General features: G+C 31.3%; 3 protein-coding genes across 3 annotated transcripts in view; 2 read left to right on the top strand and 1 right to left on the bottom strand.

Annotated features, from left to right (window-relative positions):
* Positions 1–45,285: 45,285 nt before the first annotated feature.
* On the bottom strand, positions 45,286–87,754 carry LOC143072963 (armadillo-like helical domain-containing protein 3). Its single transcript, XM_076248145.1, has 27 exons — positions 87,660–87,754; positions 83,768–83,879; positions 82,914–82,970; positions 81,405–81,470; positions 79,155–79,235; positions 78,491–78,598; positions 75,514–75,606; positions 74,787–74,861; positions 73,965–74,051; positions 72,750–72,806; positions 66,436–66,479; positions 58,930–58,990; positions 57,667–57,713; positions 57,273–57,348; positions 56,561–56,636; positions 56,029–56,130; positions 55,343–55,401; positions 54,896–54,961; positions 53,831–53,900; positions 52,736–52,796; positions 52,283–52,371; positions 51,679–51,764; positions 51,056–51,182; positions 50,059–50,134; positions 48,974–49,052; positions 48,178–48,294; positions 45,286–47,298 (listed from the first exon to the last, which is right to left on the bottom strand). Exons 2-27 carry the CDS (start codon positions 83,873–83,875, stop codon positions 47,206–47,208), a joined length of 2,061 nt encoding a protein of 686 aa, XP_076104260.1. The 5' UTR covers positions 83,876–83,879; positions 87,660–87,754; the 3' UTR covers positions 45,286–47,205.
* A 166-nt stretch (positions 87,755–87,920) lies between these two features.
* Positions 87,921–105,809, top strand: LOC143072962 (LRP2-binding protein-like). Its single transcript, XM_076248143.1, has 8 exons — positions 87,921–88,022; positions 93,078–93,293; positions 94,704–94,817; positions 99,780–99,925; positions 100,750–100,907; positions 101,561–101,732; positions 102,232–102,397; positions 102,982–105,809. The coding sequence occupies exons 2-8, from the start codon at positions 93,078–93,080 to the stop codon at positions 103,045–103,047; spliced, it is 1,038 nt and encodes a 345-aa protein (XP_076104258.1). The 5' UTR covers positions 87,921–88,022; the 3' UTR covers positions 103,048–105,809.
* A 32,391-nt stretch (positions 105,810–138,200) lies between these two features.
* LOC143073751 (uncharacterized) overlaps positions 138,201–144,179 on the top strand; it is a 6,096-nt gene continuing 117 nt past the window's right edge. Inside the window, exons 1-8 of the mRNA XM_076249507.1 lie at positions 138,201–139,032; positions 139,434–139,583; positions 140,070–140,158; positions 140,589–140,649; positions 141,358–141,405; positions 141,831–141,922; positions 143,253–143,298; positions 143,838–143,929. Of these exons, the coding sequence (XP_076105622.1) occupies positions 138,504–139,032; positions 139,434–139,583; positions 140,070–140,158; positions 140,589–140,649; positions 141,358–141,405; positions 141,831–141,922; positions 143,253–143,298; positions 143,838–143,929 (1,107 nt within the window). The 5' untranslated portion in view covers positions 138,201–138,503. The remainder of the gene's footprint in view (positions 139,033–139,433; positions 139,584–140,069; positions 140,159–140,588; positions 140,650–141,357; positions 141,406–141,830; positions 141,923–143,252; positions 143,299–143,837; positions 143,930–144,179) is intronic.

Here is a 144,179-nt window from a genome sequence, read left to right as displayed (position 1 = left end):
TGGCTACTGCTCCTGAATTGGTAATTTTAAGAAAATTTTGCAGCTTTTGGTTATTATCTTGAATATTATTATAGATAGAGATAAACTGTAAATAGCAATAACGTACAGAATAGTAAGAGCTACAAATAAGTCCACTTGACCAGTGTTCAATTGACCCCTTAAGGAGTTATTGTCCTTTATAGTCAATTTTTACAAAATATTTTCCACTGTCACTTTTGGGCCAATTTCATTTTAGATAGAGATAATTGTAAGCAGCAAGATTGTTTAATAAGTAAGATCTACAAACACATCATTAACACCAAAACACAATTTTGTCATTAATCTATCTGTGTCAATTGTTTAATATGCACAAGGTGAGCGAGACAGGCTCTTTAGAGTCTCTAGTTCTTACCATAGGTGGCTGAAACAAATCATTGACAGTCATCTTAGATTAAGGTTACTCAATTGATTAAAATTTAATCAACCTCAAGGAGGTCGATTAATATAACACCATTTTGACAAAATTAAACAAGTTGAACAACACGATAAGGGACTAATTATATTTAACACAGTGATAAGTAAAATTTAACGACTCGTTTAATTTAAGGACAAGTTGAACAAAAGACCCCAGATCTAATTAACATAATTTTTATTTTTATTGATTTTCTAGTATCAGAATTGCGAGACATCGTACAGATTTGCCATTTCTCCCTTGACACGACTCAATTGTGAACATTTTGTAGGATAAAAATAGGTTACTACCAACTGTGTTTGACACGACATTTTGATTTCGCAAACGACTTCGACTACTGCAATTTTGGACAAATAAACAGTAGTATACCGCTGTTCGCAATTCATAAATCAATTGAGAATAAAACCAAATCCCGTTTACAAACCAAAAGTGAGGGAAACCCATCAAAATAAAGAGAACTACGTCACAACAGAAACATCACTTAAATGAAACACACACAGACACGAACTATAATATAACAATGGCAATTTTCCTGACTTGTTACTAGACATTTTTAGAAAAAAAAATGGTGGGGTGAACCTCTCGCTTTTATAGCAATATTAAATATAGCACTAAAATGACATTACATGAAAGGACCACAATACAAATAAATGGAAGAACATACAGGACAGAGAAACACACAAATAAACAAAAACGACAATGCAACTCTCACTGAAATAAACTATACGATAACAAAAATTTCATTACAGGTAAAAAGTCTGACGAAAGACAAATTGTATGAAGGAGATTCGCTACTCAGTTTCAAAATAACTAGCTTTCGTTACTCTAGTATATATGGATATTGGATTAATAACAGAACCAGAAAAGCAAAACATATGTATATATATATATATATATATAAACGAGTCTAAATTGAAAACTACGTTCAAACCTATGATTGCGTTGGATAAAAACCGCAATTTTTATACTTGTGCATGTAAAACAAATTTCGTTGTAGAAGGGTCTAAAAACAGCACAAACAACATTTTCCAAAAAAACAAAAAAGTGAAAAGTATATTTAAACAAAACGCATCTGACAAACAGGTCGAACAACTGATGTTCTTTAACCCTGCTGACTGCCATTGGCGATTGCCAAATAAAATAAATCACAAGATGTAACAAAATGGATCTTAATATAAATTTAATACTAAACAGAAAAAAAAATTAACTTGTGGCCACGATGTTATGCCACAAGCATACGGTGTCAATATTTTTTTAGTACACCAGATCCGGATTTCGACAATAAATGTCTCTTCAGTGATGTTAGGGATCGAAACGGTATTTGGAAGGTCATATAAAAAGTACCCTCATTTTTAGATAGACTCTTGAATTTTAAGAGTTGATGTAGGATGAACGGATCATATAAACCGGAGGGAAAATATGATACAAGCCCAAACGAAAAAATATAAACGAGTCTAAATTGAAAACTACGTTCAAACCTATGATTGCGTTGGATAAAAACCGCAATTTTAATACGTGTGTATGTAAAACAAATTCCGTTGTAGAAGGGTCTAAAAACAGCACAAACAACATTTTCCAAAAGACCAAAAAAGTGAAAAAAAAGTATATTTAAACAAAACGCATTTGACAAACAGGTCGAACAACTGATGTTCTTTAACCCTGCTGACTGCCATTGGCGATTGCCAAATAAAATTGATCTCAAGATGTAAAAAAATGGATCTTAATATAAATTTAATACTAAACAGAAAAAAAAATTAACTTGTGGCCACGATGTTATGCCACAAACATACGGTGTCAATATTTTTTTAGTACACCAGATCCGGATTTCGACAATAAATGTCTCTTCAGTGATGTTAGGGATCGAAACGGTATTTGGAACATATATATAAGTCAATGTGCTTGTTTTCGAGATCTAAGTTGTATGTTCTACTCAGCCAGCATATGGCTCTGAATCATTGTTTGTCGATTGCTGCAGTGCATAATATTTGTTTTCCGTTTATTATTTTGCACATAAAATAAAGTATTTGGTTTTGTCGTTGGAGTTGTTTTACATATGTCATTTTAGGTAGGTTTATAGCTTTCAATCCGGGTTTCGTTTATTTTACTGTCGTATGGTGACTTATGGTTGATTAATTCTTCAACATTTAGTTTAGTTTGAAAGTTGTCTCTTTGGCAAATATTACACTTTTTGGGGTAATGTCAGCATCGACAGATCTTATTTAAGTCAAACAATCTATAAACGATTTACTTATGCTTTTGTAATTGAATAATTAGTTATCAAACGTACCAGGATTATAATTTAGTACGCCAGACGCGCGTTTCGTCTACATAAGACTCATCAGTCACGCTCATATCAAAATATTTATAAAACCAAACAAGTACAAAGTTGAAGAGCATTGAGGATCCAAAATTCCAAAAAGTTGTGCCAAATACAGCTAAGGTAATCTATGCCTGGGATAAGAAAATCCTTAGTTTTTCGAAAAATTCAAAGTTTTGTAAACAGGAAATTCATACAAATGACCACATGATTGATATTCATTTCGACACCGAAGTGTTGACTACTGGGCTGGTGATACCCTTGAGTACGCCAGACGCGCGTTTCGTCTGCATAAGACTCATCAGTGACGCTCATATCAAAATATTTATAAAGCCAAACAAGTACAAAGTTGAAGAGCATTGAAGATCCAAGATCATCCAAGTAGGGGAAATATTGGAATTTAGCATTTCAAGACGGAGATGAGCCTCCAAAACAAAAAACAGACCCGATACGTTCCTGCAACTCTTTGCATTTGACTAACAGCTCTTTCCTTGACAAACATTACATTGTTAATGACATCTATCTTGAAGCACGGCTATGTAAACTTTTAAGCATGTTCTAAAGTAATCGTGGTTTTAATTCCCGGACCAATACCTTATATTACTGACTTTAACCTCGAAACTCATTTTCATATATATAATATAATTAATAATTAGCTTAATATTTAAAATCTAACGAAATATTGCATTACTAACTGATATTTAAAAACTATTAGTGTAATATTATTCAAGACATATGGTGCAATGTTGTGCTATATCGTAATAATAATTATAATTTATAAATAAACGTTATCGATATTATTTCAAACAAATCGGATTAAATTCATGCTTTCTAGTAAAATCGCCTTTGGAATATAGCCTGTTGGAAAAGAGGGACACACTATGGTTGCATCAATGCAATTGATTTTATAAGGATATAAGAAAGAAATGTTCTCTTGGGTTCGAAGTAAAAAAATGTATTATAACTAGTGGTCTGAAATACTACGAACTATGCAACTATGGAAAATTATTTTGTTTTGATGATTACAAAGCAAAAAATTACGTTGATATATATAGACTATTTGATTAGTTCAATTGGACAAATGCTTTAAAATTTGAGTCAGTCAGAATATCCGTTCTTTAATTCAAAATTGACCGCATTTAATTAATAATGAGCATTTATTAAATTATAAGCCTGGTACCTTTGATAACTTTTTACAATACGTTTTACTGAATGACAACATATGTAAACTGGATCTCGTTCAGACTAAATGTACCTATTTGAATATTCATTTCTAATAACATCTGTATTAAAAGTGTGTCTCTTTCACTATTTGATTAGGAATCAAAAATGCAAATATAAAAGACGTCCTTGAGCAATCTGTAGTCAACATCAATATGTAACAGTATACTTCTAAAGTATGAATTTATTTTCCCGGTCCCTTGTTTAATATTTGGCTAATCATGTCCGATTGATTAATTAACATCATTTTTTAAAAGATGGTTTGTCGTCAGTTTTTGTAATTAATCATCGTTAAAAGCTCTATTAATGCAATATGTCTATCAGAAGGCAAAGGAAGTCATTGCTGCAGCTTCCTGTATTGTATTAAATTGACAGGCAATTGAAGATACTACAGTTTGTAACATTAATTATTTGCATTGTAATTTTGTTAGTTTCCATTGGCATATGAATGGCATCGCAGGTTAAAGGCATACAATCTGAAACTCGCATCATACTCAGTTTAAAGCAGGGTGTATAAATGGGAGGATTACTTGATTCTTTTTTTTTATATATAGATATAGGAAGATGTGGTGTGAGTGCCAATGAGACAACTCTCCATCCAAATAACAATTTTAAAAAAAAATCTTGATATTGATCGGAACGGTCCTTCATTTGTAAACTTTCTAAATGTACACGTGGAATTCACTGCAGGATCAAATTAACGTGATGATCAATTATATCTTTGAAGATTACCGGTCTGTGTTTATTTAATGTTTGAGTCATTCTTGTTTAAAATAAAGTGTGTTGGAAGAGAAAAATGATTATTTCAGAACCTTACACAAACAAAAATTTAGATCTCATAAAACCATTAAGAAGATAATAATTTTATCAAACCTTTCCTTATTTTTCCTATTCATTAAGTCCTCAATGGTAATCACCAACAGGCGGTACAACATTGTCAAGATAGGGTCACTAGTTTGGCATTGGGGGGTGGGGATGTACAGGTACGCAGTCACGGCTGGTCGAAATGGTAACGTTTTCAATCTGATTCCTCCTGTAGAGAGAGAGAGTTGTCATGCTTTTACAAACTTTTCTTTTAAAACCATTGTAACAACTCATTGAGGGTTCGAAAGGTCCTGTTGCAAGTCCGAATTGTCACTTTTCAATATGAGTAAAGTATCACAACATATTCAATAGGTGTGGGTTCTGCCATGTTGGTCTACCGAGATGAGTGAGTTGAAATTTAGAATACCAGCGAGATTAAAAATTTGGTGCCTTGGACTGGCAACATACCAAGAGTTTTTGTAAGGATTTTGTATCGTGGTAACAGTTTAGTACATAATATACGTGGTATCGAGTTTAACGTTCCTATTTATTTGAAACGTAGATGTGTTTATATATACCATCTCCTAAAAAGAGAAACCACACCCCCTTTAGCTTGTGTCCAACCTAGTTAACAATATTTTCATACCCGAGTAAAATTTTCTGTTGCTAGGGGTATCTGTTTACTTGAACTAATTATTAGTCAGTTTTATAAACAGTAGCAATATCCACAGTATATTTAAGTAATTATTATACCGAAGTTGCAAAGAGTAAAATGTTTTTGACCCGTCCGTCAGTCCTGTTTCTTGTCATCGCAACTCCTCTCAAACCACACAACAGAATTTCACGAAACCTTTTTAGATGAAAGGACATATTATGTAGTTGTGCATATCGACAGGAAATTACGATTTTTTTCTAGGAGTTATGCCCCTTTGAACTTATTTGCTTCAATGTACTACTACAACAGTTTGTCATCGCAACTCCTCTGAAACCACAAAACAGAATTTCATGAAACCTTTTCAGATAATAAGGACATACTATGTAGATGTGCATATCGACAGGAAATTAAGATTCATTTTTTTTCTAGGAGTTACGCCCCTTTGAACTTATTTGCTTCAATATACTTCTGCATCAGTTTGTCATCGCAACTCCTCTGAAACTACATAACAGAATTTCATGAAGTCTTTTCAGATAATAAGGACATACTATGTAGATATGCATATCGACAGGAAATTACGATTCATTTTTTTTCTAGTAGTTGCGCTTCTTTGAACTTATTTGCTTTAAGGTACTACTTCAACAGTTTGTCATATCAACTCCTCTGAAACCACACAACAGAATTTCATGAAACTGTAGATAATAAGGACATACTACGTGCATATCGACAGGAAATTACGATTCATTTTTTTCTTTTAGGAGTTACGCCCCTTTGAACTTGTATGCTTCAATGTACTTCTGCAACAGTTTTTCATCGCAACTCCTCTGAAACCACACAACAGAATTTCATGATAGTTTGTAGATAACAAGGACATACTATGTAGATGTGTATATTGACAGGAAATTATTATTCAATATTTTTCCTTATACTTATTTAATTTCTCCAATGATAACGTGGGGTATGTAAGCGTGCTCACTAAGGTTGTTTAATTGCTTATATTTTAATTTAAATTTCCTCTTCTATATTGTAGGATGCGTTCAGCCAACCTTTTAATTTGTATCGTTTGTTAAAAGACTTGTAGAAAAATGCAAAAAAATAATTCTAAACTTGGCCACAATTAAAAATATTTCAGTTTGCCCAAACCCGACCCATGACTGGTTGTGGGTAGGTAGGTAGTAGGCAAATTTTTTTTTTTTTTTATCAGAATTTGCATGAAAATATGAAAACAGTACCGTCAAACCTTTGTAGAGACGATCAAAAGCCATGGATGTAAGACCTCTGTAAATTAGTCTACTATCATGATAGAATTAAATCACTCAACAATAAAAGTAGCAAACTTAAGTTTATTGTCAAATTCCTGTACAACCTATGTTCACTCATGATAGGCTCGAAAGTTTGTAGCCCACTCTTGTCTGATACAGTAACAACGGCTTCGTCGGTTTTCCGCATGTCCATCTCATCAGGATCGGAAACCTCATCAAAAACATCATTCCAGGTTTTCTTATTGGTCAAGCGATATAACCTATAAGACACAATACTTTTTTTTTTTTTTTTTGTGGTTTATTTTAAGTAGTACAGACGAAGACTAAAAAAGACTGTCTGCCATATTCACATGTTTTACTTTTTTTACGTTCGTTTAATCAGAAGATAAAACCCGAGATCGAATATCGATTGACTGCGTCTCTTACACGATTTCTTGTTATCTTATTCACAGTAACTTTCAAACGTAAGACGACTAACATTAAGTTTATACGATCGGAGCGGAGATGAAAAAAAATCTTTACAATAAAAACGGCCAGAAAACAAAATGAGTTTGCAGGGTTTTTTTTCGGGTAGGTCACTTTTGCCAAACATACAATATCTTTATTTTGGCCTTGGGTTTAGAAAATCTTCCTGCATATATGGGCCGCCTGAATTAAGTAGTTGTAGTTTGAATATAGTTTTACTCTTTTTGTAAAATTATGCGACGCCGACTCACACAAGCAACTTCTGTTTCTAGTATAGAAACTTTATTGATACTCCTGACATTATCTTCAAAACATTTTTAATGAGACAAATGTAATGGTACACCTTTTATGTCGAAAATGACATTTTCTCGTGTCAAAGGAATATTTGACATTAAAAATAATAGAATAACATTTGATTGTTGTGCAGCAGTTATTAAATGTTGCACTATTTCCTGTAAAACACTTCACTAATTGTATTTGATTTCTTTTGTTGTTGTATTTAAACGATTTTTTTTTTAAATTGATACAAATACAACTACAATCAAATGTTATGAAAATATAATTTCAAACGTATTGTTGATTGACATTTTTTTCAATCTGTTTGCAAACCAAGATAAACTTTCGACACCTTGCGACATGACTTCTGCTCGCATGAATTTTACATCACACATTTTTTTTTGCTTATGCAACATGCAGATCTTGGATTTTGAAAAGGGACCTCAAACTAGTCGACGTTTGGAGTGGCATATGCTAAAAGTTTAAACATAAACCATATATATTGCTCCATAGTGGGCGAGGCCCCTTCCTGTCCTACAAAAATCCTTTTCTGCATGTAACATTCCTTATTCTCTTTTGGCAGTTTGTTGTGTCGTTCAATCTGCTAAATAGTAAATTCTTTCTTCTCCACATCATCATTAAAAAAATGTGAATTTCATGCCAAGTACAATTTGGATTCCTTTTCTTTGGAATGATTATATTTAATAATTTTTTATAAATGTTTCTTTCTTTATAAAGTAGCGTTTTTGCACGGGCGTTTCTTTTAGCGGGTACTCTTTGAACGAAATCTTAAAATTATTCCCGACTAGATAACACTTCATAATATTAATATATGAACGCGAAATTTCTAACTAAATTTTAACAAATTATCAACTCAGAATTGGAACTCCTCTTCGTATATAATTTTATGTTTTTCGTATTTAAAAATAAAGTAGTAAATAATTTTTCTTTTTTCTTATTCTTTCTCAAATTTGTTAGAAAATTGATGTGAGTCTTCCAATTTATAGAGAATCTACACATAAGAAATATCATGTGTTATCGTGTTCATTATAATAAAAAAAATATGACGTATTCGTATAAAAGGAAATTATTTTCATAGGAATACATTTTCTATTTTGACAGTTACAAGGTCAACATAGGTATGACTATCTTATGACAGCTATGATTTACATTCTATGACATATCATTTGAAAGTCATAGGATGGTCATAAAATTTGTCCTAAGATCCAGTACAAAATGTTAGTTCATTAATAATTTAAAGGACCCTTTCAACTTATTGCCTTTTTTTCATGGTATGAGGGTAAAACATTAGAAGGATATTCTTGAAAATCAGTTTAAAGATTTTGGGACTCCAAATTGCAATATTTTATTGACTCGCCAGTTTAGTCTTGTCCATTTGTCTTCCTGCCCATAATTCCACATTATGTTAGAATCCTTGGTTTTGATTGGTTGATACCCAGTGTATTTTTCACCAATTTATTGTTTTCAGATGAATATCGTTCAATTTGTAACGCCGCCGGGGTATATGCAAAAGTATACGCATTTTTTACCCTCTCTGTCGTGGTATTTGCCAAAAAATACTCTATCCGACTGGACGCTTGTAACGTAACGATCATCAGTGCGTTTTGAACGTAAATATTCGGTGTAATTAAAAAAATATAGCATGTTCTTGTGGGGTATTTGAGAAAAAAAAACACCTCCTTAACATGATATATCTGTTCAGAATACTGCAGTATGCATTTATAACCTGAAAAAGCATAATGTTATACTTTAATAAAATAAAGTTCTTACAGTTTTGCGATGCAAACAGGAAATGAACATTTCATTCCACCATTTTTACCAAAACGCCGTAAAAAAGAAATGAGTATTTTAGTCCAGCGGCTACAAGCATATTTCAAACAAATTGAGCACATCCTGCTACAATCATGAAATTTAACATAGACCTTCCTTAACTATTACTCTTTTATTTCAGATAGGGAGGCATTTGAAAAAAATGTCTCACTTCCGGTGAAATCCAAAATGGCGGATAGCATACTAAAATCGGCCCAATATCGAAGGCTAGTATGTGAACAGGTGTTGTTATGCTACTAACATAATATTTTGTACCAACCTTTGTTATATGCTACTTTTGAATATATGATATAGATAAGATGTCTTCAAAAACCCTACTTCCGGTGAAATCCAACATGGCGGATATAGTACTAGAATAAGCTTATTTTTAGAGGGGTAATTGAAATGTGTTTTAAAGTATTGCTACTATCATTACATTGTGCAGGAACCTTTCTTTTGTGCTTCTCATGGATACAATGTATAAGCCATATCTCTTTAAAAACCTTACTTCGGTAATATCCAAAATGGCGGACATAGAAATATCAATTTTCTTTTTTAATATTTAATTTTTTTAAAATGTAAAGAAAAAGTTTTTTTTGTTGTTGTTTTTTATTGCTTGTCATTAAACTATTGGCTTCTAGTTATCATCAAAACCACTAATTTTGTTCTGTTGCAAATTTTTAAATCACATTTCCGGTAAAAAAAAAACCAAAATGGTGTAAATTTCAAAAATGAGTCCCAATCCATATCTTTGATTTAGAGTTTTAGATAGATTGGTTAAAACAAAACAAAATAACTGAAGTGCTAAAACATTTTTTAAATTACTACTATTTGACTAAAAATACATGTTTATTCACAGTCACCACCGCATGCAAACAAAGCAGTGCACGGGAGACCCGATTTTCTACATTAAAAACAACCGAGACATCCTCTGTATCTGTATGAATACGTTGTCGATTCCGATTCTGGCTTTAATATAACGGTTTGAGAGAGCGCCGCCGATTAATTGACGAGGCGTGAGAGCAGAGTTTACGTTCTCTATGCTACAGTGTCGTCTAGCTGATTCAACGCGATCACTATCTTCACAAAGAATGAGTTTGAGTATTGTGGTGTTTTGCTTAGTGGAATGTCAAAACATTAGAGTGATTCTTTACTTGCTTTTCCACAATATTTGTTCCGTGGTATTCTTCAAACTTCTTTGCAGTTAAGTTTCTCTTAAGACGTGTTTTTTTTTTTTAGAAATTCGTCTGGTTCATTAGCGGGAATCAGCCCCAAAACCACTTTGTACATACATATCAACTTTTAGCTTGTTCGTCTTGCATCTTGTAGTTCCAGTTGGGTAAGCATATTGGAGACACACCCGTCCTCTCTTGACTTGTAATCTATGGTGATCAATCTTGCCGCTTGACGTTGTATCCTTTCTAGCTTATTTATGTTTTTACAGTGTAGGAGTTCCATACTACGACTCCATATTCAATTGTTGAACAACAAGCGAGATGTAATATAAGCTGGGTTTTTTTTTTTGCAAACTTGTGGGCAGTATTTCAAGTTTCTTTTTGAAATTCTAGTGTTGAATTTGCTTTCTTTGCCACGTTTAATATGTGGGTGGTCCTTTTGAGGTCTTCCGAAATTTGTAGGCCTAGGTACGGATTATGCTTGACTTGTTGTGGTATGTGTCCATTTAAACTGTAGATTTTGTGGCTTTTGTTTCTGATGCTTAGGATGTAGCATGTGTTGGCATTGAACCGCATACCCCAGTTCATCCACAATGTACAAGCTTCTGACAAAATGGTGAACCCTTAGAACGAGTTATTTAAGAGTTATCCCCTTTGTCCCTTCGCCATCCATTAGCGCCTGAACTTGGTAGCATAAGAGCCAATTCCAAGCTCGTTCCAATAAACACCTGCCTTAGGATATTGCACGTTTTACATGCTGGTAAAAAACTAGACCAAGTTGAGAGAATACCCTCAACTAGTTTTCCCTTTTGCGCAAATAGTTATTTTCTTGATTCGTTAACCCCATCTGATAAGTTTGTGTGATCTTACAGTTAAACATCGGTTATGATCAATCATCATTCTTTATGTTAAAGTCACATCTTCAAATGCCATCAATGTCTCTCACGCAGTCTTTGTTTCCTTTTCAAGCAATCAGAGAACCATATCACAACTGGTAAAGACATGGATCACAATAAGTGTGTGTAATCACTCATTGCCAGGTGCATTTGAAAGGTCATTGATATATATTTATCCAAAGCTTTTTGTCCTCCCAAACACAATCCATAGTTCGTCCTCCCTTGTCAGGGAATAGCGAAATAGTAATGACAGCAACATCAGTAACAACTATTCAAATCATGACTCGTGCAAGTTCGTGTTGCATTGCATCACACATATACACCATGATTCTATTGTCAACCTCTTAATGTGAACATGGTGAAAAAAAAAAGCATTTGTTATGAGAAGCAAAAGCTATATTTAGTGGGAAAGGAATACACAGACGAATCCAGAGTCAAAACAAAATGACGAAAATAAGAAAGAACTTTTAAGTCTTCATTCGCAACAGCTTGCTCAATAGATTTTGAGGAAAAGGTAGTTGTAGCAACAATTGCTCAGGATGTTCAGTGTTATCCACCACATGATGATTTTCAAACTTAGCATCATGTTCATGTGAAGAGGCTGACACTTGAATGAAGATGCATGTGTCTGATGTTGTTGTCATTGCTGTTTCGCTTTTCAGTGACATAGGGACAGACAAACTTTGGCTTGCATTTGGAAGTGGGAAAAAGCTTCAGATATATATCTACCCATGACCTTTTAAATACACTAGGCATTGAGAGATTACACATTTGCTGGAAAAGGAACTGCGTTTGTGACATGGATGGTGTTTAAAGCTGTGACTCTATCATTTAGAATGATGATTGATCAGCCAACATCACCAATATGGATTTGACAATGTCATTGATAGAATGATACGTGGTTTTGTTGAAAGATCGAACAAACTTATCAGATGGGGTAAACTAAGCAAGAAAAAATGTGTTTTTGAAAGAGGAAGTACTTATTGAGGCTATTCCCACGACTCCTGTCTAGTCTTTTACAGCAAGTAAAACGTGCAATATACCATGGCGGGTGCGAATGAATAACAAGCTTAGTATTAGTTCCTATACTAACTAGTCCATCGCTTATGAACGGCGAAGGGGAAAATATGATCCATGGGAACCCTTTTGGACAACTCTTTGTGAGGCCACTTCATCTTATCAGGAGCTTGTACATTATAAATTTAAGATACAATACCACGATCTTTGTAAATTAAGAAAATAAGCTCTCCGATTTTGAATACTAGTAAACATGTATTTGCGGCCATAAATAAGTCATTCTAAAGATGTTTTTAAAAGAACTTTAATGATTTTATTTTGTTTTAATCAATCTATCCAAAACTCTACATCGAAGATATGGATTGAGTAGTCATCTTTGTAATTTACACCATATTGGGTTTTTTTTACCGGAAGTATTAATTTTGTATTTTAACATATAAAGCCGAATAGAATTAGTGGTTTTGAGGATGATTTAAAGCCAAAAGTTTAATGACCAGCTAAAAAAATCATTTCATATACATTTTGAAAAAAGTTGAATATTAAAATGAAAAATTATCAATATTTCTACGTTCGCCATATTGGATATCGCCGGAAATAAGGGTTTTAAAGACAAATGTCTTATACATTGTATTCATGAGAAGCACATAAAAAGGTTCCTGCATAAAATAATGATAGTATCAATACTTTAAAACATATTTCAATTACCCTCCCTAAAAAGAAGCTTTTTCTACTACTACATTCGCCGGATTTTACTGGAAGTAAAGTTTTTGAAGAGATCGTATCTATATCATATATCCACAAGTCGTACAAAACAAAGGTTTGCACCAAATATTATGATAGTAGCATGTTTATATCACCTTTTCACATTACTAGCCTTCGATATTGGGCTAATTTAAGTATGATGTCCGTCATTTTGGATTTTACCGGAATGAGACATTTTTTCAAATGCCTCCCTATCCGAGATAAAAGAGAATTGGTTGAGGAAGGTCTATGCCAAGTTTCATGCTTGTGGGAGGATGTGCACAATTTTTCACAAAGCCGCCGTACTATTTAAATAAATGATATACATATACATAAATGACTATGTTAACAAGGAAAAACAATAAAAATGGTTTCAAGCAGTAGGAATTGCTTTAATTTTTCGTATTAATCCAACATTAAGTTTATGCTGTTCCTCTTTTACAAATCTACTTTTACAAAAAAACATAGCATGATATAATTAAAAATACATACATACTTGGTCATTTAACTTATTGCACAGACTTTTTATATCATTGATGTAGACATTCTGGCCTCAATAAACACCCAATACCTCCGTAGCAAATACAACTAAGGTAATCTATTCCTGAGGTAGAAAAGCCTTAGTATTTCAAAAATTTTAAAGTTTTGTAAACATTTAATGTATAAATATGACCATATCAACGATAATTCATGTCAGCACAGAATTGATAAGAAAAGATATCCTTAGGGACATATTCAAGTCTTAATTTAACACTCACTTAAAATATGAAATATAAGATGTCAACTCGGTAAATACATAATTTTTTCTGTATTGGCCGAGTTCTGGTCCGGCCAATACAGGATGTTGGAACGTCTCTAGTTTTTCGATCGAAAGTCACGATAAACACAAACTGAAAGTAAACAGTTGTTTGGAAGACGCAGGGTTCATTTACTCACCATAAACATGCTGTAACGTTCAGTATGGGATATATGTCAGGCTTAAAAGTTATCAAAGGTACCAGGATTATAATTCAGTACGCCAGACGCGCGTTTCGTCTACACAAGACTCATCAGTAACGCTAATATCAAAATATCTATAAATCAAACAAGTACAAAGTTGAAGATCATTGAGGATCCAAAATTCCAAAAAGTTGTGCCAAATATGTCTAAGGTAATCTATGCCTAGGATAAGAAACTCTTAGTTTTTCGAAAATTTCGTTTTGTAAAACCGAGGTGTTGACTACTGGGCTGGATATACCAGAAAGTCGCATTCAGTTAAAAAGCATTGGAAAGCAGACGATGGAATTATTTCAGGTTTGGGCAACGAGTAGATTATCACAAGTCATTTCTAGACAACCTCATAATTTCACGATGGTACAAATCGATGTACTGTTTACTTTGGCTTCCGGCCTCACCCCTCATGAAGACTAACCGGTGAACCAAAAAAAAATAGCTTAAAAGTTACCAAAATATAGAATTTGATCGGGTAATATCCGTTTAATATAGTGTTCGTCATCTGATTCGTTTAACTATACGTATTATTAGTTTCTATGGAGTGATTTCAAATCATTCTTGGTGTTTGTTCCATTTGATATTTTTTATACAACTCCACTAAATCTTAGAAATTAATGCGGGATTTGTAAGCGGATAATGTGAAATGGTTAGTATCTTAATACTTACTACCATTATGATATCTGATACACATACCTGTACATTGCTGTATGTATATATTCCTGAAATCGCAACAGTTAATCGCTATAATAAGTGCACGCAATAATTTCTAAATTAAGAGTACTTGACCAGTGACAACACTTAGAGCATATATAACCAGATTTTATAGATCAACTACTTAACGAATTACAAGCGGAGATTTTGTGTTATACTAGACAACCATCATACATAAACAGAGCGAAATTTTGAATATTCTCAATAGTCTCGATGAATCATGTAAAAATACAAGATTAAACTATCCAAAATAAAGACTAGCTATGTCAATCTCTTTTTAATAAAGGTCATGAAAGTGTTTATGTTCAGGTATATCATAAGACCGGTAGAAAACGGATTAGGAGTTTGGCAGAACAGCTCCATATGTTGTAAAGAGGATGGAAAATGAAATACAATCGGTTGATAAGCCGGCCATTGGCGTATTTATAAACAGTGTGTGAGATAACTCTATTCCTGTGACGCGTCAAAGCATTTTAAATGCAAGAAATATGAAGCAAGTTGAAAATAAGACAAGTAAAGAGAGAAAAGAAAATTAGCAAAGACGACAATTCCTATTTAGTTATTTTGTCATACCATCATGAAGTTAATGTTCTTTTTAAAGTTTTAACATTATTAGTAGCTTTACAATATATGATGTCAAAACCCATGATGATCTTCAGTTCTTTGATCGATGCTACATTCAAGATTAAAGGATGACTAGCTTTGGTATTTGTTTAATTCTTTTTTTAAGGTGACGAAACTGTGCATGTTCCGATCATCACGGTAACAGTACAAAAGTTGATTTGGGTTTGCCAAGACAGCTCTTTATATTAAAGAGGGCGGACAATACAATGCAAGCAAGCGACAAGATGGCCATGGGCGTATATAGAGACAGTGTGTGTGTTCTTTGAATTCAAGACACTTTAAATGCAAGAAATATAAAGCAAACATATCGCTACAAAAATAAACGAAGAAAAGAGAATCAGCAAATATGACATTTACTATTAAGTTTGGTTGGCTTATCGTTTAGAAAGATATTTTCATGGAGTTACTGTTTTTCGCCAGATTTATCAAAAAACAATAGCTTTACAATGTATAATGTCTACAGAGAATCAATTGTTTGATATCTATATAGATAATGATCATCCGTTTGAGTTCTTTCAAGAATTTGAAGCTTGGTGATTTATATGTGTAACCAGCTTATCGAAATATAATTTTTGAAGATAAACCAATCATGCCTGTAGCATTCTCGGGTGAAAGAAAGAAAAGTGCATTCTAAATTGTTTCATTTTGTAGCCTCGAAATTTTCCGAAATAAAAAAAAAAACTAATATATACTATTTGTAAGTGATAAAGTCAGGACTTGTTAATGCTATTACGTAGATCTTTTCAAACTGTGATATGTTGATGAGTGTTGGAATCAACATATATGTGACATATATGATTTAAATTAAATTTACAGAACCTGGAAGTAACTTCTGACAATATTGCAGTGTATGTTTTTAACATCAGAGAACTATTGAGATTTTCTAGTGACCAATCATAGAAAGAAGGAATAAAATTATTTGAAAGCAAGTTCCCAGAAGGAATGTAATCATACTTTATGAAAATTTAAAAAGACACATTAAAACATTGTGGCAAGTGGAAAATCGAGATATACGCGAATTTATTTGATCCATTTTCCGGAATAACTAAGAACTCTGGTGAAAGATTGATTAAGTTTCAAGAAGTACCAGTAGATTATTTTGTTCTGAGTAGGTTCTATTCACAAAATTATTCCATAGCAGAAATTCACCATGGATAAGCTGGGATCAGTAACTATTAACTTCGGTTACAGTATTCACACGCTCGTATTCTAAAAGTTGAGATATCCATTCAGAAGCTTGTTATGTCAGAGATGGTCAATATGAGAAAAAACGTGCATTTAAACATAGAAAAGCTTGAAGAATGACACAGAAAAACGATCGAAATCCGTAGAAATCGGAATGGATTCAATGACAATTTATAACAAAACAGATAATTTAATTAAAAGAGCAGACGATTTAAGTTGTTTCATCTTATTGAAAGAGGACATGAATACGATTGGAAATGTGATAAATACCAGTGAATTAGTTACGGGAATTTTTATATCAAGACTATCAGAGTCAATTTTCATGAAATATCTCGGTTAAAACTCCCCAGAATGAAGACGAGCATATTTTTTTTTATCAAGGTGATGAAACTATTAATGTTTGGCCCATCACGGTAAGAGTACGAAAACCGATTCCGAGTTTGTCAGGACAGTTCTATCTGTTTAAAAAAGGAAGAAGAATGCAATATAATCAAGTGACAAGATTGTCCTGGACGTACATGTATATAGAGACAGTTTGTGTAATCGTTCTTTCCTGTGACTCGACAAGACATTTTAGATATCGTTGAAAAAGTGAACGAAGAAAATCAGAAAAGAAGACATTTACAATTTAAATTTGGTTAGCTTATCATTTGGAAGGATTTATTCATGAAGAAACTGTTTTTCCATATTTTAAAACCAATATTAGCTTTATTGAAGTTATTGAAGCCTGTGTTATAAATTCAGCGCAAACAACGTATTTAAGATATTATAACGTAAAGATTGTCGTTACACTTGTGTATTTGAGCATTTTAAATAGATTACAATTTACACCGTGTATAACGTTTTTCCCTTCATTCACGTATTCTTCGACATGTTGATGCCGTGCCCAATAATGAATAAGCTGAAATTAATAAGGAAAGCGAACTGAAGCGTTACAAGAAAACATCTACGAAAAATAGATGATTTGAAAAACGAAGCGGAGTTAGCTAGGGTGTTTTTTAGCAACATTTGAAAGAGTAGAACAAAAATAAAAACTTTCGCACCATTACTGTCAACGTTAAGAAATCAAACACACCGCCAACCAAATTTACTCTGCCCAATTTCTGAGGAAATATTCTACAATTGAAATCTTTCTGGGACTCTTTTAAATCCATAGTACATAATAATCTAAGTCTACCAGACATTAAATAAATTTAATTACTTATAAAATCACAACCAGAAGTGAAACTTTAACATCCGATACAATTGATGATTTCGCATTTACATGCTTATTATCAGTGGTTTATGACCTGTTCTTGAGCCATAAGGAGATCGAAATTTTCTAACTGCGATAGTATCAAAACAGCAAATATAATGAATAACAGCAACGTCGAGTGCACCCTAGAAGATGTACTTGAATTGGTCCACATTTATATTTCTTTTAACCAATATCTTAAATTATAAACTTATTTTAAAGAAAACATTGCATGAAATAATCCTCTGTTTTTTTCTGTTTTTCAAGCACCAAATTGTTAAATATTAGAGTATAAGGAGAAAGGCTGTGGATTTTCTATAAAATTTCCATGTAATTAGCATTGAATCAACACAATGGACACATTATTCTATTTTAAGGAAGTTAAATTAAACAAGCACACATGAAAGCATTGTCAGACACAACACCACGAAATAACGATTGAGATTATCACATCTTTTAAGACCGTATATAGGCATAGAAGTTTTCAGGCAATCGGGCGACACTTTCGGCACATTACTGGTCCCCATAGTTTTAAGCAAGCTTCCGGGGGGAGTAAGACAACGTCTAGTACGGGAAAATAGATCAAATACTTATTTTTATCAGATTAACGCAAATCTATTAAGAACGAGATAATATATTCGATTTATTAAAATAATCTATGCGCCCGTTTAAAGAAATGTTTGTATAAACATAAGCTAATGTGCCTGGTTTACGAGTGTTAATATGATTTCCTTGCATTTAATATCTAAACACTTAAAGATATTTTGCTTATGTGCACTCCTCCCTTTGAGCGCATATTGAAATATACTCATATTAAACAAACTACTGATCCCAAAAAAATGAACATAAAGATTTTTGTCAAACACAAACTAAATCGCTCATGATTAAAACTTTAGCTTCTCAAATTAAATTCTCAATTTAACACAATTTATTTAGCCTTACATCCCAACTCGTTTGTTTTACCAGGAGTGATCGTAGCCGGATATCACCCGTACCAGATCACCCTAGCTGTAGTTTCTTTGTTCTGCATCCTTTCTTTTTTTCTGTAATTTTCTGACGGGAATGACAAATCCACTATAAAACTAAAGAATTTTAGCATACAGACCCGCGATTTATTTTCTATTGATATTGATAATAAAATTGAGAATGGAAATGGGGAATGTGTCAAAGAGACAACAACCCGACCAAATGAAAAACAACAGCAGAGGGTCACCAACAGGTCTTCAATGTAGCGAGAAATTCCCGCACCCGGAGGCGTCCTTCAGCTGGCCCCTAAACAAATATATATTCTAGTCCAGTGATAATGAACGCCATACTAATTTCCAAATTGTACACAAGAAACTAAAATTAAAATAATACAAGACTAACAAAGGCCAGAGGCTCCTGACTTGGGACAGGCGCAAAAATGCGGCGGGGTTAAACATGTTTGTGAGATCTCAACCCTCCCCCTATACCTCTAACCAATGTAGTAAAGTAAACGCATAACAATACGCACATTAAAATTCAGTTCAAGAGAAATCAGAGTCTGATGTCAGAAGATGTAACCAAAGAAAATAAACAAAATGACAATAATACATAAATAACAACAGACTACTAGCAGTTAACTGACATGCCAGCTCCAGACTTCAATTAAACTGACTGAAAGATTATGATTTCATCATATGAACATCAGGCACAATCCGTCCCGTTAGGGGTTTAGTATCATACCATCATAACATATATGAGAAGAACATAACCCGTGTCATACCAACAACTGTTTTTAGAATAAATGTGTTTAGTTCCGATGCAAAGACCTTATCAGTGACTCAATATTAACGCCAAAATCTGCAATCTTTAATGATTTGACAACAGTATCGTAATTATATCCCTTCTTAATAAGTCTATTCAAAGGTTTTGTAAGTTTCTGAGGTGAATACTGACACCTTTGTGCTTTATAAAGAATATTACCATAAACAAGAGTCTCTCAAGAGCCTGAATCGCTCACCTTAATTCTTTTGGTTAAATCTCTCATCAATGATTATTTTGGCTTTTCAATTTATTTAAATGTTTTTTGGATCGTCCTATTTTCTTCAAAAGCCAAAAAAAATAATCATTTTCTCCTATGTTCTATTTTAGCCATAGGAGCTATGTTTCTTGACATACAAGGAAATAAAATATAAAATTTATACTAGATACTCTGAAACTCATTTAGCCTAAGTTTGGCTGAAATTGATACAGCAGTTTCAAAGGAGAAGATTTTTTAAAGTAAGTCAACATGATGAACAAATTGTGAAAAAAGTCTTTAAAGGGCAATAACTCCTTAAGGGGTCAATTGACAATTTTGGTCAAATTGACTTAATTGAAGATCTTACTTTGCTGAACATTATTGCTGTTTACAGTTTATTTCTATCTATAATTATATTCAAGATAATAAACAAAAACAGCAAAATTTCCTTAAAATTATCAATTCAGGGGCAGCAACCTAACAACAGGTTGTCTGATTCATCTGAAAATTTCAGGGCAGATAGATCTTGACCTGATAAACAATATTATCCACGTTAGATTTGCTCTAAATGCTTTGGTTTTTGAGTTATAAGCCAAAAACTGCATTTGACCCCTATGTTCTATTTTTAGCAATGGCGACCATGTTTGTTGATAGATCATAACTTCGGATACAATTTACAAACTAGATACCCTAAGGAACATTCAGTTAAAGTTTGGAAGTATTTGGCCCAGTAGTTTCAGAGGAGAAGATTTTTGTAAAAGATTACTAAGATTTACGAAAAATGGTTAAAAATTGACTATAAAGGGCAATAACTCCTAAAGGGGTCAACTGACCATTTCCGTCATGTTGACTTATTTGTAAATCTTACTTTGCTGAACATTATTGCTGTTTACAGTTTATCTCTATCTATAATAATATTCAAGATAATAACCAAAAACAGCAAAATTTCTTTAAAATTACCAATTCAGGGGCAGTAACCCAACAACAGGTTGTCTGATTCATCTGAAAATTTCAGGGCAGATAGATCTTGACCTGATAAACAATATTATCCCTGTCAGATTTGCTCTAAATGCTTTGGTTTTTGAGTTATAAGCCAAAAACTGCATTTGACCCCTATGCTCTATTTTTAGCAATGGCAACCATATTTGTTGATAGATCACAACTTCAGATACAATTTACAAACTAGATACCCTAAGGAACATTCAGTTAAAGTTTGGAAGTATTTGGCCCAGTAGTTTCAGAGGAGAAGATTTTTGTAAAAGATTACTAAGATTTACGAAAAATGGTTAAAAATTGACTATTTGACCCCTATGTTCTATTTTTAGCAATGGCAACCATGTTTGTTGATAGATCACAACTTCAGATACAATTTACAAACTAGATACCCTAAGGAACATTCAGTTAAGGTTTGGAAGTATTTGGCCCAGTAGTTTCAGAGGAGAAGATTTTTGTAAAAGATTACTAAGATTTACGAAAAATGGTTAAAAATTGACTATTTGACCCCTATGTTCTATTTTTAGCAATGGCAACCATGTTTGTTGATAGATCACAACTTCAGATACAATTTACAAACTAGATACCCTAAGGAACATTCAGTTAAGGTTTGGAAGTATTTGGCCCAGTAGTTTCAGAGGAGAAGATTTTTGTAAAAGATTACTAAGATTTACGAAAAATGGTTAAAAATTGACTATTTGACCCCTATGTTCTATTTTTAGCAATGGCAACCATGTTTGTTGATAGATCACAACTTCAGATACAATTTACAAACTAGATACCCTAAGGAACATTCAGTTAAGGTTTGGAAGTATTTGGCTCAGTAGTTTCAGAGGAGAAGATTTTTGTAAAAGATTACTAAGATTTACGAAAAATGGTTAAAAATTGACTATAAAGGGCAATAACTCCTAAAGGGGTCAACTGACCATTTCCGTCATGTTGACTTATTTGTAAATCTTACTTTGCTGAACATTATTCCTGTTTACAGTTTATCTCTATCTATAATAATATTCAAGATAATAACCAAAAACAGCAAAATTTCCTTAAAATTACCAATTCAGGGGCAGCAACCCAACAACGGGTTGTCTGATTCATCTGAAAATTTCAGGGCAGATAGATCTTGACCTGATAAACAATATTATCCCTGTCAGATTTGCTCTAAATGCTTTGGTTTTTGAGTTATAAGCCAAAAACTGCATTTGACCCCTATGTTCTATTTTTAGCAATGGCGACCATGTTTGTTGATAGATCAAAACTTCGGATACAATTTATAAATTAGATACCATAAGGAACATTCAGTTAAAGTTTAAAAGTATTTAGCCCAGTACTTTCAGAGGAGAAGATTCTTGAAATAGTTTATGACGACGACAGACGACGGACGACGACGGACGCCAAGTGATGGCATAAGCTCACTTGTCCCTTCGGGACAGGTGAGCTAAAAATTGGATGTGAAATACCTGAACGTATTAGAAGTCTGCATGTTGAGCTATATTTACGAATGATGTCTTTATACCGATGATAAAATTTAGTAAATGTTTTGACTAGTTTGTGATATCGAAAACCCTGGTGTAATAATTTTTCAGTAATACATAAATTTCTCTCGTTAAAATCTAAAACATTGTTACATACACGAGCGAATCGTACAAGTTGAGATATATAAACACCATAAGATGGTGACAAGGGAACGTCACCATCTAAAAACGGATAATTAACGATAGGAAATGAAAAATCATCCCTTTTATCATAAATTTTAGTATTCAGCTTTCCATTAGTGATATAGATATCAAGATCGAGAAAAGGGCAGTGGTCATTGTTAGTATTAGCTTTATTTAAAGTAAGTTCAACAGGATAAATTTCATTAATATACATACTGAAGTCGTCATTATTGAGAGCCAAAATGTCATCCAAATATCTAAAAGTATTATTAAATTTGTTTATCAGATGTTGTTTCGATGGGTCTTTGCTTATTTTTGTCATAAATTGTAACTCATAACAATACAAAAACAGGTCCGCAATAAGTGGTGCACAGTTAGTCCCCATTGGAATTCCGATAATCTGACGATATACGGAATTTCCAAAGCGAACAAAAATGTTATCTAGTAAAAATTCAAGGGCATATATAGTATCAAAGCATGTCCAATTAACATAGTTTTTTTGTTTATTGCTACCTAAAAGAGTTTGAACATATATATTCACATTCTGATTTTTTGAATGCCCATTTAATTAGGTGTGTGAATTTTTTCTTAATGAGAATGTGAGGCAATGTGGTATACAGGGTAGAAAAATCAAAACTTTGAACAGATTCAAAATCACCAATATAAGCATGCAATTTATCAAGTACTTCCAACGAGTTCTTGACACTCCAAAAGTAATTTATTCCACTATTTTCGAAGGCCTTATTTGAACAATTTATTATCAGGTTTTTAATTGTACCAAGTGTGCTGGTAAGAAGAATAGACAATTTAGTAGTTAAACAATGGCTTGAAGACGAAATAAATCTATATTTGTAAGGGGTTTTGTGTAGCTTCGGAAGCCAATACATAGTTGGGACTTTCATTGTATTTGGCTCTGCTTGTAAAGCGGTGGCTAAAAGTTTATGTTTGTTACAGATTTCGTTTTCTGAAAATGGAGTCAGTTGGAATGTTGGTGAATTGGTGATTTCCTTTTTCAGAATCTCAATGTAAAATTTACGTCAAACAATAATAATATTATTAGCAGCTTTATCTGCCGGGACAAAAACAAATTCCTTGGCTAGTTCTTTTAGTTTATGTTTGATACGAGAAATAGGTTTATTGTGGTTATTGTTTATAGTAAAATGTTCTTTAAAATTTTGAATACGTATATCAACTATCTTCATTACTGAATTAAAAAAAGAATCCAAAGATTTTTTGTCAGCTTTTTCCCGTTTTATCCATTTCATACAGTAAGTATGTGGAGTGAGTCGTGGATGATATTACGACACTCATTCCAATTAATAATTGACGGGGGACGATATTTAGGTCCTTTACTGAGGAATGATTTTAACTCTCTTCACAAGGACGACTGGATTTACTCACTGTTAATTTTATATATTTAAACATTGTGTCCTGGGCTTATAAAGGGTATATACTATATAGAGTGATATAAAATATATTATAACGATGGTGTGGCGTTCTGAACTAGATTTTAATTATGTCTGTTTGTTATGTTCACACATCGTTGTCAATATGATGGAATTTGATGCGACTGTCATACAAGTTAAGAGGTTTAGCTAGCGTTAAAACCAGGTTTAATCCACCATTTTCTACATAAGAAAAAAACATCTTCCAAGTCAGGAATATGACAGTTGTTGTCTATTCCTTTGATGTGTTGAGCTTTTGATTTTGCCATTTGATTGAGGACTTTCCTTTCAGAATTTTCCTCGGAGTTCAGATTTTTTGTGATTTTACTTACAAACGTAAATGATTTGTTTTTATATCTAATTTAAAACAGGCGGAATGCATAACAGTTATACCATTCGGACTTGGTGTGTCCATGTTAGATCACCTTTGTTCTCCTGGGCTTTATCAAACCCTTAACTGTTGTTTAAATATTTTCGATAACTCACAAAAATATAATTTATTGAAAAAAATGCTGGTTTCAGTCTTTTATTATCTTAAAACTCACATTTCAGCATCATAAAAAAATGGATAAAACATATCTATATCGTGTGTATCTAACTGATAATGAGTAAAGTCATTTAAAAAAGGTATCCTTTTTGTTTACAAGTCCTTTTGATACGTTAACTTTCTGCGCAAGCTCTTTCCATACTTCTACACTCGACTTCGGCCGTATACCTACACTTTTTTTTTCTTAGTTAGACTAGCACTGTTGCTCGTGGGTGTTTTAGTGGAGTCTTTGTTTGTTATTTCTCTTGTAATCTGACAGTTTCCTCATTTGGATTGTTCCAAAGATCTTCAAAGCCGTTTCAAGCGATGGAACTGCAGGTGCCATATTTTTATAGGTTTTCATATATTCGTCCATTGTGACAATCATAAAATTCAGATTTTTAATTTCTTCTTTTTTCTCAAGTCTGGTTTGTAATCTCTATATAAAATCTGCTAGTTAATTTGTTTATTTTTTGTGAATCTCTCATTCTTTTTTATCTTCTCAAGTCTGGTTTGTAATCTCTATATAAAATCTGCTAGTTAATTTGTTGTTATTTTGTGATTCTCTCATTCTTTTTTATCTTCTCTTCAAACAGGTACATTATCTAAAGAAGGTCCTAATGAGTTTAACACGATTTGTCTATTGGTTTGTTTCTATCATATATGTCATCTGATAAGTCGTCCTCGTAATCCGGTACGAGATCATCTTCCTCCACTCTTTATGAAACTGAACTGCCTTTGGTATAATATCTTTATGATCACCTCCCGCTTTACAATTCTCTTTCTGTGTGATGATGATGGGGTCTTTCATGGCAACCATGCCTTCTGATTAAGGAACTGCTTCATCGGTTTCGACGACCGTTTCCTGTGTTAGTATAGACTCTGCCCTTAATATCTGAACATCTCCTGTTTTATTATTGGTAAAAGTTACAACGTAGGGTTTTCTAGTTCCTATGCATTGTTGCTGGGTTACGTTCTGTTGTGTAATTTTATTTTTGTTGTTTGATGAGTTGAGTGTAGTTTATAGCTTCGAAGTGATTAATGAGTTCAGTGGAGTTTATAGCTCTTATGTTGGCAGAGGGTGCAGCAGGGGCAGCATCGATCTAGTGGAGTATGATGTCGAATTACATGCCATCTCAAGAAAATAGTGAAGAACACAAATTTCCTTTAAAGGCGAACATGATTTGATCTGCTATAAATTGAGAAATAAAAAATATGTTTTTCTTTCTAATGAGAAGGATTAGCTGTATATTGATTTTGGCTTAATGGAACTCTGGATTGTTTGCACCCAACATGGAGGTTGTAGTGTATAGTATGGTTTAAGGCGACCATGATGCATAACTCCTGATTTCTTCTAATTATGAATTTTGTACACAACAGGGCTGAGTACTTCCATCACAACATATGAACCTGACCAAGGGGATTCTAACTTTCTTTAAAATGTATTGGTTTTGTAAAGCAAAGCTTCAACTGTAAATTTATGTGATGATTTATTGTATAAGAAGTGTGATTTCAGTACAAGACGTTTAAGTATAGATTATAACATGCCCTTTTCATATTGGCCCTTGTATCATTCCGAGACTCCCATATCGGCCTCGAGGCTTTACCCGAGGGCTAATATGGGTCGAGGGAGTAAGTAAGTAAGTAAGTAATTTTTAAAATCCAAAATTACAGGATTGATACCAAGACAATACAAATTTGTTATACACAAACATATATATATCATACCAATTTCATAAACATTATATGAGGAGGTGGTATCACAAAGTTATTTAGTGCTTAATACAGCATTTCTAGAAATGTACATGTCGCTTATAAATTTAACAATAATTCTAATTATATCAGTCTCGACACATGTATAAAAAAATTTAAATCTTGCTTTATTAGTCATATTTAAAAAAGAGGGAACTATTTCACTAATTTTGGAAAACAGTTCGTCTCTAATTATATTTAGTTTTGTACATTTTAAAGTGAAATGAAATTCATCTTCTACTTCTAAGAGGCACAAAGGACAAATTCTTTCTTCTACAGGGGTTTTAGTGTGACGCCCTTGTTCAATTCTAAGAACACTATTACTAATACGAATTTTAGCAAAATGCCCTATTACTTTTCTGTCTATATTTAACAATAAATAGGTTTCCAATTTATAATTTTCTTTAAGCTGTCTATATGTTCTCAGCTTATTACCATGTACTGATTTATTATCACAAAATATATTTTCTTTCCAATAATTCAGATATCTATCATTAAGTTTGGTATGAATTGCATATAATAAACGCCTTTTTGAAATAGTATCATGATTTTTCCAAACATGTGAAAAATTTAATGTAGCAAGTAACTGTTCAATCTTTTTAGCAAATCCATTGGTTAATTGCAGGTTGGAAAAATATACATCTTTTAGTAAACAATTGTTATCAGATTTGATCACATGCAACCAGAAGCCAATTGACAGTTTTAAAGCTTCTATAAAAACTGGATACATACCCCTCTACTTGCTGACTTGTTTCTTTATTATTATGAGGCTGACTTCATGCAGGAACTTCTGAGGAAGAAAGATAAGAAGTTAGCAATATCCTTTAACTCTACTTTCCGCTATATAGATGACGTTCTTTCACTAAACAATTCAAAATTTGGTGACTATGTGGAACGCATCTATCCCATCGAATTGGAGATAAAGGATACTACAGATACAGTTAAGTCAGCTTCATATCTTGACTTACATCTAGAAATTGACAATGAGGGTCGGTTGAAGACAAAACTTTACGACAAAAGAGATGATTTCAGCTTTCCAATTGTGAACTTTCCATTTCTAAGTAGCAACATTCCAGCAGCACCTGCATACGGGGTATATATCTCTCAATTGATACGATATTCCCGTGCTTGCATTTCCTATCATGATTTTCTTGATAGAGGGTTACTGCTCACAAGGAAGCTATTAAATCAAGAGTTCCAAATGGTGAAGTTGAAATCATCCCTTCGTAAATTTTACGGACGCCATCAAGAGTTGGTTGACCGTTATGGAATAACCATTTCACAAATGATATCGGATATGTTCCTCACGTCGTAACTACAATCCCCTTCCCTTTCATGAATTTGACCTACCGAATTAGACTATTTACCGGATTTGTAATCACATAAGCAACACGACGGGTGCCGCATGTGGAGCAGGATCTGCTTACCCTTCCGGAGCACCTGAGATCACCCCTGGTTTTTGGTGGGGTTCGTGTTGTTTATTCTTTAGTTTTCTATGTTGTGTCATGTGTACTATTGTTTTTCTGTTTGTCTTTTTCATTTTTAGCCATGGCGCTGTCAGTTTGTTTTAGATTTATGAGTTTGACTGTCCCTTTGGTATCTTTCGTCCCTCTTTCAGCTAGTACTGCTAAATTGACAGCCGATTTATTTACTCCAATTAAAGTTTTTGCAAATTTAATTTGGACTTTGATGGTAGCCAATGACCAATATTTTGACTCTAGATTTGTAATATCTTTTATCATATACAGAGACCAAACTTCACTACAGTAAAGAAGTATAGGTTTAACACAAGCATCAAAAAGCTTTAAGTGAGGTAATACATTGACATCTTCAGAAAATAACAGTTTTCTAATACAAAATATAGCTTTTGAGGCTTTTTTTTACAAAGAAGTGGCACTGCTTCTGTAAAACTACCAGATGGTTTAAACAGTATACCCAAATATTTATATTCTGTACAGTGTTCCAAAATATTATCACTAAAAAAAACCTTGTCTTTTGTAAGTTTTTTACCTGATTTGTTAAAAATCATAACTTTGGTTTTATCAAGATTTACTGTTAAATCCCAACTAGTGCAATATAAACTAAGCTTGTCAAGGCATTTTTGTAAGCCATTAGCCGATTCAGAAATAAGGACTAAATCATCAGCGTATAACAGACATGATATATCATTATCATTTAACTTGGAAGGTTAACATGTTGAGTCAAAAATAGATGGTTAATCATTAATATATAAAGAAAATAATGTAGGGCTTAAAATACACCCTTGTTTTACCCCAACTGAGGAATTAAAAAAATCAGTGATACCTTCCGAGATCTTTACCGAGTACAAAACCTCTTTATACATATCTTTCATTATACTAAAAAAGGGACCATCTATGTTGTTATAAGACAATTTGTAAAAGAGGGCATATCTGTTAATAGTATCAAATGCCTTCCTGAAATCAATGAAACAGGCATATATCTTTTTTGATGATTTAAATGCTTTATCAATTATAGTTTTTAGAGTTAAAATATGATCACTTGTTCGACTTCCCTTTCTGAATCCAATTTGCTCACGACAAATAAGTTCGTTTCCTTCAAGATACTTTTCTAATCTGTTATATAAAACTTTTAGAAAACATTTTCCTAAACAACTTGAAAGGGCTATACCTCGGTAATTAGATGGATCATTAAAACACCCACCCTTGAAATGGGCTTAATAAAAAATTTTCTTCCATAAAGTTGGGTAGATACCAGACTACCAGGTCCAATATGGAAAATACATGTTATATTCTATTTATCACATATTAAAGTTCTGCAGAAAGGTGAAAAAAGTTCAAATATAACAATTTATTGAAACATAACAAGTAAAATCTTAAAAAAAAATTCGCAAAAGGATTATCAATAGTCGTTAAGGATGCAATGACGTCACGTCATTTGGAATCAGGGCACAATAACCAATAACCTCTTTTTTGCCCTGGGCAATTTTGAGGTTATTAAATATGCAAAACTCAACGTATTTGTAACAAATATGTGATATAATAAAATTGAGAAAGGAAATGGTGAATATGTCAAAGCGACAACCACCCGACCATAGAGCAAACAACAGCCGAAGGCAACCAATGGGTCTTCAATGTAGCGAGAATTCCCGCACCCGTAGGTGTCCTTCAGCTGGCCCCTAAAATATGCATAATAGTACAGTGATAATGGACGTCATACTAAACTCCGAATTATACACAAGAAACTAAAATTTAAAATCATACAAGACTAACAAAGGCCAGAGGCTCCTGACTTGGGACAGGCGCAAAATTGCGGCGGAGTTAAACATGTTTATGAGATCTCAACCCTCCCCCTATACCTCTAGCCAATGTAGAAAAGTAAAACAATAACAATACGCACATTAAAATTCAGTTCAAGAGAAGTCCGAGTCTGATGTCAAAAGATGTAACAAAAGAAAATAAATAAAATGACAATAATACATAAATAACAACAGACTACTAGCAGTTAACTGACATGCCAGCTCCAGACCTCAATTAAACTGATTGAAAGATTATGTCTTCATCATATGAATATCAGGTACAATCCCTCCCGTTAGGGGTTTAGTATCATACTATCATAAAATATATGAGAAGAACATAACCCGTGTCATGCCAACAACTGTTTTTTTAGAAATAAATGTGTTTAGTTCCGATGCAAAGACCCTATCAGTGAATCAATGTTAAAGCCAAAATATGCAATCTTTAATGACCTGACAACAGTATCGTAACTATATCCCCTTTTAATAAGTCTATTTAAAGGTTTTGTTAGTTTCTGAGGAGAATACTGACATTTTTGTGCTTTATAAAGAATATTTCCATAAAATTTTGGATGTGAAATACCTGAACGTATAAGATGTCTGCATGTTGAGTTATATTTACGAATTATTTTCTTATACCGGTGATAAAATTTAGTAAATGTTTTGACCAGTTTGTGATATCGAAAACCCTGGTGTAATAATTTTTCAGTAATACATAAATTTCTCTCGCTAAAATCTAATACATTGTTACATACACGAGCGAATCGTACAAGTTGAGATATATAAACACCATAAGATGGTGACAAGGGAACGTCACCATCTAAAAATGGATAATTAACAATAGGAAATGAAAAATCATCTCTTTTATCATAAATTTTTGTATTAAGCTTCTCGTTTATGATATAGATATCAAGATCGAGGAAAGGGCAGTGGTCATTGTTATCATTAGCATATATTCAGACATGCAAGGAAGTTTTAGTGACAATAGCAGAACTGAAGGTAGGACTTTTTGTCAACAATAACAATTAAATATCAACAACCTTAATATAACAATATTAAACAGAACTTTCAATACATTTAAATAATCAAATAGTGCCAAAGTCGTAAATCATCTACTAACTGTGTATTGAAATAAGCACTGCCTCCCTACTAACCAAATATGGAATATACACGGTCTCCACGCGGACGCTTTTAACCAATCATATCCCTGTGATGGAAAAGTTTTTATGTTTAGTAAACTCTGACTATATTTTGTTTGATTTTAGTTTTCATATTTCTTAGGTCAGTTATACTTCTTATACTAATATATTAATTATCAATACTTATAACTATATGTATGCATGATTTATGAATGTTATGAATAAATGCATGTTTGAATGATGTGTAGATGTGATATGTTAGTGTAATAATAGAAAACTTAAAAGAACTTTAAATCTCTTTAATTATTGTGTTTTATGGTCCAATACGGTAAATTATATAAAACAGCCATTATTTTGTAAATTCATAACTAACATAATCTGCATATCAAAATTAATTAACATCTTTATCAATTTATGACTTTATTTAAAATCTGAAATTATTATAAAACATTCATTCGATAAGATTTAATAGTCTAATCCAATTTACTGAAATTATTGTTTAATATAATTTACCGTGAAGGCTCATCTCAAACAGTTATTGTGAAACGGAACTATCAGACCATCACATAACCCCTAGCTTCGAGTGTAGTTCTAGTAAGAAAGAAGAATGGCAAGCTGCGGTTATGTACAGATTATCGCCAACTTAACAGAATCACGAAAAAAGACAGCTATGCTTTGCCTAGGATAGAATATCTTTTTGATGCTCTTGCAGACAGTTCATACTCTACATGCGTTGATAAGAAGAGCGGGTATCACCACGTGGAGATCCTAGAGCAGCATAAAGAGAGAACCGCATTCACAGTCGGCCCTCCACTCGGGTTCTACGAGAACAACAGAATGTCGTTTGGTTTAACCAATTCGCCTGCAACCTACCAAAGAATAATGAAGGAATGTTTATCAGATTTGCACCTTAAGATTTGCTGCATCCTTATAGACGACGTCATCATCATTGGCAGAACATATGTAGAACATTTGGACAATATCCGCCTAGTATTTGCAAGGATTCGAAAACACCAGACAAATGCTCTTTCCTCAAGACCAAAGTAAAGTACGTCGGCCATGTTGTTTCAGCGGAAGGTGTGGAAGTTGATCCAGGCAAGACAGATGAAGTTGTGAATTGGCCAAATCCCACCAGTCCTTAAAATGTAAGACGATTTCTTGGATTCGTCGAATACTATCGTCGCTTCATTCGACACTTCAGCAGGATCAATAAGCCACTTACAGAATTAATGCCGAGTCTTATGAAGAAGAAAGTAAGGAAACATGAACAGAAACAATGTGCTGGGATCCAGATCAAGAAAAGGCGTTTGAAACACGATAGAAGTATTTTTCCAACGTAAACTACAACATGAATGAAAATTTTGACAATTTTTTTTTTCAAACTCAATTAAAATTTCTAATGGCAATTTTCAAATTACGATCGGTTCATACAATATATATTACAAACAACACAACATATATAACATATTCACAGTACTGAACCATTAATGAATTCACAATCCAAGTTGATATCCACATGGAACAATTTTCGGAACGTGTTGATTGTTGACACCAGAAGCTACCTTAATGTTACTGGTCAATATACGTAAGAAGTCTGTAACGTAGAATTGTCGATGACGCGCACACAGTTAAAACACAGGTGACATCATCTTATTTGATCTGTGACGAAATATTACGTTGCGCGTCAAACATGGTGTCTTGTTTCGGGGCAGTAAATACACAAGAAACAATTTAAGGGTAACGTAGCGATTCAACACTTAATTTTATACTGGGAGGAACCAAGGGCCAGAAATGGAGATAGCTGCAGGAATTAAGCACTTCCGACATTGATGAGGATGTTAATCTACAGGAAGATACACCTGTAGAACAGCTACAGAAAGATACACCTGTAGAACAGGAAGAGCAATCTCAGAACCAGATACGTCACCGGTACCAGTCAGACGATCAGGGAGAGACCGTGGAAAAATTTAAGACTTGTAGAGTTCAATATTTCTTACTGAAATAGTAACTATCCTCGTGGTCATGTAGCAATGCATTGTCATAATCAGACACCACCTCATGGAGGTAAAAGATACTACCAATGTCATGGATAACATTACAGACACTGAGACATAAGAAAAATATTGGGACACTCCTGACACACATCATATATCCATTGCGTTGTCTTTGATCCCAACAATGCTTATATATCGCGAGTTATTACTAAGAAAATTAGAATTACGGATTAAGATCAAAATGATGGTATTATTGAATGAGTTGTGTCAATGTTTGACCTTAAAATCAAGCTCAGGATCCAGAGCATATGATAAAACAAGAGGCTGTCACAACGACAGCAAACCGGATTTATTAACATTTATTTGTGTCCTGGCAATATCACAAGAACCATTACTGATGAATGGTGCAAGTGAAAATCGTCAATATCAAATTTGACCTCCATTTTGTCATCAGTATCAACATATTAAAATTTCAAAAGCTTAGATTGAATGGTTCATGAGTAAATGCAACAACCTGAATGGAAACGCCATTTTACGATCTTTCAAGAACCATAACTCCTGAACGGTAAAAGTCAAAATCGTCATTATTGAACTTGACCTCTATTTTGTCATCAGTAACAACATATTAAAATTTCAAAAGCTTTGGTTGAATGGTTCATGAGAAAATGCACGGACACGACGGGAAAAACCATTTTTCAATCTTTCAAGAACCATAACTCCTGAACGGTAAAAGTCAAAATCGTTATTATTGAACTTGACCTCCATTTTGTCATCAGTAACAGCATATTAAAATTTCAGAAGCTTTGGTAGAACAGTTCATGCATAAATGCACGGACACGACTGGAAACTCCATTTTTCAATCTTTCAAGAACCATAACTCCTGAACGGTAAAAGTCAAATTCGTCATTATTGAACTTGACCTCCATTCTTTCATAAGTAACAACATATTAAAATTTGGGAAGCTTTGGTAGAACAGTTCATGCGTAAATGCACGGACAACTCCATTTTTCAATCTTTCAAGAACCATAACTCCTGAACGGTAAAAGTCAAAATCGCCATTATTGAACTTGACCTTCGTATAGTTGTCAGTAATAACATATTAAAATTTTAAAAGCTTTGGTTGAACGGTTCATGAGTTAATGCACGGACAACATTTGATTGCCGCCCGCCCGCCCGCCCGCCCGACCGCCCGGCCGCCCGGCCGCCCGCCGTACATCCCCAAATCAATAACCGACATTTTTGTCACAAAAATCCGGTTAACCAGACGATAGTGTGCAACATGTAATATCACCAGTAATAATGAAATTAATATAATTTGTCTATTAAGAATGTTCATAAATACATTGATGAGGATGCTAATATCAAGAAGATACACCTGTAGAACAGGAAGAGCAATCTCAGGAACCAGATACGTCACCGGTACCAGTCAGACGAACAGGAAGAGACCGTAGACCACCAGCATGGATGTCTTCTGGTCTGTACGACATCGCAGCTATTGGAACTACCTCTGTTGGTCATACTACTACCACGGAACATTCGAAGCCAACAGCTGAGTACATTTTAATTTTAGCTAGAACACCTTTGTTCTCAGGGTTACAGCGAGAAACAGCCTTAGCCATTCTGGATATAGTTAACTACCATTAGTTTAGGAATGACGGGACGTCATGTTATTGCTTGTGGGAATGTGTGGTAGAGCTATATTTTTATGTTTTATGTTACTTAAGATTTTATGCTATTAGATTATGTATTGGATATATTCTATTTACCGTTACTATGATGTGTAGTCTGCTAAGTTATTCAGGTAGGAAGTTAGCTATTGATTATATCTTTTCTTTTGGTCAGTATGATTTAGGTGGGAATCTTTTGTTTAACTTTTCTTTGTTTTGGGCAGTTGGCTAAAGTCTTTATATGAAGTGGTAGCCATTTTCTTCAGGTTATTTTGAAGTTGTCATATCTTTGATATTGAAATAGTTTAGGACTATCATATTCTTATATAATGTATTACATATAGTGATTAAGAATTAAACTGATTCAAACCAATCAGTCGGTGAAACAAAGACCTTTGCACTACATGTCAGGGTCATTTTTTTTCAATTACATCAATTCTGATGAAATAAAAAAAAACTTAGACCTATCAACGTTTTTGTTTTTATTTAAATACAAGGGAAGCAAGACTACATTCCTAGAAAGTATAGGAGGTAAGATAAAAAGAAATATTAACCTAAATATGGAAAAGATCTCAGTTTGGCAACTAGCAAATAGGAACCAGGCAAAAAAACAGTAGTATAGTTTATTATTTCTTACTGAAATAGTAACTATCCTCATGGTCACAATCAGACACCAGTTCACGAAGGTAAAAATACTTAAAGAGAGCCAGACAGCTGTTTTCGTTATGACTCTCAATTGGAAATTTACCAATATCATGGATAACATTACAGACACTGGGACATAAGAAAAGTATTGGGACACTCCTGAGACAGCATATATCCATTGCGTAGACTTTGATCCCAACAATGCTTATATACCACAAGTTATTACTAAAAGAAATTAGAGCTACGGATTAAGATCAAAATGATAGTATTATGAAATGAGTTGTGTCAATTTTTTAGCCTTACAATCAAGATCAGGATTAATAGCACATGATAACACTAGACGATAGTGTGCAACATGTAATAATGAAATTAATGTATTTTGTCTATTTAGACTGTTCATAAAAACATGAGTATTTCACTTTGAAGGGCGTTTACGTTTTTCTTCCTTAATGAATTTATTTTTTCGTACCACCCAAGCATAAATTTATGTTTGTTTTAATGAAAGAACAAAAAATGAATTTAATAACCTAACAATTTTTTTCTTCTCCCTGCATTAAAATATTTGTTCTTTGATGTTAGAAGTCGGAATATTTTTTTTTCAGAAATAACCATAACTTGCTGCCTCAAGAGTTAAATAGTCGTTCCATTAGTTAGAATATGGCCATTACAATGTGTAAGAAACAGACCTATTCTTAGATGCATGCATTTTTTTGTTGTTAGTGGATTTGAACTAACTGCCAGTTACTGCCAGTACTATCAGATCAGTGCTTGGTGTCTTTCTTTAATGTTTTTTTGGTAGATGTATTTCTATTTGTACCCATCTGATGACCTACACCTTTTTCGACTGATTTGTAAAGTTCGTTCTTATGTTGTACTGTTATACCACTGTCCCAGGTTAGGGGAGGATTTGGATCCCGCAAACATGTTTAACCCCGTCACATTCTGTATGTTTGTGTCTGTTCCAAGTCAGGAGCCTGTAAATCAGTGTTTGACTTTTGTTGATGTTTGACATATTTATTTCGCGTTCATTTTTTTTATATATATTAAGCCGTTTGTTTTCTCGTTTGAATTGTTAAACATTTGTCATTTCGTGGCCTTTTACAGCTTACTATGTGGTTTGGGCTTTGTTCAATGTTGAAGGCCGTACGGTGACCTATAGTTGTTCATTTCTGTGTCATTTGGTCTCTTGTGAAGAGTTGTCTCATTGTCAATCATACCAAATCTCCTTTTTATATAACTAATCTTTAAACATTGTTGCAAGTGAATAATCGATAGAAAAACAGAATTTATTTGATCCATTTTCCGGGATATCTAACAATGCTTGAGAAAATATAAAAAAAATGCGAGCTATAGATTGATTTTTTACCGGTGGATTATTTTGTTCTTAGTAGGCTCTACTCATTATATAACAGAAATTCAGCGTGGATAAGTACTCGCTCAGTAATAGTATTCATAAATTTGTTTTTTAAAAGATAATTGTATTCGGATGATTACTCACTTTCTGGTGCATATAAGAGAGACGAAAGATACAAGAGGACAGTCAAACTCATAAATCGAAAATAAACCGACAACGCCTGGCTGAAAATGAAGAAAGACAAACAGACAAACAATAGAACACATGGCACAATATAGAAAGTATAAAGAGTATAAGACATTCTGGAGTTCCAGTTAATGCTACAACTTCTGCCCTCACTTATATATCTTTAATTTGATTCATGATGCATAGGCAGAATGTTTTCAAGATTTGGCGACTTCAATGGACTCTGAAAATTTTGACAAAGAAAACTTTACTATGGTAGAAAATGATACAAACCATTGAACGAAAACAGTAACTGAAAATCAAATAGAAGATATTTTCACTTTCGACAGACGATGAAGAGAAGGATATTTTAGCATATATGAAAAATAAACAATCTGCAGATGAAGAACATATAGTAGCTAAACACTTGAATTATGGTAGACTTATTATGATAATTATGTCTATGTTTGAATATTTACATATTCGAACTTTATTAAAAGGTAGCCTATGCCTATTATTGCAGCTTTAGTTATAACTTAACTTTTTTAACCGAAGGAATTAAGACGAAATTAAAACTATATGTGGCTCTAATGGATGCAAGGGAAAACCTTTGACATTTTTTTGCATCTCGGCTCAATGAGAGAAATGCATAAGCTTAATTCAAACGATGACGAACTGGTTAAGTTAAGAACAAATGGTATGAAATCTCAAATAAACATTTAAGGTTTATGACTCCTTCAGTGGCCTGTGAATTACGACATTTTCAAACTGCAATAGTATCAAAACAGCAAAGATAATGAATAATAGAGATGGGCCGTTTTGTATGTATACCAAGGGGAAACTTCGTGCAAAGCATTAAAGTAACTATTTATTTTTCATTGCATTTAATAGAGAAAGGAAATTTGGTGAAAATAAAACCCAAGATTTTTGTAGAAAATCCACAGACTTTAATATAGAGATGTTTGTTATACTATTTTAAACATAGATTACTCGCTTGTTTTACTATGATGTGCTAGCGTTTAATGTTTACAAAGGTCATAAACATCTCGTGCTGAGTTACTGAAGTCGAGCGCACCCTAGTAGGTGTACTTTAATTGGTGCATATATATATTTGTTAAGGTTTATGACCCCTTCTGTAGCCATTTTTGTAAGAATTTTTCTAACTTCAATTGGATCAAAACTACAGATATAATAAATAATAGAGATAGACCATTTAGTACATATACCCAGTGGAAACTTGATAGAAAACATGATCATTTACTGTTACATTGCACTTACTAGAAAAAGAGTACTTCGTAGTAAATAAACCAAGATTTTTATATAAAATCTACAGCCTTTAATACAGAGATTTTTGTTATAAAATTTGAAACATAGATTTCTCACTTGCTTTCTATGATGTGCTAGTATTTATTTTCTACAAAATGTTCTAACCAACCTGTACCAAAATACCTCGTGATGAGTCACGAAAGTCGAGCGCACCCTAAAAGGTGTACTTGATTTGGTCCATATTTTTGTTTGTTTATACAAATAACTACATTAAAAAACTTGTTTTAAGGAAATCAATGCTACTAGCACTGCATACAATAATCCTATATCTATCAGTCACCAATTTACCAAATATAAGAATACAAGGATAAAGGCTGTGGATTTTCTATAAAATTTATATGTGTTTAGCATTGAATCAACACAAGGGTACATTATCCTTAACCAATATCTGAATTTTTAAACTTGGTTTAAAGAATTCATTGCTAGCACTGCATACAATAATTATTTATCTATCGAGCATCGAATTGGCTAATATGAGAATACAAGGAGAAAGGCTGAGGATTTTTTTTACAAAATTTCCATATGTTTAGCATTGAATCATCACAAGGGTACATACTTTCAAAATCAATAGAGGAACGAAAAGGTGTACGTGAGTAGGTGAGCGTGTTAAGGATCAATTTATTGTGGTATTCCAACTGTATCCGACGATGTTGCGCCAATTTCAACAGATCCTTATGAATTACAAACTGCAGAATGTACAGGCAGATCATGCGAACGAATAACGATATTAACTTCGTGAGCCAAAATCAACATAAATTGTTGAGGTTTTAACTTATATTCAAAGCAAGTAAGACAAATTCAACACTATATGTGGCTCTTATGAATACAAGGAAAGGCTTTGACATTGTTTGGCTTAATAAGAGAAATGCTTAAGTTTATTCTAAACGGAGACAACTGGTTATTTCTAGAAAATGGTATGAATTCTCAAATGAAAAATTAATTGGAAAGGGCTGCTGCATATCGACAACAAAGAAATATTGTTACCAAACTAATACGTCAGTCTATAAGAACTACATTATAGAGCGTTGCACTGGCGGGCCAAAACAAAACTATTTCTGGCCAACAATTAAACCATTTTTTTTAAACAAAAGTAGTCAATTTGACAACAATATTGTATTGTACAATGATCATGACATCATAAATGATCAAGTTAATGTTGCAGAAATGTTCAATGATGATGTTGTTTATTGTAGCCAAAAATATTGGCAATGATAGTTGTAAAGTAGAAGATAAACATTCAAACATTAAACATATAATAAAGACGTAATGTTCAAGGCAGCCTATCTTTTAATGAAATTAATGACGACTTTGTAGAAAAACAAATTAATAAAATCAATGTCAACAAAGCTACTGGTGTTTCAGTTAAAATTTTGAAAACAGCCGGAACTAATAATTGTAAAAACCTGTTACAAAACGAATTAATATGTTGAAAACAGTTTACTCAGAGTTTCCTTGTCATCTAAAGGAAGCACATGTATTTTTGTATAAGAAAAATATATAGTCATCTAGAGGCAGGAAACTACAGACGTGTTCGCATACTACTAGCAGAAATAGAATATTTTAGTGAGTTATTTCATCCTTTGTGTCCGCTTTTAGACCCGGCCTTAGCTGTTATACAGCATTTCTAAAATTAAGTGAGGACTGGAAAAAAGCAGAGGATCAAAATTGTTACTTGCATATGTTTTATGGGCCTTTCAAATGCATTTGATTGCCTACCCTCATAGCTTACTGTTATTAAAATTGAATGCATATGGCCTGTCAAATGATTCATTAAATCTTATTGACAACTGGTATATATCGAACAGAAAACAATTTGTAAAAGTTGGTGCATACATTACTATGATTTACAAAGGTGTACGGCAAGGTTCAATTTTGGGTCCCGTGCTTTTCAATATTTACTAATCAACATTTTCGATTTTGTAAAAGAAAATGAATGATACAACTATCCAGATGACAATACATTGTCAGACTCAGGACCAAATCTAAACGGAGTAGTTAAATCTTAAAGCTCCTTTGAGTGACAAAAATTAATATATTATAAACTTATGTTCAAAACACTTATTTTTTAAATTTGTAAATAAAAGCATGAAGGCAGTTAAATTTACTAAAGATAATTTGAAAACATCTATCAAAATTGGGATGATTAACTTTTTATCACTCATATATTATGGTTAATTTCAGTTATTGTTCTGTGGTTTGGCATTTTGTGGGTACGGCAACACTTAAAAAAATGGGGGGAAATACACATGCCTTGAGGTAGATCTATGAAGATGTAAGTATTGACTATGAAACTCTTTTGTTGAAATATTGTTCACCTTCTTAGAAAAAAAAGACGTCTACGAATGATGGCAATAGAAGTTTTTAAAAATATTACACAAAGAGTCGGTCACCCGTGTATATCCATGATATTATTAATTTTGAAAGTGTACCTTGCTCTTTTAGGTAGCGACAGAATGTTAAAGTACCGGTACCACAGGTGAGAAAAACACAATTTGGACTTATCATAAAAGTATGCTGTAGCTACACTCTGGAATGACCGGTTTGACCCGATCCCTGCACAGTCGAACCTGAACCAGTTTAAAAGTGTGGAATATGCAAATAATTCAGTTTTACATGCAGCTTTTAGAACTAGTGTAACTGTCTTTATTTCATCTATTTGCATGTGCTTATAATCTAGTTTAGTACTTTACTTGTTTGTGCTTTGCTTTTATACTGAACATTTTTGCTTCTGCAATATAGCTGTCATACTTTATATGTCATATATATGTTATATATGTCTTATACATGTTATACCCGGTATGTCTTAAATATTGTATCTGTTGTTATTGTTATTAATTTCAGCAAAAGACCTACATAGCTTATGTTTGTAATGTTCATGTAACCCGGCTTAAAATAGAATTTAATTCTATTGTCTTGGAGATTAAATGTTAAACCTGTACCACTTTCTGAATCGGCAGTTCATTTGGGAATGGGAATAAGTAGAGGCATGGATTGTAAGCAGTGATATTGTAACGAATACAGATATGATAAGTTATGATATTTTACAGAGTATACTTTATTTCAAATGTTAAATACAGAAATCTTTTGTTCGATTATCAATGGAAGAAGAAAATGTTACTTTCTTTCATCAACAGAGATCTGTAAGTGAAAGAAAAGTAAGGCACAAATTACTCCATTACTCTTTTGCTGAAGCAACCTGTTAGTGTTGTCTACCACACAATGCTATCCTATTCGTGCAAAAACGGACAAAATATTTGCCCTTGATACAGGTCTGCATCTTGATTGTAATTAAATATTTGACACATAATAGGTTTCTGACACAGACTAACTAGAACTGAGAATTAGTTGTATGATATGAATTTTATTTCAAATTTTTGCTAATGTGCAATACACTATGCTGTTGCAAATTGATACCACCACCCCACTCCCCCCCCCCCAAAAAAAAAAAAAAAACAATACGAAATATAAGTTCCCTCCCCCTTTTTTTTGCTTTTGTGCAATACATTTTGCTGTTGCAAAAAAAATATCATTTTAAGAAATTCTATTAATTTCTGAAATAAAAAATTAGTAAAAAAAAAAAACTTTTTCTCACCTCTTTTCCCCATCCCCCCCCCCCCCCCCCCCCCCCCCCCCCCAAAAAAAAAAAAATTCTTTCCCTTAAATTATGGTCATAATCTCAAATCAAATTTCCAATGGAGTTTTCAACCATAATTACCTATTTAGATACATCATCAAAGTCTTAAATAAACCAGATGCTCCGTATGCTGCAGCTTTATACGACCGCAGAGGTCGAACCCTTACCTGAATAGTTGGGGCAAGTATGGACACAACATTAAGCTTGATACAGCTCTGAATTTGGATTGTGATTAAATAGTTGACACATCATAGGTTTCTGACACCGATGAATGTGGTCTAAAAAACCTTTTTTTTCCTTTTGAGCAATACACTATGCTGTTGAATATTAATCCCCTAAAAACAATTATTTGAAGTACTGAATTGTAGAAGCAGTTTGGATTTTTCGAAAAACTAAGGATTTCTTATCCCAGGCATAGATTACCTTAGCCGTATTTGGCACAACTTTTTGGAATTTTGGATCCTCAATGCTCTTCAACTTTGTACTTGTTTGGCTTTATAAATATTTTGATCTGAGTGTAACTAATGAGTCTTATGTAGACGAAACGCGCGTCTGGTGTACTAAATTAAAATCCTGGTACCTTTGATAACTATTGGCCATAATTCAGCAGAGTTGTTTCCCCCCTAGTTTTGTTAAATTGGATATTGTCTCATGTGCTTTTGTCCCATAATCTTTCATTTACAGTTACCTCTTATTACTAGTTTAATCAAAGAAAATATACGAATATAAAACCAATATAGCAAACAAATTTATTCATTTTATAATAACTTTTTCTGTGTCATACAGATTTGAATGCATGTCATTAAGACTACTGTGGTATATATCAAACTTTTTACTTTATCACTTAAACTTCCTAAATATTTTCCACTGAAATTTTTCATCAGAATCACTGAAGCTAGATATATAGGGTTTCAAGTTACTATACTCCAAAGGTATTTACGAATTTTTTTAGTATATCCACAAAGTGCAAATCTGCACAATCTAATCCTTACAAACTAATGAATATGTGTTCGTTTGTAGCCAGCTAACAAAATGACCTAGAGTTATCTCCACCTAGAATTATCACTAATTTTTTTTACATCAAACTTCTGTTGAAAAATGACAAACTTTGTATAAAACCAAATAAAAGTTACATAGGTGGTGATCCTTTTGGTAGTGGTGGATTGGTTGGTGGTGGTGAAGTTGGCATTGGAGGTTGTTGAGGCTGTTGAGGATACTGTTTATGATAATAAGGATTGTAGTAGTACATTTGAGGATATCCGTATGGCATAAATGGGTACTTATACTTGGTTGATATAAACTAGACTGTGCAGACATTGCTTGATCAGATAAAACTGGACGAGTTGTGGTACAAGTCGTAGCAGTAGTTGTTTTCTTAGGACTTGCACATCTGGTTTTAGCAGATGCATGTGTGGCATTACTGTTATCATCATCATCAAAAATGTTAAATGAAGACCTTCTTTTTAAGTGTGCTGACAATTCCAAGTGCTTCAGGGAGTTCTGCATAATCCTCTTTTGGGTCATGTTGTAGGATCTTACAGTTATAGAATCCTTTTAGTGTTATCAAATCTCTCATCAATAAGTTTGTGCACAGGGAATATTTCATTGGATTGATTGCTTTCAATCAAAGTTTCATAAGGTGAATGAATGAGGACTGAGACCTCTTTGCAAATATATCCATTTGCTCTTTTTGACCTCTGTTATGTCACGGTTCAATTCTTTGATTTCTTTTCCGTCTCTTTTTTCATTCTGCTCACCTCTGGTTTGTATTTGTCCTCTCCTTCCACAATACTCCCATGAGGTACATGGTTCTTTCATACAATGTGATCTGTCCTTATTTCCATCCGATTTATGGCCTCGAACATGACAAATTGAACATGTCTGGGTTTAATTTATTAAATATGGCAGAGTACTTCTTATAGTCAGGACCAAGTTGTAAGAAAATGTCTTCAAAAGTCATTTCAAAACTCATTATTGCCAAAAATGGGTCTTACTTTCCAAGAGAACAAATTTACTAATGCCAATTTTTGTTTAGACTTGGTATATCAAAATAAACTGGAAGAATCACATTTAAGATGGGGACGTTTTCATAGTATGTGTATGTATAGATTCTTATGAAGGTAAACGATTTTTACCTATCTTCACCTGTCAAATGGAACAAACTTTAGAACAGGTGGACAATACCGTCATCTTCTTCTACTATACACAATCAGTTAAAACTCATGCTAGTTGCATGAAATTTAAGAATGGATTTTAAAGAAAAACAAGAGAGGCCATATGTAGGGGAAAAAATACCTCAAATCGAAAAAACTAAAATTTAAAAGAATGCATCAATCTGGATTAACCTTTTCTGCTATTTCCAAGCAGACTGGTATATGTCTTAAAACTATTAGTAATACATTTGTGGTGTTGAAAACAAGTATATAAAGTAAAGCAGCCTGAAAGAGACATCATGACCGAAGAAGTGTTAACAAGTGTTGAATTTTTTAAACATTCATAATCATCTTTAACTCATTCTGAAATAAGGGAAAACACCATCAACAGAATGTTCCATCTGCCAAAGATCTTTCTCATTCTTGTGTATGTGAACTTGGATACTCATATTGAAAATTGGAGACTTTACCTGTTGAAACTCAAAAAGATGATATCCAGCTCCAATTTGATAACTTTGTTGAATTTATAAGCCAGCAAAATCCAAGTACTGTACATTTTTTTTATGAAAGTGATGTAATAAAAACATCTGGCAATAGAAATTATGGACCTTCAGTCAAAGGTTCTAGAGCATTTGAATTACAAAGATATGCTTCAAATGCAAACTATACAATTAATCTGTTGCATTAAAGATATGGTGTGGACTATTTCAATGTTATTAATGGACCATCTAATAGTTTGTACTTGTTTGGCTTTATAACTATTTTGATCTGAGCGTCACTGATGAGTCTTATGTAGAGGAAACGCGCATCTTGCATATTAAATTATAATCCTGGTACCTTTGATAACTATTGGAACTTATTAATTTTTTTGCTGAGGCTATTGATATCAATAATGATAAACTAGCCAATGGACATCAACCCATTTTTGTACCCAGAGACACAATCATTATGGACAAATAAAATTACATTTGGAATAGGATGACCGTGAAAAAAATCATCAATAATAATGTAATGAGTATTTCTCCTTTTAAACTGTTAATATGAATGACCAATAAATTTTAGGGTTATGGATTTTTTTTCTTTTTAACAAAAATGCATATCACACAAGCATCAATTATTTGGTGTTTTTTTTTTACCAAAATCTTATTAAAAGATTTCTTCTCCCTGCATCATATTTTTTTTCTCTTCGTAAATGTTTTTCAGTAATAACTATAACACCTCCCTCAGAAATTAATGATTTTTCCCTTAATAACATAAATTTCAATAATTTTATACATGTTGATATGACATTCATTAACTTCAATATGTACTTTCTATATGTTCATTAACTTCAACATGTACCTTTACAATATGTACTTTCTGAGAAACAGACCTAATCAAGATATAATTACTAACTAATGATCTATGAAAATGAGGTCACGGTATCATGAACCTTACAGGACAGACATGAACACCTTTAAATCAATCCATAAACCTATAAATATTTTTCAAATAGTATCTGAAAAATACCTATCACAAAATTTTAATCTTGACCATGTAATTGAGTTCAGTAATATCATCCTTATCTAATTAAAGATTACCACTTTTTTGTGATTTTTTATTAAAAGAGTTTTTTCTTTCTTTCCTTTTTCGAATTCTTTCTCGTCTCAAAAGTTTTAGGAGATTTCATAATCCATGAAACTATGAATGTGTGTGGATGGGGTATTATATTCAAAAACAGCGTAGTAATAAGACATTTATTTCCAAATAACACATTGCATCTTTAAATATTAACATCAATCCTCTAACCAAACAACAATACAAGAAGGTATCTATATATATAACAACATTATTATAACATAAATAAGATTATTTATACATCTAAACAATACTTTTACTTTATCAATAACATACAAACATTTAGCTATCAATCACTGTTAAATTTAGAATTTTTTGTGTGCATTTGTTATGGTGATTGTCAAACAATGAACACAAATGCCAGATTTATTTCAGAAAAATGCTGCATACAAAAGATGCACATTTTTATTTTTGCAATAACTACCACGTCTCCATTTTTGCAATTATTTAGTAAAATATGACAGAAATTTCTGAATAAACAGTGTGTTCAACTGAAAATTCTTCCATATGACTAGTATAACAATTTTCAGTTACCCTTCAGAATAGTGTTTAAATCTTCTTCACTTATATCATGATACATGTACTTTGAATTCACAGACTCATCCCATTCAACATCTGATAATTGACATTTTTGATACATTACATAATAAAAGGTCTCTTACTTTTCACAAAAATATACAATGTCATACTCCCAAAATTATGGAGTATTGCTCACTCTTTGTCTGAAATTCTCACTTAGGAATTATTAATATGGAGACAATAGCTCGGTTACTTTTATAGGGGGCTGGGATGATCAATGGCCTTGATTACCCTGCGGGTTTCCCATGCATGGTCATTAATGACAGAAGTAAAAAGACAAACATCCCATAATACATGTTATAAGGTCATAATTGAGAACATGATGCATAGAAAAATAAGAAAATATGATAGATGACATCCTTTTTTCCTTCAGTAATCAAATCTATCAACATGTTTTAGATAACACATATTCTTTAATGCAAATTACTTTTAGTTTACCCCTGGCAAGCACAGGAACATAAGGATAACACAGACTTTGTTATAAACTGACAGAAAACAGGTAATTAAGGAAAATAAACAAAGGCAATGAACTAAACTTAGTAAGAAAGGTAAAAAAATCCCATGATATCTTCACTAAAATGTCAGGGATAAGGTTAAAAGATAACAGACATGAGCAAAATGAATATACATAAATGAGACAGCACCCAAAGAAAACCTGACACAAACAGACACTTATATATATGACAAATGCTATGAGTGAAATATGGATTAAATGGATTTTTTTTAATGGAAAGAGTGTCACTGGATGGTCAACTTGCTGGTTATCATTGTACACATCTGGTCAACTTAGTTAAATAACCTGTCCTCTTCAAACTGGTCAGTCCAAAAATTAATTTTGTAACTTCAACAGTAATAAGAGTTTACTTTTATACTGAATCATCGAACTTTTTCAACAGGCTTTGTGATATCATTATAATGACAAGTATTTATTGGTGGAGGAAGTCCAAGAAACTCGACAAAACTTTGACTTGTGGCACAAAACTGGGCAATTCAAGTCATTTAAGTCAAAAGATAAACCTATGTTTTTGCAGAATTATATATAATAAAAAGAAGATAAATGATTTTGAGAAACAACAATATTGCGTAATGATATTGTGTACCCAGATATTATCAATGAAATTATAGTATCACAGTCTATTGTATCTGTACTAACCCCAAACAAACTTCATACACCAATTACAATTATGATCCTAAATTATAATACCCATTCTGATGTGTGCTATTCTCAGCTATTTTACTTCATAAATATTTCAAGGACAGGCCTAAGGTTCAATATTTACACTATCAATACCATTAACTAACTAATGCCTACAGTTTCGTTATAATAAGGAACACATCTGAAAGACTAGCAGAATAAATTATACATTATTATGGCTGTGTTCATATTTTTGAAGGTATTATATTGCAATTATATGGCTTGGTTCCTAAATTTCTGTGATAATTATTTCATGTAATGGAAGACAGGCTATGAAGAACTTCTGTCTGTGTAGTCCAGATACTGTTTGTTGTTTTTCTTACTTCTACAGTGATTGATCTTACCTACAAAAGAAAAATCATTTGATTAAAGATGCAAGAAAAGATCAGATATCTCTTTATTTCTCCATTACATGTCAATATTTTAATGAAGATTTCCATTTTATGGATATCAAATTTATAATTTATCATCAATTTAATTTGTGTTGCTAATTCATTATCATGAAAAGAAAGAATGTCTCTGAGGGAGTTATTTGGGGTAATGACGGTATAAAATTAAATAAAAAATCTAGAATTTGAAATTGATACTATAAGTCTGAAGAGCATTAGTTAAGAAACAAAATAAGCTTAAATTATTGATAGGTTATGGAGCTCCTCTTTTTCCTAAAATTTAATTTTTAAATAATGACAGGAACAGACTGACTCTGGCTTTTACCTTATATTAGCATAGGTATCATTTGGGTCACAAATCTAGAGTTTACTTTAATTTTGGTAAATGATCTTTTATGAGCTATTGAAGTCTCATATGGAAAGAAAAAGTTGGTGCTTTGAGTCGCAATATTTTACCCTGTACCGTAGGAAACAAACAAGGAGTCAGAACATGTCAAAAATTCCAAAGCCTCATCTAAGTACATTGGATTCCTTAAATGGTCGAACTTCAATGATATTGTTCATGTAGTGTTTGCCCATATCACATGGCTATGGGTTTGATATTTATGACACTTTTTATGTGCATTCTATAAATTTGTAGATTTATTTGATACATTTTTAATAAAACAATGTTACAAATTTTTTTTAAATTATTTTAAGCAGTCCCATGTTCTGCATGCATATTTATCTGAATTCCACCAAATTATGCATACTTTCCCTTAATATACAGATATCTTAAATGGAAATTATTCATTTTTGCATTTTATTGCTGTAATGAGACTACAGGAAACTCACCAGCTGTGTAAAGTAGCCCATTTCTCTTGGTTTCTCTGAATATCTATCAAACTGATCTAAATTGTCCTGTAGTTTCAATGTCAAGGTATCATAGTTAGCTCTTACTACTTCTAACACCTGCAAACATAGAGTAAAAAGACAGTACTTAGAATGTGCTTACTGGATACTAAGGATGTCCAAATGTAACATGTAAGAAGTTTTATATCATAATAGAATATTATTTTGGTGACTTAAACAGAGAAGTTAGATATAATTGAGGTAAACCTAAATTAAATTTTTAAACTATTTTTCAATGAAATTGTAAATTAAAATTACGTAGAAATAAAGTTTTAATTTTATGAAATGTTAATTAAGTTATCAGATTCTCAGATAATTTTCATTGAAAAAAAAACCAGGGGTACCTAATTCATGCATTTATCAGATAACAATTATAGGTAAACGATTTATATGAAATATAGCATTATATTTTCAAAAATCCATACACAGACAAAAACAAATATTATCAAATATTTATGTGATTATCCTGTTGCTATTACACACATCCTGAAACTGACTAACAAAAATCATGTCAGAGCTGTTCTTGCTTCTCATGCAGTAATTTTGAGTTATCTCCCTTATTCCAGTGGCATAAAACTTAAAATTTATGTTTGTCAAAAATAAACCTTTATTGATGATGCAATTTTGTTTCACTTAGAGCTAGTTTTCCTGTTGTTTCTGGCATATTAATAAGGATGTAAGTATATTTGGCCATTCCATTAAATTATGTACAGCTTGTTAAACCTGAATAGTAACATACCTGTTCTTCAGTTAAGGAAGACAATTGTTTGGCTGCAGACCAGGCGTCTACTTTAGGAGTGAAGTGATTGACAATGGCCCTGTAAATATACAACAGCTTTGTATAGCTATTTGTGTTAACAAATTATGTGTTTTGAAAAATATTAATTTTATAGTAAGTTTAAGAAAAAACATTAATATTTGTGAACATCATACTTTGTAAAACTGCCATGCAAGCTCATTCAAAATAATATACAACCGGACACAATATTCCCTTAAGACTCATGCAATTACTCTACAATATGTCAATGTTCTACCCTCAAATAAATGGTAATTTTCATAGTATCATCCTTGAAACTATTTTAGCCTGCAAGTTCAAAAGTAATAGAAGTAGAATACGTCATTGTATATACAGTAAACCAACTAATTTTCTTGAATGATTTATTAAGTTGACATTAGATAGATTTGGCTTTTATTTTTAGGTCCAATTTTTGGTCATATACCTATTTAATTGTTTTTGTTCATATAAATCTTTGGTCATATACCTATTTAATTGTTTTGGTTCATATAAATCTTTGACTGTCAGGTATTTGACTTTGAGCATTCCTGATTCCTTTATATAGTGCTGTTCTCATTTTTTATCTAAGCCACTTTTACTAATAGAAAAAAGTAACAATATTTCATATATCTTCCATAAGGTGGTAACCAACACTTCGACTACAATTAATTTGAATCGTTTAGTTTTCATAAAACTTTGACAAAATATTCACTTTCACCCTTTGAAAAAAATATAAAAATTTCAAACAAATTGAACCAATCACTTTCTTGGAAAAAATTGGTTAGATATATAGCAATTTGACAAACACTAGTTTTGATCATCGAGAAGCTTAATATTTCCTTAACAATACAACGTGATTAAAACGTTTAGCTGATTTTACAGAGTTATCTCCCTGTAGTGTTAGGTACCACTTTAATATGAATACATCAACAATGTCAGAAAAAATATCAAAAATTGAATTGTTCCATAACTGGCTAGAAAAGGCTTGACTTGAAAAAAAATGTTGGTTTACAGTATATATAATATAACCTATAAGTATCTTAACCTACCTTATATTAACTAGATGATTTGTCAGTCTAGCAGCAGAATCTTTACTCTCACCATCATTGGTTGTGTAACGAAGAGCTAAAACAAAAAAAAAAACAAAAAATATTATCATTCAGTATCAAATTCACATTTGTAAAATTACTAAACCCTTAACAATTTGAACTCAAATAGTGCTGTTTGTCACTATATCATGAATAATTCAAATCATTGATAGCTAATCATCTAAACGCATATAATATGTAACATGTTGACATAACGACTATGAAATATGATATATTCTTCCTACATTGATTGATTTTGGGGTTGGAAGGCACTTTTATTAAAATTTGATTAGCAGTGGCTATTTTAGACAGATAGCCTTTTACAATTTATTAACAAAATAAAATAATTAACATAAATTTTATGCATGCATTGCAAATGAAAAGTTCCTTCCAACCCAACCCCCTTACATTTTTTTTTAGGAAATTGCCCTGCCTTTGAATCCCCCCTCCCCCCCCAAAAAAAATAATAATCATATCTCTAATATGTAATAATCAGGGAATTCCATTACCATCTTTTTCTATAAATTTCTATGTAAATGTAGCAACAGAATAACAATGGTTCCAAAGTGAATCCAATGCCAAGGGGAAAACAAGATTAAATCAAAGGGAGATAATCTAATTATCTTTTTTGAGTAGTTTTATTAATAGAATAAATGTCTATTTTTCTTAGCCAATAAAACTTTCTTGGACCAGTTGGTAGCCATGTGAGGTTTCCTTGTTCTCACTACTTCAAAATTGAGTTAAGGCATCATCCATTTTTTTGTTGTCTTTGATTTTGCTTTTTGACATAAAAAATAATTAAAAAGATTCTACTGCTGTATCTCACATGATACAATATTTATCTACTCTATGCATTGGTACATTCTATATTTCTTATTTGAACTTCATTTATGTATAAAGGCAGTGATCAGTGTACATATTCTGTGAAATAAGCTCATATTTTATTAGCAAAACTCACCCATTGAATAAATATTATCAAATACTTGATGCATTCTTATAATTTCATAATAGAGTTCATCATAGCTGTTTGGGTTTGGCAGAAAAGTGTCTCCATAAGTGATGAAGGTGTTAAATATATTCATTATCTGTAATCAAACAAAACATTAATTACTAACAAATGACTATACTTTGAACAAAATTTTAGACTGTCAAAAAAGAATATACTGTAAAAATACAGCTGGAATCTATATGTCCAGTAAGCAATGTCAGACAAGTTATATCATGAAAGAAGGTGAAAAAAGAAAATAAACTTAAGAATGAGTCTTTTTTTCTCATTGTTAAAAGCTGTATGGTTGCATATAATTACTTTTCACATCCACTTTATTTTAACCCTGGTGGATAGTTGTCTCATTACCAATCATACCACATCTTTGTGTGTTTTTTCTTGAATTGTTTTACATTTGGCCATGTCAAGCTTGAGTTATCATCTTTAAAATATTTTGTATCAGTTTGACAAACAAATAAACTGAGATGAGGAGGGGTTAGACTAAATGCGCCCCCAAATGTTTTAATAGTAAAATTAATAATGTTGGAATAATGGTGTGGTGGAATGAACTAGCAATTAGGTACAAACATATTTACCTTAGAACTAAGATGGAATATATTGTTCTGTCTCTTCACCAGACAGCCTTCATTTGACAGAATGAACTTCAGTAAGTTAATCAAAGCTGTAAAAACCAAAAATAAAATAAAATAAAAATTCAACTGCAGATATGATAAAGACTCCCTGGTCAGTTGTCAGGGTTTTCCTGTGCTTTATAATTATCATTGTTACCACTAATTACTTGTTTTGCATTAATGTTTAGTTTTCAAATTCAATGCACAGAATATTCAATAAATGTTGTTATTCCATATTGATAACATTTTAGTAGGTTTTTCTTTATGAATGGGATTTTGAATAAATAAGAATATTCACCTGCCGAAAAAGTATATTCACAGCGCAAAACGTGGTGTGTATAATTTTGGTAAAAAAGCGTTTGATGTACAATTTGTTTTGGTAAATATTTTGTGTAGCTTTGTATATTGTGAATGCATTCTGTTGTGTGCAATTCTGACCTTTTCTTTTGACTTTAAAAATAAAAACATGAAAAATAGTTCAAGTAGACTTCAGATTTGATAATCTGGAAGGGGTTCTCCAACAAAACAATATACATTATATTATCAGTATACAAAATGGCCGTCTTACCAGTCCATAACTCTTTCCATGGATACTGAATTCTAACTCTACATTTCTTCTGGTAACACAGTACCCTGTGTGTAATTCCTAAACATTTCCTGTTAAATAAAAAAATAATAATCACACTTCGCAATTCTATACCAAACCTAGGGTCAAACTGACACTAAATGGACCTAAACAATTGTACTTGACTGCTTAAAAACATTTGCTAAATTATAATAATTTCTATATTTGTGTATGCACTTATTAGGATTTATCTAGGATACTTAAAAGAGATCCTGGGCAACTGACAGGGACTCTTCTTTGTGACATTAGAACTTTTTTGACAATATGACCTTTATAAAATTACCCTTCATGTTTTCTAGAGCATTTCACGTTGACTGAAAATGGATTGCTTGAAGTTCAGTGGCAAATAGTTGATGCTAATTCAGGAAAAGTGGAAAAGGTCACTTTGTTACTTACAGATATAATTCTAATGGAAAAGTTTTCATCATGTGACTCATTATAAATTCAACCATTAAATCTGAAATGTAAAAATGAAAATATCATACTATATTTCATTAAAAGGGGAACGATGGAGATAATAGATGTCCAAAGAGGTCACTGTCTAGTAATACTTGTTATTTGCTCAAAAAAATTATTTTATGGTCGGTTGTGGTTGCAAAATTGTTGATAAAGATTTTTATTGAAAGTCGTCAAGTAAAATATACACAATGAAATTAATTTTCATAACTTGTTATTTTATATACCACGGATTCATTATTTTAGTGTACACCAATCATTGTTGATTTGAGAAATTTGTGTAGATATTGATCTTATGGTTTTGGCAAAGTCTGCATACAAGCCTATATAAAAAATTTGTCTTTTTTTAACATTGAAATGTGTGGTTCAGTATACCAACAAAATACATAAGAAAATTTGTATTATATTTTAATGAAAATGAATCCACAGTATATATCTAAGATATCTACCTATTCATCTAATGCTTATCTTTGCTAACATTCACAGAGGATTTTGCTTTGACTAATTGAGAAATATAAATTTGATTAAATAAGGGAGGTAATTCATTTGATTTAAATTAAAATTAAAAAAAATAAGTATGACTACTGGATTGGTTGGATCAGAGACCCCATTTCCATTTTTATTGCTGAAAAATTTTAATGAATGATTTCTCTTCGGATGTCATTAAAAAAATAATACCATGCAGTTTCTTTTTTTTAACACATAATTGTAACAAAATAAAATAAAGAACTTTCCACAAACTGCAGTTACAAACAATGTCAAGGACTGATTCATTTTACTTCTTTTCATTATTGGCATAAAGCTATAAAGATTAAGACGTGAGGCATAATTGCCAACAAGACCCACAATAGAATAAGGAACATGGACGTAAAATTATTTTAGTAAATAATTTAAAGATTCTATTGAATTTAGTTAAGATAAAAGGAACCACCTTAAAAATAGATTTAATAATCTATTGGCAATGCAATACAATGAAAATATCAATGAATGTCAATGTTTTAAGGAACAGACACAATGAACCTAAAGTAAACTAACCTAAGACTGCACATACTAATGGTCTTGATGAAATATCTTTCTCTACTTTCATTTTTCTGTGTCTCATGGGCTAAAAGGAAATTAAATCATATAAAGCTATTCAACATAATAAAACAAAAATTAAACTAGTAATTCTTTAAATATGTTTCAAAATCATCAGACATCATTAATAAATCTAAAACCTTTGTGTGTGGATGATATAATTTCAGGCCAAAAGATGTATCCTTGGTTTTTTAGAAATAGTCACTTTAATTATCTAGATTTATTGATTCAAATGATATTCAACTAAATTATATTTATTATTTCAACTATCATCTAGGAGCTTTAAATCAATCTGCTGGTTTTCTCTTTTGAATTGTTTCACATTTTGTCATGCAAGGCCAAGGATCTATAAATTCAGAAATTATTGCTATGTTTTTTATTATTGCGAAAAATGCTTATGAGTTATAATTGCAATACTTTAAAAATTGCATTTTGAAAAATGTTTTATGAACTAAACAAGATTTTTCTTAATATTGCAAAAATTGAAATAGTCATTTCAGTCTCAAATAACAAAATTGCAATAATAAAAGCATGCAATATAATTTCTGAATTTACAGTATATAGTGTGCATTTTGCTCATTGTAAGTGGCCCAACAGGAACCTATAGTTGTTTATAACATCACCATCCTGTGGTCTCCAGTCAAAAGTTGTCTCATTGAATAGACAGTCATACCACATCTATTAATTTTTATATAATGAGAAAAAATGCACTTAGCAAGCCTATCCCAAGTCAGGAGCCTCTGGAGTTTGTTAGTCTTGTATGTTTCTTAATTTTGGTTTATATATATGTTTTGGAGTTTAGTATGACGTCTATTTTCACTAAACTGGTACACATTTTTATGTAGAGGACAGATAAGGACCACCTCTGGGAGCAGGATTTTTTCACTGCATTGAAGAACAATTGGTGGCCTTCGGCTGTTGTCTGCTCTTTGATCGGGTTGTTGTTTCTTTGATATATTCCCCATTCCTATTCTCAATTTTACATGTGTACAGAAAACTATTATAAACCATTAAATAACATACCATTCTGTGTAAAGGAACTCTGAAGTTCATATTGATGTCATGCATCAGTGAATTAGCATACTGATCCTAAAAAGCAATATAGCAAGTTTAATAGTTTGGAATTGCATACAGTCTGTTTATGCTGTCATAGAAATAATTGCGGTGAATAAGGAAATTTGAAGATACTTTACTACCAGAACTTGCAATAAATAATTGGTTCCTTGCTGATTTTACTAAAGAAATCTTCAATAAGATCTTAAAATTTTCATAAATCTATTCCTTAATTTAAGTCTTAATCTTTCTTTGGTTTCAAATGTTGACCTCACTTTTCAACATATAAATGAATGTCAACTTTTCATATACATCATACATGGAAAATTCATAATAAAATAAACCCATATTTTGGTATTTTATATATTAGACAAAAGAGTATTTTCTTTTATGATTTCAACCTTTACCATAACTTACCTCAGATATACAAGTTAAAATAATTAAACATAATTTGGCATTGTTGTGTTGTGTTTCATCTGCAATGAGAAAAAAATCAAACAATAAGATCATGACACAAGCACTTCAAGATACATTATTGTTTATTTTTTATTCAGTCTATATAAGTTAATGTTACATAAATTGTATTTTTTTTTGTATTTTATATTTGCCTATGGTTCACAATGGCCAATGCATTTTTGGACAGATAACGCTACAATCAAAATCTTAGTGTAATAGATGTGAAAATAACCAAATACAAGAAATATCAATATTAATGTTAGATAATATTTTGAGGTAAAACAACTAGCATGGTTTTTGCTCCTCAAGAATGTTTAGTGTATGTTTCTGCTTGCTTCTTAAGTTGATCTCTGTTAAGTATCTTATCCTTGTGTGCTACATATATGACATTTTGTACTCAGTATTCATGATTAGCCCAATGCCTGAAGGTCCACACCACTGTCATGTGGTGTTTTGATGCTAAGGGTTACTTTCAGGAGGAAGCATTCAAAATACCATATATAAACACTGGTGAAAAACATACTCAGATCAGTTAAAAGAGCACTAATTTCTACTTTAACATATTGTGGAAAAGTTTTTCTTATTAATGACCAGTTCTGATATCACTGAAAATCAAATAAAATTAAGTCTAAATAAGTAATTCTGACCTTTGGTATCTTGGAGGACTACAGAACTATATTCCAGGAATGTTACCAGTAAATTTGTAGGTTGACATGTTGGTTCTAACAAAGCAGGATCTGTTTTGGGCACTATAAAGATAAAAAGATATTGAATAATAAGGTAAAAGTTAAAAAACGAAACAAAGTAAAATAATATATTAAGCATTTTTTTTATACATTTTAAAACTGTCTCCTTACTTACAAAAATCTGTATTTTTAAACTTTATTGATGTAAACCTAATTAAAATTTTAATTCAAAATTAAAAGAATACAGAATTTATCCCAAGTTTTTAGATGCAATTCATTGAACACTCAGAAATCCTATACAAACATTATGATGAATATATCGAACCAATCACGTTTTGGTGTACATTTTTAAAACACTACCAAGAATGCTTAAGATTCTGAAAGGTAAAATACCTTGAAAGTTCAGGAAACATGTAAATTTCCTATTCTTAAAATTCTTGATAAAAAACTTTTGGATAACAGAATTCTTGATTAAAATTTATATAAAACCTACCTTGATTGAGTAAAGGATTTCCAGGCGAGAGTACAGGTGAAGATGGGGGTGTGGCAGGTGTCGATGGGGTATGAGTCTGAAAGAGGAAAACAATAGATAAATAGTACAGCAATATTTCCATGTCTTTTATGTTATATAGTTAAGGATAATCATATGCTGCAACAGAACTGTTATTCTTCTTTAAATGTGTTGTTCAACCTACAGTGTTGCTCAGTATGCTCAAATGTCATTGAAATCATTGCCCAAAAGACTAGGATAACAAAATCAAATTCTTGAACTCATCTGATAGCTGATAGGCATATCATCTGAAGAATTTAATTTTATGACTGCTTTTCTGTTTCCTGAAATCATCTGAAATAAACAAATGATACTGATTTTTATAGCATTTACTTTGAATTTAAACTATATTTGTGGGAATGAAATGAATGGCCCTGTTTGCAACAACAACTTGCAACTCAATATGAGAAGGTGTTTAGAATTTTTTTTCTATATAACCGATATTTTCACGAAATTTCAAAGTAAAAAACCTGCAATGATGGACAAGGGTAATACTATTTAGAGGTGACCCCCATAAAAATCCACATCAATGGTTGGTAACAGCTGACTTTTAACATTATAATTTACAAAGGACGTCAGAATGTTCTACAAATAAGTAATGTAATCAGTTCATGAAAACTGAAATCAAATATTGTCTGATCTATAATTAACTTACATGAGTAAGAGCTGTAATGAAATTTCTGTTGAGATGGATGGCTTCATACAATGCCAATAATATTGAATCATTTGACCTGCAATAAATACAATTAATTATAGACAATCTGTTCAGCATTTTTCTTATAAGACATTTCATATATATCACAATATATGTTTAAACTTCAAAAAAATATGAGTGAAAAAAATTGACCAACAGGAAATAAACATTGTATCCTGACAGCAAGGTATGTGTAATTTGAGTATTTAGATTCCCACATACTCTTTTTCTTTTAATAAAGATTCAACAGCATCCTTCTTTTAAACTTAATTAACTTAATTCCTTTAAAATAACAAGCAACAACAACTATGTTTTTCATCAAGAAATCCTGAAACCCAAATTCTTTTTGTCTTACCTAACTGCAGCAATTTGCTTTTCATCTGCTACAAACATGTTGCCAACCTAAAATAAATATTTTAAAATATAAATATATTTTACCATAATTGTGCTGTAACAAATGTACCTTAAAAACAATTTGTTTGCATATGGTTAATTCTATTCAATTTATTCAATCCAGTTAAGAAAATAGTTTGCTATGGAAATACATAATAGCAGAAGTGACTTATCAAGACTCAGCTATACAAACTTTTCCAATTAGATTTTGAGAGTGATATTAAACATTATTGTTTAGAGGAAGAACTGCAGTAGTTTGTAATGTTTCCTTGGTTATTCAGATGGGAACATGCCTTCTGCGTAACAAGTTAGAAGGAGACATGTCTCATGCAGTCACATGATTACCCTATTCATCATAATGTATAAACCAGGAAGGCCATTACAAATCAACAATTGTTTGTAAATGTAATCTATACTTAGCATATATCTTACTGAAATAGGTGGAGAATAGACTAACAATTAGCTAAAAACTTTAAAAAAAATATGTTTTAACTTTAGGAAGTTATATTTTCCTATAAAATAGAGATATTTTAAAGTAATTAATACAATTAATTTTGAGGTTTTAATTTTAAAATTCATTTTATTCCTTTATTTGAAAATAAATCCAAGGGAGATAATTAATGTTAACAAGTTGATGTATAACAAAGATTGTATATAATGTAGAACAAATATCAAACATATTATCTATTTTTAGAGATAATGGAAATGTTCAACATTTTAAGCACATGTTTCCAATTTTTTTTTTATATGAAAAAAACCCTACTTAAACAATATTTAAATTAAATATGTTTTGTGGTGTTGTTGCTATAAATAGCACATATAGGTCAAAATTAAACTGCTAGCTAGTCATGTTTAAAAAAAACAGGATCAGTGGTGGATCTAGAAATTGTCATAAGTGGGGGACCACTGGCTGCCGAAGAAGGGGCCCACTCCTGTCACACTTCAGTGTATTTAATCAACCATTTGTTTTTCTCAAAAGGGGGGTTAAAACTAATCTTCCCTGATATTGAACAATCTTCCCTGATATTGAACATTTTCTTTCAAGTATTAAATTGGTAATTTCAATTGTTATCATTTATATTGTAATAGCAAATGATAAAATAGCAGTAAAAATTTGTAGCTGTATTGAAGCATTATTTGAAACTAAGTAGAAAAGAATATGTAAGCATAGTACTAACTGTCCACCGTTGAGAGAAAAATAAAATCATGAAAATGATATACCAACCATTGAGGCTAATGCTGAAAACCATCCTCCTTGTGGCTCTATGTTCCTTACAGCATAACTCCTGCAGGAATAACAATAATCACTTGAGACTTAAGTTTTTGTTAACATTCCATCTGTCCAATAGTTCACACTCTACTAATTCCCTTCAATCAGCCACTGATATCAGTGATTTTTCAGATTATGTATTGATGAACATTTTTTATTTGTAGTTTCTGATTATCTAATATACTTTATGAGATGATGCACAAAATTCAAAAATGCGTGAATTGTAAAATAGTTAAGAACTGGTTATAATGGGCTGATGTCGGAAGTGAAATAACCAATTTTCAATGCAAAATAATTGCCTTTAATAACTTTTAGCATCACAAAAGATTTAAATATCTGATTGAAAAGATTTGAAAAACTTAAAGATTACACTCATAAAATAGTTATAGTTAGATATGTGATCTTTCCTCTAGCTCTTAATTGTTGTTGAAAATTTATGTTCCTTCGAACTCTTAAGCCTCGGTCACACCTTACCGGATAGCACGAACGGACGCCTAACAGATGAAAATAAAAGTTGTCGGTTGACAAAATTGTTATCCGTTGGGAGTCCGTTGATGTACAGAACGAATAAAACGGACGTGTAACGAATGCATAATGCACACACACCGGATATGCACCGTACAAGAAACAGAAACGTACCGAACAGAACAGATGTCGAACGTACATCCAACGGACGAGTACCGCATAAGACCGGACATCTAATGGACATGTACGGATTGAAAAAAAGTTATCTGTTATGCATCCGTTCAAGCTATCTGTTAAGGTGTGACCGAGGCTATATGAATAAATCTCAAATCACTGAGTCAATTATTGAATTGGCAAATAGTCTCTTCTAGAATTAAATGGCCTCACAACAGTTCACCTCAGATTTTTTTTTATTTTAAATACTTTGTGGGAATTCAAAAGACAAAGATGCATTTCTTTATCTCTAAATTACTCTTTTTAAAATTAAAATTATTCAGTTATTTGAATGTCATTTCGTCTACTGGATAATGGGAAAGGATTTGTGAAGGCTTTGCATTTTATCCAATCATATTGTGTTAATGTATATATGATGTTTGAACAATGAAAATTATTTGAATGAATTGAATGTAAGTGTAATAAGGGGAAAGAACCCATCCCAGTCTGAGTCAGCCTTTCCCCTCTGATTAAAAAATCAAATATCTCAAAAATGATTAAGCTCCAATACCTATCAATATTTTTAGCTTATTTTGTTCCTGCACTAGTGCCCTTCTGAATTATAGTATCAATTTAAAATTCTTGATTTTTTTTAATTTCACCTAAGTACATCCTATCTAATAATATGGTATGATAACCAATGAGAATACTATCCATTAGAGTTCAAATGACATGGATTTAAGCAATTTTAGGTCATCATGCAGCCTCCTACAACGATGTGAAGGTATCAACCATTATACTGTAAAGAGATCATAAGCCACAGTTTTGCACAAGTCCACAAATACACTGGCTTTTTTGTCAGATGAGCATTAAAAAAATATTCCTGGCAAAACATACTTTAAACACTAATCCTCTTTAAACTTTTGACCTTGGATTTTTTAAGAATCAGAAACAAAATAAAACTGTTGAATATGAAATTATTTGTTCTACCATGGCCTAAAAAAAGAGTTGTACCTTATAAAACCTCGTCTCTCAGGTGATGTTCAGAGTGAGTGTGTTGGGCGGGGGAGGGGGGCTTCCAGGGTTCAAAGAAAGGATTAAAGAAAGAGTCTTAACTTGTAGTTATAATTCATAGCAACAAATAAAACTAAACCATATAGACCTAGTTATAAGAGTTTTAAAAAATAACATATCTTTGTATGTTTAGGTTATGGCATCCAGTAAACCTTCACCTTGTTTGAAAACAGAGTGTGACATACATAGTCAACAATATAACTGGTACTGCTCAAGTCATTTAAAGCCTTGCTGTGATGAATATATTTCCACTAGTCATTCAAAATGTACTGGATTAAAAAGTTTATCTAGTGCAGTGGAGGAAACAACCAATCAAAACTTAAAAGAATCCTTAGAGAAAGATATAAACTCCCTAATACATCTCTTGGCTTAAATGGTAAATAGCAAATCGGGAAACATCAAAACATTAGTTTTTGATGAGTTTTGTTATTTGGTTTTGCCATGTGATTATGGCCTTTCCGAATTGATTTTTGAGGTTCAGTGTTTTTGTGATTTTTTTTTTTTTTAAACAGCAATGTGAGGCCATAAAGAATTCAGTAGTTGAACTCAGGAATGAAATAGATCAACATCTAGACAACCTAGAGAAGAAGTTCTGTCAGGAGACAGATACCATCTGGGACAAGGAAAAGTCAAAAGCAACAGATTTCATTACTGAAATTGAAGGAAAAAAGAAAAAGTTAAAAGAAATGAAAGACAATTTACCTACAGTCATAACACATAAAACAAAACTCCAATCTTTTCTAGGTGTCCATCAAATTGAACAAGAAGTACATCAGTGTCAGCAATATGTTGAAGGTCTCGAAGACGATGAGAGAGCCAGAGAAGTTGAGATCAAAATGAAGCAAAACAATGAGATTGAAATGATAGTAGCCAATCTAGAATCCTTAGAATCCTTAGAAGGAATTGTTGTTAAAAAAGAAAATATCTTGAATAGAGAATCAAATTTGAGTAAAGAATCAAAAGTACGATCACAAAAACAATCTTACATAAACAAGATGAAAATGAATATCGAGGAACAGATAAAGCTGGACATAATTGCTGGTATATGTGAGACCATTTGTCTAATGGATGGAAGAGTGATACAAGGTGAAGGAATCGGTAAAGTTGACCTACTTACTGTCGATGGCAAATTTATTAAAACGTTACCTATACCTGATGAAGCCTAGAGTACAACACAGATCAATCAAGACACTATCGCCCTAACTTTTCCTCAAAAGAAAGTGATTTTAAGTTCTTCAATATAGAGAATGAAAAAGTTACCAAAGTAATCCCATTTGACAAATCATGCAACGGAATATCTTTCTCAAATAATTCTTTGGCTGTAGGTTTAGGTTAAGATGAAATCCGTATCATAGACTTGGATGGAAATACACTTAAGATAATAGAAATTCAGAGTACTTCAGGACCAGAATACCTTGTTTACCGTAATGATAGAGTTATCTTTAGTGATTTTGAAGGCCAAACAGTATTTTGTTTTGATGAATCAGGTCAACAGATCTGGAAATATGAAGAGGATTTATCAGGACCAGCAGGACTTTGCATAGATACCTATGGTAATGCTATTGTAGTAGACTATTTCTCTTGCAGAATAATAGTAATATCAAAAGATGGACAGGATAGTGAAGTACTTGTTAGCGAAGAGGAAGATGGGCTGAAAGAACTTAGATGTGTTTGTTTAAAAAATAATGAGTCTAAAGGTTATATTTGTAATAACAGTGCTACAAACTTGGCAAAGATCAGTTTATCTTATGAATAAAATTGGTCTGGAATAATATTTATGTATACATGTATATAATAGAAAACTGGAATAAAAGTGCACCAACAACAAATAAAGGATCCAAGTACTTGTCAAACACCTAGTGAACAGCAAAAGAACAAATTATTCTCTTTCCATCAATTTCCTGATGGAACAACAGAACAAGAAATTGAGACAATAAAATCAACATAAGAATATTATGTTGTTAGCACATATTGTAAACAAGAAAGTTCCATTCTGATTCAGCTTGATGCTCAGTGCTCCATTCTAACTGATAAACTGTGTATCATAGTTTTTAAGAGTAAAGAAAATCATTCATTTTTCATTGTGTGCCTTTTGAGTTTTTTCATGATTTAATTTGATGAAAAATTGTATTACTGAAAACTAAGAGGCTTATATAATGACAACGACTTGATTTTCATGCATGAAAACGATATTTGTAAATCTAGGCCCAAAAACAGGATGAATTTTTGTTGGGTTCAGAAATGGAAAGGCCAAAATCAATCTTAGTATCACTTTACACTACTTGAAAGTGTAAAACAACATTGATAAATACTTAAATGGTGAAAATCAAACTTGAAACTTGACCTTCATTTAGTCACAGTAAAAAATAAAATATATCTTTCATCTAAGCTTTTTCAAGTTTTTTTCATGGACCCTGTTATCAATGGTTATGCAGCCGTCTGCCCAGCTGCTGTACATTATTTACCAAATTAATAACAGATATGTTTCTTTGGAAATACAGTTTTTACAATAATCATGAATTCAGAACCAAGAGGCAGTTGACCTCTATGCATATATAACCTACAGAAGAGATATGTCTTGCATTTTGTAATTTTGACATTATAATGCAAATGTAACCAGGTGCTCCGCAGGGCGCAGCTTTATACGACCGCAGAGGTCGAACCCTGAACAGTTGGGGCAAGTATGGACAAAACATTCAAGCGTGATACAGCTCTGAATTTGGATTGTGATCAAATTTTTGACATTACATGTTTTTTTTTACACAAAACAAATGTCAAGATTTTACAAATCAATTAAAGATTTCTTCTTCAAACTTTTTAAATCGAAAATTAAATAGTTGACACAGCATAGGTTTCTGACACAGAATGAATGTGGTCTAATGAACTTAAAATATTTTTTTTGCCTTTGAGCAATTCACTATGCTGTTGAATATTAATCCTCTCAAAAAAATGTTTGAAGAAATTTTCTTTTTATTTATGAAATCTGAAATGAGAAAAATTTAAATCCCCCCCTTTTTTTTCACATCCCCGTTTCCCTTTTTCCAAAACTGATATCAATTCAAATTTCTAATAGAGTTTGCAACAATAACTACTCTTTTAAATACATCATAAAATATTAAAATGTAAAATAAAGTGCTTGTTATCACTGAATGGTAAAGATTGGTTGGTAGTAAAAGTGAATATACATTGTTTATTGTATAAAACAATAAAAAAAACTTCATCAGCAACATTTTATATTGGCAAATGTCCAATGAAGTTATTTACATAAAGTTATTGGCAAATAAAAATACAAAATGACATCATAGTCATGTCTGGCAAATGTCCAACATACATTATCTAAAAACATTTTAGATAAGATAAGGAAAAAAAGCTTCATCAGCAACATTTTATATTGGCAAATTTCCAATGAAGTTATTTACATAAAGTTATTGGCAAATAAAAATAGAAAATGACATCATAGTCATGTCTGGCAAATTTCCAACATATATTATCAACTTCTATTCTATACAAAGAAAGATAACTCCAATTGAAAATTAATTGCTATTGCACAATATTGTGCAATTAGATATTTCTTGCTATTGTGCAATACTGTGCAATTGAAAATTTCTTGCTATTGCACAATACTTGATATGGAATCCTGATTTGGACCAACTTGAAAACTGGGCCCATAATCAAAAATCAAAGTACATATTTAGATAAAGCATATCAAATAAGCCCAAGAATTTAATTTTTGTTAACATCAAACTTAGTTTAATTTTGGACCCTTTGGACCTTAATGTAGACCATTTGAAAACTGGACCAAAAATTAAGAATCTACATACACAGTTAGATTTGGCATATCAAAGAACCCATTTATTCAATTTTTGATGAACAAAGTTTAATTTTGGACCCCCATTTGGACCAACTTGAAAACTAGGCCAATAATTAAAAATCTAAGTACATTTCTAAATTCAGCATATCAAACAACCCCCAGGATTCAATTTTTGTTAAAATCAAACTAAGTTTAATTTTGGACCCTTTGGACCTTAATGTAGACCAATTTGAAAACGGGACCAAAAATTAAGAATCTGCATACAAAGTTAGATTCGGCATACCAAAGAACCCCAATTATTCAATTTTTGATGAAATCAAACAAAGTTTAATTTGAACCCTTTGGGCCCTTTATTCCTAAACTGTTGGGACCAAAACTCCCAAAATCAATACCAACCTTCCTTTTATGGTCATAAACCTTGTGTTTAAATTTCATAGATTTCTATTTACTTAAACTAAAGTTATTGTGCGAAAACCAAGAATAATGCTTATTTGGGCCCTTTTTTTGCCCCTAATTCCTAAACTGTTGGAACCAAAACTCCCAAAATCAATCCCAACCTTTCTTTTGTGGTCATAAACCTTGTGTCAAAATTTCATAGATTTCTATTAACTAATTTAACTTAAACTAAATTTATAGTGCGAAAACCAAGAAAATGCTTATTTGGGCCCTTTTTGGCCCCTTATTCCTAAAATGTTGGGACCAAAACTCCCAAAATCAATCCCAACCTTCCTTTTGTGGTCATAAACCTTATGTTAAAATTTCATAGATTTCTATTCACTTTTACTAAAGTTAGAGTGCGAAAACTAAAAGTATTCGGTAGACGACGACAACGACGACAACGACGCCAACGTGATAGCAATATACGACGAAAAATTTTTCAAATTTTGCGGTCGTATAAAAATCAAAAAAGCATTTATATTTTAACATAATAGTTATTCAAATCATTCTTAGTAAATGAAACAGGATTGAAGGTGCAGGGCAAAATAACCTCAATGGAAATGTGAAATGGAAATACTTATCAAAATGCATACTAAATGCAATGACTAATTATCATCACCTTTAAACAATCCTAAACACAAACTTTAACTTGTAAACATGTATAGGTTTCAAAGTCAATGAACCATATAATAAGGGTGTGGGGTCATATAATCTCCATGGAAATAACTTTTTCAACTTGAACTGATCTAATGACAAATATATACATGAATATACATTTATCTTTACCTCCTATAAATTTATAGAGATATGATTGGTTCACGGACTACACATGGTGACTATGTATATTTGATATAGGGTGTCCTAAAAAATATAGGGTTAGTTACCATATGGGGTTAGTAAGGGGTTACTTTCCTTTCAAAACAAAAAAGATGGCACAACCCTTTATAAAAACAACACGGTGTTGAGGAAAAATTGATGCATGTAACGAACTAGTCAGCATTTGCTTTCTGTATAGATAAACGTAAGTAGGATCTTATTACTAAGTATTGAAGACTTTAAAATCAATTTGATAGGTCGCTAGTCAAAATACCACATGTGAAAATAGTAGTAGGTAAGATAAATTTGTTACACGGTGTGCTAGTGACCTAATACAATATATATGGGGTAAGTAAATTCCATATGGGGATTCAGCTTCGCTCTTATATGGAATTTACTGACCTCATTCTTATTATTGCCATATATATCGTATTAGGTCACTAACACACCATGTAAATAATGCAAAACATTCAAAGTCAATGAATCATGACTGAAAAGGGGGGCCAAACAATCTTCTACTCTGTCTAGCCTAGACAAAAAAAGGATACAAAGCAATGCACTTTTTTATATTTACCTTCATTAGGAATTCTATTCCAAAACCAGAAATTTGAAGGAAAAAACTTGGGTGTATTTATACTTGAGGATCTATATGGCCAAGAGAGTCATCAAACAAATAGCCAAACACTATCTAATAATTTACATACCTATTGAAGTCAAACAATGCATTGTGGACCACTTGTGCATAACCCTGAAAGAAAACAAATAACCAATATAATTTTCTTTTCAGTATTTCAATTGTAATTAACTAAAATGTAAATCTGTTGGAATCAACCTCCGTGACATTAATGATATTTAGTATAAATATTTCCATCTTCTCCAAAATCTTTCACAAGGCTAACATCACAGTACCCAAATTGCACCGAGTACTCAAATTGCACTTACTGAACAAAAATAGCTGCGGAAATCTTACATGTTATATTTGAGACTAAACAATATGTACTTGTATGATTTGACATTATACAGGTATTTCAGCATAAGAAAATATATTCAAATATGAACAAAACATTCACAGCGTTTCTCAACAGATAAAGTATTTACTGCAAAAGTAAAATCTACAGAAACCTTGCCAGCGACGTTCAAAAAAGGTCATCTTTTAAAAACGAGTAAATTAAATATGTCGCAAGCATCCAATTCTTAAAAAAAGAATAGTAAGCATGGATTTATGTATAATTTGTTTGGAGGTCAATTCAGACCATTTTTCTATAGATGATTCAATTAAACTATGATTCAATATGGATTCAAAATTAAATCAGTGTAACTATATGGTAAGTAAGGATACATCTACAAAATAAACCCAGAATGCAATCTTGTATAGAGAATTGAAAACGTAGGTGAAAAACTCTCAAAATAAGTGCAATTTTGGTACCCTCAGGTTATATCTTCTGTCTTTAAGGTAAGGTTTGCATGAAACCTGGATTTTTTTCTTAGTGATATTACACCAATATGATACATCATTTTGTTCAGGCAGAAGTACCCAATCATTTAATGAAAAAAAATCAAACATCGCCCGTCCAGTTTTTTCATGTGAAAAGCTCAAAATTCCGATTTTTGACGATTTTTAGGGAAAATTGTATTTGAATTCTTCTGAAATAATAATAATGTATGCGAGTGACTATAAAAAAAAAAAAACTGAACAAAACATGTATAAATAATTGTGGTCCATTCATTAATAATAAATTTTAATTAAAAAAATCATAAAAAGTTCCTAAAAACAAGATTTTTTAATTTTAATTTTTGGGTTAAAAAAAAAACGTTGCGATGGCAACAAAAAGCCAAAAATATCCTTTTTCCGGGTCCCCCGTGTTTGTAAAAAACTGTGAACTTTAGGATTTAACTATTTGCATTGCAATGAGCTAATAAAATTGGTATGTCCCCGAACTCGTATTTACGGAAATGGGCGTTATGTGTTCATGTTGTCATTTCTGTAAAACACAAAAATATTTTGTTCGTTGATCTCCAAAGAAGAGAGTCATCTTTAATAGCATCTTTTTACAAAGAATCATTTTGTCTTGTAACACTTTGGGACTGACCATAGTCAATGAGAGAAAACAGTTATTAACTTAGGGATGACATCAAAAGATCAATGTAGGATAAAAAAAAACTGAATTCAAATAGTTGGGGGGGGGGGGATAAAAGTTGCTGCAAAGTGTTTGTTAATTTGACATCGATTTTACATATATCCAAGTTGGTCAATTAAATTTTTCCCAAATTAAGTTAAGACGGGGGAGGGGGTCAGTGAACAAACTATGTGAATTGAGTTGTTTTTTGTTATCCTACATTGAACTTTTGATGTCGTCCCTTAACTTTTATGCCCACAACTATCAGTCGGAAGGGGAGGTGTTTAAATTTGGTCATATTTGTGTACTAATACATGTACAAGACTCTGAGTTTGAAGGAATGTGTCCATGGGACATTGATGATGCCCCCTCTTGCATAAATATAAACCATTATAAAGCATTATGTATAAATTTTATAACATTTGGTTGAAGCAAACTAAAGATAGAGAACAGAAACGAAAAATTCAGAAAACGACCTCATAAAAATCACTGTGTCTAAACCACACCGGCAAAATTTGCTCGGACTCGATGGTATCTAACATCCGGCACAATGACGGAACACCAATAGACAAAAGAAAGGTAGGTTTTCTCCTTATTTTTTATTTTTTTTATGATATCGAAGAATATATATATATATACATATTCAACTATTTTCTATTGTGAGATGCAATATTTTCTACAACCGTTCTATATTAACGGAGAAATAAGTCAAAATGCATGTCAAAATGACGAATTGAGTGAACCTTGCCTCGAAATTGTTTAATTTCTCGTTAAATTGTTCACATTGTACGGAAAGAAAGGTACAGGAAGATAGATATTGACACGGAGATTGCAAATTTAGTTATTATGAGCATCTCCATAATTGTATCTCTGTGTATGGAACGAAAGAAATGGGTCATGTCAAAATGAAACTGGCCGGTTTCGTCAATGTATACAACCCGGTTTCGTCATAGATTTCAAAATGCATAACCCGGTTTGGTCAAATAAAAAAAATCATAATCGCATTACATTATAATTGATTATTTAACTTCAGCGTTCAAAAGGAGTTTTGTGGGTCGTTGGAAGACAAGTTCGTTCACCGGACAACGGCTTATTATTTATATGAGTCTCAGATTCAAATAAATAATAGGCAAACACTTGAATTCCTACTCTTATAGAACACAAATATTTTAATTTACTGTGCATTCCGAATTTTTTTAACAGCATATTGAGATTAAAGCTCTCTAAACATGCGTTTTCTATATGAGTTATGGGAAAATATGTTGAACATGTTTAAACTTGAAATTAAAGTTTACGGTCTTAAAAATCGAAACACACAATTGATATGTGATTTTCTCGCACAAAAGGATGGACACCTTTATAAGTAATCTAATCATTCTATGTATGTAATCTTTTCTACAATCGTTAAGGGATAATTTTAACTATGATACAAGTTTTGGCACACATCGCGCATTTACTATACAGGCTCTGCATGTCATCGGACGAGTTAAGGTTTTTTCATCATTTTTTATTTTTTGTACTTTTGTTGTACTGTTTGTGTCAGCGACAACACTTTGACTCAGTCCATTCACGAATCACACGCTTGTAATTCCATGGTTGTCTTTGGTTGCTTTATACCATATGCGTTTTGAACATAAAATAGGCAGGTAGTTTTCTTGTTTGAATTGTTTTACATTTATAATTTAATTAGGGCCCTGTTATAGCTTGCTTTCATGCAGTTTGTCTTTCATGCAGTTTGTGTGTTTTTCTCATTGTTTAAGGCATACGCTGACCTAAACTTGATTAATTCAACATAATTTTTGTGTCTAAAAGAAAGTTGTCTCATTGTCGATGTTTATGGATTAAATGGTTACCGTCACTTCTTCTTAATAAGACCTAGATATAAATGACGGTCATGTTTTGCAAACCAACTTTTATTCACATTGAAAATACAAAACTGTCAAATATTGTTTTCGAAAGTTATTTTGAAGTTTCAATTGAATTTGAACTGTACAAAATATGAATTTGAACTGTAAAAATAATGTGAAAAACATGCCTATGAAAATAAACGTGCCTACCAGAAACGGGGAGAAAGTTACAAATCTCACTGCTATGTTATGGATGCTTAATAAGTGTGAAAACTCGCTTTAGTGCGCAAGTAACACAGTATATATAGTCCCAGAAAATCTGACAGGACTGCATGCATGATTAATTTGTGCAGAACAGTATAGACTATAGTCGGTTTGGGACTGTTCGTCAATGATTGAATGCATAAATGTATCAATAATTGATAGTAAATATTGTAAACTAAGTGTATATAATATAGTATAGTAAATTAAAATTATGGCACAATCAAAACACATCCTTTTATTTTTCATCTTTACATACTACTATTATAAACAAAGAAAATATAATAATGTTACAAAACAACTAGATACCAGTGTTTGCTATTCAGTATTTTTATTCCATTTAAAATTAGTTTGAAGTTAAGTGAAATAAGGGATACGCCTTTCATGAGGAAAATGTGTATTATCATAATTAACTATTTCCAAAAGTGCCCGTTTAAAATAGATTTTAACACGGCAAGTTTACTTTAAAATAAATATATATTTAAATTCTCGAAAGACAATGTTCAGATCCATGCCAAAGTTTCTTTTCATAAATTGTTTGTTAAAAAAAAACAAAAAAAAACCGGGTGATATATATAAACGAAACCGGGTGATTGTGTAGTAACAACATTGACGAAACCGGTTTATTTTAATTTGACATGACCCTTATTTTCGTTCCATACACAGAAATACAATTATTGAGATGCTCATAATAACTAAATTTGAAATTTCCGTGTCAATATCTACCTTCCCGTACCTTTCTTTCCGTACAATGTGAACAATTTAACGAAAAATTAAACAATTTCGAGGCAAGGTTCACTCAATTCGTCATTTTGACATGCATTTTGACTTATTTCTCCGTTAATATAGAACGGTTGTAGAAAATATTGCATCTCACAATAGAAAATAGTTGAATATGTATATATATTCTTCGATATCATAAAAAAAATAAAAAAATAAGGAGAAACCTACCTTTCTTTTGTCTATTGGTGTTCCGTCATTGTGCCGAATGTTAGATACCATCGAGTCCGAGCAAATTTTGCCGGTGTGGTTAAGACACAGTGAAAAATACTCCGAGCGTCGTCACTACTTCATTATGATCTCTTATATATATACGGAGAAAGACTAAAAACTAACAATTTCCCGGATTTTATAGTGAGTCCGTGCATGTGTAGAGACACCAGTAACCATCCTTGTTTTTAGATACATTAATTCAAAGTTGACTGATATGCATAGAAGTTTGTTTGATTAGGGGTTGTAAAATGTCCGGTGGCAAATACTTTAGGTATGTTCAGGACGACACAATACAATAGGTGTGTCTGAAAGACACATTTTTAATGCATCCATAAAAAAAAATATGATTAGAAACATTCCGTCAGTTGTAAAAGTGATCGATAAAATAACATATATTTCGAATGATGTAAACGTGTGGGTTGTGTGCGTATTTGCGGATAAACCTTGCAAACTGTACATTTGAAAGACCAAGTCAACATTCTGTCATTCGTCAAAAAATTATGCAATAAAAATATCTGAGAATATATATATGCATCCTCTATAAGTAAAACACATCAGTGGCGCATTATGTAAATTCCAACCATTTTAAACGAAATTGACTAAAAGTGTCACAAAAAATGTGCCGTTTTTCACTCAATCCTGCGTTTCTATAATTTGTATTTATACTTTATAAAAAATCAGAAACGGCGTGCATCAGACTTACAAATTCAATGAAAGAGACAGCTTAACAGTCAGTGAAAAAATTATCGGGGTTCTTGAAGCAGAATAAACAACACTTCTATCTTGTGAAAGGACAGGACGGGGACAAGCCATCAAAACACAAGATATTAGATAAATTTCTGTTGAAATGAGCTTCCCATACATTAGTTTTTTTTAAAGGTTTTACGGCAGGTGACAAGAGAAAAGGACGGGAGAAAGGAGAAATGTGTACCCTGTCCGACCCCTCATAAATCTAGAACTGTAAAAGTGACGACATCAAAATTCAAATTTATTCTGTGTTTTTGTGGTAAAAAGCATTATGCACAAGTTTTATATATCAGTTGGTTGATGCAAACTAAAGTTAGAGAACGCAAACCAATTTTGTAGAAATGGACGTACATTCGGATGGACGTACAAACAGACAAGGATAAAACTCAATACCCCCTTGCTACGGCGGGGGCATGCAAATGTACATTTATGAAATGAAATAAAATAAAATTCCGCGAAACTTTATGAATGGTTTTTGCACAAAGACGTTACAGCTTAACGTGACGTCATATAAATGAAAACTAACAAACTGAAGGTCATAACGTTACTTGTACAATTCAAATTTTGATAAAATTACATCAAAACGGCGATTTTGAGGTAGGTGTTGTTTTTTTTTCGATAATATTGTAGTTATCGAACATTGGTTAATCAAAGCAATTCAAAATGGCGGATCCCTCCTTTTTTCAATTATTTGAAATCGAGTTATCTCCCTGTGTACGCAAACCTTACCTTAAGTGGTCTTAAGATTGAAAGCCAATCAATCAAGCAATCAACATAAGTTGTTACTACTATGACCTTTCCTAAACTAATGCAAACTTCCTAGGTTTCAGTTTTTTTAAACACAATGGGCTTGTTTTTGCAATTTTTATAACATTTTTATAATAATTTTATATTTCTTACATTTTTTATATTAAAATTCTTTCAATAAATTTCCAAAAAAACTTTAGACATGATTTTTTTGTGACAATTGTATTTATGGTGGACACCAAGCTGGATTCCTGAAAAATAAGCATGCAGCACTAAAGTAATATGTTACAATAAACTTCAACTTACCGTAAGAGCTAGTTCATCATCTAATATGGACAACTTTACAATGTACTGATTTGCAGACTGAAATAAAAAGAAATAATAATATCAATTATTTACTTAACACTGAAATTCAACTAATCAGGTTTATCATTCTTTTTTTCATTTTCTATGTTCAGTGGACTGTAAAATTGGGGTCAAACTCTTAATTTGGCAGTAAATAGAAATAACATATCATAGGCATTTCTGTCTTGTATACACAAGGATATATTCCTTAGACACTGACATCTGATCTTCCTGAATATACATTAAATATTTGCCACTCAATATTAAGTATACATAAATGAATATTGTAATCCAACTTATTTTCATGGATACTTTATTTCACGTTTGGCCCTTTCTACCCAATTTCCCAGCAATTTCATTTCACGATTCTCAAATTTACTTGATGTATTTAAGTAATAACAAGAATATGTCCATAGTTCACAGATGCCCCACTCCCACTATCAATTTCTATGTTCAGTGGACCAAGAAATTGGGGTAAAAACTCTTATTTGGCATCAAAATTAGAAGGATCCTAATATAGGGAACATGTGTACTAAGTTTCAAGTTGACTAGACTTCAACTTCATCAAAAACTACCTTGACCAAAAGCTTTAACCTTAGGCAGGACAGACAGACAGACAAACATAGGTGGGGGGCATAAAATCTAAGTTTTACATATTAGTGACAATTTATATTAGCTATATTTTTCTACTTGCGAAAAAAAGTGAAAATAAAAAGCTTGCAAATATTAGTTGGTTTACAGTATAATGATGAAGTGATAAAAGAAAAATGAACTTTTACATCAACTTTAATACAAATGGAAAACAAGAATGTGTCCTCAGTACACGAATGCCCCACTCGCACTATCATTTTCTATGTTCAGTGGACCGAGAAATTGGGGTAAAATCTCTAATTTGGCATTAAAATTAGAAAGATCATATCATAGGGAACATGTGTACCAAGTTTGAAGTCGATTGGACTTCAACTTCATCAAAAACTACCTCGACCAAAAACTTTAACCTGAAGCGGGACAGACGGACGAACGAACGAACGAACGAACAAACGAACGGACGCACAGACCAGAAAACATAATGCCCCTCTACTATCGTAGGTGGGGCATAAAAACATACCATAAATGAAATAGAATAAAACAAATATCAAGCACAAAATGCTTTTAACTCTACTTAATTTGTCATACCTCATACTTTCTGTACTGTATGAAAAGTGTTAGAACCAACACAGTGTCATGACCCAAAATCTGTCTTAATGCAGCATTACCTAAAATCTACAAAAATAGCATACAATATAATTATTAATTAATTTCTTACCATTGTTTTGGTGTTATAGATAGTTTGCATGGAAAAACAATACAATATAATATAAAAGGTTATATAATTGTTATGTAATATTTAGAATAATATAAGTAACAACATAAAATTAGAACAAAATATATTTCAATGTAGATGATAACTGAAGGATGTTATCTTTTACTTGAAATAAAGTTATTGAGAAGATATTTGCGCTGGTCAAAAATTGCTTTGATGCTGTCTTTTCATCAAGAACAACCAGATGTCCAAGATTCATAAAATTCCATGAAAAGTTCTAAATGTCTCAAATACTAATGAAAGACTCTTAAATGTTAACAGCTAAAACAGTCAATTCATTTACCAGTAAAGTATCGGAAAATGAACAAATACATTTAGAAAATTTTATACTGGATACTGTTTCCACCCATGTTTCATAAAATGCTACAAAAAATGTGCGCAAACTTATTGATGTTTTCCAAACATTTAACCACAAACTAAAACCTTAATATTGATGGCACTGATGGCAGAGTGAAGACTAGTTATCATGGTTATGTTGAATTTGTTTGCAAGCTACACAAAAAAGGACCAATAGCAGATAAGTATATGATTTGCTTGTGTTTCTAAATTAAAAGCATTTCTTAACCCTTGTGTGGTGAAAATATTTTCATTTTACAATCATGTAGTAAATACAATATTAATTCACAAATACTTACTTGGATCAAAGATTCAAATACACTGTTGATTAAAATATATTCTAAAAGAGTATTCTGGCTTATGTTATCTGTTGCCTACATAAGAAAAATCATTATTTTAGAGTGGCATTCTTCTTTATGTTCCTAATTTGATTGATAAATTTGATAATGTTTGCAAAATGTCAAGGGGCAAATAGTTCATGCATATTAAGGATGAGACTACTAATTTGAAGATCTATACATATACCGGTTTGGTTCTTATAAAGTAAATTGTGATTTTTTTTTTAAATCAACACTCTTTAAAAACCAATATAATTTTGATCTTGCCAAGGTTTCATATTAATCATGTCAGGTATTTTGCTTCTGCTAACCTAGTACCTAAAAACATTTTTTGACTAGAATAAATTATTTATTTCTTGAGTTATTTCCCCTTTAATATCTATGATTTGTACAACTTAAACCTCCAGTATTAGGTAAAAAGTTTTTGTTGATTACTCTTAAACCTAAGCTTTATTTTACCAACTTTGTTGACTGTTTCTTTGGCACAGCTGTATAATTCCAATACCAAAACAACAGAATCAGAAAAAAACAGTAACTATTGAAAAGTACAAGGAGTTAAAGAAAAATATGTCAAGATGGCACCTTCATGTATATACATTTAGTTTATCATAAACTACATTATTTCAACAATCAAATTTGATAGCATGTGCCACTGCTCACTAAGATTCTTAGAAAGACATCAACTTACAGTAGCTAAAACTTGTAAAAACTTCAAAACTTGGAGCTTTAAAATGACTGGATATTCTTCTGTTAAAATTCTGTTTAAATTCTCGACCATTTGCTGTAATAAAAGTATAAATGTAAAATATCAGAAAAACCAACTATAATTATACATTACATATGGTTTGATTTGTATCAATCTAATTTTACATTTCAACTATTTTTTTATTATAATTCAAAATATAATTTAGCCTTAAGTACTGGACTTTCTCTTAGAGTTTCTATATAAATAAACAAGACATGTAGTCTTTTCATGCTTGCCAAAAAATAATAATTCATTGATTTAAGTGATTTTTTTATCATTACAGAAGTTGCAGCAGGATAGGTTTAGTAATCAAAGAGCTGATAGCTCTGAGGTGGAAGAAGGTGAATAAAAGGTAACCTGAATTACCACAAAAGCAGCCCCAGTTACCAAGGCTGCTTTGATCCATTATCGTTATGATGTATTTTTTTTTTCTTCAAACAAGAAAAGGTCATAAGTACATGGATTTCCCATCCGTACAATCATTTTCTATGTTCAGTGGACTGTGAAAATTAGGTAAAATCTTTAAATTGGCAGTAAAATTAAGAAGATCATATCATAAGGAACACATGTGCACTAAGTTTCAAGTTGATTGGATTTCAACTTCATCAAAAACTACCTCGGCCATAAACTTTATAACCAGAAGCAGGACGAACGGACAGACCAGAAACATAATGCCCATAAATGGAGCATAAAAATAGTAAGGCTTGTTACATACCCGCCAACTTTTGAAAGTTCCCATAGGGGTTTTTAGTGCACAACAACAATTTTAAGGTTACAATTTTAAGCGAAGTATTTTGCACGATCTGGATTGTCTAGAAAAAGTGTCATATTTGTATGATGAACTTACATGCCTTTTTCTTAAGTCTGTTTGCATGATTCTAGTTATTAAATCGGTAGAAGAGATGAAGCTAGCAGATCAGTGTTTATTTTCTTGTGTAAGAATATTAGATGCTTGTTGAAATTTTCAATTTTGAATTATGCACACAAAGATGGACCTTTAACAGGTTGGGAACAACACTCCAAATGAGGGGTAACCTTATTGGAAGAACATTACAACCCACTGTAAAAAATGAGCACATTTATTCATATTATTTGATGAAACCGAGAACTATGCATCTATTAAGTACTAAATGGTCAAAATATGTCAAAAGAATTTTCTGTTGTTTCTAAACTGATATCTTCTTTATTAACTTGACCCCTCATTTAGAAAAGTTGTTCCAAATATAAGAATTTTCCCACTTTTAAGTTTAATAAAAATCTTAAAAATGTTCTTTCTTTATTTTCAACAGTAAAATGACCCCTTGTTTTAGGAACAGTCCCTTATTTAAGGAACATCACTCATAATTGGGGGGGGGGAGGGGTCCCAACCTGAATACAAAAATAAAATATGTTACAACCAGTATTATGTCAATAAATTAGTGAAAAAAAATACTATTTACTATCTTTATCATGTTTATGGTAGTACAGTAGACTCCGGACAATCGGATACCCAAAATTTCAGCTAAAAATATCCGATTACCCGATCTATTCAATTAGACGATGAATGTATATTCAATGAATATTCTACAATAATAAGTAGATCTATTGCTTAAAATGTGAAAGGGCTGGAGGATTGTTGGAGTGATTTTTATCAGTTACATCACCACCATGTTTGCGAGAAAAATTATCAGCTGATTATGTAGCTAATGATTAAATTTGTTTCCACTTGCAGTTTTTAAATCCTATATTTATTAAAATCAATCAAATGTCCTGAAATATTTATGTAAATTATTATCTTCCATCCATAGTTTGTCTTTACTTGTTTAGTAAACAAATTATTTTCATTTTCACACAGGTAAACTAATTTGGTTATAAATAGATCACAGCATGTCTGAGTAGAATCTTTTATCTAAAATCGTAATTGTTATAATTTTATTTTTTTAAATAATCAAATTTAAATTTATGAAAATAATCATGATTGATAAAATAGTATTGCATAAAGTTTACGCTTTCAGAGACTATTTATGTTTAGGTCATGGTTCTACAGGCTTCTTCACATATTTGTAAACAAACCAATATGGCCGCCACACGTGATTACCTTTGCACATGTGAAAAAAATATTTCTGACAAAAGTCAGATTTCTCTTGTCAAAAGGGATTTATATTTATATTGCAATAAATTATTCAGAAGGAGGTACATTCAGTTTCAATTATATTTCTTATTCTATGAGCATTTAGAGTTTAATCAAATTCTCCAAACAGTAACGTACTGCTCTTGTCAACTGAGTCTTGAATAATTTTATAAATAGATTCAAACCATTTGAAGTAGAAAGGCATCTAATTCACATGACAAGGAAAATAATGAATAAAGACACCAATTTAATAAGAAATAGATCCTTTTTATTTATTAAAAACAAAATCTTCTTGTCTGCAAGATTGCAAATTCGTAACTTCAAGGGCGAACTTGTAAACAGGGCGAGTTGTCCCGATACCAAATCCACGCATGCATACTACAAATATCTACAGTAAAAACATCCGGTTACAAGTAAACAAATAACGTTCATGGATTTCATGTGGATGAGATGAAATCTATTAATTTACATAAATAAAAAGGTCATATTTACGATAGTGATTGTTTTTCAATCCTAATTTACAAATTAAATGATTCAGATGCTTAATCATGTGTAAAAATCGGTGTCAGGAATCTTAAGTTGTTATGAAATTGTAATACACAGAAACGAATGCGGCATACGGAGGCTCAATGAGTTTAAAGTCGGTCCCATAGGTCTTCAGAAGACTTGACGTCTTCTTCCACCAAAAATAAAATTGCTCATTTTGTATTTTGAAGGCATTATTTGTATGTGCATTTTCTTAAAATTGCAATAACTTATCTTGCATTTTTAAAAGTGAAAAACTATCCCCTTACATAAAATTAAATTTACCTGCATTACGGTCTCAGCAGAATCAAATCCTATCAGGATATTAATAACATCAAATCCAAAATCACCTACACTCTTCTTAAACACACCTCTGATCAGGGCACATAATGTCTGAAAAAATAACAAACACAGGTATTTGGTATACAGATTTATCCTGGATTTCTAAAGTAAATATCTAAAGTATGGGTCAATATGTGCTATTCATTTCAGTAAGCAGTATTTTTAACATTTTCTTGAATTCAACTGTCCATGAAGTAACCGTGGGAAATGTAAGATGGTTTGTCTTTAAGGCAAGACACTTTTTCCTGTCTGTGATAATAAATGACCTGTAGAACTATATATTTTAACAATTTTGTGCAATATTGAGGTCTAATTGAAATTTGTCTTGTCTTTTTTAAAGTATCTAGCTGTTTGGTTTAGGTCAGTTTTTCTACTGAAGTTTTTGGTTCTCTCCAGTTTCGCTGTCTTTCTCCACTGATGAAAACTGGCAGTTGCGTGTGGCCATATAAACCGAACAATGAATCAATGATATAGCTGTGTTTGGTCTTCTATAAAACTTTCTGTTTTGCATAACAATTTCAGTATTGGATATGATTATAAATTTTCATTTTATTTATATTCACGATATTAAAGGTTACACTGATTATCAATATATTTTTTGTCTTACATGTAATGCATTTATAACTCTAATTGGATTTTCTTCTTTCAATGCCTGTACAGCTTTATAAAACAGCAAGTTTAAATTATCCTGCAAAGAAAAATGAAAATAAAATGTCTTTCTGGTTACACATGTTACATCTATCAAATTTTTTATGTTTACAAAAATCCATTCCAGTAAAAAAAAACACCATCAAATTCCAAAAAGAAAGTTTATGTCAATGATAATTATAACTCTTTTCAAGCAGTTAAAGGAATTTTCTATTTCTGGGAGATATAACCATCTAGTAGTCAAATGTAAACCAATGATTCCACTCTCTGAGGCTTAAATTAAAATATTGTTTGTTTGCAGTTTACCAACCGACCCTTGAAAATCCTCCCGACTGTGAAAATTTTATTGCTTTAAATTTGAAGAAATTTTTTTAAATACCTCTATTGAAGCGATCCGGAAGTTTGGGTCCTTTCCGGAAATGATTTAAAGTCTGGGTCAATTACGCATTTCAAGTTCGGTTTTTCTTAGCTTCCCATCAAGCGTTCATGTGACCATTTAATGATAAAGCACATGGAAATTGTTTACAGGTATCCATGAAGTCACGGAGGAGTACTTTACGCTGTCGTCTCGTGTCAATTTTAAGACAAATAACAAACAAAAAGTTTATTAGTAAACTGTTTAAACAGATTCAGGCACATGTAATGATGTGTGATGATATCATTGACGATGATGCAGCGGATATTCATAACTGACACGATAACCATTCTGTCTCAAACAAATCGGGTTCAGAATCTGTGGAGGCTGACTTTATGGAACCAATTTCAGTGGTTAAATAATTCGACAGCAGCTTGAAGTATGGCATATTTTCTACAAATCGTTGTGAAGACGACAAAGATGAAACCACTCCTCCGTGACTTAGTTCTTCATGGATATCTGTAAACAAGCCTGTACCTGTACGGAGGAAGGGCTCATTTGAAATGTTAATGGATATATATCATGCCAAATCAATAAGAAGCAACCCTTACTACACAAAGATGTAGAGAAAATGAATGGTTAGCTTGAAAAATAAATATACTCTCTCTATATTAAATCTATCTTCGATTGCAATGAGTATGCTCCTTTAGGATAACTTAAGGGGGGCTGCCCCACTCATTGCAATTATTCTCTTTCTTACAATATTAAATATACCCAAACTGTGTGGCCTGTGTGAATTCAATTAAAACATGTCCTTAGGAGCTATGCTGTCAATTTTTTTTATGCATTAAAAACATTTCAGTACAGACAATTTACTTTTAATGGGGTGCTATGGATTTCACCCCAAACTTTAGATTTCTTTGGTTTTCATTAAAGCCTGGCAAAAATATAACCTTATCACATATAATTAAATATTGTTAGAAATATGAAAACAGTCGGATGTCTTAATACTTTTTTATTCAAGTTGCCTTTTTTTCAATTGAGGAAGATTCAATGGTTATTTTTTTTTAATTAAAAATACACTCTTTAATAATTGTCTTATAAATCTATAATATATACATTTTTCTGATGAAAATATTCTACTCATGAAAACATTCTAGTCAAGAAGTATACATGTCTGAATATATTTCTTCAAAACAGTTCTAGTCATAATGACATTCCTTGTTTGTAAGTGTTCCAGTATTTAATAATTATATCATATTTTATGTCATAAATTGGATAAAGACACTATGTTAAAGTTTCAGTTTTGGTTAAAAAGTTTTTTTTATCTGAAAATGCCTGTTCATTTGATGTTGGTTTTCAGCATGTCCAGTGTTTGTTGTTTTAAAATGTTTTTTTTTTCTTCACAAGAAACTTGGTTTAGTGTAACTGCTTGTTTAAACTGTATTTTCGCTGATAAAATAAAATATGTTTCCTACCTACCGACCCTTCAGTCTGAAGGTACAGTCGGAAAACAGCAAACACACATATTTTTAAGGTTGGCCAGAGGGCCCTGAAGTGGGCCTGTTGAAAGACAAAATGTCAAAAAGTTTCTGGTCCTGAATAAACATGAAATTATTGCCACTAAATGTAATTGGTTCTGTGAGTCATTGCACTATCATATTCATTTACAATTTTTCAATACTGAAAAGTACAACAGACTTTTTTGTCACACTCAAACTTTTCAATATTTTCCTGAATAAAAAAAATCATGCAATTGAGGATACATTGAATACATGAAGCCAAAACCTTTTAGCAATATACTAGTACATGTGCATAGAAATTTTTACTGAAAAGTATATTTTCAAATATTACCTTTAAACCAAGCAGGCTTTCATTGGACAGTTTATCAAACTCACTCTCTATATGACCAATGTTAACCTAAATAAGAATAACAAATAAAAATACACATGAGAAACAATTTGAAAACAAACATTTGACAATTCAAAAACTCAAAGACATTTTTTAAATTTTCAATACTAAGTATTGTAGTATTTCACAGGAATATTTGTAAGCTTTAAACAACATCACATGTTTATCATGTTTATGTCAAAATAGGTGTTGATTTCAGATAATCTGTGTTAAATTCTAAATTCTTTCACAATATATATGACCACTTGTTCAATATGCAAGGCAATATGGTGATTTCTAGATATTATTCTTGGTGAAATCGAGATTTTCCAAAAAAGTACAAACAGGTTTTTTTGGGGGGAATATACATGTACCTTGTAACTTAGTATATTGTGTATTCCCTATTTCTTTTACTAATTAAATCCATGTAAAGATAATTAAATTGTGTTCTTGAATGCTTAAATATTAAAATACTTAATATTATCATACAAAATTTAGAATGAAAAGTCTACACATATAATCTCCCCTTAAGAGGAGCTGGAAAGAGGTGAATAATTGTAGTTCCACCATAATATGTAAAAAAATCATACTTTTTTTCTTACTGACATGACTGAAGTTCCTGCACTATCCTGTTATTTTTCCAAACCTATTTAAGCCTTTTTCTACCTGTTCCTTGACTGCTTAAATCAATTGTTAAGTTCAGTCGACTCAAGTCAGAATAAATATTTTGAGTTTACCCTCTTTTTTTATTATTAAAATAAATACAACTTGTCCCAAATCTTTTATGGGACTTTTCTCTCCTTATGATGCTTATGTTATTGATGATTGTTTCTGAAATTCTTTTAAGTTGAACTTGTTAAATTGAATGCATCCAATCAAGGGAAAGACTTGCATATTAATGTGATTGCTTCACCTCACGGTGCAAAGATATTAGTTTCAGTAGACATACACGCCATCTTGAAATAATTACTGATCTCTGATTGGTTACTTTATGATACGGCTGAGAATCAGCAACAGCCATTGGTTTAAATGAGATAAAGAAATACAGACTTTTCTCGTTCAGGATAAGTCATTAAAAGCCGGAAAATTAACTATGTGTATATCAGTTCCGATCAACTGTCATTAATTCATGTTAGTTTTATTATGCATATATATTGCCCACGGAAATTCAATATTGAAATATCAATTATCAATACACATTTATTTGCTTTGTCAATCTGCAATATGCACGATTTGTTTTGCTAAACAATGGTCCTATACAACTTTTTCAAAAAAGCATTATCTGTATTTTATAACTTCTGCTTATCTAGGCACACCTCCAGAGAGGCACACTCATAACGCTCACTCTTAAAGTAAATCCATTTTGTATCAATCAACTATCTAAAATACCAAATGCACATATATTACATTAAATTAGGATATAGCGAAGCAGTCCACAGCTTTTAAGAAAGCTAAAACTTGTATAGTACTTACTTTAAGAAGGAAAAATTCATCCCAGAAATTTGGTTTATCACAGGATGGGTCATCTCCCTGAAATGTATATTGATGTTCTTTGGATAAAAAAGTTAGTAATATGTTCAATTCAATGCAAAAAAATAATATGGATGAACATAGCAAATTATTAAAAAGTTACATTTGGGTTAATTTCTTTATAACCATACACAAATTCAGAAGATTTAAAAAGGGGAGAAGAATTTCAAGAAAACCAAGTGACAATTATTAAACATAAGTGAGTAAAAAAAGAACTACACATGTACAAATGTATGTAGCATATACATTTCTATGACATGTATGATGGTGCCTTCAAAGATTGACATGTACCTGTTTTTAGAACTTTTCCTTATCAATATATATACTAAGAAAAGTGAAATAACTTGAATTCACTTTAAATAACAAAGTTTACTTATCATGTATCTTTACCCTGCAAAATTCTATATGCATGATATGTGCTAGTCCCAAGTCAGGACCCTGTAATTCAGAGATTGTCTTTGTTGCTGTATATCATTTTTTGTTTTTGTTTATTGTTTTGCACATAATTCAGGTTGTTAGTTTTCTTGTTTCAATTGTTTTACATTTAAATTTGTCATTTCAGGGCCTTTTATAGCTTGCTACATGTATGTTGTATGGGATTTGATCATTGTTGAAGACTTTATCATGTTTATGTGAACTGACAGTTACTGGATTCTATATCATTTGATTTCTGATGGAGAGCTGTTTCATTGGAAATCATGCCACATCTTCTGATTTATATATATGTTTTGGTTTTGCAAAAAAACATCTTATGAATTTTTATCAAATTGCTGTATACACGGTATAAATTCTCTCACCTGAAAGAATATTTCATAAATCTGTACAACTTTTTCTTTCAGTCCCATCTTATTGGACGACGATCTCCTCAATAATCTTTTACTATCTGTTGCAGCTTCAGTTGCCATTATCCTTCAAGAAATATTTTTCAAAATCTTTTGAAAATGTACAAATAATACTAAGACTACATCCATGGTGCATAAGGGACAAAAAGTGTTGTAAAGGTTGATATACTCATATGTAATATCATGACAAATTTTTTGACAATAGAAGTTATCTGTTCTTACCAGTAAAAAATTGAAGAATTTAAATGTTGATTGGAAAATACAATTATAAACATGATAAAATAAACTTATAAGTAAGTTGAATAAGTAATGATTCTGGTGGAAATGGTGGACCCACATGTACATTTTGCACAAACTGATAAGATGTTTTTTAGAGGATAATAAAAACATGGGATCATGCATTTCAGAGGAAAAGCAGCACTTTGAATGTTAATCTTTGCTACTTGAAGTAGACTTTTACCATGTAAACAATCACCATTGTCGTGATTGTCAAAAAAAATCAAAGTGATGGAAATCACTCATGGAAAGATTAGAAGAGTAGTTTGAATTATTTCATATTAAGGTATGGTGGGGAAAATGAACATTTATAAAGCACTATTGCTGAAAATTGCATTTACAGCAGGTCTTTAGAAGGAGACTTGCTTTTCCAGTATGAGGATAAAATGAGCTCAAATTAAATAATATGGGTCTCTTAATTGCACAATTTTAATTAAACTGCAGTTTATGTCTTATCGAAAATGTGTTGCCGGTTCTGAACATGTTTCAAAAAACAAAAAAATGCAAAAATTCTTCTAGTAAATGTTACCAACTATCCTTGTAAGACATAAATCTGGACCAACAGCTTAAAACTTGTGTCAACAAAAAAAATTGAAAAATGTTGTTTTGGGGCATTTTGTAAGTTGAAACAGAGGTTATATGCCATTGAAGATTAAAAGTTTTAGAGTGCCTTTTTATCAATTTTTAAAGTATTTTTCAACACAGGACATTGAAAATGTACTTTTTCAACATAAACCAATTAAAAAACTTATCTTATTGAAATGTAGATTCTTTCTTGATTGCAAAAATATATATTCAAATGACTAAAATAGACATAATGATTGATGGGAAATAAACTAATAAACAATGGTTTGTTATAATTAAAAAATTTTAAATTTTTAAACTGTTTCAAGGCAATTCCTGATAAAAAAAAAAAGTGAACTAATTTAATTGTTGATTAATTACAGATGATTAATGGCCTTACTTGAATACCTTTTATTTATTCACGTCATATTTATATTCATATTTCATTTTCTTTAGATCTTGTTAATTCCATTAATCATTTATCTTTCAGATATAATTCACAGAATCACTATATGTAATGTAGATCAAAAGTAATTGTCAATAAATAAATCTATCATACTTATAAATATCAAACATCTAATATACACATTTGTGTATTCAATTATGAGGTCAAATACTTGTGTATTAAGAATTATATGTATAGAGTGGTCTGTATAATTATGTAAGACTGAGGTTGATAGGTAATGTGGTCAATTTGATTGGCAGTGTAGGAGGTGGGGCATTGTAATTAAAGGTCCACATTGTCTCTGATTGTTTAGTGCTAATGACAGTTGTCAATCATACTAGTTGAATCAATACCCAGTTACCTAATCAAAATGTTTTTTAAAAAGCCTGCACATCAACACACCTTAATTACATACATGAATGAACTGCTCCAATAATATACCCAGTTTTTTTTCAGTTTATATATGTATTATGTGCACATACATGAGAACCATAGGGAACTATATTTTAGTGTGAATAAATTTAGTAACAGAAGCTAACCTGTCCTGTTGTTAGGGAGGCCAGTGCCTAAGTAAAGATTTAGAACACGTTCTAATCTTTCCAAAAAAATATGGTCAAAAATTAGTAATAACAAATCTTCTTTAGACTCCTGTACCAAGATCAGTTTACCTTTGACCTAAGAAGTTATCACTGTGGTCCACTCTACACGCAGACAACAGATGGATACTGTATTACATCTACAGTGGAACCTTGATGTGTCGAACTCGGTTGTGTCGAAAACTCGGATGAGTCGAAGTAACTTCTTGGTCCCGGTAAAATTCCTGTTTGTTTAATGCTTAATTACCTCTGATGAGTCGAACTTGGTTGATTTGAATACACGGTTAAGTCAAGTAAAATTTATAGTCCCGTCGCAGTAAAATTAATGTAAATTGACCCTGATGTCTCGAACTTCGAAAGTAAGAATTTTCGAAAGATGCAAACTTATGATAAAAATTTAAGTCAGATGTATTTCTTATGTTGACTAATCATTTTCAAAAGACATTAAAACAGTTGAAATAACATGTTAATGACCGCTAGTTAACACCTTTGTTGATCGTTCAAGCGGAATGTTAGTGTGTTGAACATTTTGCACCTGAGATAAAAACGAAACGAATTTAAATGACACAAGTCAAGATTAAATGAATCGTAAGATTTAAAACTCATTAATTACTATAGATAAAAGGATTAGGACAATTATAATATGGGGACGAAGTCCCCTATTACAGTAGAAAATTCAATAAAAAAAAAAAAAAAAAAAAAATCGGGAAAATTTCCCGAATTTTTCATTGTACTAATGAACTCAAAATCGTTCAATTTTTTTTTGTTGTGTTTTTTAATTTCCGGATCTGCGCAGAACACATAACTCTACTTCCTTCTTCCGGTCTTGTTGTCGTGAGACTTTGATTAGTCTAGTAAAATATAGGAACTCAAGGAACACAATACCAATATTTCATTTTTAATCATTCTTTGTCTTTGGTATGAATAAACGTTAGGCCTACCTGATGCATTGCGTTTCTTTGTTTACATTGAACATGACGTCATAACTTAAATAACCTAACAACAGAACCAAAATCGGAAACGTTACGGTCATGACGGTATTTCCGTATCTTTTTTTTTAACAAATATTTAAAATACAAAAAAAATAATTTAAACAAACTTCGTCCCCATTCACAGGTAATGCCTGCCTCATATTAAATTCATGATAATTTAATGTAAAGCAGACGACCTCATCAGAGACAGTTAAGAACTTGTTTCGTGCCGCGAGTGATTTCATAATTTATAGCGACATTTGTGTAGACTATTGATTTTATGTGTGCATGATTTGTATCTGTACTTGTGTTTTTAATTATTACGAAGGACCAAAAATGGAGATTGAATACACAATTATCAGATTATAAAGTGTCATATAGAAAAAAAAGGCACACTGTTCATTGTATCTAGTTTACACAAATCTCATACCGTATTTCATGCATTCAAAATTTATGACGACACATTCGAACTCGGATGAGTCGAACCTCGGATGAGTCGACTGTATTAGCATCCCTAGACCCTAGGCCTAGCTGGTCTTCCAGGACATGGAAATGGGACAAAAATCGTCAAAATTAACCCTTCTTGCACCTGATAACCAATGATGAGGTACAAATGAATCTAATTGTCAAAAATATAATGATAAGAAAGACAAACATCACATTAACAGGGGTATTCCACTTGAATAATCAATAACCTGATAACGTTTTGAACATACTCATGATACATGACATTTTATGTCATTTACCTTCCTCATGATCAACAGTTATTTTTTGTTATTGTTTGGTCTTGCTTTTTATGGTTGATATTTCATTCAAATCATTGTATCTCGTTATATAGTTTAACATTTCCTGAATATCTAAAAATAATAATATAAATGTATCAACTTGTTTGAGGTAAACATTGACCTCTAGCTCTACTATTTTTAGGAAATGCGTCGCTAGAATGATGAGAAAAGTGAATACCACGAGCATATGGTTAATACACATCAATTTACCATTATAACAACGGTCCATAATAAATATTTAAGCTACAAAATCCTAGAGAAATATTTTGTTGACATGTGTCATCTGCAAAATTTACACTTCCGGGTACTCCGGACTTCAAAATATAAAATATATTTTATAAAAATTTGATTATACGATTTAGTTTTTAATTGTTTGATAATCATATGCTCTGTCTGTACTTTTTCCCCTCATAAGATAAGCTCTGTTTTTATTTCTTATGATTTTATTTTAATTCACTGCTGTCCTACGAACGGGGTCGTGAACTTTGTCGCCAGGCACGCTTTGACAGTCACAGTGCTATTGTTTTGGTGTGATAAACTATGAAATTGACCAGATAAATAATAGATTCAGAGGTACATAAGATCAGTCATGTCTTTTCTGCCAATTTGAGAACTGTCTGTAATATTCTAATTTAGATTATTTATTTTAATCCCAAACAAAAACTGATAAAATAGAGTTCTTGGATACTTTACTTATAAGAAGAAGGATGGAATGCATCAAATTCACGCTGAGTGGCAGCCCAGGTAGCCCAGGCTAGTAAAATTGCTCTCGGGCCTGTAAAAATCATATCTACAGGCCAACAGAAACTAACTAAAAAATTTCAAAAATTGTGGGCCTGTAGATTTAAAAGTTCGTCGTGAAGACTGTGACAAAATGACAAAATATTTGTGCTTATGAGGTTTACCTGGGCTGTTTACTTCTATACCACCACTAACTTATATATATATATAATGTGAGGGTACACAAATTGCACCTATTTTGACAGTTTTTTAACCTACAGTGGAGTCCCCATGGTTTGTGCGGGTCGTGATATCGTGCATAAGCTAATTTCATCATATCAACACAGTAACACAAATAGAATCGATCTTATTATTGTTTTAGCCTTCCGAAGGGATGAAAAAGAATAAAATTGTTAAGTTCGAGAGTTAATAACTGCAATCCAGTGATTTACCATATAATTTTGGCTAATTTCCATTAAAAAAATCAGATAAAATTTGTTTTATTTAAGTCAAATTTATATCAGATTGAAATATTTTTTTGCTCTGCGTCCTTGGCAGTGCGCTTGGTTCAAACTTGGCTATATTTCGTAGTACAAAATCTTTCCTTTATTAAAAATTAGCTATTTTTGGAAGACATGCGCGAAATCACCGGACATTGGAGGAACTCCCAGAACAGGGGTTTCCCTCATTTTGAACACGCATTGCACAAAATTTAGAGGATGAAACCATACAAACAGAATATTTTATAAAATAAAAGTATGTTATGAATGTGTTCACATAAGTCTTAGGTGCAGGGATACACCGGACTGCACCGTACATTTATTTATGCTCCAGACAAAAATTTCCATTATGATTTTATTTTGGAGATGTATAATTATTAACTATATGGTTTCACAGTGACACCAATTTAATTTTGAATCCTTATTAAATCAAAGAAAAACTGGCCTAAACTGACCTCTAAATGGTCCATGATTCTGTAATGAGGAGTACCCAAATTACATCCATGCTAAAATTTGCATTGTCTAAAGTCGTAATAACAGTTCTTTTCAAATATTTTGAACAATTAGATATTAGTTCATGATTACTCTTCATTTTTTAAGAAATGGATGCTTGTAACATATTGTATTTGCTAATTTTAAAAAGATGACCTTTCGATGACGTCGCATGGCGACGTTTCCGTACATTTTATTTTTTCGGTAACGTACATGTACACTTCATCTGTAGATAAGTACTATGAACATTTTGTGTATACATTGTATCTAAATATATTTACCTATGTTGAAAGACGTGCATAGTATCAAATTATAATAAAACAAATTGTTTAGTCTCTAGGAAAACATGTTAGATTTCCACTGCTGTTTTTGATAAATGGATGCAATTTGGGTACTTAGAGCAATTTGGTTACCGTGACGCTATATATAACTTATTTTAAAAACATTCTAACTTACATGGAAAAAATGACAAACTTGGTCTAACATGAGCTTCCAATTGTGCACTTTCCTGTAATTTTTGTATGCCTTTGAGTTTGAGGTTGAGAAAAATCCTTCAAACGAGGGATAAACCCCTTGAAGTAATGACAATCCCTATTATGAGGGGTAAATTTCAAATAAGAAACATTTTGTTTTCCAAAACAAAAAGCGTTAAGTTTTTAATCTATGGTACAAATTTGCAGATATTTACATTATTTGAAGAAACTTTTCCCAAAGATCAATACCTCTTTCTGGTATAATTTTGACAAAAAATGTCCAACAGATGCTTAATCTTTAGTTTTCTATGTTGTGTCTTGTGTACTGTTATTTGTCTGTTTGTCTTTTTTCATTTTTAGCCATGGCATTGTCAGTTCATTTATGATCTATAAGTTTGACTGACCTCTGGTATCTTTAGCCCCATTTTTCCTTTAAAATATTTAGTCACAATTATAGCATTTGACATCATAATTGTTAGCGGGTATTACTTGATGTCAGAATCCCAAATTCAGCTAATACAGATACCAAAAAGTTGCATTAATTACATCTTTTAGTGACAAGTTACCTTTTAATGTCAACATGGTCAAGAAGCGCCAAGAAATGGGTCTCATTGGGGTTTAAGAGTAATGCAGGATTCATATTTTTTTTGTAAGTGTGAGATGTGAATTCATAGGTCAAATTATTTTGTGTGAAAATAGGAGATGAAGTCTGCTGGGACACTTGAAATTACAAGCAATATTATTACAGTGATAAGTGGGATACAGGATTCTGCCAAACTATAAGTGGGATCCAAAATCATGTTTTCTCTGTAGATTACATCTTAAATAATAAAATAGAGTATGGAAATAGGGAATATGTCAAAGAGACAACAACCCGATCTGACAAAGAGCAGAAAACAGTCTGAAGCCACCAAAGGGTATTCAACACAGCGAGAAAACCCTGCATCCTTAGGCGGATTTCAGCAGGCTCTACACAATAAACTATCAAACAACTCACTGCCATATATTGTAAGATTCCCAATCATGATTGAGGAGGATAATGGGAGACTTTTTTTGTCTTTTTTTTTTAAATGAATGGAACTCAAGTTAAAATCTCTATGCTATATATCCTCAAGACATTGATCAATTAAATTGAACATTTGTTTCTGATGATGATTTCAAAGGATTTTGCTTATTATCATACATTTTATGTGTTTTTAAATTGTTACATGTATATGAGTTTATAATCTTTTAATACATGTACCTGGAGATAAGAGAATACATAGATATTTGGGAAACATTATATAATAGGTCATCACCATTTATATACAATGTACATGTACATATGCATGTATAAATTGTATTCAAAACTCTAGGTTTTGTTCAGCGCTTGCATGCAATTATCCAGCATGTCTAAATTTATGAGGGTGTTAAGAAGAACTGGTGTATTTTATTAAAAAAAGGAATAAAAAGCTGAAATGAACTTTAAAAATAATTTTGTTCATAATAAAAAGTAAAATCACAAAAATACTGAACTCTGAGGAAAATTCAAAACGGAAAGTCCTTTATCAAATGGCAAAATCAAAAGCTCAAACACGTCAAACGAACAATAACAACTGGCATATTCCTGAATTGGTACAGGCAAATGAATGAATTATCTAGATCTGTTTTTGCCTATTACAGAAAATTTGGCCATAGAAAGGCAAGAGGACAGTCATGTATTTTTACTGACTATTAAACAGAGAAGTCACATTGCAAAGAGAAATCTTTAACTTATTCGGTTTTATAGTATTTTGTCTTAACTCCTGCATTAGGAAGATAATAACTATCAGGTTTATTTAATCAGTTTTTTAGTATGTCAACAGTCATCAAACTTTGCATGGAAAAATCTTAAACAAACAACCGTTGTTCAATATTTTTTTTAATAAGAACTTTCTAATTGATTATTTTAGTAAAGGATTTTATTTTAAGGTATTAACAACCCATTTTAAAATTAAATTACCCCTTTCTAACTCACTAAAGTTGATTACTTCGTGTAAATATTTGATTTTTTTTAATTCAAAAGATATAGTTTAAATTCCAATAAAGTAACTTTAACTTTAAAATTTCATTACATTGTATAACTCAAAATCATAAAATTAGATTTAAATGGCAATGTTGCTACACTTGACATAAATACTTCGAAAAGAAAATTTATGCATTAAAATCGATGTGCTTTATTGACTTAAATCCTGACTAAAATGACATCTAATGTAATTTATATATGTTTGTAACCATATTAAATATTTAAAAGGAACTTCTGTAACTATAAAGTTTTAAAAGAGATTATTTTACTCTGCCTGGATATAATATTAAATTGTACTGTTAACAGGTAACTTGTATATTTAATGTTTTATTTTGTTGTTTTGTTCAAGTTTTTACTTTTTGAAAATTTATTTGTTCTATTATATATCATGTGTATAGTTTAATCCGTTTAACACAGTTGTATTATTTTCATGTAAAACAATTTTTGCATATATATATATATTTGAACAGGAATGAGTAAAAGGTTTTATTGATTGGACAACATTTCTCCAGTCATGCTATTAAAAGTAGAGAATTAGCTTTAAATTATATAATAGTGAAATGACCATTTTATAATTGTTCATCATCTATGTCCTTTACATCAAATTTCGTCAAGGGATAGTTTTTTGAACTCAGTCTTAAAATAAAAGTTTTTTTTTATTCAAAAGTTCTTTCGAAGATAGAGCTTGTGCATGTTTACAAGTGTGTGAATGAAAGTGGTGTGTTTAGTGTATTTAAATGTTAATGAGACAGAAAATGTACAGGACATCTATATGTGTAGAAGTCAAGATATGGTCATAAACAATAGACAAATGGAAAGAAGTTGCAATTTTGTAGGGCAACCAGAATGAAATGCATGCTCAATCTGGTCATAATGAAAAAAACATTCAGAAAATCAGGATGCCTCAAGGAAGATATTTGGAAACTCTTTATAAACGATACTGAGAGGCATTGGCATTAAAAAACAGACATTTTACTGATATGTCATATATGATTAGCATCTCTATAAATTATAATTTGGTGCATCTGAATGAAGGACATCATATAACCAATTTCTATATTTGGTATCCTAACATGTATATTTATTATTTAAATTATTATATTATTTTGGGGCCCTATAAAGCTTGCTGTTCGGTGTGAGCCAAGGCTCGGTGTTGAAGGCGGTACCTTAACCTATGATGGTTTACTTTTATAAATTGTTATTTGGATGGAGAGTTGTCTCATTGGTACTCGTACCACATCTTCCTATATCTATGATCAACTTTTAACATTTCATGACCTAGCCGTTTTGGTTTTTAATGATGATCATGCTGATGATTAAAGATTCAGACATTTGTATCACATTTACTATGATCAGGCATCTATTATACGTGTACATGTACATTTGTTTTTACTTACAGATGGATATGAAGGGAACCTTGTCAGCAGAGAAAGTGCCATTTACAAAGGAAAAGAGTATCCTGAATGACATTGCTCAGGAAACCAAGGACAAGCCTGGCTATGGAAACCTTACTGAAGAAGAACTTATGGAGAAAGTGGAAACTATACTGTTGGAGAGAATAAAAAATGGAGACAAAAAGGCTTATTTCCAGCTTGGATTATTTTATTATGAACAGGTAAAATATGAATTTAAATGATTTGAAAAATCCAGGATCTATTTTGAATTGCAGAATGACAAAAATAGAAAGAATATTCAATTTATGTCATTCATAAAATGCCATCAAGAGAGATTTTTTTCATGAAATATTTTGAGTGTTTGAATAATGATTTAAGCTTTGGTTATCCGTTGTTTCGGATTCAAAGGCGATCATAAAGATTTATGATTTCTAGATGCGTTTATATTATTAACTATACATGTTTCTTTAGAATCAGTGTCTTTAAATGCACTCACTGGTACAGTTTGATTTTCAATATGATTTCTAGTAAATGATATTAAAACATGTATTGTCCCTGATGTATTTGAATTCTGTAAGAAAAAATGTTCTTACTTTTTAGTAATAAGACATGTCAATTAAACCAGGTTTCATTTTAAAAGGCAAACCATTAATTTCTTCCATTTAAAGGAGGCCAGAGGGCACAAAAATTATAAGATTTCAGCAAAATTTAAAATATTTTTTTCATTACAAATTTTATTTATCACACTATAAGTTATTACTTTATGATATGGTACAAACATCAACCAAAAAAATCAAATTGATTTGGCCCCATTTGACTTTTAAAATGTTTATACCATTGAAAAAGCTCCAAATTATCTCCCTTTGTTGCAAAAATGTCATTTTTTTGCATTAATTTTGAAATATCTTTTTAAACTTATCGATGACCTATATTTTTTATTATAACTTTCAAATAAGCTGTTCTTACTCTAAACACTTGAAATATTTAAGCCATTTCTGTAATTTAGTTCTGTTTTTATTTCAATTTTACCTCTATTTCTCCCATTAGTTCAACAGAAAAGAGTACCTTAACAAAAATGCATGCTTCTTTCGAAGTCAGATTGTGAGCTTAAATGAAAAGTGACCACATTTTTTTTTAGTACAATGTATATGATAAAGTTCATTTACATAAGAATATATAGCAAAATCCTGTATTTAAAAAAAAATATTATTTACACCAGCGAGCCCCCTTAAAGACCTTACTGAGTATATATTCTCAATTTATTATGTCGTACCTATTAATGTTGCAAGGCTTTAGGTTTTCTGGTCTTTTGTCTGTTTGATAGTCCTTCCACCCTGTATCAGGTTTAAGTTTTTTAGTCTAGGCACTTAACAATTAATTTATGGTATAAGAACTTTTAAAACAATCTAAGAAACATTGATTGGAATATCATTATTTTTTGCAACAATTTGTATAAAGAGCATACAATGATCATCAAAGAAAGTAACATTGGGTTCCCTTTTTGAAGAAGATACATGTATTATCCACTGAAACTGTTAAGACTGCAAATGGAATAGGCTTTGATTAAGAACAGAATGCATATGATTTCCTAGGTTTATTTATTAATAATTCTGGGTTTTTTTTATATATAGGATATGTTTGAGAAGGCGAGGACGTATTTTGAGAGATCTAAAGATTTTGATTACCAGTCCCTGTACATGCTGTCATGTATGTTGTATGATGGAATTGGTGGAGAGGCTGATGAAGTAAGATATACAGTTAAAAGAACTAGAGAAACAAAATCTGAGAGCATGCAGTGTTGCATTTTTGTTAATTACTCTTATGGAATTATATATACAGATATATATGTATAGGTTCTTAAAAGGAAATAAAGTATTTACCTGATTTACTGCTATCTTATTAAGATAAATTTTTATACATTTGATTGATGATTACTAAAACTTGCATTAGTGCAAAAATGATACACAGAGTAGATTTAGCATTATTGCTAAAAAAAAAAAAAAAAGAGTTGTGCAATGCTGCAGGTGAAAATGATGCGGATGTCTATTTGGAACTAAAGTACATATAGTGATTATATACTAGAGATTCTGTTTTAAAGGAATCAATCATTCCCATATAAAGTGTCAAAACTAAGATATCACTATCTTATGCATACAAATCTATTTCTTTCATCTAGTATGTTACATAGATAACTCATAAGTATGCTTACAATTTGATGAAGAAACACTTGCAAAATCAGTAAATATATATAAAAAAGTGTTCTATAGGTTTATTTTTGCACTTAACTTTTACAATATTTCAGGACTACTGTAAGGTTAGTTATGATAACAGTTTTTTTTTTATGTACTATAAATAACACTAAAGACCTGCTGTTATTTCAGAGACCAACTATCTCTTATGTAGAGTTATCACTGTTTTTGCATTATATTTGACTTAAATAATACTGTGGATTCATTTTTATTCGTGGTATACCAATTTTCGTGGGTTTCGTGGGTCACAGCGAACCACGAATTTAAGAATTCAACGAAGAATAATCAAATCAATAATAAATATATCGAATATCAGTAATAATTTACTTTTAAAATTGATTAAAACTGTTCATGGAAAATAACTGCAAGTTGTTAATTACTGTGTCATAGTTAAGTTTACTAGTGTTTGAAAATCAATAGGATTAAATACGGGGATATTGCCCCTAGGTAATATTGTTTATGACAGGAACATTTATTTTCACACCTTTTACTTATATGACTGTTTATTATATCGTGATTAGGGAAATGAGCTTTCAATTATAAAGTTTTGATTGTCCTATATAATTCCGACAAGCATTTATAAATTGTAAAACAAACAAATAATTAGTTGTCTTTGTCCATTATTGTAATAGAAGTTTTCAATGAACACTTTAACCTAAAATGACCAAGCGAGGATTTTGACAGTTCAAAACTTTTTCAATGAATTTCTTCTTTTTTGTTTGTTTTATTATTGATCAAACCAATGAGGTTATATGATCTCTTAAATCAAAAAGAATTCACGAATTACGTATTTTATTTTATTTTTTTCGTAATCAGCGATCCACGAATTTACGTATACCACGAAACGTCTTTTTTTCTCTATCCACGAAAATTGATACCCACGAAAATAAATGAATCCACAGTAGTTACTAAATCAACCATGTAGCTTTACTTATCCCCTCCACATATGTTTAAGTTTATTATTAGCTCACCTGGCCCGAAGGGCCAAGTGAGCTTTTCTCACCACTTGGCGTCCGTCGTCCGTCGTCGTCGTCCGTCGTCGTCGTCGTTAACAATTTACATTTTGAACTTCTTCTAGAGAACCACTGAATGGAATGGAACCAAACATGGCATGAATGTTCCTTATGAGGTGCTGACCAAGTGTTGTTACTTTGTAGCCGATCCATCATCCAAGATGGCCGCCAGCGGGGGACTTAGTTTAACATAGGACCCTATGGGAAATGCATACAAATGACTTCTTTTAGAGAACCACTGAATGGAATGAAACCAAACATGGCATGAATGTTCCTTATGAGGTACTGACCAAGTGTTGTTACTTTGTTGCCGATCCATCATCCAAGATGGCTGCTAGCCGGGGACTTAGTTTAACATAGGACCCTATGGGAAATGCATACAAATGACTTCTTTTAGAGAACCACTAAATGGAATAAAACCAAACATAGCATGAATGTTCCTTATGGGGTGCTGACCAAGTGTTGTTACTTTGTAGCCGATCCATCATCCAAGATGGCCGCCAGCAGGGGACTTAGTTTAACATAGGACCCTATGGGAAATGCATACAAATGACTTCTTTTAGAGAACCACTGAATTGAATGAAACCAAACATGGCATGAATGTTCCTTATGAGGTGCTGACCAAGTCTTGTTACTTTGTTGCAGATCCATCATCCAAGATGGCCGCCAGCGGGGGCTTAGTTTAACATAGGACCCTATGGGAAATGCATACAAATGACTTCCTCTAGAGAACCACTGAATGGAATGAAACCAAACATGGCATGAATGTTCCTTATGAGGTACTGACCAAGTGTTGTTACTTTGTTGCCGATCCATCATCCAAGATGGCCGCCAGCCGGGAACTTAGTTTAACATAGGACCCTATGGGAAATGCATACAAAAGACTTCTTTTAGAGAACCACTGAATGGAATAAAACCAAACATAGCATGAATGTTCCTTATGGGGTGCTGACCAAGTGTTGTTACTTTGTAGCCGATCCATCATCCAAGATGGCCGCCAGCGGGGGACTTAGTTTAACATAGGACCCTAAGGGAAATGCATACAAATGACTTCTTCTAGAGAACCACTAAATGGAATGAAACCAAACATAGCATGAATATTCCTTATGGAGTGCTGACCAAGTGTTGTTACTTTGTAGCCGATCCATCATCCAAGATGGCCGCCAGCGGGGGACTTAGTTTAACATAGGACCCTATGGGAAATGCATACAAATGACTTCTTCTAGAGAACCACTAAATGGAATGAAACCAAACATAGCATGAATGTTCCTTATGGAGTGCTGACCAAGTGTTGTTACTTTGTAGCCAATCCATCATCCAAGATGGCCGCCAGCGGGGGACTTAGTTTAACATAGGACCCTATGGGAAATGCATACAAATGACTTCTTTTAGAGAACCACTGAATGGAATGAAATCAAACATGGCATGAATGTTCCTAATGTGGTGCTGACCAAGTGTTGTTACTTTGTAGCCGATCCATTATCCAAAATGGCCGCCAGGGGGGGACTTAGTTTAACATAGGACCCTATGGGAAATGCATACAAATGACTTCTTTTAGAGAACAACTGAATGGAATGAAACCAAACATTGCATGAATGTTCCTTATGCCGTGCTGACCATGTTTTGTTTCTTTGTAGCCCATCCATCATCCAAGATGGCCGCCAGCATGGGACTTCGTTTAACATAGGACCCTTTGGGAAATGCATACAAATGACTTCTTTTAGAGAACCACTGAATGGAATGAAATCAAACATGGCATGAATGTTCCTAATGTGGTGCTGACCAAGTGTTGTTACTTTGTAGCCGATCCATTATCCAAGATGGCCGCCAGCAGGGACTTAGTTTAACATAGGACCCTATTGGAAATGCATACAAATGACTTCTTTTAGAGAACCACTGAATGGAATAAAACTAAACATTGCATGAATGTTCCTTATGAGGTGCTGACCAAGTGTTGTTACTTTGTAGCAGATCCATCATCCAAGATGGCCGCCAGCAGGGGACTTAGTTTAACATAGGACCCTATGGGAAATGCATACAAATGACTTCTTTTAGAGAACCACTGAATGGAATAAAACTAAACATTGCATGAATGTTCCTTATGAGGTGCTGACCAAGTGTTGTTACTTTGTAGCCGAACCGCCATCCAAGATGGCCGCCAGTGGGGGACTTTTGAATGAAATTAAACATGTTCCTTTCCTTATCAATGAGGTTGTGTTGTCACTTTTAGCCAAATTTTATATTTTTTCATATGATTTCAAAAACCCAAGTAGAATCAGGTGAGCGATACAGGCTCTTGAGAGCCTCTAGTTGAATATAGCTATCGCATATCCATTTCATATGTACTGCAGGGTTCATTTGACCTTAACCTAATTTTCATGGTTCATTTTTCAAGTTTTGAAATATCTGAGATATTTTAATAGCAAACTAATTATAATGGCTAACAGGACATCTTTTCAGAAATGGTTAGATTTAAATAAATTTTGAACTTTGAGAACTAAATCTAGCTTACCATAGAATCACAAATTTATGATAGGTTTTGCAAACGTAGTATATTCACATAGTTTGATTTTTTTCACCTAAATTTAGGTTAACTTGTATTTATTAACAGTTATCTAATACTATATTCATTGTTTGTTAAGATCAATTCCAAACAAAATTAAGTAGTTATGAGCAATTAGGTTTGCTTATCTAAAAAAACCCTCCCTAGCGATTCTTCTTAATAACCTTCATGAACTAATACTCTTTTTACTGCAAGTTACAAACTTCAGATTTTACCAGAATTAGGTGTCAAAATATATACCAATTATGAAGGTATATTTTAGCTGCTAAATCATAGCTTTCATCGTCCTTGAGATATTTGAACAATCTGCTGACCATATATATACACTTGCAGCAAGGTATATTCAAGAAATCAATTTCCAAATATACTTACCAATTTGAGGAACGAATCTCTTCAGATTACTAGCTTACCTTTAAAAAATATTGATTTTGAAAAAGTTTTAAATCCTTACACTCAAATTATACAACCACCTCAAAGAAAAAAATATCTAAATTGTTCAATTGTTTAAAAAGAAATGACATAATTTCAGTCATTTTAAGTTTTCCTTGTAATTGAAAATAAATTGGATAAATGGCCACATTTTTCTGAGATGGATATCTACTTTTGATATTCTATTTTGACTGCTGTGAGTACAAATCTCATCTTAGGGATGTTAAACTTTTAAACCTTTAATATGAGAAAAACATATGAATGATAAAAAAAATAGATTAAATGTTTCAAATTGTGCCATTCTTTAATTTTGGATTATACTACATTGTTTATTTATGTTAAACTAAGCTCTATTAATGTCTCAATTACCCTGAATTAGCTATTTTTGTAAATCACATTTATGTCAAACATTGTGTGTCTTCATAAAACTGATAGCTTTCTCATAAATTACAGAAATGTGCAATAGAATATTTAAAGAAGATTGCCCATTCAGATTCCAGACAAACTCAACATATTAAAAGAGCAGCACAGTTTAATGTAGGGAGAGCTTTCTTTGAAGGATATGGAGTTGGTAGACAGTCTGATGAAGAGGCAGAAAGGTAAACCCTTGGGAGATAAACATTTTCTGATTATATCAATGTATCAGATTTTATAAATTTTATGGTAACCTTCAATATCAATTATAGCAAGAGCAATTTGTTTAAACACTGGCTTTAAAAATTCCATATTATCCTTTTACAAACCATTTTACTTTACAAATACATTCATGAATGAAAACATATATATATTCTCCACTCTAGTTGCAATTGAACAGTTACATTCCTGTTCATACCACAGACTGGGTCTATGCAATGTTAATTTCTTAAATGACTGGCTTTTAAAATCTGAACTTTGAAATTCAGTATGTTATTAAAGGATAAAAAGAACATATATAAATACATTGTTTTTAGATATAAAATATATATTTGTGCTTGCTTTCAAGTAGAAAAGCTTGACAAGCCAAATACTTCAATAGTATCTAAGCTTTTTCTGAACTGTAGTGCAAAAACAAGCAATACCAGTTGTTTTAAAATCCTTGTCCTCTGGTCTTTGGTTGGTTTTTTTTCTAAGCTGGAATCATTTCACATACATATAATTTCCTTATTTTCATATAAATTCTCTTTTAGAAAATCCTAAGAGTAGGGAAAACAAGAACACCGGTGCATACAAATTTCCCTTATTTAACCTAAAAAATGCAAGATTGCTACCCTTTCATAACAGAGCTGCAATCTAATGTACAATGCACATTCTTCTGCTTTATTTGGTCCCTAGCGGAAAGTTGTGTCTTTAATAAACATACCATATGATATATCTCCTTATTTTTATATTTGTATTTAATTTGTCAAAAGTACATACTACTATCTTTTAACAAAATGTATTTTAGGTACTGGTTAATGGCAGCTGATGATGGAAATCCAAAAGCCAGTATACTTGCTCAGACCATATTAGGGATGTATTACTCACGTGCTGATACTCAGGATCTTAAGAAAGCTTTCTTCTGGCATTCAGAGGCTTGTGGAAATGGAAGTATTGAGTCTCAGGGCAAGTTTTTACATATTGACACGTTTTAAGACAAAAATTCTCAGATAGTGGAACATTTACAAGCAAAAGTATAATCTTAAAAGAAGAAACAGAGAACACATTTTGAATCACATTAACCCCAGAAGAACCTTACAAATAAAAAATAGTCCACTTATACATGTGTTGCTGCCTGAAAAGTCAAAAAAGGGGGTCTTGACAACAATGACAAGTAAAAAGTTATCATTGCTTCAGGAATAAGCCATCAAGACAAACATATTATGCAATTATAATGAGTAATGGAACATGCATAACATTTTAATTTTAGTTTTAGTTGAATTTTTGGGGATATATGGGAGATAACCCAAATTGAACTATGTTACATTACCAAAAACAAACTCCTTATACTGCTCTTACTTCTGTTACTTATAATTTATGTATAAGTTATATCACTTCTCCAATTAATAGCTAATAGAGCATACTTTATGAATTATGTGTTTTTTAAATGAGTGAGAATTGGATGTCACTTGACATCAACCTACTTAATATGTGTTCTCCTTGAATATATTAATAATGAAATAAAAATTAAAAGAATAATTAAATTTGAATCTGAGGTTTTGCTTAATTTGGTTAATGGTTATTGCAGATTTTCTAAACACATTATTTTTCTATTCCAGGTTGTTTAGGGATAATGTATGAATTCGGAATCGGTGTAAAACAAGATATGGATTCAGCATATGTTTGTTTGAAGGAAGCTTCCGATCGTGGAAATGTGTACGCCATGGGAAATCTAGTCGGTCATTATTACAGGAGAAAACTCTATACCAAAGCTGCTGATTTAGCTTCAAGGTTAGTTACTGTGAATTTATTTATGTTTGTGAGTGCCAATTTTCATGGATTGAAGAAAACTTGCATTTTCATGGATATTTGATTTAATGGTTTTGCCAATGTCTGTGTACAAGCCAATAGAAAAGTTGTAAATTTGTTGAGCATTTAGATTTGTGGTTCACTTGTACCCACAAAACCTGTGAAAATTTGTATCATACAAATTATAATAAATCCGCAGTATGCATAAAGGTCCAGATATTATTCACTATCATTTTGGAATAAAAGGTTACGTTTGGAATTTTGTTTGACATTTAGATATGTTTACTTAATCACTTATTAAAAAAAACCTTCAGATTTCCCAAACTTCAACTTCAATAAACCTCTATTAAATTTTACAATCAAATATAGAAATCATTAAATATTTTGGTTAGAGCAAGGCACAATTATTCCCAAATATTTTAGTATGATATATCTATATGTTTATTAATTGATTTTAATTTTGCCTGACCTATTTTTACAGAGTTGCTCAGTTCCATGATGTTCCATTACTTTCCAATGAAACTGGCTGTCTACCTGGTTACATTTCTAAGGGCATTGCTTTGGGATGTTTTTATTATGCTCGGTGTTTACATGAAGGACATGGAGTCAAGAAAGAACCTGCTGATGCCCAAAAGTATTACTCAAAAGTAGGTATTGTTCAAATGAATTTGTATTTTGCTATATTTTTTATTGCTCAACTTTAATGGATGTGACCTTGATAACCATGGTGCATGTGAACAAAATTTAAGATCATAGACATACAATGTTTGTATTTTTTTTTAGAATTTGCCATGTGTTTCTATTTCTTTATTAACATTGTCATTACAGTTGTTACATGATTCTTTTATAACATTGTTCTTTCAGAATCAATATAAAAAATATTGACCCTCAAGTGCACTTTTGTATACCTTTTTTCAATCATGATTGTCACCTCACATTTGTACTGTTTGGTGGAAGAAGTTTTTTAAGTTGGTCTTCTGGTCAAGGTCACTGCATACAAAAAGTTATCAGTTATTAGAGTACCAAAAGACAATAATTTTTTAGTTGCACATTTCTAAAAAAAAAATGGTAAGAGAGAAAAGGATTCCATTTGAAAAGAAAGTTCATGCATGTACACATGTTTTATAGTAAAACAGACACAACTGAGACTTGAAGTTAAATGCACACATAATTAGAGAATTAAGAATTTTCAAATGTTTGAAATTTTTAACATATTTTCGTATATTTTCAGTCTTATCAATATGACCCAGATGTTTGTGCAAGACTACAAAACATTACTCAACATGGGGTTATATAGAACAATTAACAGTAGAAACAAGTATACTATTCCTGCACCACTCAAGATAAATGAGGAAATTACAAATAGTTTCACTGCCTTTCCTTCATGTATGAATGATTTGTGATGAGAACTCAGGTTATTAGATGGATGGCAGCATAAGATGATTTCTTTGTTAAATGTGCATGTCTGATTTAAACATATAAAACTGCATAATTTTTCCTCATTAGATATTGATGTGGCTGTTTTCAGATTTGAGTTTTTATGAGTTTTAAGTCAAAATTTCTGAAACAGTAAAAATTATTGAAACTTATAATTTCAAAGCATTGAGTTATCAATGTGAATTGTTTTGCTGAACATACTTTAAAAGATGATATATCATTTGCCTAAGAGAAAAAAAGTAAGCATGCATGGTTTACATGATCGAAACATTACCAATGTTTACCAATGCATATTAGCTTTTATGTTATTACTTTTATTATTGTTATTTGATTTATTGCTGTGATATTGTTAAGTTTTTGATATGCCCAAGAGCATCATTATAGCTAGAATTTCTCATTGAGATTTTTTTTGTCTCCCCAAAGTATTGCACAATGGAACAAGTTTCATCTAACACTTCAAAGATAGATGGTTTTCAATCTTCAGCTTTAATTTGTATTTATAGTTATTGTATTTGAGTTTCATTTTTCATTTCTTCTTTTTTCTTGGTTAAGTGGTTTATTTTCCAAAATAATTCTAAGCAGATATATATGTATGATATTTTTAACCATGATTTTGTAATTAGCTGTGTATATTTCAAAAACAGATTTTGATCACTAGAAATTAAATTTTCAGCTAAATTTGCCAAGGTAACATGATTATTTAAATCTGTATTATTACTGGTTTTTTTTGCTTAATAATAAACAATTCTGTCATCTTTTTGATTATGCAGTTCATCTTCAAATAATTCATCAATTCAGTTGACAACATACTTATTCATATCTGCATTAAACATTCATTGATTATATAAAAATGGCTGTTGTACTTAAAAGGCAACTTAAGTGGCACTTTATTTTGCAGATTTTAATTCATTTCCATGTTTTTGTATGACATATACATTTTTGGGGGATATTTGGATATAATCTTGTTCAATAAATATTGTATTATAAAGAGAAATATATATGAATTACTATGTAAAGTATATTTTTTTTCATTTACCCCTTCATGGTGATTGTTGTCTTTGAATAACTAAGTTCGCCAAATATTGCTGTGATTTTGACTTCAGATTCTGTTGTGATTTAACATTATATTTTTATGATATGATTATGCCAAACTGGTCTATGAGATTTAAAATAAATTCTGTGTCCAATAATAAACTGCTGAGAAACTAATTATCGTATGTGCAATTTATTTGTATAGATTTTGATATTTACAAGAAGGCTGAAAGTTTAGGCTAATGTTAAGCTGATTTATTTGTGTTTGTTTTATTAAAATAAATATGTGAGAAGTCATTTTTGGCTCAAATATTAGCATTACTGATATTATTCCTGGTTACATGTTAATATAAGTGTCTACTTGTCTCAATATGATTTTTGAAACTTTCAGAGTGAGGAGTTAATAAGTTATTTTGTATAGATTTTACATTTTTCAATTATCTGTATTGATTGGTTGCTATAGTATATAGGTCAGTATGCATTCTAGTACTTTAACATGTTGTAAAAAGTTTGTATTTTATTGGAATGAAATGTTGTTGGGTTTTTTTTTGAAAAGAAATGTTTCCTGAAAAAGATTTACTTGTAATTTCAACTTAAAATTCTGTGTTTAGGCTCTTTAAACTGGTATAGACTGGATTTTGTTTTCATTTAAAAAAAAACTGAATTTCATATATCTTTATATGTACCATATCACTAGAAATATTAAAATAAATTGTATGGCTTCATTTTGGAACAAAAATAATTTTATGTAAACTACCAGGGGTTGGAAAATGAAGCAAAAAATTACCCATAACAACTGAAGGTTATTTTTAGAACACTTCTTGTAGAAATAGGCAGAATAGTAGCAATGACTATTGTTGCTTTCTTGTTGTTTCAACAAATTAGTGTTTAGTTTACAAACAAATCAAGCTGAATTATCTCCCCTAATGTAAACACACACCCCTTACAAAATCATTATTTTTGGATTTATGAGAAAGCATTTTACTATGATGTTTGAAGGAAACTTTAATACAAAATTAATTTTATATCTTTTTAAGAACAAATTTTGATATTTGAGAAAGATAAGACATGTTATCAATTTTCAATTTATTTGACTATTTGGGAAGAATAGCATGGTTGAGAAAGATATCCAGAATAGTGGCCTCCATATATGTTTGTGTCAAACAATGTCTATCTTACTGAATGATGTGACTCTCTTTTACTATTTTTTTTTTTTGAAAATAAAAAAATGGAGTTTGAACAGACTTTGTAGAAATAATTGTGACTAAGTCAACATGGTCATAAACAGAATTAAAAAAGTCTGAATGCATTCAGATGTAATTTAATTTAGTTTCCCTTTCTATATAATCTCTAAAAACTAGATTCAAATATTGAAAATACATAGGCATTTGTATACGATTAACTAAAAAAAAAATTAGAATTACTTCCAGTGCAAAACTTATTCTTTTTACAGCATATTTCTTGAAAATGGTATTGTAAATATTATCATATTTCACTGTAGTTTAATGAAAATCAGCATTTTATAATTGTATAAACAATGTGATATTGACTGTGATATTTGTTTTATTTATTAAATATATACAAACTCAATCATTTCAAATTATTAACCTTATTTCTATCCTATTGAAACCGAGAAGATACGATAAGATAGATATAGGAAGATGTGGTGTGAGTGCAAATGTGACAACTCTCCATCCAAATAACAATTTAAAAAAGTAAACCATTATAGGAGAGCCATTATATAGCACTTGAAACTGAAAAAAAAAAATGTTGTAATTGACATATTTAATTAAAATGGCTGTTTTACAGATATTAAATGGCCTCACAGTGGGATTTCCAGTGACACTAGAACAATAGAAAAGTGACTCTTCTTATGAAAGAGATAGAAAAGGTCAGAAAAAAGGAGAGACAATTAACACACAAAATTTGATATGCATAGGTATGAATATCTCTTAATACACGAAACCATAAAATAACTTTTATACAACCCCTATAAGTAAAGTATATCACAAAGTTCAATTTGTTGATATAGGATTTTTTTGTTTCCAAATACGCTGTTAATTAAACAATTTATTATTCAACATAGGGTGTATAAAAAAACTGCCAATCTCAACTGCATATTTTTCTTTTTTTATTTGAAAAAATATATATCAAACCTTAATGTAGCTTTCTGAGTATCCAATTTTTAACGTGTTCCAAAATGTAGTTTCATCACAAGAATTTTTCAAAGTTGGGTCATTTTGTCTATAAGAATGTCGACAAGTGTATTGTTGGGTCAACTCAATATGATATAATCAATATACTTGACAAATTACCTGTGAAGTGCATATTAAAGTACAAACAGTGGCAGTCCAAGAAAAAAGGGAACGACCATTTAACTTTAAAAAAGGGGGAGGGGTAAGGATAACAGGACAATCATAGCTTATAATTCTTAAACCGTCTCTGCCGTCCAAGTTTCCAATTTCTTTAGAATGGAAACGTGTCAAACCCCCAAGGTTGGACACTTGCCAAATATGCATGTCCTAACATAGCTTAAAACGGTCATGAAACCTTAGGTTAAAATTTAAACTGCATCCTTTTTTTAAATGTCGATGATGCCAAAACACATAAAATGTTAATGTTCAAAATTGAATTTACAGATCAACTTTCGTAGGTCTTTCCTGTCCCTCAGTGACTCGCATTTTCTAAAAAAAAAAAAAAACACAACACCTAGCCAGTTCTTTTGAAACGTACTTCGATAATTATTGTGCCGTGAAAATGGGAAAATTAAGTCTAGCGGGACACGGAAATTACAAAATAAGTAGAATTGCTTACGTACATAGTGTAAGCGGGATACGGGAATCTGACAAACAGTAATTAAGCGGGATCCGGGATCAGAACCCCCAATGAGACCCCCTTGAAAGCCAGTGACTGTCTTTTACCCAGCTGGGTCAGGATCCCTAATAGACCTTGAGATGAACTCAGATGACGTAATTAAAAAAAATATTAGTCCGCCATACAATTGTGGATGCTGTGATTTTAAAAATGGACATTAATGAACGATAAGAACTGTTTTATAGAGCTGGTGTGATGAGAAAAGAAAGATGTAGATTTGACCTGAAATAAATTATTAGAAAGGACTATTTTTTTATTGAATTTTATGATCAGAATTTTGGGATTATTTCATGAGGAGAGTGACATTTTTCACCATCTTCCGGGGTCCATCAATTTGCGAAAAAAGTAATCTCACTTGCCACCCCGAAAATTTAACCAGACATGTATAAATGTATCAGCTTCGATATGAGCCATCATACATGTTCAAGTAAACGATATGGACTGAGCAACGGAGGAAAACGTTACCATTACGGCCTATGGAGAATTAATTGTAAATGTATACCCAATTAGAAGCTTAATTCCAGAAGTTTTCAGGCTGATTTATGGATGATTTCACCTTGTACACCACCGAAAATGATGGTTAGTAGTTTTTTATTTATACCTAGTTATTATAAATGGTTTAAGATAAATATTATTGATAAAGATCAGCAAAAACTCAATGAAACTTTGCTTTTAAAATGCATTACTGGCACGGGGCTGAACACTTTTTTTAGGCACAATCATAACTTTGTTTACTTCCGAGAGATCCGAAAGGAATTTGTTTACTATATTGAAAAAGGCAAGAAACAACTTTTAAATATTATTTAATTGTAAGTAAACATGACACAATATAGTCTTTGTTATGTAATTATCACTTCGGTCTACAGGAATACCTGATAATCAAGGGAGATAACACACTTCATACGAGTAAAGTGAGATACATCATCGCATGTGCTTTTATCCAATGATTTGACCCCTGGTCAGTAGATATCATATGCAAAAAAACAGAAAAAACATGTACATGTTTTAAGAAAATCATGAACTAATATTTTTAATGCACTTGAGCAAAACAATAGATATTGTCATTTCTCAGTGAAAAAGGGGGAGGGTCAAACCTTTTTGAAAACAATATTTCTGCACCTATTCAACTATTAAGCTAGTTAGCTACTACCCATTGCTTCTAAAATAAAAGGTTTAAATGAAGGTGACTAAGCCACAAGGGAGAAGCATTTGTCTTTCTTTGTGATTAAACTTTCAAGAATTAGATTTTTCTCTCTCAATAGTACTTCTGTATTTAAATCAAATGATAACACAGCCTGAGTAATTTTTTTGTCTTATTTCAGTTCCAGACATATCATTACTTTTTAACCTGAGATGGCAAACTAGAGGTTTTAAAAAGTCCTGAATAACTGGTAAGCATTTTGCTTTATTAGGCAAGCTCTAAATTGTTTATTTATGGTATTTATGCAATTGAAATTACAGTCGGTATGTTAAAAATATGCAAATATGAAAACTGTTGCTATGGTCTTGGTATTAAATGAAAAGGCTTAGTTACAGATCGTTTCGACTCAATATTTCGAGTTAAATCTTGCGGCAACTGTTTCTCACGTAACACTGCAAACTATATTTAGCTCTATTTTGATCTGTCGTTATTTAATGACGCCATAATACATGTGATGTCACAATGTTTCCTTTAAAACCTCATGTGGATTTCTCACTAATAAAAGGTTTTCACTGAAATACATGTTAAAAACATTTTTTCTCAAATAGAATTATGTGAAAGGACAAGTTTTGAAAATTTGCACTGTATTGCACTCTAATTTTATGATAAGGATGACTTTCCAAGTAGTTAAGAGTGCTTTCCACAGTTTTAAATACCAGATTTCCACTAGTAAGAATAATTATTTTGGTGTTGGTTTTTTTTATAAAATCTTCATTTTTGCATAATTTCTCTGTCAAAATGCACTTTAAGGCACAAGAAAATTTTATAGAATGCTTTAACAGGGTCTGTGTATTGTAATTAAAGGTTATAATCAGAAGTTTTGTCCTTGTTTTGACTAGTGAAGGTATTCTGGAAGAAATTAATTATACAAACACATTGTATTCAAAATAAATGAATATAGCGACGAAAGTGTCATTGCCGTATAGTGCTAAAACAACTTTATTTTTTTTCAGAAATGGATAAAAACACACAGATTTATTCAGAATGTTATACCGATGAAGATCACATAAAAATATTTGGAAAAATCAGAAGTATGAATTTCAATATGGGTCAGGATCCCTAATAGACCTTGAGATGAGGAACTCAGATGACGTAATTAAAAAAAATATTAGTCCGCCATACAATTGTGGATGCTGTGATTTTAAAAATGGACATTAATGAACGATAAGAACTGTTTTATAGAGCTGGTGTGATGAGAAAAGAAAGATGTAGATTTGACCTGAAATAAATTATTAGAAAGGACAATTTTTTTATTGAATTTTATGATCAGAATTTTGGGATTATTTCATGAGGAGAGTGACATTTTTCACCATCTTCCGGGGTCCATCAATTTGCGAAAAAAGTAATCTCACTTGCCACCCCGAAAATTTAACCAGACATGTATAAATGTATCAGCTTCGATATGAGCCATCATACATGTTCAAGTAAACGATATGGACTGAGCAACGGAGGAAAACGTTACCATTACGGCCTATGGAGAATTAATTGTAAATGTATACCCAATTAGAAGCTTAATTCCAGAAGTTTTCAGGCTGATTTATGGATGATTTCACCTTGTACACCACCGAAAATGATGGTTAGTAGTTTTTTATTTATACCTAGTTATTATAAATGGTTTAAGATAAATATTATTGATAAAGATCAGCAAAAACTCAATGAAACTTTGCTTTTAAAATGCATTACTGGCACGGGGCTGAACACTTTTTTTAGGCACAATCATAACTTTGTTTACTTCCGAGAGATCCGAAAGGAATTTGTTTACTATATTGAAAAAGGCAAGAAACAACTTTTAAATATTATTTAATTGTAAGTAAACATGACACAATATAGTCTTTGTTATGTAATTATCACTTCGGTCTACAGGAATACCTGATAATCAAGGGAGATAACACACTTCATACGAGTAAAGTGAGATACATCATCGCATGTGCTTTTATCCAATGATTTGACCCCTGGTCAGTAGATATCATATGCAAAAAAACAGAAAAAACATGTACATGTTTTAAGAAAATCATGAACTAATATTTTTAATGCACTTGAGCAAAACAATAGATATTGTCATTTCTCAGTGAAAAAGGGGGAGGGTCAAACCTTTTTGAAAACAATATTTCTGCACCTATTCAACTATTAAGCTAGTTAGCTACTACCCATTGCTTCTAAAATAAAAGGTTTAAATGAAGGTGACTAAGCCACAAGGGAGAAGCATTTGTCTTTCTTTGTGATTAAACTTTCAAGAATTAGATTTTTCTCTCTCAATAGTACTTCTGTATTTAAATCAAATGATAACACAGCCTGAGTAATTTTTTTGTCTTATTTCAGTTCCAGACATATCATTACTTTTTAACCTGAGATGGCAAACTAGAGGTTTTAAAAAGTCCTGAATAACTGGTAAGCATTTTGCTTTATTAGGCAAGCTCTAAATTGTTTATTTATGGTATTTATGCAATTGAAATTACAGTCGGTATGTTAAAAATATGCAAATATGAAAACTGTTGCTATGGTCTTGGTATTAAATGAAAAGGCTTAGTTACAGATCGTTTCGACTCAATATTTCGAGTTAAATCTTGCGGCAACTGTTTCTCACGTAACACTGCAAACTATATTTAGCTCTATTTTGATCTGTCGTTATTTAATGACGCCATAATACATGTGATGTCACAATGTTTCCTTTAAAACCTCATGTGGATTTCTCACTAATAAAAGGTTTTCACTGAAATACATGTTAAAAACATTTTTTCTCAAATAGAATTATGTGAAAGGACAAGTTTTGAAAATTTGCACTGTATTGCACTCTAATTTTATGATAAGGATGACTTTCCAAGTAGTTAAGAGTGCTTTCCACAGTTTTAAATACCAGATTTCCACTAGTAAGAATAATTATTTTGGTGTTGGTTTTTTTTATAAAATCTTCATTTTTGCATAATTTCTCTGTCAAAATGCACTTTAAGGCACAAGAAAATTTTATAGAATGCTTTAACAGGGTCTGTGTATTGTAATTAAAGGTTATAATCAGAAGTTTTGTCCTTGTTTTGACTAGTGAAGGTATTCTGGAAGAAATTAATTATACAAACACATTGTATTCAAAATAAATGAATATAGCGACGAAAGTGTCATTGCCGTATAGTGCTAAAACAACTTTATTTTTTTTCAGAAATGGATAAAAACACACAGATTTATTCAGAATGTTATACCGATGAAGATCACATAAAAATATTTGGAAAAATCAGAAGTATGAATTTCAATATGGGTCAGGATCCCTAATAGACCTTGAGATGAGGAACTCAGATGACGTAATTAAAAAAAATATTAGTCCGCCATACAATTGTGGATGCTGTGATTTTAAAAATGGACATTAATGAACGATAAGAACTGTTTTATAGAGCTGGTGTGATGAGAAAAGAAAGATGTAGATTTGACCTGAAATAAATTATTAGAAAGGACAATTTTTTTATTGAATTTTATGATCAGAATTTTGGGATTATTTCATGAGGAGAGTGACATTTTTCACCATCTTCCGGGGTCCATCAATTTGCGAAAAAAGTAATCTCACTTGCCACCCCGAAAATTTAACCAGACATGTATAAATGTATCAGCTTCGATATGAGCCATCATACATGTTCAAGTAAACGATATGGACTGAGCAACGGAGGAAAACGTTACCATTACGGCCTATGGAGAATTAATTGTAAATGTATACCCAATTAGAAGCTTAATTCCAGAAGTTTTCAGGCTGATTTATGGATGATTTCACCTTGTACACCACCGAAAATGATGGTTAGTAGTTTTTTATTTATACCTAGTTATTATAAATGGTTTAAGATAAATATTATTGATAAAGATCAGCAAAAACTCAATGAAACTTTGCTTTTAAAATGCATTACTGGCACGGGGCTGAACACTTTTTTTAGGCACAATCATAACTTTGTTTACTTCCGAGAGATCCGAAAGGAATTTGTTTACTATATTGAAAAAGGCAAGAAACAACTTTTAAATATTATTTAATTGTAAGTAAACATGACACAATATAGTCTTTGTTATGTAATTATCACTTCGGTCTACAGGAATACCTGATAATCAAGGGAGATAACACACTTCATACGAGTAAAGTGAGATACATCATCGCATGTGCTTTTATCCAATGATTTGACCCCTGGTCAGTAGATATCATATGCAAAAAAACAGAAAAAACATGTACATGTTTTAAGAAAATCATGAACTAATATTTTTAATGCACTTGAGCAAAACAATAGATATTGTCATTTCTCAGTGAAAAAGGGGGAGGGTCAAACCTTTTTGAAAACAATATTTCTGCACCTATTCAACTATTAAGCTAGTTAGCTACTACCCATTGCTTCTAAAATAAAAGGTTTAAATGAAGGTGACTAAGCCACAAGGGAGAAGCATTTGTCTTTCTTTGTGATTAAACTTTCAAGAATTAGATTTTTCTCTCTCAATAGTACTTCTGTATTTAAATCAAATGATAACACAGCCTGAGTAATTTTTTTGTCTTATTTCAGTTCCAGACATATCATTACTTTTTAACCTGAGATGGCAAACTAGAGGTTTTAAAAAGTCCTGAATAACTGGTAAGCATTTTGCTTTATTAGGCAAGCTCTAAATTGTTTATTTATGGTATTTATGCAATTGAAATTACAGTCGGTATGTTAAAAATATGCAAATATGAAAACTGTTGCTATGGTCTTGGTATTAAATGAAAAGGCTTAGTTACAGATCGTTTCGACTCAATATTTCGAGTTAAATCTTGCGGCAACTGTTTCTCACGTAACACTGCAAACTATATTTAGCTCTATTTTGATCTGTCGTTATTTAATGACGCCATAATACATGTGATGTCACAATGTTTCCTTTAAAACCTCATGTGGATTTCTCACTAATAAAAGGTTTTCACTGAAATACATGTTAAAAACATTTTTTCTCAAATAGAATTATGTGAAAGGACAAGTTTTGAAAATTTGCACTGTATTGCACTCTAATTTTATGATAAGGATGACTTTCCAAGTAGTTAAGAGTGCTTTCCACAGTTTTAAATACCAGATTTCCACTAGTAAGAATAATTATTTTGGTGTTGGTTTTTTTTATAAAATCTTCATTTTTGCATAATTTCTCTGTCAAAATGCACTTTAAGGCACAAGAAAATTTTATAGAATGCTTTAACAGGGTCTGTGTATTGTAATTAAAGGTTATAATCAGAAGTTTTGTCCTTGTTTTGACTAGTGAAGGTATTCTGGAAGAAATTAATTATACAAACACATTGTATTCAAAATAAATGAATATAGCGACGAAAGTGTCATTGCCGTATAGTGCTAAAACAACTTTATTTTTTTTCAGAAATGGATAAAAACACACAGATTTATTCAGAATGTTATACCGATGAAGATCACATAAAAATATTTGGAAAAATCAGAAGTATGAATTTCAATATGGGTCAGGATCCCTAATAGACCTTGAGATGAGGAACTCAGATGACGTAATTAAAAAAAATATTAGTCCGCCATACAATTGTGGATGCTGTGATTTTAAAAATGGACATTAATGAACGATAAGAACTGTTTTATAGAGCTGGTGTGATGAGAAAAGAAAGATGTAGATTTGACCTGAAATAAATTATTAGAAAGGACAATTTTTTTATTGAATTTTATGATCAGAATTTTGGGATTATTTCATGAGGAGAGTGACATTTTTCACCATCTTCCGGGGTCCATCAATTTGCGAAAAAAGTAATCTCACTTGCCACCCCGAAAATTTAACCAGACATGTATAAATGTATCAGCTTCGATATGAGCCATCATACATGTTCAAGTAAACGATATGGACTGAGCAACGGAGGAAAACGTTACCATTACGGCCTATGGAGAATTAATTGTAAATGTATACCCAATTAGAAGCTTAATTCCAGAAGTTTTCAGGCTGATTTATGGATGATTTCACCTTGTACACCACCGAAAATGATGGTTAGTAGTTTTTTATTTATACCTAGTTATTATAAATGGTTTAAGATAAATATTATTGATAAAGATCAGCAAAAACTCAATGAAACTTTGCTTTTAAAATGCATTACTGGCACGGGGCTGAACACTTTTTTTAGGCACAATCATAACTTTGTTTACTTCCGAGAGATCCGAAAGGAATTTGTTTACTATATTGAAAAAGGCAAGAAACAACTTTTAAATATTATTTAATTGTAAGTAAACATGACACAATATAGTCTTTGTTATGTAATTATCACTTCGGTCTACAGGAATACCTGATAATCAAGGGAGATAACACACTTCATACGAGTAAAGTGAGATACATCATCGCATGTGCTTTTATCCAATGATTTGACCCCTGGTCAGTAGATATCATATGCAAAAAAACAGAAAAAACATGTACATGTTTTAAGAAAATCATGAACTAATATTTTTAATGCACTTGAGCAAAACAATAGATATTGTCATTTCTCAGTGAAAAAGGGGGAGGGTCAAACCTTTTTGAAAACAATATTTCTGCACCTATTCAACTATTAAGCTAGTTAGCTACTACCCATTGCTTCTAAAATAAAAGGTTTAAATGAAGGTGACTAAGCCACAAGGGAGAAGCATTTGTCTTTCTTTGTGATTAAACTTTCAAGAATTAGATTTTTCTCTCTCAATAGTACTTCTGTATTTAAATCAAATGATAACACAGCCTGAGTAATTTTTTTGTCTTATTTCAGTTCCAGACATATCATTACTTTTTAACCTGAGATGGCAAACTAGAGGTTTTAAAAAGTCCTGAATAACTGGTAAGCATTTTGCTTTATTAGGCAAGCTCTAAATTGTTTATTTATGGTATTTATGCAATTGAAATTACAGTCGGTATGTTAAAAATATGCAAATATGAAAACTGTTGCTATGGTCTTGGTATTAAATGAAAAGGCTTAGTTACAGATCGTTTCGACTCAATATTTCGAGTTAAATCTTGCGGCAACTGTTTCTCACGTAACACTGCAAACTATATTTAGCTCTATTTTGATCTGTCGTTATTTAATGACGCCATAATACATGTGATGTCACAATGTTTCCTTTAAAACCTCATGTGGATTTCTCACTAATAAAAGGTTTTCACTGAAATACATGTTAAAAACATTTTTTCTCAAATAGAATTATGTGAAAGGACAAGTTTTGAAAATTTGCACTGTATTGCACTCTAATTTTATGATAAGGATGACTTTCCAAGTAGTTAAGAGTGCTTTCCACAGTTTTAAATACCAGATTTCCACTAGTAAGAATAATTATTTTGGTGTTGGTTTTTTTTATAAAATCTTCATTTTTGCATAATTTCTCTGTCAAAATGCACTTTAAGGCACAAGAAAATTTTATAGAATGCTTTAACAGGGTCTGTGTATTGTAATTAAAGGTTATAATCAGAAGTTTTGTCCTTGTTTTGACTAGTGAAGGTATTCTGGAAGAAATTAATTATACAAACACATTGTATTCAAAATAAATGAATATAGCGACGAAAGTGTCATTGCCGTATAGTGCTAAAACAACTTTATTTTTTTTCAGAAATGGATAAAAACACACAGATTTATTCAGAATGTTATACCGATGAAGATCACATAAAAATATTTGGAAAAATCAGAAGTATGAATTTCAATATGGGTCAGGATCCCTAATAGACCTTGAGATGAGGAACTCAGATGACGTAATTAAAAAAAATATTAGTCCGCCATACAATTGTGGATGCTGTGATTTTAAAAATGGACATTAATGAACGATAAGAACTGTTTTATAGAGCTGGTGTGATGAGAAAAGAAAGATGTAGATTTGACCTGAAATAAATTATTAGAAAGGACAATTTTTTTATTGAATTTTATGATCAGAATTTTGGGATTATTTCATGAGGAGAGTGACATTTTTCACCATCTTCCGGGGTCCATCAATTTGCGAAAAAAGTAATCTCACTTGCCACCCCGAAAATTTAACCAGACATGTATAAATGTATCAGCTTCGATATGAGCCATCATACATGTTCAAGTAAACGATATGGACTGAGCAACGGAGGAAAACGTTACCATTACGGCCTATGGAGAATTAATTGTAAATGTATACCCAATTAGAAGCTTAATTCCAGAAGTTTTCAGGCTGATTTATGGATGATTTCACCTTGTACACCACCGAAAATGATGGTTAGTAGTTTTTTATTTATACCTAGTTATTATAAATGGTTTAAGATAAATATTATTGATAAAGATCAGCAAAAACTCAATGAAACTTTGCTTTTAAAATGCATTACTGGCACGGGGCTGAACACTTTTTTTAGGCACAATCATAACTTTGTTTACTTCCGAGAGATCCGAAAGGAATTTGTTTACTATATTGAAAAAGGCAAGAAACAACTTTTAAATATTATTTAATTGTAAGTAAACATGACACAATATAGTCTTTGTTATGTAATTATCACTTCGGTCTACAGGAATACCTGATAATCAAGGGAGATAACACACTTCATACGAGTAAAGTGAGATACATCATCGCATGTGCTTTTATCCAATGATTTGACCCCTGGTCAGTAGATATCATATGCAAAAAAACAGAAAAAACATGTACATGTTTTAAGAAAATCATGAACTAATATTTTTAATGCACTTGAGCAAAACAATAGATATTGTCATTTCTCAGTGAAAAAGGGGGAGGGTCAAACCTTTTTGAAAACAATATTTCTGCACCTATTCAACTATTAAGCTAGTTAGCTACTACCCATTGCTTCTAAAATAAAAGGTTTAAATGAAGGTGACTAAGCCACAAGGGAGAAGCATTTGTCTTTCTTTGTGATTAAACTTTCAAGAATTAGATTTTTCTCTCTCAATAGTACTTCTGTATTTAAATCAAATGATAACACAGCCTGAGTAATTTTTTTGTCTTATTTCAGTTCCAGACATATCATTACTTTTTAACCTGAGATGGCAAACTAGAGGTTTTAAAAAGTCCTGAATAACTGGTAAGCATTTTGCTTTATTAGGCAAGCTCTAAATTGTTTATTTATGGTATTTATGCAATTGAAATTACAGTCGGTATGTTAAAAATATGCAAATATGAAAACTGTTGCTATGGTCTTGGTATTAAATGAAAAGGCTTAGTTACAGATCGTTTCGACTCAATATTTCGAGTTAAATCTTGCGGCAACTGTTTCTCACGTAACACTGCAAACTATATTTAGCTCTATTTTGATCTGTCGTTATTTAATGACGCCATAATACATGTGATGTCACAATGTTTCCTTTAAAACCTCATGTGGATTTCTCACTAATAAAAGGTTTTCACTGAAATACATGTTAAAAACATTTTTTCTCAAATAGAATTATGTGAAAGGACAAGTTTTGAAAATTTGCACTGTATTGCACTCTAATTTTATGATAAGGATGACTTTCCAAGTAGTTAAGAGTGCTTTCCACAGTTTTAAATACCAGATTTCCACTAGTAAGAATAATTATTTTGGTGTTGGTTTTTTTTATAAAATCTTCATTTTTGCATAATTTCTCTGTCAAAATGCACTTTAAGGCACAAGAAAATTTTATAGAATGCTTTAACAGGGTCTGTGTATTGTAATTAAAGGTTATAATCAGAAGTTTTGTCCTTGTTTTGACTAGTGAAGGTATTCTGGAAGAAATTAATTATACAAACACATTGTATTCAAAATAAATGAATATAGCGACGAAAGTGTCATTGCCGTATAGTGCTAAAACAACTTTATTTTTTTTCAGAAATGGATAAAAACACACAGATTTATTCAGAATGTTATACCGATGAAGATCACATAAAAATATTTGGAAAAATCAGAAGTATGAATTTCAATATGGGTCAGGATCCCTAATAGACCTTGAGATGAGGAACTCAGATGACGTAATTAAAAAAAATATTAGTCCGCCATACAATTGTGGATGCTGTGATTTTAAAAATGGACATTAATGAACGATAAGAACTGTTTTATAGAGCTGGTGTGATGAGAAAAGAAAGATGTAGATTTGACCTGAAATAAATTATTAGAAAGGACTATTTTTTTATTGAATTTTATGATCAGAATTTTGGGATTATTTCATGAGGAGAGTGACATTTTTCACCATCTTCCGGGGTCCATCAATTTGCGAAAAAAGTAATCTCACTTGCCACCCCGAAAATTTAACCAGACATGTATAAATGTATCAGCTTCGATATGAGCCATCATACATGTTCAAGTAAACGATATGGACTGAGCAACGGAGGAAAACGTTACCATTACGGCCTATGGAGAATTAATTGTAAATGTATACCCAATTAGAAGCTTAATTCCAGAAGTTTTCAGGCTGATTTATGGATGATTTCACCTTGTACACCACCGAAAATGATGGTTAGTAGTTTTTTATTTATACCTAGTTATTATAAATGGTTTAAGATAAATATTATTGATAAAGATCAGCAAAAACTCAATGAAACTTTGCTTTTAAAATGCATTACTGGCACGGGGCTGAACACTTTTTTTAGGCACAATCATAACTTTGTTTACTTCCGAGAGATCCGAAAGGAATTTGTTTACTATATTGAAAAAGGCAAGAAACAACTTTTAAATATTATTTAATTGTAAGTAAACATGACACAATATAGTCTTTGTTATGTAATTATCACTTCGGTCTACAGGAATACCTGATAATCAAGGGAGATAACACACTTCATACGAGTAAAGTGAGATACATCATCGCATGTGCTTTTATCCAATGATTTGACCCCTGGTCAGTAGATATCATATGCAAAAAAACAGAAAAAACATGTACATGTTTTAAGAAAATCATGAACTAATATTTTTAATGCACTTGAGCAAAACAATAGATATTGTCATTTCTCAGTGAAAAAGGGGGAGGGTCAAACCTTTTTGAAAACAATATTTCTGCACCTATTCAACTATTAAGCTAGTTAGCTACTACCCATTGCTTCTAAAATAAAAGGTTTAAATGAAGGTGACTAAGCCACAAGGGAGAAGCATTTGTCTTTCTTTGTGATTAAACTTTCAAGAATTAGATTTTTCTCTCTCAATAGTACTTCTGTATTTAAATCAAATGATAACACAGCCTGAGTAATTTTTTTGTCTTATTTCAGTTCCAGACATATCATTACTTTTTAACCTGAGATGGCAAACTAGAGGTTTTAAAAAGTCCTGAATAACTGGTAAGCATTTTGCTTTATTAGGCAAGCTCTAAATTGTTTATTTATGGTATTTATGCAATTGAAATTACAGTCGGTATGTTAAAAATATGCAAATATGAAAACTGTTGCTATGGTCTTGGTATTAAATGAAAAGGCTTAGTTACAGATCGTTTCGACTCAATATTTCGAGTTAAATCTTGCGGCAACTGTTTCTCACGTAACACTGCAAACTATATTTAGCTCTATTTTGATCTGTCGTTATTTAATGACGCCATAATACATGTGATGTCACAATGTTTCCTTTAAAACCTCATGTGGATTTCTCACTAATAAAAGGTTTTCACTGAAATACATGTTAAAAACATTTTTTCTCAAATAGAATTATGTGAAAGGACAAGTTTTGAAAATTTGCACTGTATTGCACTCTAATTTTATGATAAGGATGACTTTCCAAGTAGTTAAGAGTGCTTTCCACAGTTTTAAATACCAGATTTCCACTAGTAAGAATAATTATTTTGGTGTTGGTTTTTTTTATAAAATCTTCATTTTTGCATAATTTCTCTGTCAAAATGCACTTTAAGGCACAAGAAAATTTTATAGAATGCTTTAACAGGGTCTGTGTATTGTAATTAAAGGTTATAATCAGAAGTTTTGTCCTTGTTTTGACTAGTGAAGGTATTCTGGAAGAAATTAATTATACAAACACATTGTATTCAAAATAAATGAATATAGCGACGAAAGTGTCATTGCCGTATAGTGCTAAAACAACTTTATTTTTTTTCAGAAATGGATAAAAACACACAGATTTATTCAGAATGTTATACCGATGAAGATCACATAAAAATATTTGGAAAAATCAGAAGTATGAATTTCAATATGGGTCAGGATCCCTAATAGACCTTGAGATGAGGAACTCAGATGACGTAATTAAAAAAAATATTAGTCCGCCATACAATTGTGGATGCTGTGATTTTAAAAATGGACATTAATGAACGATAAGAACTGTTTTATAGAGCTGGTGTGATGAGAAAAGAAAGATGTAGATTTGACCTGAAATAAATTATTAGAAAGGACAATTTTTTTATTGAATTTTATGATCAGAATTTTGGGATTATTTCATGAGGAGAGTGACATTTTTCACCATCTTCCGGGGTCCATCAATTTGCGAAAAAAGTAATCTCACTTGCCACCCCGAAAATTTAACCAGACATGTATAAATGTATCAGCTTCGATATGAGCCATCATACATGTTCAAGTAAACGATATGGACTGAGCAACGGAGGAAAACGTTACCATTACGGCCTATGGAGAATTAATTGTAAATGTATACCCAATTAGAAGCTTAATTCCAGAAGTTTTCAGGCTGATTTATGGATGATTTCACCTTGTACACCACCGAAAATGATGGTTAGTAGTTTTTTATTTATACCTAGTTATTATAAATGGTTTAAGATAAATATTATTGATAAAGATCAGCAAAAACTCAATGAAACTTTGCTTTTAAAATGCATTACTGGCACGGGGCTGAACACTTTTTTTAGGCACAATCATAACTTTGTTTACTTCCGAGAGATCCGAAAGGAATTTGTTTACTATATTGAAAAAGGCAAGAAACAACTTTTAAATATTATTTAATTGTAAGTAAACATGACACAATATAGTCTTTGTTATGTAATTATCACTTCGGTCTACAGGAATACCTGATAATCAAGGGAGATAACACACTTCATACGAGTAAAGTGAGATACATCATCGCATGTGCTTTTATCCAATGATTTGACCCCTGGTCAGTAGATATCATATGCAAAAAAACAGAAAAAACATGTACATGTTTTAAGAAAATCATGAACTAATATTTTTAATGCACTTGAGCAAAACAATAGATATTGTCATTTCTCAGTGAAAAAGGGGGAGGGTCAAACCTTTTTGAAAACAATATTTCTGCACCTATTCAACTATTAAGCTAGTTAGCTACTACCCATTGCTTCTAAAATAAAAGGTTTAAATGAAGGTGACTAAGCCACAAGGGAGAAGCATTTGTCTTTCTTTGTGATTAAACTTTCAAGAATTAGATTTTTCTCTCTCAATAGTACTTCTGTATTTAAATCAAATGATAACACAGCCTGAGTAATTTTTTTGTCTTATTTCAGTTCCAGACATATCATTACTTTTTAACCTGAGATGGCAAACTAGAGGTTTTAAAAAGTCCTGAATAACTGGTAAGCATTTTGCTTTATTAGGCAAGCTCTAAATTGTTTATTTATGGTATTTATGCAATTGAAATTACAGTCGGTATGTTAAAAATATGCAAATATGAAAACTGTTGCTATGGTCTTGGTATTAAATGAAAAGGCTTAGTTACAGATCGTTTCGACTCAATATTTCGAGTTAAATCTTGCGGCAACTGTTTCTCACGTAACACTGCAAACTATATTTAGCTCTATTTTGATCTGTCGTTATTTAATGACGCCATAATACATGTGATGTCACAATGTTTCCTTTAAAACCTCATGTGGATTTCTCACTAATAAAAGGTTTTCACTGAAATACATGTTAAAAACATTTTTTCTCAAATAGAATTATGTGAAAGGACAAGTTTTGAAAATTTGCACTGTATTGCACTCTAATTTTATGATAAGGATGACTTTCCAAGTAGTTAAGAGTGCTTTCCACAGTTTTAAATACCAGATTTCCACTAGTAAGAATAATTATTTTGGTGTTGGTTTTTTTTATAAAATCTTCATTTTTGCATAATTTCTCTGTCAAAATGCACTTTAAGGCACAAGAAAATTTTATAGAATGCTTTAACAGGGTCTGTGTATTGTAATTAAAGGTTATAATCAGAAGTTTTGTCCTTGTTTTGACTAGTGAAGGTATTCTGGAAGAAATTAATTATACAAACACATTGTATTCAAAATAAATGAATATAGCGACGAAAGTGTCATTGCCGTATAGTGCTAAAACAACTTTATTTTTTTTCAGAAATGGATAAAAACACACAGATTTATTCAGAATGTTATACCGATGAAGATCACATAAAAATATTTGGAAAAATCAGAAGTATGAATTTCAATATGGGTCAGGATCCCTAATAGACCTTGAGATGAGGAACTCAGATGACGTAATTAAAAAAAATATTAGTCCGCCATACAATTGTGGATGCTGTGATTTTAAAAATGGACATTAATGAACGATAAGAACTGTTTTATAGAGCTGGTGTGATGAGAAAAGAAAGATGTAGATTTGACCTGAAATAAATTATTAGAAAGGACTATTTTTTTATTGAATTTTATGATCAGAATTTTGGGATTATTTCATGAGGAGAGTGACATTTTTCACCATCTTCCGGGGTCCATCAATTTGCGAAAAAAGTAATCTCACTTGCCACCCCGAAAATTTAACCAGACATGTATAAATGTATCAGCTTCGATATGAGCCATCATACATGTTCAAGTAAACGATATGGACTGAGCAACGGAGGAAAACGTTACCATTACGGCCTATGGAGAATTAATTGTAAATGTATACCCAATTAGAAGCTTAATTCCAGAAGTTTTCAGGCTGATTTATGGATGATTTCACCTTGTACACCACCGAAAATGATGGTTAGTAGTTTTTTATTTATACCTAGTTATTATAAATGGTTTAAGATAAATATTATTGATAAAGATCAGCAAAAACTCAATGAAACTTTGCTTTTAAAATGCATTACTGGCACGGGGCTGAACACTTTTTTTAGGCACAATCATAACTTTGTTTACTTCCGAGAGATCCGAAAGGAATTTGTTTACTATATTGAAAAAGGCAAGAAACAACTTTTAAATATTATTTAATTGTAAGTAAACATGACACAATATAGTCTTTGTTATGTAATTATCACTTCGGTCTACAGGAATACCTGATAATCAAGGGAGATAACACACTTCATACGAGTAAAGTGAGATACATCATCGCATGTGCTTTTATCCAATGATTTGACCCCTGGTCAGTAGATATCATATGCAAAAAAACAGAAAAAACATGTACATGTTTTAAGAAAATCATGAACTAATATTTTTAATGCACTTGAGCAAAACAATAGATATTGTCATTTCTCAGTGAAAAAGGGGGAGGGTCAAACCTTTTTGAAAACAATATTTCTGCACCTATTCAACTATTAAGCTAGTTAGCTACTACCCATTGCTTCTAAAATAAAAGGTTTAAATGAAGGTGACTAAGCCACAAGGGAGAAGCATTTGTCTTTCTTTGTGATTAAACTTTCAAGAATTAGATTTTTCTCTCTCAATAGTACTTCTGTATTTAAATCAAATGATAACACAGCCTGAGTAATTTTTTTGTCTTATTTCAGTTCCAGACATATCATTACTTTTTAACCTGAGATGGCAAACTAGAGGTTTTAAAAAGTCCTGAATAACTGGTAAGCATTTTGCTTTATTAGGCAAGCTCTAAATTGTTTATTTATGGTATTTATGCAATTGAAATTACAGTCGGTATGTTAAAAATATGCAAATATGAAAACTGTTGCTATGGTCTTGGTATTAAATGAAAAGGCTTAGTTACAGATCGTTTCGACTCAATATTTCGAGTTAAATCTTGCGGCAACTGTTTCTCACGTAACACTGCAAACTATATTTAGCTCTATTTTGATCTGTCGTTATTTAATGACGCCATAATACATGTGATGTCACAATGTTTCCTTTAAAACCTCATGTGGATTTCTCACTAATAAAAGGTTTTCACTGAAATACATGTTAAAAACATTTTTTCTCAAATAGAATTATGTGAAAGGACAAGTTTTGAAAATTTGCACTGTATTGCACTCTAATTTTATGATAAGGATGACTTTCCAAGTAGTTAAGAGTGCTTTCCACAGTTTTAAATACCAGATTTCCACTAGTAAGAATAATTATTTTGGTGTTGGTTTTTTTTATAAAATCTTCATTTTTGCATAATTTCTCTGTCAAAATGCACTTTAAGGCACAAGAAAATTTTATAGAATGCTTTAACAGGGTCTGTGTATTGTAATTAAAGGTTATAATCAGAAGTTTTGTCCTTGTTTTGACTAGTGAAGGTATTCTGGAAGAAATTAATTATACAAACACATTGTATTCAAAATAAATGAATATAGCGACGAAAGTGTCATTGCCGTATAGTGCTAAAACAACTTTATTTTTTTTCAGAAATGGATAAAAACACACAGATTTATTCAGAATGTTATACCGATGAAGATCACATAAAAATATTTGGAAAAATCAGAAGTATGAATTTCAATATGGGTCAGGATCCCTAATAGACCTTGAGATGAGGAACTCAGATGACGTAATTAAAAAAAATATTAGTCCGCCATACAATTGTGGATGCTGTGATTTTAAAAATGGACATTAATGAACGATAAGAACTGTTTTATAGAGCTGGTGTGATGAGAAAAGAAAGATGTAGATTTGACCTGAAATAAATTATTAGAAAGGACAATTTTTTTATTGAATTTTATGATCAGAATTTTGGGATTATTTCATGAGGAGAGTGACATTTTTCACCATCTTCCGGGGTCCATCAATTTGCGAAAAAAGTAATCTCACTTGCCACCCCGAAAATTTAACCAGACATGTATAAATGTATCAGCTTCGATATGAGCCATCATACATGTTCAAGTAAACGATATGGACTGAGCAACGGAGGAAAACGTTACCATTACGGCCTATGGAGAATTAATTGTAAATGTATACCCAATTAGAAGCTTAATTCCAGAAGTTTTCAGGCTGATTTATGGATGATTTCACCTTGTACACCACCGAAAATGATGGTTAGTAGTTTTTTATTTATACCTAGTTATTATAAATGGTTTAAGATAAATATTATTGATAAAGATCAGCAAAAACTCAATGAAACTTTGCTTTTAAAATGCATTACTGGCACGGGGCTGAACACTTTTTTTAGGCACAATCATAACTTTGTTTACTTCCGAGAGATCCGAAAGGAATTTGTTTACTATATTGAAAAAGGCAAGAAACAACTTTTAAATATTATTTAATTGTAAGTAAACATGACACAATATAGTCTTTGTTATGTAATTATCACTTCGGTCTACAGGAATACCTGATAATCAAGGGAGATAACACACTTCATACGAGTAAAGTGAGATACATCATCGCATGTGCTTTTATCCAATGATTTGACCCCTGGTCAGTAGATATCATATGCAAAAAAACAGAAAAAACATGTACATGTTTTAAGAAAATCATGAACTAATATTTTTAATGCACTTGAGCAAAACAATAGATATTGTCATTTCTCAGTGAAAAAGGGGGAGGGTCAAACCTTTTTGAAAACAATATTTCTGCACCTATTCAACTATTAAGCTAGTTAGCTACTACCCATTGCTTCTAAAATAAAAGGTTTAAATGAAGGTGACTAAGCCACAAGGGAGAAGCATTTGTCTTTCTTTGTGATTAAACTTTCAAGAATTAGATTTTTCTCTCTCAATAGTACTTCTGTATTTAAATCAAATGATAACACAGCCTGAGTAATTTTTTTGTCTTATTTCAGTTCCAGACATATCATTACTTTTTAACCTGAGATGGCAAACTAGAGGTTTTAAAAAGTCCTGAATAACTGGTAAGCATTTTGCTTTATTAGGCAAGCTCTAAATTGTTTATTTATGGTATTTATGCAATTGAAATTACAGTCGGTATGTTAAAAATATGCAAATATGAAAACTGTTGCTATGGTCTTGGTATTAAATGAAAAGGCTTAGTTCAGTCCAGGCAATTACTGAAAACTGTAATATTACATTAAAATGTAATATTACACAAATCTGTAATGTTACAAAAAACTGTAATATAGGGTTTATATTACTGAAAGTTGTAATATAATAGTATTACTGAAAACTGTAATATAAAGACAATATTACTAAAAACTGTAATATTACTGAAACTTGCTATCTTATCAAAAAATGTAATATAGTACTAATTCCCCTTTATCTCATGAAATATAACTTCCTGAGAGCATTTGAGTATCAAATTACATAGCCTATAAATAGTGCTGCAGGATTCAGTTCATCATTTACATTTGAGACAATGGAGGTACCAGAGAGGATAGAAAATGGTGTGGAAATCTGTGAAAGTGAAGGGTAAGTAAAAAGTTTTCTTTTCTTTTCTCCAATTTAGAAAATTTTTCAAAGTATCTCAGTAATTTTTTCAAATTAAATAATATGTAAACTCTTCATTCTAATGATTTTTATTCTGGTGAAATGTCTATTAAAAGAGTGAAACGCTGTTTAAGTGATGCACCCTACAAATTAACAAGTGAAAATAATGGGAGATAACTGTGGTTATACTAGAATTTTTTGTGAAAAATGAGAAATTTACATTATAATAATAATTAGAACAGGTAGAAATACTTCTTCAATATATTAAGGAGAATTATTGATGTTATGGTTAATTATTTGAATTGAGAGCAGTATTATTATAAGTTTATTAAATATTAAGTATAAGTTATACAATATATTTCTTTGTTTCATTTGAATGTTTTAATTGATAGTATGTATGTATATTAGAAAAACTTAAAATGTGTAAATTATGAAAATGTGTAAATTATGACAAACAAAAAATATGATTTATATTTGTAAATACATTGCTATAGTATGTACTTTATAGCTAAGTATATAATCAATACATGCTATGCTGAGTAACATTTCATGGTTTATTGTGTTATATAAGTGTTCCAAAAGTTTTCTTATTGCCAGTCAAAACTATTTTTTTTAATGTCTTAATAGTATACAATGATGAATGCACGGATAGCTGGTTTTGGAGCTTAAATTTTTTCAGGGTGCCTAGATTGATTCAATTCTATTTTTAGACTATTATATATTTTCTGTTGAAGATTTTATTTCACTTTTTAGTTTTAATTCAGAAATGTTTTTGAACTGTTTTTCATTTATTTATTATTGCAAAAATTGTAAATGGTAGGGTTACTTGTATTCTGAATTGTGATGTCAAATATGTATTCAGCATTTCCTCACATTGTATTTTGCACTATTTTAAACCATACAAAAAAAATCTGAATAAAAAATATTTGTAAAAAAATCATAGAAAAATAAGTATTAAAAAAAATCAATAAGTTAATGGAAAACATAGGTGTTTACACATGATCAAATTCTCATCTGGTCACCTGAGTTTAAAAGATAATACTTCAACTAATGCACTTTTTTAAAATAGTTAAAGTAAAGGCAGAAATGTGCTGATGTTGAGTGACCTGTCTACTTTTACTTATGAGCTAGATATTTACTTCCAGCCAATCTAATTTTGAGTTCAGAACATGAATTTTGTTAAACATTAAAATGTTGTAATCCTGAATATGCATTTAACTTGCTTTTGGATATCTAAGAGCAATTCAGCAACCTGTGTTAGTATTTAAACACCTTCGGTTGTTTGTTCATATTGCTTGACCGGTATGAGTGTTATTTTGCAATACAGATTTGATTTCATCTGATTTTTTTTATGTTAACTTGGACAAAGGAGGGATAGACTTGCTACAATTCCCTTTTTGTATTTTTTATTCATACTACTTTATTTATTGATTGATGCTTGCTTAACGTCCACTATACTACTTAAGGAGGTAGACCTAGGTTAAGGGAAATAACTCTTAAAATCATCAGTACGTTTGTGTCAACCATTTTCAAAAACATATTCTAAGCTTCTAGGTTACATAGATTATTTTTAATCTGTTTCAGGTAAATGCTTAAAAAACATTGATGAACTTGACTTTTACAAACACTTAACTGATTTAAAGAGTAATCTCCCTGAACCAAGGTCTACCCCCTTAATATGTTTACACAAGGAAACTGTGTGATAGATAATGAATGTTCCAATATATTAATCAGAGACGGATTAAGGGGGCCCATGGGGCCCGGGCACCCCTTTTTTTGAAAAAATGTGATTGCTTATATAGGGAATCACTGAAGTGTGACTTGAGCGGGCCCCCTCTAAGGTCAGTCAGTGGGCCCCCACTTATGAAAATTCCTGGATCCGCCACTGTTAATTTTGCATTTACATTGTCAGTAGCCTGGGATAGTTTACTACATAAAAAAATATCAGAAAGGAAGTTATAAAAAGAGTCTTTAGAAATTTTAACTGTAAAGAGATGTAAGCTTATAAGATTAAATACAATACAATTAAAGGAGCAATAAATTTAACAGAAGAATGAATATATATGATCACCAGAATGAGAACTGCCACATTGACAATTGTAGCATTATGTCTATTTGGCATATTAATTAAAAACAAAAAATGTGACCAATTTGAATCAGTAATACATGCAGCTGGGAGGAAGTACTGATACATGTATCTCATAAACTAAAAGATAATCATTACTGTTGAAGTTAAATAAATTTACAATACATGTAAATGAATTATGAAGTAAAGACTACTGAAATTTTGCCGTCAAGATATTGAATTTCTATTGCATAATTTAAACTATTTTTTTATATTTAAATCTCAAATTATCACAGAAAGTTTGTGAAACAGTCTGTAAATGCAGCTAGCATTTTAAAAAGTAATGGGAATATGGTAGGTGGTACAAACTAAGCCAGATGATAGAGAAATTTCTTAAACCACTTATCACTCAAAAACACTTTAAATACCATACCAGCTTCACAAACATATTTCCACAATCTCATCTCTTGTTATCAGTAATTTGTTAGATATAAATTTGTGGTCACACTTTCTCAATTGATATTATAACCACATGTTGACTTTAACTAGAATAGACTTAATCAGAAAAATTTTACACATAAAAACTATTTTTCTGTTCTTCCAGCTTCATAATGTTTCAGTTTACTTATTGAAACAAAAAAACATTGAAACTTTTGATTAATTTTATCAATCAAAATAAAAATAATTAACTATACACATATGACTTATTAATAACAAGAACTTTCTTTAAAAAAGATATCCGACGTATTTCAATTTGAGTATCTGTTTAAAACTATCATTTCGATAACCTTCAGAAGCACAATGATTTAAGGTCCTCGTATCTTTCTATTCACATTCACCAAAACCCTGCAGAAATTTCACATGCGTAGGTGCGTTCTAAAAGTCATGTACGTTCGTACAACAAAGTTTACATTAAAAATTATATAATTGTCATGGATGCAAAGAGCTATTGGAGAATCAATTATTTTAATAAAAATATAAATCTTTGTAAGATCTAGTTCAAATATTTATAGTTTTTCACTTGCTTTCCATCACGATATAATTAACGAGACGTTTTTTCAAACACAACCAAATCACCCACCATGACAGCATTTTGTCCAATCACAAAAAGGATTTTCGAGCATGCGTATTCTGTTGCCATAGTTAAGAGTCCTTAAGTTCAAAGGGCACAAACCGAAACTGTACCGACTACGTCGTAAAAACATGTTAAAATTCCTGCTGTAAGAAATAAGACTCCATATTTTTGAACTTGCAGTCCTGGACAAGAAATTAGGCATTAGTGCTAAATGACTTAATGACAAGTAATATCTTATAAGGCAACCTACATTTTTTCCTCACCTGGCCCACAGGGTCAAGTGAGTTTGTCTCATAATTTGGTGTCCTTTGTCCTGATCCATTAACAAAAATCCTCTCCTCTAAAACTACTGGGTCAAGTTAAACCAAACTTGTCCTGATTTATCTTTAGGGTATCTTGTTTAAAACGTGTATTCTATGACCCCTCCCTTCAACCAAGATGGCCACCATAGCTTCAATCAGAACATGGGGGTAAAATGCAGTTTTTTGGCTTATATCTTTGAAACTATATTTGCCTGCATGAAATTTCCAGACGCATAATACAACTCATTATTAGGTTTGTTACTCTGAATTGATAATTTCAAGGACTTTTTGCAGTTTTTGGTCATTATCTTGAATATTATAATATATAGAGAGAAACTGTAAACAGCAAAAATTTTCAGCCAAGTAAGATCTACAAATAAGTGAGCATGACCCCATAAGGAGTTACTGCCCTTTAAAGTCAATTTTTAAATTCATTGTAAATTTTTGTAATCTTATACCAAAATCTCCTCTGAAATTACTAGTCCTAATTAAGTCATCTTTAGGGTATTGAGTTTAAAAATATGTATCTGATGACCTGGCAAATTTCATTATCTCTAAGAAAGAGACGTCCACTTTTATTTTTTGTCTATCTGATGAGTTAAGCCTTTTTCAACTGATTTTTATAGTTCGTTCTTATGTTGTACTGTTATACCACTGTCCCAGGTTAGGGGGAGGGTTGGGATCCCGCTAACATGTTTAACCCAGCCACATTATTTATGTATGTGCCTGTCCCAAGTCAGGAGCCTGTAATTCAGTGGTTGTCGTTTGTTTATGTGTTACATATTTGTTTTTCGTTCCTTTTTTTACATCAATGAGACCGTTAGTTTTCTCGCTTGAATTGTTTTACATTGTCTTATCGGGGCATTTTATAGTTGACTATATGCGGTATGGGCTTTGCTCATTGTTGAAGGCCGTACGGTGACCTATAATTGTTAATGTTTGTGTCATTTTGGTCTTTTGTGGATAGTTGTCTCATTGGCAATCATACCACATCTTCTTTTTTATATAACTGGAAACAACAATATTAATGTAAAGTAAGATCTACAAAACAAGACACAGACTCAAAAACTGAGAATTTTTAGGAAGGGGTGAACAGCTGAGACATAAAGTACCCTACCCTTTTCATATATTGTGTTTATCAAAAATATATACCTTGTCATATATTAATTAACAAAACACAGAAGTATAGATATATTTTTCATCTTGTAAGTTCATTAGTGTACAGATTTATTTGGGGTCCTGAACCTCATCATGTTTATATGTTAAAAAGAAACGCAATCGTAACAATCACACTTAACTTGTAAATTAAATTCATCACATCTTTTAAAATTATTTTCTTCTATTTTCCCCTTATTTATTTTTTAGGATGAAGAAATTTCTATTTCAATTTCAATAGACAATAAAATATGTTTCATCAGATAAATGCAGTATATTCAACCTAAAAGTGACACTTTCACTAAGTTTTAGGTTTTAATGAAAAACTGATAAAAAGTTACATAGCTGTTCCCTCTAAAAGAAGCTGACATGGAATTTCTTTTAATAATTGTTATCATGTTTCATGTCTACAACTTAATGTTAACTAGGTACAAATGTCAAAATGGTCAGATTTATAGCATCTATAACTAGCATCAGTGGAAAAACCACATTAACATAAATAGAAATAAATTGGTTTGACAAATAGCTGATGCATTTACAGGACTTCAGTATAACCACATCAAACATAAATACTGCCATCTGATTAGTATCAGATACTTATGATGTAATCAAGCAAGTGATAATATCAACCTATTGATATAGATTAATCAAAATTTCTCACCCTTTTCTAATATTATAGAGCATGAAATAGTGACCTTTTCCAGGGTTCATCCTTACCACTCATTTACATTTGATAGTTAGTGCCCCCACCTAGCTGAAACAAATGTCAGTTAAATTAAGTATTATAAAGCATTGAGAAAGAGGTTTTTATTATTGTATTGATTTAATATATAAGCTAGGGTTGCTATTTAATTGATCTTTTACACTGAAAGAAAAAGTTTTCTTAGGACTGAATATTTCTGTTCTAATGTTAAAGATTCTCTTCTGATGTTAAAATACCATGGAAGTATAATTTCTTACTATAAAACAAAAACCAGGTGTCTGTACATGTGTTAATACTTGGACTTTCCCACATGTCATAGACAATATTTACACAAACAATTAGAACTTAAGGAATGTAACCTCCAGTGGTGCAACCATTATGAAGTGACAGATTACATTAATTTGATCACAATATTTTGTAGAACTTATGTTAAATTATTATTAAAGCCTCACTGAAGATATTTGAGAATAAAAATAGTTCACTATATAATTTCACATGAATGTTTAGTGAGAACCCAAACAGAAATAATAAGAATTGCACTTTGAATATTTTATTATGCCCCACCTACGATAGTAGAGGGGCATTATGTTTTCTGGTCTGTGCGTCCGTTCATCCGTCCGTCTGTCTGTTCGTCCGTCCGTCTGTCCCGCATCAGGTTAAAGTTTTTGGTCAAGGTAGTTTTTGATGAAGTTGAAGTCCAATCAACTTGAAACTTAGTACACATGTTCCTTATGATATGATCTTTCTAATTTTTAAACCAAATTAAACGGTTCACTGAACATAGAAAATGAAAGTGCATGTTTCAGGTTAAAGTTTTTGGTCAAGGTAGTTTTTGATGAAGTTGAAGTCCAATCAACTTGAAACTTAGTATACATGTTCCTTATGATATCATCTTTTTAATTTTAATGGCTTATTATATTTTTTATCCAATTTCATGGTCCATTGAACATGGAAAATGATAGTGCGAGTGGGGTATCCGTGTACTTTGGACACATTCTTGTTTAACAAAACTTGTAAATATAAATTAGATGAAATTGTGCTTTTTTTTTTAAAGATCGAGCTTTTCATTGCCTTGTTTTAAATTTTTTTTTTAAATTTCTTTCAGAGCATGAAGTAACTTAAATTTTGTATGATTGATAATTATTTAATTAATTATGTTAATAAACAATTTTCTTCACAAGACACTATTTTATTTGAGTTTCACCTCTTATAAAACATTTACATAATATTACAATTTCCAATATAAAAAAAGAGCCACTCTAAAAAGAGTTATGAGAGACTATAATTTTTTTTTTAAATGGTTTATATACACACATAAAATATAAAACATAAAACAAATTAGAAGTATACAAATGTTAAGAATATAATAAACATGTTCTTTCACATGTAATAGGTAATTAAAAATAATAAGATGTGGGGAATTGGTCATCATTTAACATGCTTTAGATTGGCTATTTATTTTTGTGGACTAGTAGGACAGATTATTTATTTATTTATCTATTTGGGCACTTTTGAAGCATGATTTTGCATTTTAATTAAAACGAAGGACTTTTATTCCTGTACACTATTTCAAGTGGTATTCCCTTAGCTCGCGATCAGATTTAACTGCTACCAATATGTCACCAAAATATTTCTTGTTCCAGTGAAACCCAACTAACAAAACATCAAAAGGCACTAGAAAAGACTTGCAGGATATGTGGAAGTTTAGATTTGCACAAGTCATCTCACCTTAAGTATGAATTTTCTGTGGAGCTATTTGAAATTTTTGAAGTTGATGTCAATTTGGACCAACCTGCAATTCACCCGATTGCTATTTGCAGATCTCACGAACTCCTGTTATTGAAGTATAGGAATCTAAAAGCTACCAATCAGGAGCAAGCCTTCAAAACAAGCATCAAGACGGTGAATTTTTATCCTCATACAGATGAATGTAACATATGCTTTATTAATAAATGCCGTGGGAGAAAAAGAAAAAGGCAAGGTGTGAAAAAAATAGATATTATACCATTAAAATGTAAGAAAACAGAAGATCTGAATGAATCAATTGATGATGAAAACCAAACTTTCGTATCAAAGACAATTCTAGAACAACACGATTCAGAAATAAGGCAGTGCTTACCAGAAACTTTGATTTCTGATTTTGAAACCTTCGATATTAATGCAAGGAAAGACTTCCTTACTAAACTTGTCAAGCATTTGTCTAGTGAAGAATTGTCAGAGCTCATGTTTACAGTAGGAAAAGATCAAGAGGAAAGTTTAAAAAATGATATTGAAGATATTTCACAGCAGTATAAAGATCACACGTTTTTAAAAGACTTCAATGCAGACAATTGGTTGTCAAAACGTAATATGCCATTGACACGGTTTATTGAAGGATTTACAAACTTTTCAGTAGCTGTTTCAAATGAAAATCTGAAATTATCTCTCTGTAGGATAATTGAACAAATTTATGCATTAAGATACCAGAAGCTTGTTTCTCCTATTTCGTTCCTACTTTCTCTTTATGTGTATTCAAAAACAAGTAGTAGATTAGTTGTTGACTTTTTGAGCAAGTCTAGTCCATGTGGTACTTACACTACATTGCAAAAATGGATTTCTAAATCAGGAACAACTGCTCCTCCCTGTCCACCTGGAGTTATCATGGCTGCCTTTGACAATGAACAAGTTGTAGCATATAAGAGAGGAATATCCCCAAACCAAAAGTCAAGATCTTCTGTTATTACATCTTTAATATATGCAGCTATAAATTCAGATGACAACATGCAGACCTTCATTCAAACACAGGATGAATTCAAGCCAAAAAACTGGTTCAAATTGTCTCATTTTGATGAAAAACTAAAATTTGCTGAAACAAAAGACCAAACCGAAAGGAATATACAAGCTGAAAAAATTTTAAAGGAGAAAAACTATTTTTTAAGGGGAATAAAGGAAATAAGGGATCAAGACAACAATGAATATGAAGAACTTGAAAAATTGCATTATGAACAACTATATCATTTCATAAAACATGCAATTGAAACTGTTGTTGAAGAACATACAATGGAAGGGTCTGAAAATGCATTTATGGATAATATAGACAAAAATACACACAATGAAGAAAGAAGGAAAGACATTCTGATCTGCACATTATGTGGGACAGAAAATGCGAGACGTAAACTGGTCTGTGAAGGATGCAAGAATAGAGAAGGAATCAAAGAGGCAAGAACAAAAAAGTCAAATGGTCCTTGTAGCACTGTGTCATCCACAAATATCAAAACAGCTTCAAAAACACAAGAAATTCTACTTACTGACAATTCAAACCAAGATGAATATTCAAGATACCAGCATATTCCATCCAATCATCAAAACCCGACATCTGTAACAGTTGGGATGCCTGCATTTGTCAACCCTAACAGCAATGAATCCGTCTCTCTTGTAATGAGACATATTGGTATAAATTGTGGCATCAAAAGATATGGAGGAAGTGAACGAAGTTGGGCTTTTGTTTGCTGTGATGGAAGACCTCACAGTTTATACCACAAAATTTTAGAGGAATCCATTCTATGTAACTACTGCCAGAAGCCATTTCAATCTCGAAAGGTTTACAAGGACCATCATAAATCTTGCCATCAGAACTTAACATCATCCTGTTCAAGGGAATTCGATTGGGTATACATGCGCATAGGAGGAGGGCATTATGAAATGAATGTTTTAAAAGCATTTTTTGAGTTAAACTGGATACCCTATCTAGAAAAAATGTGTGAGCTCATGGGATTTAACTCAGAAAATGCTAAACACTTTGCAAAAACATGTAAAGACCACCATCTAGCCTGGCAACTATTGCTCACTTTTCATACTGCTGCTTTAAATGAAATGGTCATACCATTTGTAAGAAGTCTGATGAATACCAATGATGAACCAACAGTTGAAAATTATTTCAAATTTTATAAGCAATTTCAAGCACAAAATCCAAACCATGCATATCTCCATCTCCAAGTATGCAGATATTCCCAGGCTATTATCAACTTTCGCATGGGAATTCGACGAAATAATTCCCAATTAGTACATAGTGCAAAATTTCATCTGAAAGAACTTTTTTATGGCCGCTGTCATCCACATTACCAAAACATTGAATTATTTGATTCAATTCAGTATAAATTTATGCCAGAAGAAGTAAAAGCCTCCTGGGATAACAACACTTCATTTTCTGTAAGTGGAAACAAGTCAAAAGGACAAGATCTTGATTTTATCTTAGAAGAAAAAAACAAGGCAATTAAACAGTATTTACCAAGTGGAAGTGTGCCATCTGATGAAACCTGGAGAAATATTTGCTGCAATCTTAAATTTTTTGAAACCATTCAAGAAAAATTAGCAGAAATACTTGGATTAGGACAACAAACTGATTATGGCACTAAATTAATTGATATTTCAAATGCCATAACTAGTTTTCGGCCAGTGCTAAGAAAACATCTTGCTGCTATGGTTGATGACCACCAGTCTGTAAGTGGGAGAAAACTTCATCCCAATCTTGTAAATTTTCTAGAAACATCCACACAAAAAAGACAGGATAAAATTGACTCTAGCATTCTGGGAATAAATATTGAAAAATCAAGTGGACCTGTTTTTATTACTGATGACGAAGAAGAACTACACCAGAAAAAGATGACTAAAGCAGAGCTGAAAAATAATATAACAAAACTGATTGAAAAACTTTCTGAAAATGTTGAACTCCAAACCCATTATGTGGCAATATTAGAAAGTTTAAATGACACAAACACAAATAAAGACACATATCTAACTCTATACTTTGAACTAAAGGATGTTACTGCAAATTCAACATCTGATTCCTAAAAAGAAATAAGATAAGAAATTAGAAAGTATGATTTTCTCTCAGTATACCTATTTATATATAAATATATATTTCTATGTTTGCAGAATTTTGTACATTAATCATTATTTGTGCTGAAATAAGATCTTAGCTTCATTCTTTATTTATTTTTATAAATTTTTGCATTCATATACATTAAGATTTGTTATGTAGAATTGTATTATGATCTTATAATGCAGTGTAAATACATGTACATATCATTCACATGCATAAATCATTGTTTAAAGTTTTTTTTTTTAATATATCATATAATTAATGAAACTTATTTATTATAAGTGAGTCTTATTTAGCAAATATTAAAAGGCTGAAAGCAAGTACACAAAAAAATGTATAGTTATTTTTGGAGTTCACTGCTCAAAATTATTTGAACAGAATTTAAGTCATCATAGAAATATTGCTTTCGTTATTTTTTATTAACTAAAGGAGGTTACTGTAAAGTCAACAACTGTATACATATTTATATATAACAGGCTAATATTTAAAGTTGGAATTATTTTTAATTATGGAATTGCATGTTTGGATTAATTCTTGTGCTTGAGATTCTTAATGTTTATTCTGTATTTCAATGTTCTGTGTGGCGCACAACACTTTCTATTGCAAATGAGAACATTTTTAAAAGAATGTACTGAGTGGTGCACAACACTTCTTCTTTAGTTTCAGAAAACCATCAACATACTGATGTTTACTTTCCGGCAACTATCTATACAAAATATATTGTATAGAAAGTGTTATTCGAGGCTGAAAACTTTATAATACAGATTAAAGCACAAGAAATTAGGAATTTTGAAATAATACCCTGTTATATATTTCTACATTTCTAAATGAAACATTACTGACTGTTGTAAGCTAATGTAAACTCATTTGTATTAGAATTACACTTAACTTCTATTATATTACATTTTACTGTAATATTACATTTTACTATATTACAAAATACTGTAATATTACAAAATACTGTAATATTACTTTTTACTATAATATTACATTAAGCTATAATACTACATTTTACTGTAATATTTGTGAAAATCATTATTTACCCTAACATCATTTCGATTCAAGATCAACTTTTAAAAAAGCTTTTATTTTCTCTTTGCAACTTTTAAAGAAAAACAATAAGTGTTACCTCTGTCTATTACTTATACATTATTTAAACTCCTTCATTTTCACACATCCTAAACCATGTAAATGCAGATGTAATTCAGTCCTTTTGTATTCATGAATTAATGAATATGCAACTTATCATCTGAGAATTTAAATTTTAATATAACGAAACAAGTGGTCAAATTAAAATGTACATTGAAATTTTCCTTTTCTTTTAATTTTTTTCTTCTAATTCCGTCTTGTCATAAGAAATACATTAACGTTTAAATTAGCTTATGTATTTATACAGCATGTTATATTTTTTTTTAAAATTCTTTCTGGCTCATGTTAACATGGGAAGGCATTATATTTGTCAAAATCTTTATACCAAGCATTGTAAGCCACATGTGAAATGTTTTTCAATTGTCTGAAACTAGTCATTATTATATGTAATTTTAAAATATGCATATTATGTAAATATTAAATTTTAGTAAAACTATTGATGTCTAAAAAAATTGATAAGTCAATTGGATGTTTTATCAAAGGGATTTGAGTATCAAATTCAATCAGTTTTTGATCTCAAAATGAATATTGACAGCTATTTTTCAAATTTTCATTCTTATTTCAAATTATTGAAATAAAATATTTCTAGTTAAATGTATTCTATATATTCATGGTTTGCTTCTTTATACAGATCTGAAACTGAAGATATAATTGAAAAAACAAATAAACTAAAGCCTGGAAAAAATAAGCAACATTGTTCGGATGAGGAATTGTTTAACGCGCTAAGGAGCAATGAAAGGAGGATGAAATCAAATGCCTTAAAACAAATTACTAAGCAGATTAAAAGACTTGCTGACCTTCAAACTATAGAATTGTCTGTGGTATTTTGTGTTAGAGACAACGTTCAAGAGAGACAACTCATAAAGTTTTGTGGGTCTGGGGAGTTTTTACAGAATTTAAAAGAAGGCAAACCTATTTTAGGCGTGGAAGAAATTAAGCGTTTATCAAAGACACAAGAAGGGTATTTGCCAAGGATAGAACATACTGTGCCCCTTCAAATGTTGACTCCCTCAAAGTTGTCATGTGGACCAGGCGTGTCAAAACAAATTGCAAGTAGACAAAAAGAGATGTTGGAGGCAACAAGTATTATAACTGAAGACCAGGATAATTCCTTTTCTATAGGTTTGTGTTTGAATTTAACCCAAGTTTTTTTTTCTCTATTTTTCCACTGCAAAAAAAGAAAAGAAAACCTAAGTTTTTCAATAATCAAAATAAGTTCTTTTCATACTGCTAAATATCCAATAAAAAATTCCCCTAAATTGTATGGTTCATGATACAAGAATATTTTTATACTGTTTTCATAGTAAATATTTTTGTGCAAATTTTATCTATTTTCGTCAGTGTTTGAACTTTTAACTTTCAAGGGATTGCGTACTAATGTCGAAAATTCATATTGTTAAATATGAGGTTTCCTGTAAAATCAATATTAATATGAATTTAACCTGATTTAATCTGAAAACATAATAAATTTTACAAGCAAATCCAAGTCTTTTATGCTAAAAGTTAAGATTTATACCATTTAGATTCACCAAGCACAAAATCACAACAATCTAGTAACAAGAAGGTAGACAATGTGGACCAACGGAAGCCAAAGAGGTCAAAGACAAAGATTAAAAAGGCCAGCTCTTCAAAAGATGAAAGGGGCCAAAGGACTAAAAGAAAGCTAATTGATGGTAAGAATCTTATTGGATTGATTAAATGGAAACTTTATATTATTTCATATACTGATTCTTAAACTGTGCATTTGGATTTTTTCGTCCATTTTTACGAGTTGTTTAACATTGATGTCTACTGGGTCTTACATTAAAAAAAATGTTTGACTTTATCAAAAGTTAAATTCTGGGAGTTTTAAAAATTGAAGAAATTTATACTATATATTCATATTTTAGTTTTTGGGTCCCATGTTCAAGTTTGTCCAAAAAGTCAAAAATAAAACTTTGTTTGATTTCATCAAAAATTAAACTCTTGGTAAGTTGGAGATCGCAAATCTATTTCGATTTTGAATAATGGACCACTAAGGTAAAAAGTTCAATATCACATTTTGTTAGTTCTTTGAACACATTCGTTTGTTGTCAGAAACCTATGCTGTTTCAAATGGTAAAGATCACAATCAAATTTTTGTTCAAATATGACACTACTTTTTTCTTATTTTTTTTCAGAAACAGATTCTTTGGAACAAAATGATAATCATTCAAATGAAAATTTCAACAAAAATGATGAAGATTATCATGACATATATATTGCAGAGGTAATGAAGAGTTTTTATTGTTATTACTTTTCTTTTCTTTGCAAGGTGTGGTGTTTTGGACCTGTTATAGAATTCTATGAAAATTTGAGTAAATTATAAAGCCGATTATTTCAGAAAGATTAAAATAGTGAAAATTCTTAAAGGTCATGGCAAAAATCAAATGTATTTCTGGCCATACTTTTACTTCTAATAAAGCCTGATTTTTTAAAAGCAAAAATTGCATTTTAAGGTATTTTCTGCTTATGTGTCAGTTTTTTGCATCTTAAACACTTTCTTGGTTAAAAATGTTTATTCTGAATATTGCTAGATCTTACACATTATCTGTTAAAAGTTATTTCTAACAAACGTATATGAATGTTCAAAACAGTAAAGTTTAACTTTTCAAAGTGATTCTATCAAATATGTTTTACTAATACATCTGTTTCTGCAGGTTGAAACACAAAATATATCTGTGGATAACGAGAAGGAGGAAGAAGAACAGATGCATTTAAGTAAGTTCCTTCAAAAAATGAATACCACTTTGATTGGTTTTAAAAACAAAACAGTTTAAATCCATTTCATTGCACTTTTCATAATAGTTTTAACACAGAATTGTTTTTGGGGGAAATAATATCTTATTTGTTTCATAATTTGTTTATGAAATATTCAATATAAATTGATTCATTCATCAAAGCAAATTTTAGACAAAAATCTTATATTATCTATCATATTCAACAACTTATATTTAATCAAAAGAATAGACCTCAGTGTATACCATAGCTTAGTGAATGTAGTGAAAATACCATATGTGAAGATTACTAGAAAGATAAATTGATTTGACAATTATCTGATAAATTTTTATAACTGTGGTTTTAACTACATCCTGGCATCTATCTTATTTTAGACACTCATGATAAGCTTAGGTTTTCACTTGCATTTAACTGAAAACCCTGACCTTTTGATATATCTATAATACTTATTTCCCGCTTCTTTCATATAAAATGGGTGTCTCATCCCTACCTCTCAATACATATGTAGTAAGTGGACCCCCCAGGAAATGTATGTTTTGAAGATGGATTATTTGCTGAAAATAAGAGAAAACAAAACATAGACCTATATATATTTAAAGAAAGATACATTCCCCTTTTTCTATCTTCTGTTAAAACAAGAAATTTAATGACAATTAAATAGCCCGATTAATTTATAGTTTCTCTTCATAGGTGATACAGAAAGAGAAGATCAAGGAATGCCTATCATTAAGGCCCCAGGTACTATACTGGAATACTTTTGTTCTTTTTTTTCTTTTTTTTATAATGTATTGTAAAATTATTATGTTGAATTATGTATGCCCCATTATTTTACAGCTTGTTGTTCGATGTGAGCCAAGGTTCCCTGTTGAAGGCCGTACATAGACCTATAATGGTTTACTTTTATAAATATTTCTTGACAAAAATTCTGTATAAAAAAACTATGATGTGTCAAACGTTTATTTACTAGTCAAATTCAGACCTGTATAAAGCTTGAATATAATGTGTCCATTTTTGCTATTCCTGTTCAGAGTTAAACCTTTGCATTTGTATTCAGCTGCGCTCGGCTAAGCAGTATATTAAAAAAAAACAGAAATAAAAGTAATATGGCTGAAAATGTATCTTCTTTAGAAATTACAAATATGCTTTGCTATTATCTTTAATAGAAAAAAAGAAGCGAAGAAATTCTAAAAATAAAGACCAAGAAGCTCCTTCAATTGTCCCAATTGACCATATTGCAACAGAAGACATCAATAGTGTAAGTATTTATATGAATTTAATGATCATCAAAGTTCTAACAGTAGTGTGCATTTTATTGTCTATTTCCATATCACTTTAAGACATAAGCCCAAATGTACAGCTACTTTGTACCTGTGGTCTTATTAGACATCATGTCAATGCCAATTACCCCAGACCATGTATCCTGCTGGTTTTGTTTATCTTAATTTCTGAACATCTAGTCACATGCATATCATTTTACTTAATAAATATTATTTTCAGCCTTTATTTTATAATACAGTTATTAATATATACAAATGATTTCTAGCAAATATTGATATAGGAAAAGAACTTTTAATTTAATGTGAAAGTTGGATATCAGAAGTTAATATGAAAAAAAAACAATCTATTAATAATTATTATATTAAATTTTTTGTTAATGTCAATACTGCAAAGGAATTAAGTTTTTATTAAATGATTTTTTTTTGCACAGTAGCAAATATTACACACTTTTCAAAAGAGAATGACATAATTATGATATTGTCAAGTAATATTGTACAGGGTGAAAAGAAAAGGACACGGATTAACGATTGACACATTGTAATGTTTCAGAGAAAAAAAGAGGGATTGTCATTTGGAGGTGTAATTAAAAAAAATATGTTTGGTAATCAAATTGATCTTTTGATACAATTCATTTTGACAAGAGATCTTGAAATGACACCAAAAGCTGCACCATCTTACTGTACTTATAAAATGACATACTTTCTCTGTGTTTGTACAAATTGAATTACAAAAAGTTTTATGATAAAAACAACTGAAAATTTAGTGGTTTATTAAGTCAACATCTGGTTATAATAATGGAACTGTAAAGAAAGCGTGACCACATAATTTATCTATAACAGATTACTGATAACATGCTGAGATAAATTTGTAGAAATATATTAGTAAATCTGGCTTATGTCTTAGAGTGAAATGTAAAAGTATACCCTTCAGGTAAAAACTTAGGCTTATAAAAAAAAATTTCTAGCCAAATGCGCTTTTGTCTGTACATGACTCATCAGTGACCATCTAATCACAATAAATATAAGGCTTAAATAAAGTAGAATGTGGCAGTCAATTGTCACCAGCAAACTGATTTGATTAATAAAATTCTTTTTATCTTTTTATAATTTGAATACATTCCGGAGAAAAAAAAAGTTTCTCTAGTTCTTAGTAATTTATCCCTTTCCGCACCAATTGTATAAATAAATATAACTGTGGAGAGTGGATAAATATCCTATCGCAATCAATGCAGTGATAGAATATAAATATATATAAGGTAATTAATTTAATAGCTAAATATTTTGGTTCAATTTACTAATTCTTTGTAGGATAACACAAGAAACCAAATAAATGAAGATGTGACTGCAGAGGAAGGTAAGCAAATAAATAACCAGTATGTCAATCAGCTGATGATTTAGAATTAATAATTCAATCAGTTTTATATTTTTTACCCTCCAAATAATATAGTCTTCAGTCAACAAATGATAAAGACCATTGGGCTTGTATGTACTTTATATAAACCCAATCAATTGTATGACACTTCAGATAAAACTGATAATGTTACAGATGATTATTTTTTCTCAAAAGTTGCTGACACATTAAAAATTCCTTCCCAGAATTGTAATCTTATTTCTGGCTTACATTTTCTGGCGTTTTAATAAGTTGAAATGTCAAAATAATGAGATTAATAGCATCAACCAATAGTGAATAGTTCAGTGAAAATACTGTTGTGCACTGAAACATGCCAAATGACAAGAAAAAATATAAAAAAATATTGAGTTATATTTGATAGACAGTCACCTGTATCAAAAATCACTTAATTTTTTTTTTAAATCAACAGATACTGAAGCAATTTAGCTGCAAAATGTAACGTCTTTAGAAATTAAAAATGTACTTTACTTCATTTTTAATAGCAAAAAAGAAACGAAGAAATACTAAAAAAAAAGATCAAAGAACTCTTTCCCATGACCATATAGACCAGGATGCATCACAAGACTTCCAAAATGTAAGTATTTATATGAACTTAATCATTAACAAAGAACACAAAGAACAGTAGCTTACATATTTCCAAATGTAGACTTTTCATAAGGTAAACTCTACATGTAAAGTGTGTTTACATTATTGTTAACCAGTTTATATAAATGAAGTCATAATGTTTGTATGTCCATATGCCTATTCCCTATTCTTATATTTTGTATATATTAAAATAAAATAGTTTGCATATCATAAGTGTTCTAGCATTTATATGTTATTTC

Source organism: Mytilus galloprovincialis, chromosome 4 (assembly GCF_965363235.1).
Source record: "Mytilus galloprovincialis chromosome 4, xbMytGall1.hap1.1, whole genome shotgun sequence".
NCBI lineage: Eukaryota > Metazoa > Mollusca > Bivalvia > Mytilida > Mytilidae > Mytilus > Mytilus galloprovincialis.
This window is presented reverse-complemented; position numbering and strand designations above follow the sequence as displayed.

Excerpts from the sequence above, each read along its gene's own strand:
- LOC143072962 (XM_076248143.1), top strand. The coding sequence starts at position 93,078 with ATGGATATGAAGGGAACCTTGTCAGCAGAGAAAGTGCCATTTACAAAG. Across the intron at positions 93,294-94,703 it reads GATTATTTTATTATGAACAG|GATATGTTTGAGAAGGCGAG; the intron begins GTAAAATATGAA and ends TTTTATATATAG. Across the intron at positions 94,818-99,779 it reads TTGGTGGAGAGGCTGATGAA|AAATGTGCAATAGAATATTT; the intron begins GTAAGATATACA and ends CATAAATTACAG.
- LOC143072963 (XM_076248145.1), bottom strand. The coding sequence starts at position 83,875 with ATGGCAACTGAAGCTGCAACAGATAGTAAAAGATTATTGAGGAGATCG. Across the intron at positions 54,962-55,342 it reads TTTTAACTTGTATATCTGAG|GATCAGTATGCTAATTCACT; the intron begins GTAAGTTATGGT and ends ATTGCTTTTTAG. Across the intron at positions 48,295-48,973 it reads CTTCCTTAACTGAAGAACAG|GTGTTAGAAGTAGTAAGAGC; the intron begins GTATGTTACTAT and ends CTATGTTTGCAG.